At 41.2% G+C, this 115,970-nt stretch overlaps 2 protein-coding genes, 1 long non-coding RNA gene and 3 pseudogenes across 6 annotated transcripts; 4 read left to right on the top strand and 2 right to left on the bottom strand.

Annotated features, from left to right (window-relative positions):
• The first annotated feature begins 26,067 nt into the window (after nt 1-26,067).
• LOC146523734 (NACHT, LRR and PYD domains-containing protein 12-like) lies at nt 26,068-107,212 on the top strand (annotated as a pseudogene). The gene is made up of 12 exons (XR_014873085.1): nt 26,068-26,158; nt 27,219-27,350; nt 85,904-86,002; nt 87,014-87,115; nt 88,451-88,564; nt 90,254-90,495; nt 90,612-92,403; nt 93,915-94,091; nt 95,840-96,016; nt 101,861-102,037; nt 104,517-104,693; nt 107,065-107,212. The product of XR_014873085.1 is annotated as an NACHT, LRR and PYD domains-containing protein 12-like (transcript).
• LOC146523739 (NACHT, LRR and PYD domains-containing protein 12-like) lies at nt 31,281-45,535 on the top strand. Its single transcript, XM_085153966.1, has 8 exons — nt 31,281-31,371; nt 31,488-33,327; nt 34,755-34,931; nt 36,600-36,776; nt 38,432-38,608; nt 40,619-40,795; nt 43,155-43,331; nt 44,006-45,535. Exons 2-8 carry the CDS (start codon nt 31,688-31,690, stop codon nt 44,013-44,015), a joined length of 2,535 nt encoding a protein of 844 aa, XP_085010092.1. The 5' UTR covers nt 31,281-31,371; nt 31,488-31,687; the 3' UTR covers nt 44,016-45,535.
• LOC146523738 (uncharacterized) lies at nt 67,670-70,312 on the bottom strand. The gene is made up of 6 exons (XM_085148317.1): nt 69,437-70,312; nt 69,271-69,362; nt 69,077-69,170; nt 68,247-68,414; nt 67,966-68,121; nt 67,670-67,788 (listed from the first exon to the last, which is right to left on the bottom strand). The coding sequence occupies exons 1-6, from the start codon at nt 69,447-69,449 to the stop codon at nt 67,670-67,672; spliced, it is 642 nt and encodes a 213-aa protein (XP_085004443.1). The 5' UTR covers nt 69,450-70,312.
• On the top strand, nt 71,262-72,808 carry LOC146523737 (uncharacterized; annotated as a pseudogene). The gene is made up of 2 exons (XR_014873092.1): nt 71,262-72,255; nt 72,350-72,808. The product of XR_014873092.1 is annotated as an uncharacterized LOC146523737 (transcript).
• On the top strand, nt 83,989-85,820 carry LOC146523736 (uncharacterized). Its single transcript, XR_014873096.1, has 2 exons — nt 83,989-84,951; nt 85,378-85,820. It is a non-coding gene; the product is annotated as an uncharacterized LOC146523736 (long non-coding RNA).
• LOC146523735 (zinc finger BED domain-containing protein 4-like) lies at nt 98,029-100,379 on the bottom strand (annotated as a pseudogene). The gene is made up of 2 exons (XR_014873090.1): nt 99,709-100,379; nt 98,029-99,147 (listed from the first exon to the last, which is right to left on the bottom strand). The product of XR_014873090.1 is annotated as a zinc finger BED domain-containing protein 4-like (transcript).
• Nucleotides 107,213-115,970: the final 8,758 nt, after the last annotated feature.

The raw sequence follows: 115,970 nt of genomic DNA, 5'->3' as shown, positions 1-115,970 counted from the left end.
GAGAGTTCCATCTAGTCAGATCGCCTTCTACTTTCTTTAGAAGTGGGATGTGGTTTAATTTAATTAAGTCTGAAAGCTTAGGAGAAACAATAATACCTAAATATTTAATATTTCCAGATTGTAGTGGGGCAGAAGATGAATTGTGGAAGGAGCAGTTAATGGGAAGAACTGTAGATTTTGGCCAGTTAATTGAATAGTCTGAAACTCTTGAAAACCAGTTTATTAGAGTAATTACCTCAGAGAGGTTGATTTGTGAGTTTTGCAGAAAAAGCAACACATCATCTGCATAGAGACTGATTTTATGTTCTACGTTATTACATTTTATGCCCTTAATTGTTGTAGCCTGTCTAAGTGCTGCTGCTAGAGGTTCGATAAAAATTGCAAAAAGTGAAGGGGAGAGTGGGCATCCCTGTCTGGTGCCCCTCAGGAGACAAAAGCTGGAGGATGTCTGGTCATTTGTTCTGATACGAGCTGTTGGGGAATTGTATAATATTCTTATCCAATTTATGAAAGAGTTTCCAAAACCAAATTTGTGTAAAGTTGCAAATAAAAATTTCCAGTTAACTCTGTCAAATGCTTTTTCTGCATCTAGAGATAATATTATGGTTTCAATGTTTTTATTGTATGAGTAGTCTATTAAATTAAGAAATCTACGAGTATTTGTTGAGGAGTGCCGACCTTTTATGAAACCAGTTTGGTCAGGATGAATTAAGAGGGGGGTTATTTTCTCTAATCTCTTTGAGAGAGCTTTGCAGATTATTTTAAGGTCTACATTTATAAGGGATATTGGACGATAACTTGAGGGAAATAAAGGGTCTTTTCCTGGTTTTAGCAGGAGACTAATGTTAGCAGAATTCATATTTGGTGGTAGTCTGCCATTTTTCTTGATTTCCTGCAACATTCCATGGAATACTGGTGCCAAAATTGTCCAGAATTCTTTGTAGAATTCTGCAGGAAAGCCGTCTGGACCTGGAGCTTTATTAATGGGCATACTTATCAGGGCTTCCTGGAGTTCACCTGGCGTCAGTGGCGAATCCAGTGCCATTGCTTGACTGTCTAGTAATTTTGGAAGAGTTACGTTGTCAAGAAACAAATCAATTTCATTTTTAGACGGGTTTATTTGTGGTGAATATAAAGTTTCATAGAAATCCCTAAAAATCTTGTTTATTCTTCCAGGGTCATATATTGTGTTCCCTGATAAATCTTTAGTGGCACATATAGTTGTTTTTTCTTTATTTATTTTTAACTGGTTTGCTAGAAATCGACCTGGTTTGTTACTGTGTTCAAAATTCTGCAAGCGAAGTCTTTGTACAAGGAATTGTGTTTTTCTATTAATAATTTCATTTAATTCTAGTTTTGTTTTGCATATTTTGTTCATTATTTCTTGATCTTGGTGGAACGCGTAGGCTTCTTCTAAGGATTTGATGGTTTTTTTCTAATTCCTGAATATTTTTGTTTTCTTCTTTCTTTTTGTGTGATGAGAAAGAAATTATTTTACCTCTCATCACAGCTTTTCCTGCTTCCCATAGAACAGAAGCAGATGTTCCGGGAGTGTCATTAAAGTCTAAATATGAAGTCCATTCCTTTTTAAAATATTTAATAAAGTCTTCATCTTTAAGTAGTGATGTGTTAAATCTCCAGTTTTTACTTGGCGTAGTATTATTCTTGTGTATTAGTGTTAAAGATACAGGAGCATGATCGCTGACAGCTATAGGGTGAATCTCAGTGTCTGAAATGTCACTCAGCAGTGAGCTGCTGACCAAAAAATAATCCAGACGAGAGTAGGAGTGATGAACATGTGAGAAGAAAGTATATTCCTTACTGTTGGGGTGAAGGGAGCGCCATGCATCACAAAGGCCATAGTCGCTCATATACTGTTTGATTATATTTGTGGATTGCCAATTGCGCTGAGTTCCTGTTGTGTTGAGCCTATCCATTTCTTCATTTAGTCCAAGGTTGAGGTCGCCTCCAAGAATGAGTGTGCAATCAAGGTGTTCAGAGAGTGCACTAAAAAATCCGTGGAAGAATGAGGGTTCATCAACATTTGGACCATATATACTTACAATACATAGTTTTTTGTTCAATATTGATAGTTTAATAATTAGAAATCTACCCTCTGGATCCATAACTGTATCAAGTACTGTAAAATTAACATTTTTATGTATTAAAATTGCTACTCCTCTTTGTCTAGAATTATAACAAGCTGCAAACACATTAGGAAACTCAGGTGTTTTAAGTTCGTTTAAACCTGTAACAGGTCTGTGAGTTTCTTGTAATAAAACAACATCTGCCTGTAGTTTTTTAAGCTGGTTAAATATCTTTAACCTCTTTCCTCTGGTGCCAGCCCCATTTACATTCCATGTGACAAACCTCAGCATGCCCATAATTGTGTGTGTATGTCTAATGATGTAAGCTGGGTGTTCCGTTTAGACGGGTGGAGAAAATGTGGAAACATCACTTGTTTGTAAATAGAAAGAGAAAAAAGTGTGGTGATAGGCTCCATAAGTCTGACTATGTGTGTGACTATTCACTAATATGAACAAGCGTGGCTTGCGTATGTGTCCTGTAAGTCTGTGCTTGCTGTGAGGCTGTTGTAAATGTGCTGCCGTTGAGCGTGTGTGTTTGCGTGATCGTGGTGCGAATATATGGAGAAATAGAGGGTGTTGTTTGTAGGTGAGTGGGGAAGTAGGTGATCACAGCAGTGAAAGACAAGAGAAAGAAAGAAACCACATAAAGTGTGAGCGACAACAAAAAAAAGAAAAGAAACGGAAACATTCCAATTAAAGTAATGACGGAGGGTGACGGTGTTATATCTGCTAAGACATCATACTGATATTACTAGGTTCAACCCATGTTAAAGGAGAAAGTGTGAATGAATAAGAAAAGAGTGTAGCGGGTTCTTATCTGGAGTGCAGTCAATATAACCACGGTGTGGTGCCGGGGTCGCGGTAGAGCTGTCCGTCCACGTAGAGCCGGTCCACGGCGATGACAGCGCGGGAGCCTTTCTGCATGAAGCTACGTCGGACTGGGAACAGGACCTTGCGTCGTTCCAGGATCTCTTTGGGGAACTGGTCGTTCACGCTGAAGTCCGTTCCTTTCAGTTCCCTGCCGCGACTCTTCACCTGTTCCTTCTGTTTAAATTGACCAAATTTGGCCACAATAGGACGTGGTCTCCCGGTCCGCGACCTCACGCCCCCCAAGCGATGCACTCTGTCGAAGGCGATGTTCTTTACGGTGTCCTCCGGCAGCTTCAGGTGGATTTTAATGAAGCTTTTCACCGTTGCCTCCGCGTCCTCTCCGGTAGATTCTGGAATACCAGAAAAAACAAGATTGTCTCTCATGCTACGGGCTTGTAGATCGATAACGGACTCTTTTATTTTTTTATTTTCAGTGTTTAGCTGGGTCACGTTATCGGCGAGAGATTTGACCGACTCCCGTAGCGTGGCATTTTCAGCGGCAAGCGTTTCCACCTGCTGCTGGCTGAATTCCAGGGATTCTCTCAGAGATTTAAATTCCCAGTGTAGAATCTCCACCAGGGACAGCCTCGCATCGAAACTGGACAATCGCTTGTCGATTGACTCCAGGATATCTGCGATGTCTTTGCCGGCAGGCGATGTTGTGCCGGGGGAGTCTGCCGGACGACATCTCTTCGATGACGGCGTCTCGGTTTTGGCCGGGGAAGATGCACTCTGGGCCTTCTTCATTACTAAATCTTGGAAGCAGCGTTCGATGTATTCTTGGAGAGCGTCTAAACTCTCCCCGTTGTCCTCCAGGGTGTTAGAGATGATAAGACAGATGTTGTTAGTTATATGACAGTTGGTTAGTTTATTTGGCAGTACTGAAGCTTAAGGAAACTTTGTTAAACTCTACGCTACCATTCGCTTTGTTTTTTCCGCCAAATCTCCGGCGTCTGACGTCACCTACAACATGGGTCGCTTACCTTACCCGTCGCTTACCTTACCCGTCACTTCCGTCCTGTCCCGTCACCCTCTAGCCTCCCGGTACGCATTTTAAGTGCGATCACGTCACCGCCACGTGACGACGGCTGTCCCAATTCGAAGTGTACTTCAAATGCATACTCCAAATGCGCCGTCGATTTCCCCAAATATCAAGCGTGGTCCGGTGCACGCTTCGTGGTCCCATATATCCCACAATTCATAGCGCGGCGGTGGGTGTGGATAATTTTGCCGCAAAATACGGCAGAAGGGAGCTGCCGAAAAGTGAAATGTCAAAAGTAAGTACTGAATATGATGTCACTTAATTATGTGCGAATGTTTAATAATGTAAAACATTAAAACATTGCTGTTGGCCACATGTCGGCAAAGTTATGTGACACTAGTGATGTTTGTACTTTCAGCATTAACTTGGTTTTAAAGCCTCTACTTCTAAATATACATATAGTCGACCTTAATCTTACAGAGAATCTGATGATTTTATGGATAATTAAAGTCAGTCATATATCCACAAACACAACAAGCTGACAGTCAGTGAGATATATATATATACATATGTATATGTACAGACAGACAGACAGACAGATAGAGATACATATTATAATAATCTGACAATACTATAATATTGGCCATATTATATTTACATTACCATAGTGAGATGACTTTAGTCTCATGAACAACATTACCTAATTATTATTTACTAGCTAATCTTAAATGACTGTTCTGTACAGAAATGAAGCCTTTGAATCATGTTTTACAGTCCTGTGGTCTCAGCCTCAGATACTCAACTAATCAAAGTAATGTCATGACAAAAATGAATGACCAACAAAACAATTTTCTCCTTCATTTATGTCAAACAAAGCTGTATGTAACGTGTCTCGCGGTTAGTATCATGGTTGCTAGGCAACCTGAACAGCGCGACGAAGCATATACCGTCCCATTTCACAAGCCTCTCACTTCCTTACTTCTCATACTTATAGTACGCACCGTACGTAGTACGCGTAGTGCGTGTACTTCAAGCGTGCAGACCCTGAAATGGGACACAGCCACTGACATGAGACAACCCTTCACAATAAAACAGGAAACAGACGCAGACTTGACACTGAACCTATACTAAACACGAGACACAACCTAAGAACTAATCCCTCACTAAGAATAACAGAAACATAGAATACCAATAAACAAAGCATAACAAAAGCATCGGCATACAAACCATAATACAAAGTAATATAAGAACTGAAAATGCTGGATCAAAATGACCCAGAACCGTGACAAAAGCCCAGAGTTCAGTTTGGTCTTGAATTCTTTTAGTTTCTTCTCCACGTTCAACGACCGATTTACTTTTTGGTCCTTTGTGAGATGAATTTCCAAATATCTTATTTCTGATTTAACAGGAATGTTACAGAAATCGTTTTCTAGTTTATGGCAAAGAGTTCACAGTTATTAGGATTTAATGTTAATCCAGATGTTTTGGAGAGTTTTTAAATTTTTCACTAGTTATTGGAACTTGATTTTTTTTTATCTTGAAGATGGCTGTTATAATGTGTGTGTGTGTGTGTGTGTGTGTGTGTGTGTGTGTGTGTGTGTGTGTGTGTGTGTGAGAGAGAGTGTGTGTGTGTGTGTGAGAGAGAGAGAGAGAGAGAGAAAGCACGAGAGGTTGCGTCTTGATTGAAATTGAGTAGTTAATAGTCAGTAAGTGACCGGCTGCTCCCGTATGGGATTAGAACGATGCCACCTTATCCCATAGTCCAGCCAATGATGCGATTCACATTCGTATATATGCAGCTAATCAACATGGTTGACAGGCTATGACAGCGTCCTTATGTGCCGACATCCATGTTTTAGCTAGCAAAGCGGCTGATGTGGAGTGATACATCTGCTGTTGTCAGGCCTGCAGGTATCAGGCTGTTGTTCTCCTTTATCTCATAGTGGACAGAAATTATTTTTTGCAGTGGCACAAATAATTTGTGTGGCATCAACTTTGATGCAGAACAGCTGATTGTTCTGTAAATAGTTTGAAATGTTTATTTTTGTCAATGGAAAATTGTACTTAGTAGTCAGTATAATCTTTAATGATATAAGTTTGCATATGGTAGAATACTGCATGTAATCATTTGTGTTTAGAAGTATATAGTTGGTGGCATATTGAAAGAATGTCTCATCCTAGGAGGTCTGTAACATTCCAGGATGTTCTGGCATTCACCCCCAAATCCTAGGAGCATGGGAAAGGTCTTATTGTTTTACGGAAGGATTAACGTAGCTATGTCAATTTTAGTCTAAGTGCCTTTTTTACATATAGATGAACTGTTGGACTTCCCAGACCAGCAGGTTAAGGGAAGTCGTTTATGGGGTCACACTCTGACACACACACACACATACACACACACTGAAGTATAAATAAAGACTGGGGGCAGTTTCTCATTTGCGAATCTTGGAGCCTCACTCTTGGTGTGTGAGCTCTGGAGGCTACCCTTGCTAGCAAGAAAATCTGTGTGTTTCTCCTCTCTGATTCTCTGCTGAAGAAGTGTTTTAGAGTATATCTCTTAACAATTTTAAAAAATGCCTTGGCTGATTTTTTAGGTAAACAGCTGCAAAAAACTTTATTGTTTGCATAACTCGCATAACTCATAACTCAAACATGACAAAATCCAAACACTGAACTGCACCTATGCCACAGAGCTTCATTCCAACACATCAAATTAATGACGTTCCTTTCAATAAACCTTGGACACACACAATTAACAGGAGTAACATCCCCCACTAATCTGCCTGTTAAACCTAACTAACTCAGCCTAGTCTTCCGTACATACTGGCAATGGGTATTTATGTACCTCCATACCGTCAGCTGTGAGGAAGACAAACTGTCTTAAACACAAACTGCGGCGGTACTCCCAAGCCAATGGCTTCAGCCGCCTGATGCACAATAACTAGAAAGCAAATCAGTACAACGCCTAATGCAGGTGAAACTGCTGAAACCTAACAGGGGAATAAGACTCCTGATTGAAAGTTGCTGTGTGAAGCCACAGGCTTACTCTAAAAGGCAACAGCGAACCATAAAACTCTCACCAATAAAACTATATATAAATAATCCAATAAAACCTACAAACTCTTCTGTTGACAAGTTGTTGTGGCTCCTCCAGCAAATGGCCGCAGCAGGCTAAACATGAGGACGCTGATGACGACAACAATAAACACATGAGATGCACTTCTGCACTATTTGCTCCTTTAATTCCACATGTTACTGTCCACTATACAAATCAGCACATCGAACTATTAAACAAATGCACAGACTGCACAAACACAATGACTGCAACTCACAAAGAATTACACCAATTACTACACCAAACTACAACATCAGCCTATGGCATCAATTAGTGCATAAAACATACATCAAGTTACAGTGAAAAATGCATCAAAATGACTCAAGCTGGGGTCAACAGGTTTCCCCTCATGCTCACCCGACCTTTCTGCTCATCAGGTGCGGTGAACAGGTGAGTGCAACCGCATTTATCACCTAACACGCCCACGAGTCACGCCCCACACCCGTGCACCAATACAAGGTGTGCATTTAAACCAACCCTCTTAATCCAAAACAAAAAGGAACAACTCATATGGCTCCTACACTTGTGCTCAAGAACTCAGTCCTATATTTTAGGTTATTCTGAATAAATCGTTCATGCCCTCTCTTTGGAAAGAAGCTGTTGTGGTTCCTGGTCCTAAATCTAGTCGTCCAAAAGTTCTAAACGACTTCAGGCCTGCTGCCCTCACCTCAGTCTTTAAAAAAATCATCAGAAATGTAATTATGGAAGACACTGAACTTCAGATTGATTCAATGCAGATTGCACATAAGCCCAATAGAGGAGTGGAGGACGCGCTTTTGATTCTACTTCACCTGATTGTCAAACATGTAGAGAGTAAAGGACTTCAGTTCATCGATTTCTCTTCTGCTTTCAATAACACAGCCCCAGAGTTGAATCAAAAGACTTTTAGAACAGTTTGAAATCCGGACAAATCTGAGCAAGTGCAGTCATATAAATATCTTGGGGCCATTGAGTCTGTTTTATCATGAGAATGATGCAGGTCAAAGTCTTATAAAAGCAGCTTTGTCCATGCTGCCGTCACTAAACTTAATAACTAATAACTGTTTTTCTGATTTGATTCATCTCGTCTAATTTCCAAATATGTGTCTGTCAGGTTTAAATCGATGTGTGTGTTTGTGAAGGGATGACAAATGCTATTATTTTTCTGTAAAGCAAATTTACCTAAAAGTAAAGTAACCTTGATATGTCAGGATGTAGATGTCCCACCAACAACGTCATCCAGCCCTGAAACATCGGTACTGTTCAAGGCAGCATTGCTGTCCACACGTCCATCAGAGTGTTAGAGGTGGCTGTCACGGATGTTGCAGTCTGCTCTCTGTTTCCATGAAACAACCACACTTGAAATGATCATTAAAGCTACCTGTAATAAAGGAAGCTGAGAACATGGCAGATGTGGGACTGACTGTGATCAGACTGTGACGATTGTTCTTGAGCAGATCTACAGGTCAGATGTTCCACATCATGTTTCTAGGATGGAGCCGTTTGGAATAATGCCGCCCTCTGCTGGACAGATATCGTGTTGTCCCTGAGTCCTTCTGATCCTCAGCACTTTCTATCAGGAGACAACGCACCCAGGTCCCATTTGACGTTGTTCACTTGATGTTCTGAAGCCCAGTACGGACCTTAACACGGGCTCCATGTGGACATATTAGATTAACTGTTTTTTAAGACCAGTTTCTTAAATTACATGACGGTGTGATTTTTATGTTGTGCTTTTAGTGCAGAGAGAGTCTCTGCGGAGGTTGGATGTTGTCCCCGTGTTTGTGTGGGTCCTCTCAGGGGACTCTGGCTTCCTCCCACAGTTCACAGACATTCAGGTAGTGGGGTTAGGTTAACTGGTGAATAAGTGTGAGCCTGAACGGTCATCTGTCTCCTCACCCTGTGTTAGCTGGGATCCACTCCAGCTCGTACATGCCCGTCAGGCACCGTCCTCATACCTGTTCTGGTAAATCCAGTCCTGGAAGACACAGCTCACCTGGAATCTGTGTTCATGTTATAAAATGTTACATTTCATTAGAAGTTGGTTGTATTCCAGTTTTATGTTGCAGTTTTCACTTTTGAAAGGGAAGGTTAGTCCAGCTCAGTCAGATGCTGAATGCTCTCTTTCAGTACGTTGTTGTATTAAACGATGACTCGGCAGACGACACATTGTAGCCATGTTAAAAATCATGCAACAGACCCTTGGTCACGATGTCATTGTGGGGATGTCTAAAGGCTGGGTTCCTTCTAATAACCGTAACAAGTGTTTATGGCGCTCCTTGTGATGCTGGGTAAAAGTTCAGCCTCTGAAGACCTCGACGTGTTTGAAGTTATCGACAGGGTGCAAGGTCCACTTCAAAGGTGTTCTATGTTCTATGTTGGTCAGGTTAATCAAAATGGAAACTGTTGAACGTTTCAGAAGTTTACACATTAACCAACATGGTCCAGCACTAAACATCGTAAAGCCTTTAGTTTTTGGAGAGAGGATGCTGCCATCAAATTCAAAATGGGCTAATATTTTTCTTTAAATGTTTCATTTTCTCACTTTGTTTAAAATACTGGTTTATAGGATTTGCAAGTGATTGCATTGTGTTCTTAATCATATTTAACACAGCGGATCAAATGTAGGGAAGTGGGTGTTATATTCAGATTGTGGGATAAATTTAGGAAATGTTTTGATGTTAATGTTGTTTATTTGCAGGGTTTAAAAATAAATGTGTTTACTGTTTGAAACTCATACTTGGCCTTCTACTCTTCATGGCTACTTAACCAAGCTAACAGGGTGGACAGTCTGAGGAGCTGGGAAAGAAAAGCGTCTGAACTGCTTTAAGTGTCTTGAAGACGTTTTATCCAAGAAGTTTCTTCAGTTCTGAGAGCGACTGGTGGAGAATCCCAGGTTTAGGTCCCGTGTGAGTTTTTCACTCTAAGAGGGTCATGGACTCCCTATTGATCCTCTGCCTAATCACACGAGCCAAGGTGAGAATTGGAGAATTAAACCATCCTGTAGAAACTAGATATAAATGTCATATTTCCCAACATTGATATTTTTCTGTGTTTCAGACGACAATGAAAAGATAAAGAACAGTCTGTAAATCATAAGTTATCAATTCAAATGATTATTAAAGCCACAAGAGAAGCTTCCTGTTATTTGTACCACTCACCTGGTCATGTGATCCAGCTGTGCAGCCAATCATAACTGACATCACTTTCTACTTTGATATTTCCATGGTAAATGGACTGATTCTTGTTTAACACGTTCATACTCTGATGGATGCATCGGAGAGGGTTAGTGTCTTGCTCAAGGATACTTTGCGTGCCAGCTGGAGCAGTAAGGGATTGAACCACCAACCTTCTGATCATTAGATGCCTTGCTCTATCTCCTGAGCTACAGCCATCATCAAAGCTCTTTCTTAAATCCTCTCTGAGAGGAGCTCAAACACGAGGAAGAGACGAAAGTGAGGGAAGAGAGTGGACTCATTAGTAAAATGAAAAACAGCCAGCGTTGATGTTTAAGACAAGTGAGGTAACAGAAATACTATATATGGCAGTGGTCACCATGGCAACATCAATGTCGTCTGCAACGTATTGTATTGATCCTGATCTGTGAGCCTCATATCAGGATATGCTGTTGTTTGTATTTGTTTTCATTGTTACCATTTTTGTGTCTTTTTTTAACAAACTACTTTTATCTTGCCATCGTTTGTCAGAGAGTCAAACTAAATTTGGTTCATCTTTCTACAATAAAAACATATCTTCATCTTAATTATTGTATGTGCAGAGTTGTAGTTACTCACAGTGACCACTGGAGGCAGGTGATCCTGATAGTTTCCCTGGAACCGTCCAGTTCATCCACATTAATGAAGCTGTTGGTGATTAACGCTCATCTGTAAAACTTTAACAACAATATTAAACATTTAATCGCTCTACAAACAGTTTGTCTGATGTATAAACTGTGTCTTAAAGGATCAAAGTAAATGTCACATTGAAAGCAGATTTCACTGTAATGTACTCTGTTTGAAATATTCCAAATATAATCTGGCTTGGTAATGATTTACTCATATATTGTCCACGCAGACTAAAGCAGTAGGAGATGAGATGGAAAACAATTAGAAGAATCTTTTACTCTTTAATGTCACAAATTCCTGTTCCTCTTTGTATGTAACATAACAACATACATGATACAGCTGCAGCAACTGAGGCGAGGAGAGAGGCAGCAACAAGAAAACTGGAAGAAGGAGACCAACAACACCACCTGTGGAAATCTTTCCCCAATCAAGCGTCATCATATCAGCATTTCATCAAAAGCACACATGCTCCGACCTGACAATGCAGAGGTGTGGCAAAATCATTGAAATCATTTATTAAACAAATGAGTGCATCAAAAATAAGAGTGGAGCTGCAATGAAAGAGAAGTGAACTTTCTTCAGTTAACACAAAGTTTTCCCTAACAGGTGACATTTAATGAAAGTGACTTTATTACCACACAAACATTCAGAGGCAGTCTACAGGAGCAGAGCTGCCAGCTATTCAGCAAATGTCTCCCTGCAATCCTCACTGCAATACCTACATTTGAAAATGAAACCACCTCTACTGTTCACACATGAAAAGTCGTGTGAAGAACCAGTTTTCCTCAGATCTCTGTTTTAGTAACTCTGAAGTCTGAACTTTTGATTTTTGCATTCTGTTTGTACTGATAACTGTCAGTGGATTATTTTGATCCCAAAGAAATCTTTAACACACATGTAGTGATGGGACGTGTGCACTGAAACAATGGTTAGGAAACAGAAATCGCCTGAGAATCTGCTCATGTTTAAGATTTCTTCTTTACAAACATTTTCTATGGCTGTTCCCAGTATGACCAGTGATACAAAGCATGGAAAATGGGGATTAGTTCATTCAGACAAATACACTTTTTAAAATGTAAAATTAAAGAAATGAATCAATAAAATAAAAAGTAAAAGAAATAAAAAATAAGGGTCTGAGGCGTCTGTCTCACTGTATCCATGGCAACAATTTACTTTCTGTTCCTTCATATCAGAACCACATCTTTGAAATCAAAAACATTTAAGATTCAAATTCAACCACAGATGTGTTCAATTAAATATTAAATGAAGCAGTGCAATGTTTTTATCACTATCCAAATTTGAACTCTAAGTAGAAGATTTAAAAAAGCAACACACACACACACACACACACACACACAAACACATACACACACACCTACACAAACACACACACACACACTCAGTATGCAGACATGATTTAGGTGATGATAATATAACGACTGCACATACCCGTGGGATGATTCATGTCCTTTTTCTTACTCTATGCAATGATGAACTTCTTGCTTCAGGACCTTCTTGATGAATTTGTTTTCTAATCCACAGTTTTCTACCTGATCTGTGTGTTTGAAGTAAAATGTGTTACTTCAAATGTAAAAGTTAAACAGACAGAAAGCATCAACGTGGACTTCAATCAATGTTTTGTGTTCATACAGGTCAGCTGTTGCACACAGAGCTCCTGGATTTACACTGTGCCCTGGTTCCTGTGTTTCTGTATGTAGTTTAGTCTAAAGTGGATCCTCCTCATGTACAGACTGAATTATCTGTTCAACAATCAGCATTTCTGATTCATGGATTTCATTTGTTTTTACTTGTTTTGACTGAGATTTCAACATATCTGTGGTGGCATCTGTTCAGTGTTATGGAAGTTTTACAGCACTAATCTCACTTCACTCTGTAACATAACAGTGAACAATATTACTATTAGAAAGATTATTAGAGAAGCCACAATCAGATGATCCCCTATGAGGTGTCCTTGGTTATAGTGTGAAGTCATCTGAGGGGAGAGAGAAGAAAGAAACACTTCAGTGTTAATGAAAAAGTCATCAGTCTTCTTATGGGAAGAGACCTCCACCAGACCAAGACAGGTAACCATCCAACACGTTCTCATCCCAAAACCTAACATACCGATGCCATGTGACAAATCGATGCTATGTGACTATTAAATTCCCTTCTTTTGAATTCTTTTGGCGACAGAGAAAGACTTCCGACTCAGAGTGGTCAAGTTCAAAAAATGATCTTTATTGTACATTTCTGGAAACGGAGACCTGTACCCACTAACACACGCTCAGGTCTGAAAGCATTAGAAGCCAGAATGGGTATACATAGTTCTGCTATAGGTCACACACAGACACACACAGTTTCCATCAAAACAACTCCTTCTGCTCTGACTAATGTGTGTGTGTGTTACTTAGTTCTGCTTTTTCTGTCTGGTTTCCTGTATTTTATTAATATGCCTCTGCAGCTCTGCACTAAACTTCCTGTTTCTTAACCTCCCCTTACTAAAGCCTCTGTTGCTAGGCGACCTGTAACCCTCTGACCTCTCTCACAGACTTTATTACAAAGTACAAAAAACAATATAATCAGAAAATAAGCACTAAGAATAGATATTTATTTCGTAACAGTCTCCCCCCTTTTAACTCATTTTATGAGTTAACCTAATTAACTGACTCCCTCAATAACTACTGTGAACTAAAAACAGATATAATTAACTTTGTCCTGGTAAAAAGGTCCAACATTACTTTTGTCAATCTATGGAAACGATCTCTACACAGTTAACCCGTTTCCTCTTTTAAACATTTCCTCCTGGTTTCTAAGCACACACTTACAGTTCACTTCATTTGTCCCTTCGCCCCCTTTAACGGGTGGAGCATATCCGGTCTGAACACTGTGTTTGGGCAATTGACATAAAAATCATACAAACTATTACTAAAGCTAATCCTCCCATTACCCTTCATTACTTTGTGCTCACGTTATAACCTCTGTCTAACAAGCTTTTAATGTTCTTTTCAATCTAAACAACACATTTTCTGAGAGGTTTCTCTGTGCTCTGTGCTTCTTTTGGGTGCCCCTCCTCTTGGGTCTTCTCTTGATTATTCAAAGTTGGTTCAAAATATCACATTCGGGACTCTCTAATCAAAAGGATTAGCCTAATTATTATTTCTGTGTGTAAGCGTCTTGCATTCACCCCTAAGCACTCTAAGTCCTTTTCCTATCATATTTCAATCCAGACAGTCACGCTGAACGAAGCTTATGACCTTCACAAGACTGAGTGGCAACTCCTATCAGTGCAATTGCAATGTGTGTATGAAAAATGATTATAAGCGCTTATTCTAGTAAAAGAAATCATAAAGAAAACAAACATTTTCAATCAGTTAAGCTTAAGCATAAAAGCAATTACTTATGCCTAAGTTTTACCGTAGCTAAATGATCAAACACACAAAAAGTCACACACTGATCATATAATCCATTGTTTCAAATTAGACCTAAAACTCCCCCTTTTGACACATCTTCATGTGTTCTGTAGTTTTCTCTGGTCCCCTCCCCAATCAGACCAGGAGTGACATGTTTAGCCGCATGTTCTCCTTAAATTGCTGGCTGTCTGAGTGGTGTCCCAGAAACGATGTGGGCTTCATAGATAATTGGCAAACCTTCTGGAGGAAACCTGGTCTTGTTAGGAGAGATGGCATCCATCCCACTTTGGATGGAGCAGCTCTCATTTCTAGAAATATGGACAAATTTATTAAACCCCTCAAAACATGACTATCCAGAGTTGGGACCAGGAAGCAGAGTTGCAGTCTTACACGCCTCTCTGCAGCTTCTCTCCTCCTGCTACCCCCCCAAAAACCCATCTCCATAGAGACTGTGTCTGCTTCCAAAAAGACAAAAAACAAACTAAAAACCAGCAACAAACAACTTAAACATTTACAAAGAAAGAACAATATAGTATCCACATCTGAACCAAAGAGTAAAACAGTGAAATGTGGATTATTAAATATTAGGTCTCTCTCTTCCAAGTCTCTGTTAGTACATGACTTAATAAATGATCAACAAATTGATTTACTCTGCCTTACAGAAACCTGGTTGCAGCAGGATGATTATGTTAGCTTAAATGAATCAACACCCCCGAGTCATTCTAACTACCAGAAATCTCGAAGCACAGGTCGAGGGGGCGGTGTGGCAGCAATTTTTCACACCAGTCTATTAATTAATGAAAGACCAAGACAGACTTTTAATTCATTTGAAAGCCTGATGCTTAACATTATCCACCCCAGCTGTGAAACTCAGAAACCAGTCTTACTTGTTATCATCTATCGTCCACCTGGGCCTTACACAGAGTTTCTGTCTGATTTCTCAGACTTTATATCTGATTTAGTTCTGAGCTCAGATAAAATAATTATTGTGGGTGATTTTAACATCCATGTAGATGCTAAAAATGACAGCCTCAACATGGCATTTAATCTGTTGTTAGACTCAATTGGTTTCTCTCAAAATGTAAAAGAACCCACCCACCACTTTAATCACACTCTAGATCTGGTTTTAACATATGGCATAGAAACTGAACATTTAACAGTGTTTCCTGAAAACCCTCTCCTGTCTGATCATTTCTTGATAACATTTACATTTACAATAATTGATTACGCAGCAGTGGAGAGTGGACTTTATCAAAGTAGATGTCTTTCTGAAAGCGCTGTAACTAAGTTTAAGAATATAATCCAGCCACTGTTATCATCGTCAATGCCCTGTACCAACACAGAGCAGAGCAGCTATCTGAACGCTACCCCAACAGAGGTCGATTATCTTGTTAATAATTTCACCTCCTCACTACGTACGACTCTGGATACTGTAGCTCCAGTGAAAACTAAGGTCTCTAATCAGAAGTACCTGACCCCGTGGTATAATTCTCAAACACGTACCCTCAAGCAGACGACTCGTAATCTGGAGAGGAAATGGCGTGTCACAAATTTAGAGGATCATCATTTAGCCTGGAGAAATAGTTTGTTGCTTTATAAGAAAGCCCTCCGCAAAGCCAGAACAGCTTACTATTCGTCACTGATTGAAGAAAATAAGAACAACCCCAGGTTTCTCTTCAGCACTGTAGCCAGGCTGACAAAAAGCCAGAGCTCTTTTGAGCCAACCATCCCTTTAACGTTAACTAGTGATGACTTCATGAACTTCTTCACAAATAAAATTTTTATCATTAGAGAAAAAATTACCAATAATCATCCCATAGATGTAATATTATCTACAGCTACTTGTAGTTCCATTGATGTTAAGTTAGACTCTTTTTTTCCAATCGATCTTTCTGAGTTAACGTCAATAATTACTTCCTCCAAACCATCAACGTGTCTTTTAGACCCCATTCCTACAAAACTGCTCAAAGAAGTTCTGCCATCGATTAATTCTTCGATCTTATATATGATCAACCTATCTCTAATAATCGGCTATGTACCACAGGCCTTCAAGGTGGCTGCAGTTAAACCTTTACTCAAAAAGCCATCTCTAGACCCAGCAGTCTTAGCTAATTATAGGCCAATCTCCAACCTTCCTTTCATATCAAAAATCCTTGAAAGAGTAGTTGTCAAACAGCTAACAGATCATCTGCAGATGAATGGTTTATTTGAAGAGTTTCAGTCAGGTTTCAGAGCTCATCACAGCACAGAAACAGCTTTAGTGAAGGTTACAAATGATCTTCTTATGGCCTCTGACAGTGGACTCATCTCTGTGCTTGTCCTTCTTGACCTTAGTGCAGCATTCGATACTGTTGACCATAATATTCTATTAGAGCGATTAGAACATGCTGTAGGTATTACAGGTATTGCACTGCAGTGGTTTGTATCATATCTATCTAATAGACTCCAATTTGTGCATGTAAATGGAGAGTCCTCTTCACACACTGAGGTTAATTATGGAGTTCCACAGGGTTCAGTGCTAGGACCAATTCTGTTTACATTATACATGCTTCCCTTAGGCAGCATCATTAGAAGACATAGCATACATTTTCACTGCTATGCAGATGACACCCAGCTCTATCTGTCCATGAAGCCAGATAACACACACCAATTAGTTAAACTGCAGGAATGTCTTAAAGACATAAAGACTTGGATGGCCACTAACTTTCTGCTTCTCAACTCAGATAAAACTGAGGTCATTGTACTCGGCGCTGAAAAGCTTAGAAATTTGGTATCTAACCAGATTCTTACTCTGGATGGCATTACCTTGGCCTCCAGTAACACTGTGAGGAACCTTGGAGTCATTTTTGACCAGGATATGTCCTTCAACGCACATATTAAACAAATATGTAAGACTGCGTTCTTCCATTTGCGCAACATCTCTAAAATTAGAAATATCCTGTCTCAGAGTGACGCTGAAAAACTAGTTCATGCATTTATTACTTCCAGGCTGGACTACTGCAATTCATTATTATCAGGATGTCCAAAAAACTCACTGAAAAGCCTTCAGTTAATCCAAAATGCTGCAGCAAGAGTACTGACAGGGACTAGAAAGAGAGAGCATATTTCTCCTGTTTTGGCTTCCCTTCATTGGCTTCCTGTTAAATCCAGAATTGAATTCAAAATCCTGCTCCTCACATACAAGGTCTTAAATAATCAGGCCCCATCTTATCTTAATGACCTTGTAGTACCATATCACCCTATTAGAGCACTTCGCTCTCGCTCTGCAGGCCTACTTGTTGTTCCTAGAGTATTTAAAAGTAGAATGGGAGGGAGAGCCTTCAGTTTTCAGGCCCCTCTTCTGTGGAACCAGCTTCCAGTTTGGATTCGGGAGACAGACACTATCTCTACTTTTAAGATTAGGCTTAAAACTTTTCTTTTTGCTAAAGCATATAGTTAGGGCTGGACCAGGTGACCCTGAATCCTCCCTTAGTTATGCTGCAATAGATGTAGGCTGCCGGGGGATTCCCATGATGCATTGAGTTTTTCCTTTCCAGTCACCTTTCTCACTCACTATGTATTAACAGACCTCTCTGTATTGAATCGTATCTGTTATTAATCTCTGTCTCTCTTCCACAGCATGTCTTTATCCTTTCTTCCTTCTCTCACCCCAACCGGTCGCAGCAGATGGCCGCCCCTCCCTGAGCCTGGTTCTGCCGGAGGTTTCTTCCTGTTAAAAGGGAGTTTTTCCTTCCCACTGTCGCCAAAGTGCTTGCTCATAGGGGGTCATATGATTGTTGGGCTTTTCTCTGTATCTATGAAGCGCCTTGAGGCGACATTTGTTGTGATTTGGCGCTATATAAATAAAATTGAATTGAATTGAATTGAATGTGTCAAACAAAACCACAACTAGAAAATTAAAAGAAAAAGGTTCATCATATCATTTCTCAGAAAACGTCAGCGATTCTCCTCTCGAGTATATTTGCTCCAGGCCTGCAAACCTGTGTTTAAATAATAAAATCAGTTTAATTATCATGTTTGATCTTTTCAACTCCTGGCTCAACCCAGAGCCTGCATCCCCAGAACGACCTAGAAACAAAACCTGTATATTAGCATCAACTTCACATTTAAAACTCAGTTTCCCCCCCTGTCCTTCCCTCACTGTGATCCACTCTGTGCTATAAGAAACTAAACTTAAAACAGAACAGTTATCAGTCATGTGCTTCATACAAAATTTGCGTATGTTTTAGTTACACGTTGATCCTCTGAGTGTCATGGTACTTCTTTTAATTTGACTTTATCAAATCGAACCAAAATAGGTTTGCTGTCTTTACTTTGCTTGTTTTCCTCCAGCACCACCTCGTATCACATGCCCTTTCCCTTGGACCAGTGTTTGTTATTCCATAACTGGATTTGGAATGTGACAAGTCTACCAATCCCCTATATACCTCCTACATTTTGCTTTGGTTCTATTTTCCTTCTATAAAATGTCATTGACTTCTACAGTGGCCTGCTTTGGTTAATGGTAACATCAGTAATATCAAACATTTTCTCCCCTTTAGCATTTGGCATTTTCCCAACAATATAATGTGATACCATCATCTAAACCCAGTCAATAAAACAACATTTTCTTAAAGCAAACATCAGCAACCCAAAATTAGCCGCCCAAGGGTCGAGTCTGCAGCTCCACACTCTCATGTGAACCTTTCGGTCTCCCTCTCTCTCTTGTGCTCCTGCTCCTGCCAAAAGCAAAGCAAAGCAAAGCATCCACCCTTTTCTTACCGGCGTCGTGAATTGTTTGTCAACATCTACTCATCCTAACGTTGGTCCAGTCTTTGTCTCAGTGTCAAGTCAACACTTTAGTCCACATGGTCAGTCCAGTCACAGTCCAGTCACACACATCATGCACACGCATTCACACTAGATCTTGCTGATAGTGGAGCCTCACGTGCAAATGATCAGATTCTCCACCCTCATCAATATGAGCTCATTTATTTGTTTTTTCTTTTGTTTTTAGAAAAAGAGTTCTTTATGATCTTGGACTGGATTGACTCGCTGCAATCCTTTTAGATGGGAACTCGCAGGTTCCCACAGGTGACCTTTTCCTCAGCCCATTGTAATCTAGAAAAGCTCACCTTATATTTGCTCTCACAAAAATGTTTTACAGCGCTGTTAATTCAATCTTGCAGGCCTGCTTAGAACAAAAAAGGAGAAAAAGAGAGCTGATTATTAGCTCATCAGAGCACAAAACATCATCACCAAAGGGGGCGACACCTGACAGTTTTCTCTAAGTGCACTGTTACAAAAATAATGAGCCCCTCCTCGACATGTCCATGTTTAGTAAAACTCCCTCTATTGAAATAAGAAAACAAGCCAAACCTAACTGACAGAATGAACCCATCACTAAAACAACAACCCCAAAAATCTTCATCACAGAAAAGTTTTGCTTACTAAACTAACAATATGTTGTGGGATTGAGAACTTTCCGGGCCATAAAGCTTTTGCCCGACTCTTGGCTTAACTAATACTTACATAGTCTGAAATCAGACTTAAAATCACTCCCTCTGTTCATTTTGCCCACATCATATTTCAGTGGTTGGCCTCAGGTTCTTCAGCTTCCTGACAGTCTGAAGTCAACTGACAGAGTTTCACCTGCTAAATACACAGAAAATCTTGTTAAAAGCCGCACAGTTTGCCCAACAGTAATATTCCCATTAAGCCCTTTCTAAACACTTTATAACAATGTGTCATCACTAAATTATAAACTTCTTCTCCAAATCTGCACGACTGCACTTAGTCACAGACTTTATTTAATTGTCCTGCGGCTGCTATCATATATTTTACCAAACAATTCTTCTCACACAGTCACAGATATATTTCTCTCAACGCAAACTTCACTCATGTCTCAGACAGGAAACTTGAGTTTTTCTTTTTTCTTTTTTTTCTGTCCCCACTCATTCAACTAATTTGCATATTGAGTCACATCTCGAGAAGTTGCCCTGACAACAGAAATGCATATTCAAAACATTGCCGCATAATTCAATTATTATTATTTTATTTTTATTTCTACAGTCGTCACTTATTTTGCTCAATCAGCTGGAAACCACTTCTAATTCACTATTTTAAACCTGCTTTAAGCTTCTAATCACTGGTTGGTCCTCCCAGTCTCTTTTTCCTTTTCACAAAAGTCACTCTATTGTCCTGCAACTTCCTGAGTTATTCCTCAGCTTCAGCCTTTAAGTGTGTTAAATCTACACCATTTAGCATTTATGTCATGTATTCACATTCATGAATGTAAGCATGTCTTCATTGCGTGTATGTTGTGTATTCATATTAATATTGAGTGTAAGCTGGTCTTCGTTGCCTCGATGTGTTTTTATAATCTGATTTAATTCCTGCATCTTTGCGCTGAACTGTGGATTCAAACTGTCTCACTTCTGATTCTTTCCAAAAATAATTTCACATGTGACAATTTCTACATGTGTGTTTTCTATTTTTCTATTCATTTATGTATTATTATTTTATTTATTTCTTTATCTCTCTCTCTCTTTCTTCTTTTTTTCTTTACCTTTCTGTTGCGATGCTCTGGATGTTTCTAAACCCACAAATTCAGCCTCAATCTTCAACCCAATTTTCCTATGCTGTCACTTTAATACGTCCAGCCTTCAGCTCTCACCGGTCCTCGTCCCCTCTTCTCTCAACTTCCTGTGTGGCCTCCCAAATCAAACACAGGCCCAAATCAGCTGTTTCTTCTTCTCTCTTCATTCTCTCTTCCTCTTTTCAGTCTTTTCTTGGCGCTTAACTCCCAGCATGGCAAATATGAACTCAGACAGTCCCATCCAGTGATTTCACACAGTCATGTCACTGGTACACTTTCCAGCTTGTAATTAAGAGCGCATGTTTCCATCAACATACATGCTGCTGGACCCTTCAGTGTCTTTTTGCCTGCTGTTAATTCTTCAAGTCCACGGTGTTGATCTGTCTGTCTTCTGTCTTCATCAGGAGATTAACTGCCCTTTAAGCTTCTTCTCAGGATAAGGACAGGATGAGAGGTGAAGCTGTGAAATTTTAAACCAAAGCCTGTTTTCATCCCAATTCTGTTAATCTATCATTTTTCTGCTGTATTCTTCCAGGAGGTTGAGCAAGTCCATGGGCACCTGTGTTAACACACTAAGACAATTATTTAATATCATTTTCATTACTATTACTTAGCACTTTCATTCTCTAATTCCTCTGTTTTCATTTTGAAACGTCTCTCACAAGCTCACAAGCTATATTCAGACTTCCTGCTTCACTTCCTGTCAGTCAAATCCACACACACGCTTCACTTTGCTGGATTTTCATCTGTTTCTACAGCCTAATCGAGCTCTTATTTTATGTTCACACTCTGACCTAGTTCTTTCTCACATCTGGGCTTGGTTTATAAAGGCCTCTCTTATTAAAATACATAAAACAATCTAATCAGAAAATAAGCACTAAGAATATATATTTATCTTGTAACATTGTTTAAGTTAATGAACAATTGTGTTGAAAACTGAGATTACAATGTCAATCAAGATAATTATAATTATGGTTTTTGCTATAATTAAACAGTCATGCGGAAATGTGTCAACCACAGAACTTTAGAGGCCTTTTGTTCAATTATGTGTGGACTGTTTCTTTAGTCTCATACACAAATTCTTCTCAGTGTCTATGAGACTGATGAAATATCCATGTGTGCTGAAAGAGACTGTGATGGTCTGACCCCCTCAACTGAGGTATTGTGGGTAATGAAAGAGCAGATAGGTTAGCTAAAGCAGCTGTTAAAAAAGTAGACATAGATGTGCAGATACCATTGTTGAAATCTGAGGGAAAAGAATAGTTTGGACACAAAGTAAGAATTTCTGGAGAATGGCATGGGATAATGGAACAAAAGGGAGACATTGGGTACAAAACACAATAGAAGTTAAGAGGAGTAGTGGGTTAAATAGGCAGCAGGAGAATACAAACAGGTCATTGCTTTCTGAATGGTTCTCTTTTTATGATGGGGAAACATCTGACTGGGTTATGTGATGGTGTAATGCTATGGAGACGGTTGAACATGTGGTTATTAGTTGCAGGAAGTATAGAAGTCAAAGGAGAGTGTTGAGGGTGGGAACTGGTGGTGAAATGAAACTTACGTTTGAAAAAGTGGTTAATCAGTTAAGTCATGATGAGGTGAAAGGAGTGGTTTTTCATTTTTGAGAAATACTGATGTCATCAAGAGGATCTGAGGATCTGGAAGAGAAGTAAGAGTAAAAGCCATGAGATGGCAGTAGTGCAACATCTTTGGATGCAAGCTGCTGTTAAAAATGACAGAAGAAGAAGTTTGCTTGATCATTCCTCAGCTCGTCTGTGTGAAGCTGAGTGTAAAGAGGCTCCTGCTGTTAGAGAAACACTCTGACTGTTTAACAGAGTCAGACATGTTCAGACTGAATTTCAGTCAGAAACTCAGCATCACATTGATGAAGCTGCAGATTAATTGTGGTTAATTTCTGATTAATTTCTTTGCTACCAGCTGAAATTTAAATGTAATTTAAAAGAGGGATTCAAGGTTATTGGGTTTTTTGAACCCAAAGATATCACATGAACATATATGAATTGTATGATATGTCTCTTCTATTTTTCCATCCATCCGTTTGCTTCCACATCTCCTTTTCAGTGTCGTGGGCGGTGCTGGAGCTGTCATCTTCTTCTTCTATTTTTCTATGATCATATTTTGATGTTGATTGTGATTGGTTTTATTTGTTTCTTCGGCGGTTGTAGTGTTTTAATATTTAGACTTTTTTCCATTATTGTAATTGTGTATAAAGTTTGATTTGAATGAAATTTACACTCAAATGCTTTCAGTGTTGCTGTGTTAAGTGTTTGCATGTCTAACGTTTGTATGGAAGAATGGTGGGGGAGGCTGTTACATCTTGCAGGAGGTCTCCTCTCTCCAGGAACTCACTCTGCAGGTGGGGGAGATACAGGAGAGGTGGAGGAAGAACTCAGCCTGGGTGTCTATGTCTTGTGTAGTCTGGAGGATAAGTGGATGACGGGATGGGTGCAGTTTTCTCTGTGGTGGGATCAGGTGGGCCGTCCCGGGCTCTGTGGGGCCGGGCGGCGCTGCTGAACTGGGACACGGTCCGGATGGGCCTGGGCCCCCTTGCCCCTCCCTTCCTTCCCTCCCCATCTCCAGCTGCCTCCCTCTTCCCACTACACCACAATCACCCACACATGCAGGGCCTTCGGGTAAAGGTGTGTCACCAGGGTGCAGGGGAGGCATCCCCCCCTCTGTCCCCTTCTGGCTGCCTGTGCCTCAATTTTATCCCACAACTTAGACATTCACATTACTCACACTCTCATAACACATACATATAGGACCTTGGGGGTGGGCACGCTACACAGCATCCAGAAGACCATCAGGGTGTACGACCTCACCCCTGGTGCCGTTGCCCACCTCTCAATTTTAAATCCACGTAGACATTGAGGGCTATCAGGAGGGGCTCTGCGCTTTCCTGCTGCTGAGTAATTGCATATGAGAGCATGAGGGTGGGAATGGATGTTTGTATCTGTGTGTGCCTGTTTGTCTGTGTCCATATGTCAGGTCGGGTATCAGACGCCACCTCTCTGGGGACATCTCAGGCCCTCCAAGGTATGGAGGCCTATCTCCCCCCACCACTCCCCCTGCCAGTGGCAGATGCCCTGAGACATCGCTGCATTGGTGGTTCTTTGTGTCCGGGGATGGGCGTCCAGGTACGCAGCGGCTCACTCCTGGTGGCTGCTTGTCGGGGCCTGGAGCCTGGGGCTCGCTCGGGCTCCTTCGGGGGTGGGGTGCCTTTGGCCTCTCAGCCTGGGGCTCTGTCACTCTGGCGCAGCTGGCTGCCGGTGGAGCTCACGGGCACGTCACGTTTAAATCATGCTTTTTATCTGTTTTATATTTAGTATTTACAGTTATATTCACATAGATCATCGCATAGATGATGTTGTTTATTATATTGCTCTCTTTTGTTGGCTTGTTTTCTCTTTTTTCTTTCTCAGCAGGTGATCCAGGTGATTGATATATGGATTTTTTTGTCTGTTTGTTTTGTTGGCTTGGACAACTTCCTACCAGACCCGTGGAAGTGGAAGCTTCAGTGAAGAAAGATTTCTGCTCCCAGCCGTTCATTGGCTCGACAATTTATACCCCTAAAGGGTCACCTGGCCTGTAAATAAACAGGGCCAATAAAAAAATCACAAGAATAATACAAAAATTTCTGCCAGTTTATCTTAATACATTAACTTATTCTTGTGTACACAGTAATTCATAAATAAATAATGTATATTATCAATAAAGATTGATCTAAACAGTTTAACTGCTATGTGCAGATAAAGGTTGCATAGCTTTAAAACATTTGCTATCCAGCAAATATCAGTCAAACTCAACACAAAAGGTAACATAATAATCGTTCAAATTGTTTGGACCGGTGATCCAAATCAACTGGCGTTGGTCAAACAGATGTGTGGTAGACTTACTTTGAAGGAGCTGCTACCGACAAACCAGCAAATAAACACCAAATATTTCATCTGTGACATTTGTGAGGTTTCCTCAAACACACTCCGTCAGTCTTGTTGCTGTTGAACGACAAACTATTTAAAAATGTCACGGGTTTACCTGGTCATATTCTCAGTCACGCGGCGATCGCCAAAACAAAAGCAAACAATTAACACCACGCCGATGCTGTTCACAGGACAGCAAGAGTAACGATCAGGAGCATCTTGTCTTCGTTATCGTTCCCCTCGTACGTGTTATTACTGCGATTTCAGCGTTTTCGCTTCACGACTAAAGTGTGCAGTTTACTTTGTGTGCACTCAAATGGAGTCAAGTCAATTAGCGCCACCTGTGGTCAAGTGCCATAGCCTACAGCCAGATTAACTTGTGACACACATCTGAGCCACGTTTGAATTCCTGTTTCATGCACAATACATTTGTAACTTTTCATTTTTTCTGTTTTTGTTTCTTGCAAATAAACCTTTAAAGTGATTGAAATGATGTTATGTATTTATATTTGGCCTTGAGAGGCCAAACGGACTGCAACTTAAGAAAACACCAGCAAAAAAAAATGGAAGTGTTTCTGGGGAGACAATAGTAATTAGTAATAGACATTGTGGCAGAGCCAGTGTGACTAAGTGGAGCTTGTGAGAGTGAGTGGATTGAAGAAAGTGAGGGACTCAGATGTGTCAGTTGTTTTGTCTTTGTTTTTGAGTGTGGAGGAGAGTTAGTTTGGGTTGGTTTTAAAGCTAAGTTAAGAATATTCTGAATTTCAATTCAATTTTATTTATATAGCACCAAATCACAACAACAGTCGCCTCAAGGCGCTTTATATCGTACAGTTTAATTTCCAAAACTTGCATCTGATCTTCAGTTTGCAGCTGGACTATCACATAGCAGCTGGAGCAGTCTCACATGGAGGCCAGTCCACTGCTGCCACCTGTGGCCAAGAGCCATAGCCTACTACTAGATGAACTTGTGACACACATCTGCAGTAGAGGCTGAGTGGCTGCTCTTACACCTGGAGCATCCAAATCAACCCACAAACACTTTGAAAGATGCAATGCCATCAATGTGGATTGTCCAGACTGAGAGACCTCTTCCCTCTGACCCCTCCCCAAACCCTCAAACCCTCCTACCCACCTCGACATACAATCTCTGTGTGGCTTCACGTGTTCTGTTGATGTTTACATAATCAAAATAACTTTAACACAAATACAAACAAACAAAGAGGAAGACCACACCGGAAGGAAAAAACTACAAGTCCTAAGCATCCTCTGTGTTTAGGGAGCAGCAGTGAAAGTGAAAGTATTGAGCCTCCGTTCAGAGCAGCAGGAGGAGGAAGGTGGAGCTGAGGCAGGTGAGTGTTAACATGAATTTGTTTCTTCTTATGACATAAAATAATTCCACGCTGTTCGTGTCTGTGGGTGAAATGTGAGGCCGGTCGGCTCCTCTGAGCGCTGGTTTCCTGTAAGTAGAGAGGAAGTGAGTTTAGCTGAGCCTCCGTTTAGTGTGAGAGAGCAGGAGGAGAGTGAGAGCTGTGCTGAGGCAGGGTGAGTGTTAACACAGCTCTGACATTACTGTGTCTCTGTGGCGGGAACAACAGGCTCCGTCAGTGGAGGCAAAAATAATCAGACTTTGGTTTTTCAAAGGAAACAAATTTATGTCGGAAGTTCCCGCGCGCTCATTGGATAAGGACTTGTCAATCTCAAGTTATTAGCCAATGAGCGTGCGGATTCACAGAAAGACCCGCCTTTATCACGGGACTTTTTAAAAACTACAATAGCGGTCAGACCACATATTTCTAAAGCAGCACATGAAGGTGTGGCTCACACACACACAGGTGAAGGAAACAGCTGCAGTATTAAAAACTGCTTCACTGTCTACAAATATATGAACTGAATGTTTCTTTCAGGCTGTAAAAACCTTATTTATCCTCCATTACAGTCCTGCATTCAGAGGATTACTTCTGTTATATTAGTACATGTATTTTATTCTGATGAACACATGAAACTCTGAGCTGGATTGAATCCATTGAATCAGAGTCCAGGACTCAGACTAAACACACTGAATGTGTCCTGAGCTCGGCCGCTGTTCCACAGTAACTGCTGTCAGAGTCACTGTTACTGAGTTAGCTTAGCTAGCAGAGCAGCTAGCAGTTAGAGTATGAACTCTGTAAGCAGTCAGCTCGGTCCTGGACATTGTTACTGACATAAAGCTGCTTTCTGCAGCCATGTTTGACCTGCTGCTTTGTAGGACTACAGTAATGGAGGATTTGGAGGCTGAAATCGGCTCTGTGACACTTTTTGTAGTGAACTGATGAAAGCTGCGTCTCAGATGGATGTTAGTCCAACACATCAGACACGACCTCTGCAGCTCTCAGTTGATGTGCACATGAATGATTTGTGTTTCCTCTGCAGGTGAAGGTAGAAAGTGTGTGTGAGCTGATGTGAATTGAGCAGCATGGATCAGTGTGAGGACAGAGAGGAGGGAGTCCCTCCCTCTAAAAGCACTCTGTGTGGGGAACATGAGAGCCAGACCAAAGCTCAGAGGTGAGATGACCATCTCTAACTGTCCATGACTCTTCTCCATGTCACAGCTCAGCACTCACATCACTGCTCCATCATTATTCACAGGAACCAGCCTGGACCTCCACCCAGAAGTGTGTCCTATGAAAGTAACTCAGTCTATGATGTCCTTAAGAGATTTGAGCAAAGACAGTCAGCTGAGAAAAGGTAAGCTAACACCAATAATATCAACTGATATGTGATGAGAATTTTACTGAAGATTTATAACTTTTTCAGGATCCATCAGAGACTCAAACCTGGACCTCCACCCAGCTCTGTGTCGTGTTTTTTTGTGATTTGACGTTTCCTGGTTTCTAAAATGCATCTCTGTAGCAGAGCAGTGTCTCCAAGGACACACAGGCTCAGCTGTAACTGTCAGTTTAAATAGTTTTAAGACACATTTGGACACAATTGGCTGTTTTTAACTATGTATTTTAATCAGTGGTGTAAATTTAGACCTCACACATCTGGATCCTAAACTATGATAGAAACAGCTGCTAGCAGTGGGTAGTTTGACTTTGATACGCTGCTCTAGAAAGCAAACAAAGGTTTGTGCAGCTCCTCTTCAGAAAAGTATTCAGAGAGCAGCTGCTGTATTAGACAAAAGCTCGTCTTGTTAGCCCAGATGTGTGTAACAGCTGGATGAAGGAGAACCATCACAGTCACGTCTCCATCCCGCCTTTATTAATGAACTTCCTGTTGCTTGCAGATGACAGGAACACAAAGTGTTTGTGCCACGTGATGCTGCAGGATTTGTTAACATGTCCATGATGGTAACATCTCCTCGTCTAACTGCAAACACATGAGCGCTCCTAACGGCAGCTATCACAGCCACACAGGCAGACTGTGTCTCACTGTTGCATTCAGGGACATTTGTTTTCCTGTAAAAAGCTGAACTCTAATCTAAGAGGACTGTTACTGACAGGAAACAGCTGCATTATCTGCAGTCTGTGTGATCACAGCTGCTTCAATCACTTCATCAGAGAATTGATCATTGAATAAAACATGTTTGTGTCTGCAGAGGTCAGAGGTCACAGTCTGCAGGATCCAGCTGTCCGTCTGTGAGGAGTGACTGGTCCAAAGGTTATCCTCCAGACTTCAGTGGTGAACCTGGACCAATGAGGTCAGAGAACTGTGATGACTCCTTTACATGTTTGTGTTTTCCTGGATAAATATGACCAAAGATTCATTAAAAAGATAAAAATATTAGACTTTGTCCTGTTGCGCTGTGTGGCAGGCAAGATTAGACCCAAACACAACAGGATGAAGTCAAAGAGGCAGCTTTATTTCAGCTGTGAACATGCAAACAGCAGAAATAAGAAAACATAACTGTAGGTTTGTAGTGAATGAAGCCTCAGCTCGACGCTCCACTTTGTCCCTCTTTTCCTTCTCTGTAAGGAAAAAAACCTCAGGAAAGCAAAGAATCACGGGCCCAGAGTTAATTCATGTACATGGACGATTGCCTACACATTCCGTCGACTACAGAAACGTGTAGGCAAAGCGCGCCAGGCATCTGGTCAGACTTTATTATATACTGCTTACTCACGTAACACTCATGGGTGGAGTACAAGTTAGGAAAAAACAACTTCTTATCTGGTGATTGCATACGAGGCTGCACAGGATGCAGCCTTGCAAGACAAAGAGGAACAAGTTGATTAACGATCTTGTAATGGGTTGAAACAGTACATGTGGGTGTAGTCAAAATTTGAGCAACTTCCTCATGTGGTTACTTTGTTCCAGTTAAAGGATTGCAGGCACGCTATGTACAGGCATTACTGCGAAATTCAAATAAAGCTAAACATAATCAATTATTACAGTTGAATAAAGATAATAAAGTAATATAATTCAAAATCTTTCAACATTCCCTTCTGTTTTTAGCAAATTTGAATTGTGCAGCAAAACACATATCATTTATCAGGACATAACTTCTTACAACATGTATTTTCAGTTAGTTCGTCATAAAATGCATTTGCTGGTTTTTATGGGCAACTTAGACACTTGTATCAGAGTCAACATCATAGTCATCAGTAAATAACTACTTGTCTTTCACATTTTCAGTTACTACATAATTAGTTGCACTTCATCTTCATTTAACAAATAGGGAAAGAAGTCTTCATGATCTTCATCGGTTTGTGGTACATCTGCGTATGTTGTGAGTGATAAACTCATCATCTGTGAAATTACAGCCTTTAAAAAAGGTATAACACAAGTAAAGAAAAGCAAAATAAAATAAAATATAATAAAGTAAAATAAAACCAGGAAAACTCCAACGCCGATCAACAGTCTCTTTCGAATCTGAAGCCATGTTTAAAGAATGTACATTATCTGGTATGTAGGTGCAGCACATGGTGTTGAATAAGACACACAATCCTCCTTTCTCTGCCAGGATCATGTCCAGTGCTACACGATATTGCATTACAGCAATTCAGAGAGCATCCATTTCTTGGTTATGTCCCTCGTTGGCCTTGCAGGATGCATTGAGGAACAAGCCGAATCTTTTTCCAGCATGTTTTCCAGTCCCTACCCATGGGAATAGGGCGTGGAGAACTTTCTGTCCTGTGATAGGAATACTTATGACTCTTCTACTGGGGGTGGCTGTAGCTCAGGTTGCAGAGCAGGTCAGCCACTAACCAGAAGGTCCGTGGTTCGATCCCAGGCTGCTCCAGTCTGCATGCCAAATATCCTTGGGCAAGATACTAACCCCGCGTTGCTCTCCGATGCATCCATCGGAGTGTGAATGTGTATGAACGGTAGACTACTTAGCACTTAGGTCAGAAAAAGTGCTTGTGTGAATGGGTGTGATTGGGTGAATGAATTAGTTGTATAAAAGCGCTTTGAGTGCTCAGACAGAGTAGAAAAGCGCTATATAAGTCCATTTACCATTCTACTGCAGAAAAAACCCCTCTGTGGAAAGGGTGGTGGGTCCAGTTTTCTTACTGGATGGGCTGTGGCAAAGAGAACAGAGAAAATCAAAAACAGAGTTTTTCTCTGAATTAAAAGCAAGGAAACAACAATATATTCTACATGGTGAAACTGATGGTTTATGGTGTTTGGGTCTGTTTTTCTGTATTTATGCAGGTAAAGTGTAAACTCAGATGAATTATACCATCAAATGTTAAAGGAAAATATCAGGATGAGTGTCTGTGAGCTGAGAAGGACGTGAAGCGAGCAGTTTATCCCAGAGCTGAAGCTGCTCTGTGTGCAGAGATGAGCTCAGATTCCTGCTGTGATTGATCAACAGTCACAGAAATGTAGACTTGTAGTTATTACTGCAGTATGGTCACAGCAGATACTGATAAACATGTATTATGAGGATGGATGATCAAGTTTCTCACTCTCTCCTTTAAATCTCAGTTTTTTTCTTCTTCACAGTTTATCTGTTAATTTATTAATGAATAACACTGAAAGAGTTTCTGTTATATTTCCCCTTGAACATCACCTTATTAGGGCGGCATTAGGAAATAGCCCCCCTCCAAAGAATGAATAAATGAATGATGATAATAATAAAATGATTAAAAAGCAGAGCTCAGAGTGGTAGAATGGTCAAACATGGATCCACGGGTGGTTCAACTGCATTTGGTGACGTGACTAAAGCAAATCTTTCAAATAATCCCACCATCAACGGGATGTTGTCTCCTTTACTACGGTTACTTTACTTGGTCACCGTGTGAATTTCTTTAAAATGAACCAAATTCTTTTATTTGTTGGTTGTTGCATATTTAACCTCTACAGTCAAGAAAGGAGGAGATGAGGCCTCAACAATGTTGGGTTGTAGCTGTGGTTCAGGTTAGAGTGAGTGTCCATGGAATAAATGTAAGTCAGTGAACTGGAAACATGACTGTGTTCAAACTTTTTTTTCCTTTTTATAATGAGTCTAATCAAAGGTGGACAGAAGTATCTCCACTTTGACTTTTCTGTGTCACCATCAGAGCTTCTGCACAGTGTGGAGAAAGATCCAGAAGCAGAGCTGGACTGCAGACAGCCAATCAGAGCAGCTGTGTACAAAGTAAGACTGAACATCTGTCTGCTGATGGACTCATTTCTGAAAGCTGGACTTCTTGTGTTGTTCAGACATTGAAGAGTTTTCTTTCTCTTTAGTCTCATTGTTTTTCTGTCTTTCAGCAGATGTTGGTCTGCAGGAGGTTTTAGATGAACATAAGATCAGTCTGAGGAGGAGATGTGAACGTGTGACTGAAGGAAGTGATGAAACAGGAAATAGAACCCTCCTCAACAGGATCTTCACTGAGCTCTACATCACAGAGGGACAGAGTGAAGAGGTTCATACCCAACATGAGGTGAGGCAGCTGGAGACAGCTTCCAAGATGGTCGCCCTCCATGACGCTCCAATCAGGTGCCAGGACATCTTCAAAGCCTTACCTGACCAACAGAGACCCATCAGAGTGGTTCTGACCAACGGCGTGGCTGGTGTTGGAAAAACCTTCTTAGTGCAGAAGTTCACTCTGGACTGGGCAGAGGGCTTGGAGAACCAACATGTCAGTGTGGTGGTTCTGCTTTCATTCAGGGAGCTGAACCTGATCAGAGATGAGCAGTACAGTCTTCTGGAGCTGCTCCATGTTTTCCATCCAACATTACAGAAGGTCACAGCAGAGAAGCTGGCTGTCTCTCAGCTTTTGTTCATCTTTGATGGCCTGGATGAAAGCAGACTTTCATTGGATTTCACCAACAGGAAGCTGCTGTCTGATGTAACACAGAAGTCATCAGTCAGCCAGCTGCTGACAAACCTCATCCAGGGGAATCTGCTTCCCTCGGCTCTCGTCTGGATAACTTCCCGACCCGCAGCAGCCAATCAGATCCCTCCTACATGTGTTGACAGGCTAACAGAAGTACGAGGCTTCACTGACGCCCAGAAGGAGGAGTACTTCAGGAGGAGATTCAGTGATGAAGAGCTGTCCAGCAGAATCATCTCCCACATGAAGACATCCAGGAGCCTCCACATCATGTGTAGTATCCCAGTCTTCTGCTGGATCACTGCTACAGTTCTGGAGCACATGTTGACTCCAGAGCAGAGAGGAGAGCTGCCCAAGACCCTGACTGACATGTACTCACACTTCCTGCTGGTTCAGACAAAGAGGAAGAAGAACAAGTACCATGAGGGACATGAGAGGAGTCCACAGGAGCTGACAGAGGCTGACAGGGAAGTTCTTCTGAAGCTGGGGAGGCTGGCGTTTGAACATCTGGAGAAAGGAAACATCATGTTCTACCAAGAAGACCTGGAGCAGTGTGGTCTGGATGTGACAGAGGCCTCGGTGTACTCAGGAGTTTGTACAGAGATCTTCAAACGAGAGTGTGTGATCTTCCAGAAACCAGTCTACTGCTTTGTTCATCTGAGCATTCAGGAGTTTCTGGCTGCAGTCTACATGTTCCACTGTTTCACCAACAGGAAGACAAAGGTGGCAGAAGGTTTTCTAGGGAAATTCCGAGAAGAATACAAAAACAAATTTTTTTTTAAGAACATGTTAAAGTCTTATAGCTTCCCATCACTGGATGTCTTTTTGACTAAAGTCATGGAGAAATCCCTCCAGAGTAAAAGTGGCCACCTGGACCTGTTTGTTCGCTTCCTTCATGGCCTCTGTCTGAAGTCCAACCAGAGACTCTTAGTAGGTCTGCTGGGTCAGACAAGGAACAGTCCAGGAACCATCCAGAGAGTCATCAACAACCTGAAGGAGATGAACAGTGATGCATTCTCTCCTGACAGAAGCATCAACATCTTCCACTGTCTGATGGAGATGAACGACCTCTCATTATTTCAGAAGATCCAAAAGTTCCTGAAGTCAGAGAACAGATCAGAGAAGAAACTCTCTGAGATCCAGTGCTCAGCTCTGGCCTTCATGCTGCAGATGTCAGAGGAGGTTCTGGATGAGTTGGACCTGCAGAAGTACAAAACATCATGGCAGGGACGACTGAGACTGATTCCAGCTGTGAGGAACTGCAGAAAGGCTCGGTGAGTCCAGATGTGATCATTAACATTGTTGATCAGTGTAGGTTAGTAGTTTAATTTTGAAAATAAAATCAGATTGTAACCACAAAGTGTTTGTGTCCGTACGCTGCAACCTTCCACACCATTCCTTTATTGTACAGACTCTGATAGACCACTGATATTAATCCTGTTCAATGACACGTTTCATATTAGTGAATATGTTCTTTAGGACGTCCACTGACATGTTTAAGTGACCTGCTGGAAATCACTCGAATCATCCATGAAAACCATGAAAAATCCTTTTAGTGTTTCTAACTTCACCCTCTGTCCTCTCTCTCTCTCCATCCTCCTCACTGCTTCTTTCACTGATAATCACACAAACATCATATTCAGCTACAAAATAACACAATAATATCATCTGATGATCATTATTATAGGAGCAGGATTCATATTTGATATCAGAGTAACACACTGCTTGGTTATGTGCAGTCATCATCAGTGACTGTGGGTCAAACAGAAGCTCTCTGATTGGTTGCTGACCTTGGTCACCTGTCCACTCTCACCTGTTTGTGTTTGCTCTCTCTTTGCTGTCTCCATCCTCTCTCTCCTTTCTCTCCCTCTCTGTCTTTGTACCGTCACTCAGGTCCAATGGAAACAGTGACATTTACAAACCAATCAAAGACAAACTGATCCATGTCAGGTTATAACAATATTCAAAGTGAATACAGGCTGCTGCTGGACACAGACAGGTAACATCATTTTGACTTGCTGTCACCTGGATCTGGACTCATAAACACTGAAGCCCTGAACAGGAATACAAATCATTTGCTGCCAACTAGCGACACACCAGCAGATAATGGCTCAGAAAGCTAAAATGAGCCAATCATTTCTGTGTTTTGTTCCCCTGAAATCAGATCTGATATCAGAAGCTCTGAGTTCATTCATCATTATTGTCCAGTGATGAGATTTCTGCTCCGTTTGGTAACAGTCAGCAGGTTTTTCCTGCGTGTGGACGTGAACAGTCGTACCTGACAGCAGGTAGCAAACAGAGATCATCTTTCCAGCTGGAACTCTTCACTGAGCTGAACTCATTCAAAATGTTCTGGAGTCAAAACAGGAAACAGTCCAAATGTGTGTCTTCACTCTGACTCCGGATCAGATCTCAGTGACAGACTGTGGACATTATGGAAGCCTAAATGTGACACCATCTTCCTCCTTCATCTGCAGATTAAAGCCAAACAAAGATTCTCATTAAAAGTCTGCAGGTCTCAGAGAGACTCAATCGTTGTGTCATGTCAGACACAGTAAAAAGAGCTGAAGCACAGATGTGAAGAGCAGATTCATCAGATTATGACCTCACTCTGTTTTGTCTTCATATACATTCAGTCTGTGTTTATAATGCAGATTTTCTGCTTTTATAATAACACATTTTATATTTTCTATCATCACAGACTGACTCAGTGTCGACTCTCAGAGTCTCACTGTGAAGTTGTGGCCTCAGCTCTGAAGTCCAACCCCTCCCATCTGACAGAGCTGGACATGAGTAGAAATAATGACCTCCAGGATTCAGGTGTGAAGCTTCTGTGTGCTGGACTGGAGAGTCCAAACTGTCGACTGGAGACTCTGAGGTGAGTTCACTGACCACAGCTGTTGTTGTTTTTCTATATTTCAGGTCTTTGATTGATGTTTGAAACTTTCTTTAGTTCCTAAATGTTCAGGATGTGTCTGAAGACAAATGTGAAGAAGTTTGAGTGCTTTCAGAAATGTTGTCTTTCCAAATGACTGAACAAAAGTTTTTCCTTTTGGCTCCAAACAGAAGTGACAGACTTGAGCAGGGTTCATTTAAAGGCTGACAGAAGTGGAGTGGTGACGGGGAGATGTTTGACAGGACAGTGTTTCAGCCTCCACAGGTTCATGTTGTGCTCCATCAGTCAGTGAAGATGAAGTCAGTGCTGATGAGGCTGTAGAGTGTGTGAGGGATGTGAATGAGGATGATGAAGATCTGATGATAGCAGATAAAAACAGGCTGCAGAGACTTTGAGCCATACAGGGCACACAGTGTGTGTGTACAGAACAGCTGAAATCATTATGGAGGCCTCACTGGAATATGGAAGCATCACAGTACAGCTTCAGTGAAGCTTTAAAGTCCCTGATATGAGATGAGAAATGAAGCAGCCAGAGCTTTTTCATGAGTGGAAATCCACTGTGACTGTGAGCTGCTGCTACAGCCTCCAGATTAGCCAGCAGCTCATCCTGCTCAACATTTTCTCACCAACTTTAATGGAAGTGTGATGTTTTCAGCTGGAGTGATGGTCAGGGTGGCCTCCCTCTCCTCTTCTTCTCCTCTTCCTCTTTCATTTGTAAAGCCACTTCTGCTGCTTTCATTCATTTGGAAGTCCTGTAGCTGAGTTTGGGAGAGACTAACAGCCTCGGCAGCAGAGGGGAGAAAGGCTGTAACACCACCACTTTACTCTGTTCTACCTGTCACATCATTTTATCAGGAAACAAATATGCTCATGTTTTTACTATGTTTGTCTTGAAGATGTAAGAAGATCACATGGTGCTTTTTATTATTGTGTTGGTTTGTTTCCTGTCTCTTGGATGGAGCCCAGCTGTGCGTGGACCCTGGGCCTGTGGTCAGAGTGTGTGCTGGATAATCCGGCCCAGGATGAGGCCAAACTGACATGGGATGAAATGTCTGTCACGTAATTGAGCTTAGTGTAGTTTCATTTCTGCACAATTTAAAAACAACCAAAACTTTTTTATGTCTTTTCTATGTTATACTGTAGACTTTCTTTGATACTGTGTCCAAAAGGAGCAGCTTTTACTTTGAAGGGGAGCCGTCTCTGTTTCCTCTTCAGGTTGGATGATGGAAGCAAATTAGTGTGTGATGTTCTTTCAGTGTTGCACTTTGTAGACGCTCCCTGAGCACTGGTCTCACAGCCAGCTGCACATAGAGACCAGTGTTGTTAGTCCAGGTCAGAAGATGACTTGTTGGAATGAAAATGAGCTTGTAGTTTGTCTACTTTAATAATGTGACTGGAAAAAGGTGTTGGACTTCAAATATGTCCATTTCTTTCACACTTCACCTTTAAAAGCCTTGTGGTTCCTGGAAGGAAAAACATGACTTTTTCAAGTGTTTTTCCTGTTTTTATGATAAATGTTTTTTCTCTTGTGTTTGTTTGAAGCTGCTTCCTGCTGGCTTCAGCTGTTTGGAGTTTCCATTTTCTAAACTTCTACATTCTGAACCTTCTTCAGCTTGTCTAATAAACTTACATCTTTCATTCTTTATACAGATTGTGGGACTGTGGTTTGTCAGAGATCAGCTGTGATTATCTGGCAGCAGCACTGAAGTCCAACCCCTCCCATCTGAGAGAGCTGGACCTGAGCTCCAACAACAAGCTGCAGGATTCAGGAGTGAAGCATCTGTGTGGTTTCCTGGAGAGTCCAGGATGTGGACTTGAAACTCTGAGGTCAGTCAGCATGTTTTAGTTGTGCTGAGATAAATATGATGTGAAAGTTGTGCTGACAGTGTGGATCAGTAGGCCCGCAGACCTCTATACAGGAAGTCTGGTTCTACTCTTTGTAGAACTTCTGATTCCTTATCCTCTGAGTCTGACTCAGTAGATAATGCAGAGTTCTGAGCTGATGTGGGTGAGCGGACTCAGGCAGCCTGACAGAGTTGATGTCCATGTCTTCCCTGCTTGTCCTGATATACATAAACATGAGTATCCTTCCAGGTCAGATCTTATCAGTCACACCTGTTAGTGCAGCTCTCCTCTAGATTGTAGTGCTTGTTAAACTAGAATAATTTTGGGAGCCTGGACAGCAGACCCGAAGGGAAGATATTACTTGGAAAGACTAAACCAACCTATTACAGGGTTTTTGCACTAACATAGATAAATACTCAGATTTACACCTTTAGTGTCTCACAAGGGGTTAAAAAGTGAATGTACACAGAGAGGTTGGTGGTGAGATGGGCACTTTCAGCACTGTAGATGTGTTCCAGCTCAGTATTCATGGAAATAATCCAGAGAGCAGCATTCCTTGATGAATGTCACATCTTCTTAAAGTTATAATCCACAGGGAAAACTGTGAAACTGTCGATCTGATATCTACTCAACCAATCAGGTGTTTACATGCCCGTCACTGATCTTCAGCCCCACCTTATTATCACCCCCTCTCTCTCTTTTACATCTTAATTATCTTCACTTCACATTTCAGTCAGTTCAGATTTCATTAGCACGTTCACTTTAGCATAATCCATTTGAATCCAAACACCTTTCTCTTTAAACTCTGTTTATCAGTCACAGTATATACAGTACAATCCTCTTTTTCACTGAGTCACACACATTCAGAGATCAGAGTGTCCTGTGTGTGCTCTCATTCACTCACACTCACTCTCATATGGCTGAAGTCTGTTTGTACAGAGGATAACTTCAAGAAATCACATGATAGGGTGGGGCTAGGTTTCACAATGAGCTCTCCGTAACCTTGGCTGATTGTGACCTACACCCATTTTCACACCTTGGCTCGTGTGATTAGGTAGAGGATCAACAGGGGGGTTCATGACCCCCTTGGCGGACTCTCCCACAGGGCTTAAATCTGAGACTCTCTACCATTTGAACCTAGAAATAAAGAAGCTTCTTGGATGAGAGGTGAAAGGTGAAACGTCTTCAAGAAACTTAAAGACACAGCCAGCTGCACATAGAGACCAGTGTTGTTAGTCCAGGTCAGAAGATGACTTGTTGGAATGAAAATGAGCTTGTAGTTTGTCTGCTTTAATAATGTGACTGGAAAAAGGTGTTGGACTTCAAATATGTCCATTTCTTTCACACTTCACCTTTAAAAGTGAAGCATTGTGGTTCCTGGAAGGAAAAACATGACTTTTTCAAGTCTTTGTCCTGTTTTTATGATAAATGTACGACTTTAATGTGAAACATTCAGAGTTTTTTCTCTTGTTGTGTTTGTTTGAAGCTGCTTCCTGTTGGCTTCACCTGTTTGGAGTTTCCATTTTCTAAACTTCTACATTCTGAACCTTTTTCAGCTCTGAACAGATGATGAAACACTGAATGATTTCAAGCTCACACTTTGTCTAATAAACTTACATCTTTCATTCTTTATACAGATTGGAGAGCTGTTGTTTCTCAGAGATCAGCTGTGATTATCTGGCAGCAGCACTGAAGTCCAACCCCTCCCATCTGAGAAAGCTGGACCTGAGCTCCAACAACAAGCTGCAGGATTCAGGAGTGAAGCATCTGTGTGGTTTCCTGGAGAGTCCAGGATGTGGACTTGAAACTCTGAGGTCAGTCAGCATGTTTTAGTTGTGCTGAGATGAATATGATGTGAAAGTTGTGCTGACACTAAACTGCAGACATCAGGCTGATATTATACTGATCCACACTGAGGATCTTCATGGTAAAGTCTGTTTTCTTCTTCTCTGGTTTAGTCCATTGACTGCAGCAGAACAATGTTCACATTTCAAACAGTGAGACTCAACGTATGGCCCGCGGCCCACACGCGGCCTGCCCACCTTTCCTGATTCAGAGAGAGGGGACCCTGATTAACTGTGTAGTGTTCTTCCTCACAGTTCTAAGTATCAGACACAACAATGAATAATCCACAGCTGACTGTCTTTAGCAGGTCAAAGGTTGCGGCACACAGCAGACAGTGGGAAATATTATAAGATTTTCCTGTTCTGGCTTTTTATAGCAGATAACCTTCAAAATATTCTGCAGTCCATCAAAAACTGAAGCAAACCATGAATCAATATGTGAACATGACCTGATGCTGCTGAAGTGAAGCAAAGTTACAGAGGTTTGATTACAGACACAGCTGAGAGTTTGTAATCTGTCATCATTTAAAAGGTTTAAATTTCTTCAGTATTGAACAGCAGAAATGAGGCTTTGTTTTCGGAGGCCGACAGCAGTGAACACAACAGCAGACTGGTGCGTGATAAGCAGTGAATAATGCAGAAAACAGGTTTTTGAAGGTAAACTGTTCTTGAAGTACACTGAGAGAGAGAGAGCTGTGCAGGAAGTAAACGTCAAAGTCAGAGAGAATTCATGACGATGTTCATCAAACGTAAAGCGTAGTTTGGATCTTCTTTTGCTGCTGGTTCAGTCAGTTTTGGTTGGAGACAGATGAAACCTGCAGCTTCAGGATCTGTGAGCTGTCCACTTTCAGCCCCGACGGCGTGTCCGTGTACGTGCCGTCGAGTGAACGATCCACGCTCTGTGTTTCCATCTTTGTGTGTTTAGCTGCTCTCATTTACTGTTTTATCTGTTTGGTTGTTGTTGAAATACTTTTGGGAGCTTTAACCTGAGATTCTGGCAAAATACATTTATATTAAAAATCGATTCAGGATTGAATGAATCAACATCGCTTTATTCAAATTAAAACCATTTAAATAGGAAAATCCATTTTTTTACACCCGCCTCTAATGCTGGGTAATGTCAGCTGGTCCATGTGCAGCTGGCTGTGAGGCTCAGGGAGCGTCTACAAAGTGCAACACTGAAAGAACATCATCCATAAATATTGAGTAATAACTGGACTCTCATACAGCGAGACTCAAATGCCTTTAAACATCAGCTTATCCTGCTGATCCAAATCCAACACTGAGTTTGTAAAAACATCTTTGTCAATCATTTTGTTTGATTTCTGAGGAAAATGATTCAATAACTTGCGGCTAATACACAACATTTCATCATATTTCCTCACAACCCTCTTTTGTCTGACCATTTGATCCCATTTGAATTTGCAATAAAGGATCCACAGAGTTTGGTGACAATAATGACAGTAGATGTTTGTGTGAAAGTGCTGGAAGCAAATTAGTGAGTGATGTTCTTTCAGTGTTTCACTTTGTAGACGGTCCCTGAGCACTGGTCTCACAGCCAGCTGCACATAGAGACCAGTCCAGGTCAGAAGATGACTTGTTGGAATGAAAATGAGCTTGTAGTTTGTCTGCTTTAATAATGTGACTGGAAAAAGGTGTTGGACTTCAAATATGTCCATTTCTTTCACACTTCACCTTTAAAAGTGAAGCCTTGTGGTTCCTGGAAGGAAAAACACGACTTTTTCAAGTCTTTTCCCTGTTTTTATGATAAATGTACGACTTTAATGTGAAACATTCAGAGTTTTTTCTCTTGTTGTGTTTGTTTGAAGCTGCTTCCTGTTGGCTTCAGCTGTTTGGAGTTTCCATTTTCTAAACTTCTACATTCTGAACCTTCTTCAGCTCTGAACAGATGATGAAACACTGAATGATTTCAAGCTCACACGTTGTCTAATAAACTTACATCTTTCATTCTTTATACAGATTGTCGGGCTGTGGTTTGTCAGAGATCAGCTGTGATTATCTGGCAGCAGCACTGAAGTCCAACCCCTCCCATCTGAGAGAGCTGGACCTGAGCTGGAGCTACAACCTGCAGGATTCAGGAGTGAAGCATCTGTGTGGTTTCCTGGAGAGTCCAGGATGTGGACTTGAAACTCTGAGGTCAGTCAGCATGTTTTAGTTGTGCTGAGATGAATATGACGTGAAAGTTGTGCTGACACTAAACTGCAGACATCAGGCTGATATTATACTGATCCACACTGAGGATCTTCATGGTAAAGTCTGTTTTCTTCTTCTCTGGTTTAGTCCATTGACTGCAGCAGAACAATGTTCACATTTCAAACCTTCAAAGAAGAAGAAAAATCCTCCACTGGATAATTCACTGTGAAACTCACAAACACTTCATTCCACCTTAAAGTCTGTCTGACACTGAAATCCAAAGTAAAATGTCCGTTTGCTTTACAGACAGCAGTCCAACACAAACATACACACATCATCCAAAACACAGTCCAACATCCAAATCTCCTCCACTGCCAGCATGAATGATGGGAAAGAAAAGGAGGAACACTCTGACATTCAGGGTTAGAATGAGTTTCATAAAGCAGACTGTGAAGATCAAAGCTGCATTAGAAAGCTTACATGAATGAATGAGTGGACAAAAGTGGACAGAGATCATCTGAAGCACTTCAAAGGCTTTAAATCAGCACATTTCTCTTTATTCTTTATCAACTCTGTTAGTTTCTCTCAGTTTTCTGTGGAATGAATCTAACAGCAGGCTAATAAGATGCTGACCAATAGGTTTCTATTAAAGGTTGTAATTTGTATATGAAAAAGTGCTTTGGCTCAGCAGGGATCAGCTTACAGGTAGAATACAGCTGCTGGATGGGATTAGCATGTCATAGCTATCTACCAAACTGCTAACTGGGGGACTTCAGGCCATCTATGGATCATTTTTGCTAACTGTTTATTCAGCTTAGGCTCACAGGGCTGGAGCCTGTGCCCTAGCTGTCATAGGGCAAGAGGCGTGGCCCACCTGCACAGGTGAGCAGTCCATCACAGGGCCAACAGAGAGAGACAGAGAAGCACTCTCTCACATCCACACCTACAGCCAATTTAGAAGCACCAATGAACCTAAGCAGCATTTCATTGGACTGTGGGAGAACATCCAACCTCCACAGAAAGGCCAACAAGCTTCAACCTACAACCTTCTTGCTTTAAGGCACTAGTGCTAACCACCTTTCCCCATTTCAGCCCAAATCCTGCATCTTCCTGTTTCTGACTCCAGGCCAGCTCCACTAACACTTTCTCATCAGACACTGCCACCTAGTGGAGGAAGTCTTAGTTCCATTTGAAGCTTCAGATTACAGTTAGTTCCTTTACAAAGAGGTGGAGGTGGTGGGGCCACAGCACCATCATCACTGAGTGCCATAGGACACTTAACCTTTGTTTCCATATGCTGGGAACTTCCTGTTGTTCCAAGGAGGACTGGAAAATGTGTGAAAATCTCCCAGTTACTTCCTCACAGCACACTTCAATCATTTCCCTCCCACAGCATCAGGACCAGGGCTTTTTCTCTCGTTGGTCCCACTAAGAGATTTCCACACAAACACCTCATCAGTGGGACTCTCAGAGCTACCAGCCCTTTGCTACAATCACAAAGCTCTTCATTGAAATCAATGCTGGAATCAAATGAGTCCAAGTCTTCTGCTGATTCAGCATCACATTCATCTTTGCTCCTTGTTCTGCATCCCCACCATGGACTTCATTCCTTTCCAAGCCAGCCTTGAGTGTCCTTTATTCAGCTCATCCTCTGCTTTACATTTACACCTGATTTTAGCTGCTTTATGTCTCTTTCAACAAGTTTCTGGGCCTCAATCTTTTTCTTCTCTCCCTCATAACAAGACAGCTTCTTCTGCCTGAGAACATGTTGGAGTGATTTACTAATCCAGGGCTGCTTATTGGGGAAAATACTTCCTGTTTCCAAAGTAATCCCCATTTTTCCCAGAAAGAAATGTAAGTAGAAATCGATGATCTAAGTGAGAACATGAGCCTTTAAAAAGTCCCAGTGGGTGCAGTCAAAGCAGTCCCTCAGTCCCAGTATAGAGTCTTTGGTCCAGACTGGAACAACTGTGTGCCCAGTTTGAGCTCTCTTCAGTCCTGTGACCTGACAGACCCAGAGGGGCCATCACATCACATTTAGAAGCTCCCCTAATGGAGCCACAACACATCCAATACTTAGTCTGTCTTGTTGGACCAACTGGAAGAAATGATTCAAGGACTTAGTCACAGAACAGAGATTCAAATCTCCAAAATCCAACTGGCTGCATCAGGACATATAGTCTGAAACTCTGCACAGTTTCCTGTTTGAAGCTGCTTCCTGTTGGCTTCAGCTGTTTGGAGTTTCCATTTTCTAAACTTCTACATTCTGAACCTTCTTCAGCTCTGAACAGATGATGAAACACTGAATGATTTCAAGCTCACACTTTGTCTAATAAACTTACATCTTTCATTCTTTATACAGATTGAGTTTCTGTGGTTTGTCAAAGATCAGCTGTGATTATCTGGCAGCAGCACTGAAATCTAACCCCTCCCATCTGAGAGAGCTGGACCTGAGCTACAACTACAAGCTGCAGGATCCAGATGTGAAGCAGCTGTCTGATCTCCAGCAGAGTCCAGACTACAGACTGGAGTGGCTGCTGTAAGTAGAGTGATGGAGTGAGTGGGTGGTGCTGTCAGCAGTATTGTACTAAACACAGTCAGTATGAAACAAAGATCCAGTGTTTCCTGTAAAGCTGCAGCTTCTCAGTGAAGCTGTGAGAGGAGAATGGTGACAGGCTTCAGGATTGGACACAAACACTTCCTGTTTCTGACATTTATGGTCACCATAGTAACGGCTGACATGCCCTGATCAAACACTGTCAACAGCCAATCAGCTCTCTGAACAAAGCAGCACACAGACCAATGACTGCATTCATTTCCAAGTTTAAAGCAGTGAAGAACACAGTCTGTAGGTGAGGAAGAATTTAGTGAGAGCAGATGTTTGGATGGAATTCCTCCAGTTAACAGCTGGAACCGTCCATCTGGATTGTTGGGCTTGTTGTTGGGGTTCCTACAGAGCTCAGAGTGGACACACCAAGGTTCTTCTAATGAATAAAAGTCCAAACTCAAACTAGGAGGGAAAAACATTTTCATCAACTTCAATAAAAATCCAAAGATTAGAAAAAGTGAAGCAACAATGAGTCCTAGTACAGTCCCAGCACTGAAGTCCCTGCTGCTCTTTATACTGGATGTGCTGCATCACTGACTGACAGCTGATGAAGAGTCTCTGGAAACACTCTTTATCTCCTCTGCTCTTCCTTCTTCTCTCTGCAGGTGGAGGTGATGATGGTAAACAGGACGGTGTGTGTGCTGAGAGAGGAGGAGCTGTGTCCTGATGATCCTGAGAGGTTGAAGCAGCAGCAGCTTGTGTGTAGAGACGCTCTGACTGGGCCATGTTACTGGGAGGTGGAGAGGAGAGCTTCATCCAGCAGTGACTGACAGAGGAATGAGAAGAAGTGCAGATGACTGTCAGTGCTGCAGAGTGAACTGCTCTGAGAACAGCTCCACTGTCAGACACAATGTAGAGTCCAGTCCAGTCCTGTGTGTCCCTCTGGATCTGACAGAGGATCATCAGTGTATCTGGACTGCTCTGCTGCTGCTCTGTCCTTCTACAGTCTCTGCACAGTCTCTGTCTGACTCTGGCTTCAGACCCTCCTGGATCAATCTCACCTGGAAAGACTTTCAAACATTACTCAATAGATTTGAATACAGAATATATTTGATATATACTGTAGATGTACTGTAGAGTTGCAGTTTGTCACTTGTAAATACAGTCTGTGAGCAGCTATGAGCTGAAAGATCTTTCTAGAAACACGAAATGTTTTCACTCTTCTGTTGCTTTTTCATATATTTCCACAACCTTAATATTGATCCCACCTGTCTCACCTGTTTCATGCTTTTATACATAATAACAGGACACGTGTGATCTGAGCGCTGCTGTGGTTGCTGTGCTGCACGTCTTCATTTAGATAACAGAGACATCTAGTGGTTCAGAGGGAGAACTGCAGGAGGTGGAGCTGTGTTTTTGCATGGAAAACGTTTTATCTTTTAGGCGCAGATACAAATATGACAAGTATCAGTGTAAGATACAAAAGGTCAAATCAGTTAGCAGAGTGAACAGTGATCACACAGCAATGTAAGAATAGAAACATAACAGTGAATCTGGACATGTATACAGATGGAAGCAAACAAACAGGATGTAACACTACATTAAAGTCACAAATGGGAAGAAAACAAACCAAAAGGAAAATATATTTGATCTCAGGAATCCAAATCAGATGCTTTAGAGCAGGGGTCGGCAACCCTGGGCACGCGTGTCACAGCTGGCACGTGAAGGGTTAACTGATGGCACGACCATAGCTGGACTGGCCATCGGGCATACTGATGGTGATTTTTTGTTTTTATGAGCCGATGATGTTTTGTAATTTATTTTTTTTTGTAATGGTATAAACAATGAAAGGTGTTGGATTGGCCGGATGCTGGTCGATGTGTAAAAATCAGTCAGTTGTTTGGTCGTGGCTATGGCGGAGCTTCCACAGAGGCAGCATGTGGATGAGGAAAAGGGGAGGCAGGAGGAGCAGAGACCCGAGGCGGCCGCCGGTCCGAGTGTCAGGTGAACTGAACTTCAGGTAAGAAGTTATGACCTGCAGTCTATCTGGGTCAGATATAAACCAAGTTTAGGTGGAGTTTATTTTCCTTGTGCTGACTTTTTACAGTCAGTTACAATAACTCGTACTGCGTACTAGCTAGCATGACGGAGTTTCTATACAGCTGGGTGGTGCTATGATGTTACTGATAGTGAACTTTATACTGACTTGCAAAAGTATTCGGCCCCCTTGAACTTTCCCACATTTTGTCACATTACAGCCACAAACATGAATCAATTTTATTGGAATTCCACGTGAAAGACCAACACAAAGTGGTGAACACGTGAGAAGTGGAACGAAAATCATTCATGATTCATACATACAAACATTTTTTACAAATAAATAACTGCAAAGTGTTATTATTCTGTAATTATTCTGTCATGGAAAAACACACTGCCATCAACTTCTGTTTTGTTTTTGTCAAAATCACTGTAATATAATCACTGTACCTTTATATACATGTGACTTATATTAATGCTGCTGCCCTCTTGTGGCTAATGTGTAATTATGTTATTGTTATTAGGGAAAACATTTGAGAGTAACATGTCAAATGAGTCAGCACTTTGGCTTTAGCTTAAGAAATCCTCATTTTTATGTAATCAGTTATAGTTGCATGTATTCATTATCACAATTTAACCTTTAATATTGATGTCTTAAATTTATTTTGAGTAAATTAGCAATTTTATGGTATTTATATGGTATTTTATGATTGTATTATATAAAGACATCACTAATGAATTAATTATTTCAGTAATTAATTAAAAGTGTACATAATCAATTAAAGAAATATATTAATAATGAATTATCCATTAATTTCATTTAAAATGTTTCATTATTTGTTTATATACAATTCTAATTAGTTAATCACATATTTAATCAATTATTGGTTTGTTTTCTATTTTAATTATTTTACTGACACATTTAATTATTTAATGATGTATTTATTTAATTCACATTGCTACTCCTGGCCCTGCATCGCTGTTCATAAATACATTTTATTTGTCAGCTTCACCCATCAAAGTCAGGGGGCGGGGTTAATGCTGATCAAGTCAAAACCATTGCTTTTGTCTGGTGGGCGTTCTTTTAGTGGGCTTTTCTGTCACGGCCTGCGTGGCAGACTATGATGAGGGGAAGGAGGACCCAAATGCTGGACTCTTTGATGAGGTCAGTGCATTTATTTACAGTGATGCTAAATAATCCAAACAACAATAAATCCCCAGTGCGTTCCCGACTCTGACATGTCCTCTTGACAGTGTTAGTGTTCTTTGTCTCCGCTCCTCAGTGTCTGAGCACCCCGTGCTCGCTGCCCTCTCGTCTCCACACTCCTCCTGGGGAAGAACAAAGAGGCAGCCGTCAGCAACGCCACAATGCGGCTGACTAACCTTAACTAACTCGCCAAGAGACTAACGTGAAGTTACGCAATGATCCAGCATCGGAGAGAGCTCCACCACACTCCTAAGTAGCTCCTCTGACGAGGCTTGATCAGCTGCAGGTGTGAGTAATTCTCCTCCGCAGGTGTGGCCAGGCTCCTGGCTGACACACCCACACACACACACCTAGATACACAAATATGGAAACGAGAGAAATCAGCAACAAAAACACACATGTCCATAACTTCTTACAGGCCCTGGGTCACCCAGACCCTGGTCCCATGACAATTTCTCAAAACTAAGTAGGCCTACACACCAGGGTTTGGACATGTGTGGACCCAAACTATACTTAAACTTTACCCTTTTTTGTGTGTCACCAAATACACTTTAATATCTTCCAGACAAGAATGTAGTGGCATAATCTTTAACCTCCTAAGACCCGAACTCCTCCGTGGCATTCATTTTTAATTTCTCTTTGATATTTGGGCTGATTGGGACCTGATGAATGTAAAAACAAAGAATTACCAGATTTTTGTTTCTGAGAACAATGAGAGCCACATATGAGGATATTTGTCAAAAATTTCGATAGCACAGTGGCAGTATAACATACTCGTAAGTGGATATCAGGCCCTTGTAGAGCAAAATTGAGTATTTTTGTCTAAACAACCCAAAATGTGATGTCTACATATGTGGACACCAGGTCCTAGGAGGTTAAATATCTGCTCACTTTGTCAAAATGAACCTAATCATCTCTGATGAATTCAGTGATGTCTGCCAGCTCACCTTGCAAGTGGTCGAGCTTATACCGCCGACAACGCGGCACACAACTTGTAAACCCCCTGCTGACTATCACCTCTTGAGTTATTTATTTATGTTAGTTTCAACTGTTCCTGCAAAAAGTAAGCACGTGTTACTGATAAAAAGTCCAATAGAAGCAAAGTCTAAACTTTGAAAACAAAAAACAAAAACCTGTCTGATTAAGATCTGATCTTTGGGGGGTTTCAATAAGCAGTGTGACCCATGTATGTGCATTAGGGGTGGGTTTTGATTATCGATTTAATGATTAAAATCGATTCTCGCTTGGATAACGTGATATCGATTCATTAAAATCCTGAATCGATTTTTTAATATAAATTTATTTTGGCTCAAAACGCCAGAATCTCAGGTTAAACCTGCAAAATTTCAACAACCACCAAACAGCTAAAACAGTAAATGAGAGCAGGAACACGGATTCTGTACAAAGACGTAAACACAAAGCGCGGAGCCGCCGACGCATCAGAATCAGTGAGATGTGACTTTCTCACCTGACTGCACGGACACGAGCTGAAAGCCGACAGCTCGCTGATTCTGATGTTTCGGCGGCTCCGCGCTTTGTTTTTATGCCCTTTTTGCGCTGATTCTGAAGCTGCAGGTTTTTCTCTCTCCAAACAATATTGAGTAAACCAGCAGCAAACGAAGATCCAAACTACGCTTCACATAAACATCGTCATGAATTCCCTCTGATTGTTTTGCTGCCACCAGGATAAAATCACACTTCATGCACAGCTCTCTCTCTCTCTCTCTCTCTCTGTACTTCAAGAACAGTTTCCCATCTAAAAATCTGTTTTCTGCATTATTCACTTGCTTGTTATGCACAAGTCTACCGTTCTTACAGCCTGTCGGACACTGTTTTTTTTTTTCTTTTACTTACTTATGAAAACAAAGCCTCATTTCTGCCGTTCAATACTGAACAAATGTAAACTTTTTAAAATGATGCAAAATTGCAAAATGCTCAGCTGTGTCTGTAATCAAACCTCTGTAACTTTGCACTGCGTCACGTCAGCAGCATCAGGTCATGTTCATATATTCATTAATGGTTTTCTTTGTTTTTGATGTACTGCAGAATATTTTTATAAAATCCCAGGCCAGGAAAACCTTCATGTTTTTCTGTTTTATCCTCAGCTACTTTGACACAAAGGCATCTGCTGTGATGCTCACACCATTGATAAAGTCTGGCAAGTGTCAGATTTCTTTTTATAGATATAAAAATATAGAAATGTACTGATGCATGACCTGAATTATAATATTTCTGACTGTCTGAGGCAAAATTTCCCCGATTCAAATTAAATCGAATCGTGGATCGAATCGATCGAGAAATGAGTGATGATACCAGCCCTAATATGCATGTTTTAATAAAAGAGATAATGTTGGTGTTTCAGTCATGTAGTAACTGTTAGCTTTAACTGTACAAGGCTTGTTAGACATAATGAAAAACATTGTACAGATTTCTGGATGTTAGACTATAATTTTTATTATGATTATTAATCTTGAGTCTAAAAAGTCAGTCAAGTATATCCAGGATATCTTTCTGTTAACTGGATTCACTGACCCTAACACTGGGACCAGGATAAGCGGTCGCATGAAGCTGGTTATCAGCTGACAATCTTATGATTTAATTAATTTAATTAAGTTATTTAATTTTTCTAATTTTTCCTCTACATTTCCCCTGAAATGAAGGGATTGTGTTAAACATGCTTTAGTTCCTCACATTTTTCTGTAATCTCTTTGTTCAACCCCCTGAATTAAAGTTGAAAGTCTGCACTTCAAACACATCTGAGTTGTTTCATTTAAAATTGATTTTAGTGTATGTACAGAACCAAAATTAGAAGTTAAGTTCTCTCTGTCCAGATATTTATGGACCTAACTGTATAATCTATACAGCACGTAAAAAATGCTGTAAATAAAGAAGTCTGTGAAAATGTGGCGCTTCCAGGTCAATTTAAACTGAAGTGATATAATCTTCTCCCCACAGTTTGAGTTTGTATTGTCTCAGCTGCAGACAGACTATGATATCAATTTGGAGGTGCCAACCACTATTAATATTATTAGTTATAAAGGACACCTTCCTGCCTTTAGTCTTATTCATGATCATTATTAGTTGTCTTGTAAAGTCTGTATAGTTTCTAACAAGCCTTTTAAACTTAAGTTACTGCATTGCTGAAACACCAACATCTGCTTATTGAACAAAAACAAAAACAACCAAACGACCACACATCTGATTTTATTTTAATTTTAATAGACTTCCAAAAATTATAGCAGATAACTGGCCTCAGAATATAATTGAATAAACATTTTTAAAAACGATACCTAATCCTGTCTCGACAGGCTGAGCTCTTCAGTATCCACCAACAGCATCGTCATGCTGAGTCAGACGTTTCTGCTCCTGGTGGAAATACTCTTCCTCTTTCCACATTGTACCAAATGTTTTTAAATGTTAGTTTCAATTTACAATTAAAGATTAGAAAAGTGTAACACATGATGCAAATGTAAACAAAAGCCTCTCTGCAGTATCAAAGTGACACACTTTAGGTGATCTTCATCCTTGGGAAAAGTGCTGTCAGCTATTTCCCAGTCACCTGGCGTCTGTGCTGTTCACAGAATCACAATTCCATCGCTGAACTTCCTCTCTGCACCGTCGATTAGAGCTTGGCACGCTCCCTTCATCCTTAAGCTTCTGTTCCAACGCCGCTGAAGAATTAGGGCAGAGCTCATCGTACACCCTAGTTGTCTTCCTCGACGTCAACGTTGAATCTCTTTCACTCCTTCTGGTTGTTTGCTGTTCAAAGTCTCCTCTCTACGATCTTCTGGAAGCTCAGTAGCACAGCTCACTGTGGGATGTCTGCTGTGCTGAAGGTGATCTCTGCTCCTCTCTGATCCTCCTGAAGCCTCTCTCCAGGCCTCAGCTTCCATCTTGTGGACGATCTCCTTCAGTCACTCCTTCTCATGGCACCTCACGACACCTGCAAGTTAAAAATTGACACTCCTGTTTTGCCACACGGCTCTCGCCATGTGTCAACTCCACACAATGAGACATGCACAAGAATGTTGCACTTTCTCTCTGTAAAATTCTCCAGGGTTTCTCTTGGAGCAGCTTTACTCCAAACCTGTAACCCTGTGTCAAAGAAACATTAGTCAGTGGTTAAATGTTAAGATTGTTCAACTCCCAGCTCCACCCAGAGCCTGTATCCTTGCCTGTAGACAAAACCCTGTAAGTTAAAACAAACTTCACATTTGCAAACAGCTGCAGCTCATCAGAGTAATAAAGTATTCAGCGTCACAGAGACAAGTATCATTGCAGGCTTAGTCTAAATCATTAAACCTCTGCTTTTGTGCCATAATTTGCTCCAAATCATCGATCATCTCAGCTTCATCCCACATTGTAATCAGTGACTTTCCTTAAGTTTGTCACTCACTTATTTCATCACTATGAGCTCAATAGTGGTCAGATAATGAGCCCCATTTTAACTATTCTATAACCCTGCACATCTGCTCAGTTGTCACTTGTCTGTCTGTGCTGAATCCTTTACCAGCACTCTTAGAGAAACATTAGCAGTAGCATCCTAGGTCAGGCCTGGTCACCAGACTCCTGAGGTGCTGTAAAAGGTCATAAAGTTAACACTCTGCTGTAAAAGAAGTAACACTGGTTACAACACAGTATGTCTCTCACACTGTCTTCACATCTCCACTGTAATATTCACATTCCTCAACAACACAGTGTAATTTCATCACCAACATACAGCCTGTAAACACAGTTTCCTTCACACAAAAACTCAGTAATCCTGTGGTAGAAAAACATTAAGTTGTGTCCTGCTGTAAATCACATGATCAAATCACATGATTAACCCTCTGCTGTAGAAAAGTAATGTAAATGTTAGCGCTGCGCAGGTGTGTACACACTTTCTCACAGTGACCTCTGCATTGTGTGAGATCATTATTCTCCTTATATTTTTAGGTTAAAGAATATGACCCCCTTTTGCAGTATATTCGTATAGTATGTTAGACCAAATGTCTCAATATATTTTGTTAGTAGGATAGACAAAAGTTCAAGTATATCTCTGGGGATTAAAAGAATGTGACCATCCTCTGGGTTCTGTTAGACAGGTGGGCGCCACCATTTATCTGCTGTGAATGTTTTACACTGTTTTCTTGTCATGTCAGAGTGCTTAAATCATTCTCTGAGAATGTTGTGTGCAAAAGACCTTGTGCCGATAATAGCAGAAACAGACCACATTCTGTGCCCCAACCCTTGTAGGAGGTAGAAAGACAGGGAGCCCGAGGTCATAACTTAGGCGCCACGACAGATAAGAGAGTGTGAATGTTTAGGTTTACGACTAGGTGGGGGCCAGTGGAAAAGTATAAGAAGCTGTGTAACACATCGCCATTTTGAGACTTGCTGTGACCCTCTCTGCATCTCTCCCCATCATGATGGTTTATGCTCATTGTGTGAAAATTGTATGGAAATAAAGGATTGTTGATTGAGCATTTATACACCGAGTAAGTGTCCTTCCTTCAGCCCAAAGATTCAAAGAACTGGGAGAATTCAACAACTTGGTGCCGGTGACCCGGATCTTTGGTGTGCTGAGGAGGGGCAGATTTGGCCTGTGGTGAGATCGTGGGGCGAGGCGAACAGAGGACGGTCCAAACATAAAAAGGTAAGCACAGCCTGTTGTATTATAAATACCAAATGTGCATATTGGGCTTTCCAAATTAATCTGTTTGCTGAGGTACACGTATTTTCACATTAAATTGTCGGTGTCTGGTTTTCTAGCAAGAATACTAATAATACTCTACGTTGAGACTAGAATTCCAGTGTGTCATAGGAACTGCCTCTAGCAAGATACTAATTATATTCTACGTTGAGACTAGGGCGCAGCCCACTTTACCCTAACATAATTAATTCTGTCTAAAACTGGCTTCTGTTGCAAGAAATGGGGAAAAGCTTCCAAAACGCGGCCAAAGTGTAGAATATGAAATAGAGGTGAAATAGAATCTGGCCTTTGTTGCGCTTGCATTTTCAAAGGTGAGCTCAGAGGTTTGTGTTTGTTGTGTGTGTGTTTCCGCTGATGAGACGCGCTTGTGGTGTTTCTGTGTGTGAAATATGAACATGGTGACAGTGACGGTTGATGTGTGAATGGGAGGACATTAGAGTAAAGACACATTTTAGGATCAAAGGTTGATGCCTAGTGGACCTGTGGAAATTGGTTTTGTTCATGGTGTGGCAACCCCCCTGCCTGTGGACGCGCAGTCAGGTCCAGCGGCGTCTGGTTAGCCGAGGTGGTGACTTGGGAACTGAGGACTCCCGCATAGCCACAGAATAACACTGAAACGTCTGTGTAATCACGGTTTACATTTATTCTGGACTAGAGCAAGACACATTTTGCGAACAAAGGTTGAGTTCTAGAGTAGTAAAAGAAAAAAGGTTGAAAAAGTTTATATTCCTCGTTTCAGTGGTTGAAATTGTTGTTTGCCTGTCCCCTGACGAGTGTTAAATTAAATAAAGAGGGCATTTGGAGCCACATAGAGAGAGACGGGCTGAATTGGGTGTATTACTCTGTGGTGTAAAAAAAAAAAAAAAAAAAAAAAAAGGAGAGAGAGAAAGAGAGTTGGAGGTGTGTAGTTTGTGTGAAAGCGCCGTTAGACTCGGCGTCTTGTCAGAAGTACGGGAGTCAATTAAAGTAACAGAATAATTTGTGTATAAAAGTGTGTTTGTGACGAATTGAGGAGGCCCCCGTTTGCGAGAAATGGAGGCTGAAAAAAAAAAAAAAAAAAAAAAAAAAAAAAAAACAGTGCAGGAGAAGAGAGCCCGTGTAACAGGGTGGGCAGTAACGTGCCAGGGGGTGGAGCATTGGATGAGGGAGCAAAAGGAGGAGTCTGATAAGCTGATGCTGCCGGCTTCCCCGGTGAAGTCATCGCTTACTGCCTTCCCACCTCCCTATCAGGCTCCCGCCCCCCTCTATCCGGTGTTGAGAGTAGAGCAGGGCTGGCTGGTTAATTGGTTACAAAAAAGCTGGACTTTCTTCGGTTGGACCCGTTATCTTAAATTTGTCAAAATTGTGTAGGCGTCAAAACTTTCAGGCCTGAGAGTGATTGTAAATATAAGATGTCTTTGTAATATAATACAGAGTTGAGTGCGAAACGAGGCTGTGTGTGACGACAACGCGCTGCGAGCTAGTTTAGACGGTGTGTGAACATGCAAATGAGGTGGCTGCTGTGAAGCCCACAGAGGACTTCCTGTTTAGCGTGTTATTGAGTTTTATAAGTATGATTTGCAAACAATGATACATGCTTGTAATTAAAACGCTGATTTTGTTGATTATAATATTATAAATACAGTTTTTGAATGACTACGGTGAATGTTTGATGTTTGGCTGGGTTTTGATATAGGAGAGATGGCTTGGCAGCTGCTGGGGGTGAGTGTCGGTGACCGGAAATCTGCATGCCCATAAAAGGCAACTGCCTGACTGTGTGAACTATGCACCAAGAGAGAGAGTAAAATCTAGGCAGATGAACCAAATGGATGTTTTAAGAAAAATAGTAAATGGATGTTTTAGTCTCTTAATACAGGTGAATTTCTCTAAACCTGGAGACCTGAGTACACCAGCAAAAGGATAGACTAACAAAATTGGGACGACAGACAGGCCAAGCTCTGGCTCAAAATTTTACAGCTTGACCTCTCACTTTGTCCCCACCCGAAAAAATAAGCTTAAAGGACATCTTCTCCTCCAGTTATCGGTTACCATTACTGGAAATGTTCAGGCAAGTTTTTCACTGAATTGTTTTTGGCACCATGTGTCCCTGAATCTCACAAGCAAGCTCTAATTCCTGGCTGAAGACATGGAATGCTGTTATTTAAGGTGGGAAATCAAAGTTTGGGAAACAAAATTAAAAACGCACACAATTAGGGAGATGCCTTGTTGGAAAGAGTTAAAATAACCCACCTACAAACGCACACACACGCAATGAAGAAACAGCTTACACTCATGAACACGTGAAGATTTTCCAGCAAGGTTAAAGCAGCAAAACTTAACGTACACATGTTGTTAAATGATAAAGTTTATCCACTACTAACAAATAAACTCTCTGGGTTGCAGGACAACAACTTGACTTCAAAAAGACAGACACTGGTAAATCACAAACCAGTGATGAAACAATAAATTTAGTGGTTAAAAGAGTCAAATTGTGACATGTTTTCTTCTGATTGATTAATACAAGTGATTATTGAATGAAATAAAATTCCTTTTTTGAATTATTAAACATGATCTTGAGAATTTTAACGTGTACCTGTGTTGTCCTGTCAACTTGGTGGGTTAGAAGTTGATTATATAGTGAGAAAAAACAAAAAAGGGGGGGAGAAGGCTGACACAGGGCCTGGCCCCTCTCTGAATAACATAGCCAAAACAACATCATTTTCCTGTTCGTCTGTTTTTGTTTTGTTTTTGTTTTTTCTCTTTATGCTTAATTACAGGCTGCTTTGTCGGCCCGGAAAGCTGAGGCTGACCTGGACTCCTGCTCTCCCCTCTACTACCTTTGCTCTCCCTTCTACCATCTTTGATGTGACCCTGACCAAATGCTACAGCAGCTGGGCCCACAACAACAGCCTGAGAATGTCAACAGTGCTGCAGGAAAAAGATCTCATGCAGCGGAGACGGAGAACGTTAAATCCAAGGCCCGTTTCACTACACGGGGGAGATTTCCAGACAGCTTCAGCTGACAGAGCTGTGACGAGACGCCTATTAAGCCCGGATGAAAAGTGAGGCCGAGCAAAAGAATGCTGACCTTAACAACTCTGCATTAAAACTGTGCAGGACAGTGATGGACCAACACGGAGGATCGGGCAGCAAAAAGGGCGTGCCAGAGACACGAGGAGTGACTGAGGTCAGAAGGCACCTCAGATTGGACAAAAGCAGCAGAAGAACATAAGCTGAAGGCACAGGTGTCGGGGCTCAGCCAGGAGCTGACCTCTGAGAAAAGCCGCACAGCAGAGCTGCAGAAGGCCGTGGAGCAAAGCAAGGAAAACATTAATAAACTTCAATCTGACGTGTACGGAAAAGACTCTGAGGTTTCTGCCCTCAGTGAGAGCTCGAGACATCAGAGCAGAAACTGAGCATGGCTCAGGAGGAGCTGGACAAGGAGAAGATGCAGGACACTGGAGAAAAGGACTGCCTCAATTGGGGCCAGAACCAGTATGGACAGAACTTTGGGCAGCAGCACCAAGGGATGCAAACGGACTGGAAAGGGGGAGGCAGGACCCCAGAGCACGCTTCAGGCCCTGGTTTACCCAGAACATCAGAACAGGAAAGTGATGAACACAAACACACACACAAACACACACATCTACATACACTGACTCAGAATCAAGAGAAATGCACACATATGAACACATATCCACTCATTGATTGACTGAGAAATGATACACACACACAAATCGAAATGCTGATTCAATTCACTGAGAAGTGATCCACACACACACACACACACACACACACACACACACACACACACACACACACATATGTGCAATGAAGAGTGACACACACACGCTTATGCAATGAAGAATGCTTTACTAACAAATGCTATGCTGATACGCAAAATGCTGCACACAAACGTCCAAATGCAGAATTTGTTACAACAACAAGAAGCCATTGATTGTTAATTGGTTAAATGCATTTCATGTCACCCAGAGGGCATTTGTGTAGATTTAGGGGACAGGGTCTAGAGCAGTTTGGTTATGAAAACAATGCCTGTGAGTGATGTCTGTTTATGGCTCAAGGCCTCGACTGAATTGTTTACTGTGCTTCACACAGCCTGATAAGGAGCAGTGGTACAGAGTGAAAATGATGAATTAACGGTGTGAGCCTTATTTCGGAGCACCACATTTTTGTGATTGAGATTTAATTGAAGGAGGAACACACTGAAAAAATAAATTTAAAAAAAGAGAAAAGGGGGCCAGCCCTTGGATTTACGCAAGTATCCCAGGTGTATTTAACACGATTGCCTCAGGCTTTAAAGATCTGTACAAAATTCAACAGGAAATCATAGCTTCCCTGTATTTCCTATATTGTTGGCATGCTGGTGAGTGCTGTTGCTCCACAGTAAGAAGGTCCTGGGTGCAAGTCCACAGTCTGGCTAGTTTGCAGTGGTTTCTCTCTGGGTATTCTGGTTTCCTGCCACAGTGAAAAGTCATGCAGCTGTTAGAGCTAGGTTAATTGATGATTCTAAATTATCTGTGAATGTAAGTGTAAATGGTTGTTTGTTTCTAGGTGATTGACTGGTGACCTGTTCGGGGTGCACCCTGCCTCGTAACCTATCACTTTCTGGTGAAGTTTTGTTGATTTTGGGTTTTGCTTAACACTAGGTTGATTTTATCAGTGAGGTTTGGATTGTTTTCTCTCTCTCTAAGAGAGAGAAAGATGGTTTTATGCTTGGACATGTTTCTAACGGGCCCCAGTATTTGTTATTATATGAGTATTTTATTGGTTACGTTTGTTTTTGCTTTTGTTACAGTGCACTGAAATAAGAACATCTGAGAGGAGTGATCCACCGGTGGTGATATTTTGGTATTTTGTGAGTTCCTGATTTAACAAATCAGCTCTTTAATCCAGGCCTGAGAGATTGAACTTTAAAGCGCTATAAAACATTCTTACTGAAAACAGTATTTTTCTCCACATTAAAATGGGCTCTGGAGAAAGCCACTTATTGGGGACAATTAGAAAATGAGAGTCCCTGCCTAAAAGGATTCAGCGAGGTAATCTGACCTAAAGTTCTTCTTTTTCTTTTTGAAATGACGTCATTTTGCTGAGGGTGGAAATCAAATGCGGCGATGGTTTCCACTATCAGCAAAGAAAGAAAGAATGGATGAATGAATGAATGGAAATAAAAACAAACTGACTGACTGGTAAAAGCTGACAAGACTTGACCACGACTCAAAGTTAACCTCCACCTAGAAAGGCCAAAAGGGTGGATGAATTTGTGTTTCTTTTTACAGGAGCAGAAAGATGACAGCAACATTCGAGGTTGCCTGATGATTTAACTTTTTAAATGCCACTTTCTGTGTTTGTGAATCTACCAGGGGTGTGTTATTCATGGGCTTGTGTTGCTCACATAGATTACTGTGAGAAAGTGTGTACACACCTGCGCAGCGCTAACATTTGCATTCTCTTTTCTACAGCATTACAGTTCTTCATGTGATTTGATGATGTGATTTATAACCGAACAATTGGTTGATGTTTGTTTCTCTACTACAGGATTGATGATGCTGTTACACTGTGTTGTTGGGAAAATGTTGAAGGTTACTTTGACGATGTGAATAACGTGAGAAATTTCCTGTGTTGAAACCAGTGTCATTCCTTTTACAGCAGGCTTAATTTTATGGCCTTTTACAGCACCTCTGGAACCTATCGACCTGCGCCTGACCACCAGGATTGTCTATGTGTGCTCCTAATGTCTGGTTTTTCTTTAAGAGTAGATGTAGAGGATTCACCAGAAAACAGACAAGTGACATGAGGAAACAAATAAGAGATGCAGTGTTTATGGAATAGTTGAAAATGAGCTCATAGTGATAAAATGGGTGGAGTGACATTGTTTAAGGGAAGTCACAGATTAAATTGTGGAATAAATTGGGATGATTCATGATTTGGGACAAATTATGGTAATAATAGTGATTTAATGATTGGAGAAAACCTGCACATGATACTTGTCTTTTATGCTGAATACTTTATCACTCTTATGATCTACAGTTGGTTTCAAATGTGAAGTTTGATTTAACAGATTTGTCTTCCAGGATACAGGCTCCAGGTGGAGCTGGGAGTTGAATAAGCTGAACATGTAACTGCTGATTAATGTTTTTTCACAGGGTTACAGGTTGGAGTATGGCTGCTCCAAGTGGGAAACCCTGGAGATTGTTTTAGAGAGAATGTGCAACATTCTTGTACATGTCTCATTGGGGAGTTGACACATGGTGGAAGCCATGTGGGGAGAGGAGTGTTATTTTTAATCTGTAGATGTCGTGAGGTGCCATGACGAGAAGGAGTGGCTGAGAGGATCGTCCACAGGATGGGAGCTGAGGCCAGGAGAGAGGCTTCAGGAGGATCAGAGATCATCTTCAGCACAGCGGACATCACACAGAGAGCTGTGCTACTGAGCTTCCAGGAGATCAAGAGGAGACTTCCCACAGCAAGATTTTAAATAAAATGAGAGATTCATCGTTGACATTGAGGAAAACAACTAAGGTGTACGACGTGCTCTGCCTTAAATCTTCAGCAGCGTTGGACGTGTGACAACTCGAGGGATGGAGAGAGCGTGCCAAGCTCTAAAAGTGACAGCACAGAGGAAATCCAGCGATGGAATTGTGTTTTTGTGTGAAGCACAAATACTAGGAGACTGGGAAAGAGTTGACACCACATTGCAACCCTAGAATGTATGTTGTAAGTGATCTCTCTAAAGAGAGATCAAAGGGGGAATTGTGAGATCATTATTCTCCTTATATTTTTAGGTTAAAGAACATGACCATTGTTGTAGTATGTTAGACAAATGTTCCAGTATATTTTTGGGGATTAAAAGAATGTGACCATCTTTGGGTTCTGTTAGACAGGTGGGCGCCACCATTTATCTGCTGTGAATGTTTTACACTGTTTTCTTGTCATGTCAGAGTGCTTAAATCATTCTCTGAGAATGTTGTGTGCAAAAGACCTTGTGCCGATAATAGCAGAAACAGACCACATTCTGTGCCCCCACCCTTGTAGGAGGTAGAAAGACAGGGAGCCCGAGGTCATAACTTAGGCGCCACGACAGATAAGAGAGTGTGAATGTTTAGGTTTACGACTAGGTGGGGGCTAGTAGAAAAGTATAAGAAGCTGTGTAAGACATCACCATTTTGAGACTTGCTGTGACCCTCTCTGCATCTCTCCCCATCATGATGGTTTTTATGCTCAAAAGTGTGAAAATTGTATGGAAATAAAGGATTGTTGATTGAGCATTTATACACCGAGTAAGTGTCCTTCCTTCAGCCCAAAGATTCAAAGAACTGGGAGAATTCAACACTATAAAGCTGTTTCTGGTTTACTGCCTCCTATTTATCAGAGTACATGTTAGGCAAACAGTTTAGTCATAGCCTGCAGTCTCAGGACATCATTACATTCACTGTTCCATCAGTTCATGCAGAGCTTGGGAAGAAGGCGTTCTCCTTTTCTGCTCCGTCTTCATGGAAAACATAACCGAAGGATTTAAGGCTCTCAGTTGATTTCACTTGCAGACTTCAAAAGACGTACACATGTTTTTGTGAAACCATCTCTGGGAACTTGTTCTCGTTTTTAATATGACTGAGTACATTACACAAACTTTTCTTTTATTGTTGTAATTTTAATATGTTTGTCTGGAACAGGTCTCTCTTGTAAATGAGACATTGAGTCTCAATGAGCCGACCTGTATAAATAAAGCTTCAATTACAAAGTCCTTTGTTTAAAAGTTCCTTCAGCTGCCAGTGGGAGGTGCTGTGGCTCTATCGGTTGCTGAGCCTTTATATCGTTTGTTAGAAACTACAAATATAATGGCTCACTGTATTTCAGAATCAGAGAAACTTTATTAATCCAGGAGGGAAACTGAGTTGTCTTAGCAGCAAATGTACAAGAAACAACAAGCACTCATATAAAGTGTATATTCAGATAAATAGAGAAATAGAGAAATATAGGTATAAACATACATACCAGTATAAAAGGATGAGTATGTGTGCAAATATATTGTGGTGTACAAAGTGACAGGCTGCATTGAGGTGTGATTATTTCTGTTCCACATGTGTGGATCTGACCGAAGTGGATGAATTGAAGAGTCTGAAGGCAGCAGAAGGAACGATCTCCTGTAACGTTCCCTCAGACAGCGGGGTTGAAGGAACCTGTTGCTGAAACTGCTGTGCAGATTGTCCAGTGTATCATGGAGGGGGTGAGAGTCATTGTCAATGATTGACAGCAGTGTGTCACAGATCATCTCCTCCAGGTGGTCCATTTACCCTCTGAGCCTTCGTAGAAAGTAAAGCTGGCTCAGACCCTTTTTGTAGGCAGCGTCCATGTTGGCAGACCACTCCAACTTGTGATCCAGATGAACTCCCAGATACTTAAAGGATGTGAATATTTCAACATCATTCCCACCAGTGCAGACAGAGGAGGGATCTGTTTCTGCCAAAGTCCACCACCAGCACCTTTGTTTTGGCCACAGTCAGCTTCAGGTGATTCTCCTCACACCACCTCACGAACTGACCAGTCCTCTGTATTCCTCTTCCCTTCCCATTCCCTCTTTAATCCAGGATCTCAACCAGTCTGTTATGTTCTCTCTTATAACTTAACTGGTAAAGTAACAACACCTGTTTGGTTGTTAGTAACTTACTTTATTAACCTTGTTGTGGAAAGGCACAGGCATATCAATGCGCGCATACACTACACTTGGTGTTCTCTACTTTACACAGAAAGTAGTACCACAAAAATATAAACTGATTTTACTTAATACATAACAGTTCATCCCATCCAGCTTTGATGAACACATTAAGTATCAAACAATCGAGATATTTTCAGGTAAATGCCGTAACCCAATAATTGTACTTGTAGTGAGGTTTATTTCTCCAGATAAAATTAAAGTTTTTGATTAATAGCTTTTGTTCATTTATCTGGAATGACATTAGTGTGCGTTGGATTGATACATCTTGGTGAACTTTCCATTTGTTAGATAAATTCTCCCTAAATTGATAAATTGCTCTAAAGCTGTCATGTTTTGCTGTGTGCAGGCAGGCAGAAGTGGTGGATCCAAAGCGCAGGACTCTTGGAGACGGGATTTAAACTGAAAACGCAGCTTTATTGCTGGACAAACTCCTCATAAAATAAAACTCACAAAAAGCAATGCAAAAACAAGACGCTAAGGACCGGACATAAACACACAGCAAGTTGAGGGTACGACGCAACAGAGAGCACAGGAAAACACAGGGCCTATATACACAGGGAAGTAATCAGGGAAAGAGAAACAGGAGGGAGACACAGCTGGGAGGGTTTGGGCTAATGAGACACGGGGAGCAAAGCTAGACACACTGACATGAGACAACCCTTCACAATAAAACAGGAAACAAGAAACAGATGCAGACTTGACACTGAACCTATACTAAACACGAGACACAACCTAAGAACTAATCCCTCACTAAGAATAACAGAAACATAGAATACCAATAAACAAAGCATAACAAAAGCATCGGGATACAAACCATAATACAAAGTAATATAAGAACTGAAAATGCTGGGTCAAAATGACCCAGAACCGTGACAAAAGCCCAGAGTTAAGTTTGGTCTTGAATTCTTTTAGTTTCTTCTCCACGTTCAACAACCGATTTACTTTTGGTCCTTTGTGAGATGAATTTCCAAATATCTTATTTCTGATTTAACAGGAATGTTACAGAAATATTTTGTGTGTGTGTGTGTGTGTGTGTGTGTGTGTGTGTGTGTGTGTGTGTGTGTGTGTGAGAAAGCGCGAGAGGTTTTGTCTTGATTGAAATCGAGTAGTCAATATTCAGTAAGTTACTGGCTGCTACTGTATGGGATTAGAACGATGCCACCTTATCCCATAGTCCAGCCAATGATGTGATTCACATTCGTATATACGCAGCTAATCAACGTGGTTGACAGGCTATGACAGCGTCCTTATGTGCCAACATCGGTGTTTTAGCTAGCAACTGGACTGACTGTGATCAGACTGTGACGATTGTTCTTGAGCAGATCTACAGGTCAGCTGTTCCACATCATGTTTCTAGGATGGAGACGTTTGGAATAATGCCGCCCTCTGCTGGACAGATATCGTGTTGTCCCTGAGTCCTTCTGATCCTCAGCACTTTCTATCAGGAGACAATGCACCCAGGTCCCATTTGACGTTGTTCACTTGATGTTCTGAAGCCCAGTACGGACCTTAACACGGGCTCCATGTGGACATATTAGATTAACTGTTTTTTAAGACCAGTTTCTTAAATTACATGACGGTGTGATTTTTATTTTGTGCTTTTAGTGCAGAGAGAGTCTCTGTGGAGGTTGGATGTTCTCCCCGTGTTTGTGTGGGTCCTCTCAGGGGACTCTGGCTTCCTCCCACAGTTCACAGACATTCAGGTAGTGGGGTTAGGTTAACTGGTGAATAAGTGTGAGCGTGAACGGTCGTCTGTCTCCTCACCCTGTGTTAGCTGGGATCCACTCCAGCTCGTACATGCCCGTCAGGCACCATCCTCATACCTGTTCTGGTAAATCCAGTCCTGGAAGACACAGATCACCTGGAATCTGTGTTCTTGTTATAAAATGTTACATTTCATTAGAAGTTGGTTGTATTCCAGTTTTATGTTGCAGTTTTCACTTTTGAAAGGGAAGGTTAGTCCAGCTCAGTCAGATGCTGAATGCTCTCTTTCAGTACGTTGTTGTATTAAACGATGACTCAGCAGATGACACATTGTAGCCATGTTAAAAATCATGCAACAGACCCTTGGTCACGATGTCATTGTGGGGATGTCTAAAGGCTGGGTTCCTTCTAATAACCGTAACAAGTGTTTATGGCGCTCCTTGTGATGCTGGGTAAAAGTTCAGCCTCTGAAGACCTCGACGTGTTTGAAGTTATCCACAGGGTGCAAGGTCCACTTCAAAGGTGTTCTATGTTCTATGTTGGTCAGGTTAATAAAAATGGAAACTGTTGAACATTTCAGATGTTTACACATTAACCAACATGGCCTTTAGTTTTTGGAGAGAGGATGCTGCCATCAGATTACAAATGGGCTAATATTTTTCTTTAAATGTTTCATTTTCTCACTTTATTTAAATACTGGTTTATAGGATTTGCAAATGATTGCATTCTGTTTTTAATCATATTTAACACAGCGGATCTGTCAGGCGTTGTGTGGAGGCGAGGAAGAAGGAACCCAAACGCAGGACTCACAGGTAGGTGAAGACTGGTGGATGTTTATTATAAGGAGTGGAGGAACAGAGGGTGAACGGACACTGACTGGCTGGAACACTGAGTGGCTGGCTGACTGAGAGAACACGGGGAGGACAACATCACACAAACATCATCAATGACACGACAAAGAACGAATAGAAACAGAAGACTTAAATACACAGACTGATGAGGATGATAATGAGAGACCGGTGAGTACACAGCTGAACATAATCTGGCTAACGGCACGAGACGAGCTAACACAGGAACAAACAGGAAGTGACGAAATAAACTGAACGTGAACAAAACGGAAAGCACTGGGTCACCGACCCAGGAACCCTGACAGGATCAAATGTAGGGAAGTGGGTGTTATATTCAGATTGTGGGATAAACTTAGGAAATGTAAAACTTTTGATGTTAATGTTGTTTATTTGCAGGGTTTAAAAATAAATGTGTTTACTGTTTGAAACTCATACTTGGCCTTCTACTCTTCATGGCTGCTTAACCAAGCTAACAGGGTGGACAGTCTGAGGAGCTGGGAAAGAAAAGCGTCTGAACTGCTTTAAGTTTCTTGAAGACATTTTATCCAAGAAGTTTCTTCAGTTCTGAGAGCGACTGGTCGAGAATCCCAGGTTTAGGTCCCGTGTGAGTGTCCCCCTGAGAGGGTCATGGACTCCCTATTGATCCTCTGCCTAATCACACGAGCCAAGGTGTGAAAACAGGTGTAGGTCACAATCAGCCAAGGTCTGTATCCCAATTCAGGGTCTGCAGCCTCAAAGGCCGCATTTTAAGGCCGATTACGTCACAGCGACGCGACGAAGGCTGTCCCAATTCAAAGGCTGCTCGAAATGCGGCCTTCGAATGCGTCCTTCATTTCCCTGAATTTTAAGGATGTGGCGGTGTAGACTTCATGACCCAACATATCCCAGAATGCATAGCGCAGCGGTGGGTGTGGATAATTTTGCTGAAAAAAACGGCGGAAGAGGGGCGGCCGAAGAGTAAACTTTTAAAGTAAGTACTGAATATTATGTCACTTATTTATGTGCAAATGTTTAATAATGAAGAACATTAAAACATTACTTTTGGCCACATGTCGGCAAAGTTATGTGACATTAGTGACATTTGTACTTTCAGCGTTTACTTGGTTTTAAAGCCTTTACTTTAAAATATACGCTGTTCAATAGTCGACCTTAATCTTACAGAGAATGTGATGATTTTGTGGATAATTAAACTCAGTCATATATCCACAAAAACAACAAGCTGAAAGTCAGTGATGCTGCTCGGTTTGCAGTCCTGAATATCACGGCACAAGCAGGATTCACTGCACTGTTAATGTTAGCTATGTTATATTGTTGCCTCTGTTCGGTGGTGTCGAGCCAAACGGACTTTAACGTGTGTTTGAACGAGCTGACGGTTCACTCGTTAAGCTGAAAGAAAGATGCTTTAAGTACATAAAACATTCATGAATCTGATCCATCAATAATATCTTCCCAGCACTCGATATCTCATAGTTTTACATATCAGCCAACATTATTGTCTACATGCTCATAAATATAGAAGTGAATTGGCTATTATAACATATTGCAAGTTAAAGTAATACTGCACTGCACGTAAAGTAAGTAACATCTTGTATGAGGTGATTAGGGTCAGCAGTGCTGTGTATGGGAGCCTAAAGCAAAGTTAACTGCAGCAGTACCAGCTTCACAACATATTGTATATTATACGTTTCTACCTTTTTGTAATATGTCATCTGTCATGTTTAGATGCAGTGACAATTGCACATTTGGAGTCGTGGTCATATGTGGTTTTTATATACAGGGTATTATTTTTTTTTAAATTGTCATTTTTTTCTATTTTTCTTGTTTGTTTGCACATCATTGTTGTGTGCATATTGCATATGTAACATTATTTTTATTGTTAATATTATTATTAGATACCAAAGATACAATTTGATTAAGTGTTTTCCTGTCAAAATGTCAATAAAAATGCAATTACACGCGTAAACAATAGGATCAAAATACACTTTTAAAAAGTCTATTGATCAAATACTGATTTTCAAAACATTCTAGAGGAAAATAGAGATAAAATAATCTGAATACTAACAGTGATGTTGGATGATGATGGAGGCTTGAATGGATTATTCTGTTTCAATCAATAGGTTCATATCTATGACAATAATTTGATAAGTTTAACAGGTTGGTTTAGGCCTGGCAATACAGCAAATATTCACAAACTTTTGTTTTTGAAGAATGTTGATCTTTTTTGCGATGAAGCTATCTGGCAACATGACACAGCCCTTTAACCTCATCTGTATGTCTATCATGTGGCTATGGTACTGGGTTTTGGTTTGATGCATATGCAGGTTACAGCTGGGGAATGGCAGTATGTTGTGGATTGATTTGGCATGTTCAATCACTGTTACACAAAACTCTCTCACTTATAACATGATCAAGGCCTCTTACCCAGTGTCATGGATTTTCTGTAGTTTTGGGGACACAGGTCCAAAGTCTGAGGCAGTAAGTCAGATCAAAGAAGGCAATGATTCTAAAATGGGAGTTTACTCGTGTCATTGTATATATCCAGGAATATGTGCCTGAGGATAGTTGTCATGAAATCAATATTAAATCAAAGTATTCCTTAATTACCACAGCTGGCATGAGTTCTCCAAAGCTGCCTGCTGTCTCAGGATCTGTCTCCAAAAAGAACCAGGGAGCGCTAACATGTTATGTTCTAAACTGATGAAGAAAATGCACATTAAACATAGTATAAACTTACTATGTTAAGTAATGTGAAGAGGATGCCTTTAGCTCCTATTGGGTTGGTTCCTTGATCAGTGCAATACAGAATCATTCATCTGGTTTGATGTAATGTCCTTAAAACACGTCAAAATGAGGCTCTGTAGTCTGTGTGGCCTCCACATGCCTGTATGACCTCACTACAACACCTGGGCATGCTCCTGATGAAGTGGCAGATGGTCTCCTGATGGATCTCCTCCCAGACTCCAGGACTAAAGCATCTGCCAACTCCTGGACAGTCTGTGGTGCAGTTGGTGGATGGAGTGAGACATGACGTTCCAGATGCCCTCAAATGGATTCAGGTCTGGGGAATGGGCGGGCCAGTCCACAGCATCAATGCCTTCGTCTTGCAGGAACTGCTGACACACTCCAGCCTGAGGTCTAGCGTTGTCTTGCATTAGGAGGAACCCGGGGCCACCCGCACCAGCACATAGTCTCACAAGGGGTCTGAGGATTTAATTTCAGCACCGAATGGTAGTCAGGCTACCTCTGCCGAGCACATGGAGGGCTGTGCGGTCCCCCAAAGACACCATTAGTGACCCACTACCCAACCATTATGCTGGAGGATATTTCAGGCAGCAGAAGGTTCTCCAATATGTCTCCAGACTCTGTCACAAGTACTTAGTGTGAACTTGCTTTCATCTGTGAAGAGCACAGGGCGGCAGTGGCAAAGTTGCCAATCTTGGTGTTCTCTGGCAAATGCCAAACATCCTGCACGATGTTGGGCTGTAAGCACAACCCCCACCTGTAGACGTTGAGCCCTCATACCACCCTCATGGAGTCAGTATCTGACCGTTTGAACAGACGTGCATATTTGTGGCCTGCTGGAGGTCATTTTGCACAGCTCTGGCCTTTCTTTCCTACCCCACAGTACCTTTCCTTATCTTTTGTTTCCTACTCGTTTACTTAGACTTTGATCACAGTTGTCTTTCTAGATAATTAATTTCATTTGTTCTGGGGCGAGTCACTGGCTCGGTGCATTCTGGGACTGTCAGTTCACCAGTGTGCTGGCATGCTTCTTAACAAACACACCACTACAGCAAACATCTCAGTTGTACTTGTTGATTTCTTCAACAAAACACTGAACAAAAATTTCCTTGTGAGTGTGCTGCCTGGTGCTTTTACATTTTGTGATAATTTGAGCAGCCCATGAATTAAATTCTGTTATTGTATCTGAACATGTACACTAGTCATTAAATTAGATGGGAAAGAATGATTCAGGGTAAACAACTGCAGCAAGGGAATTACATTTTTCTTCTCAACATGTAAAATGTCTGTTGATAAGCAATTTCTAAAACAGACATTATAAAAATCACATTAAACAGATGTGATTAACTTTTTATTTTACCAAACATAACATCAATGATGACACAATCAGTCTTCATCAGAAGTGCTCAAATCACTCTCAGCGGCATCGTCTGAAATGTTCTCCTCCTCCGAGTCCATTTCCAGGAGTGGTTGGTGGCTGAGGATTCTCTTGTACACATCCTTTACTTTGAGCATTTCAGCTTTCAGTTCACTTTGTTTTTAAACCAGGCTATGGAGTCCTTTCTGTGCATCCTCCGACATGCCAACAAGGGAGGCTGTAAAAAGAACAAAACTATTAAATATAAGTAAAACAAAAACAAAAAAAATCACCAAATGTATAAATAAATGAAAGATGTGCTTACAGTCTGAGGAGATTGTCTCCAACACCACAGATCGCATTCGCAACACTGTCCAGTGATGCTGCATCTCCCTGCAAAGGATCATCTCCTCCTCTCTCAGGCGCCTCACAGCCATCACCTTCTCAAAGACCTTTCTCTTTGTCCGGAGGTCAGCAGCAGCTACAGTTTAACAACATCAGATGGGAAAACATAGTAGCACATTATGATTCAAGAACAAAACATTCAACTACTGCTCAGATACTGGGAGTTTGTTTAAAAAGGATATTTAGAAATCAAGAGCTTACGTTCACTTGTGCTCTGCCAGGGCCAAACGTCGGTCTGGATGAGGGCATCACTGGATACGATTTGCTTTGTTGGTTCAGCGAGCTTGTTGTAGTCGTCAACAGCAGCCGCCAAGCGTTTCTTCTCATCTAAGATGACCTTGTGAATTCTGTGTCGCCTCTTGTTGCTATCTGTAAATAATCATAAAAAAGGAACACCTTCACATAATGCATATATTTACATTTTAATCTACACTCATCAATTTGTTTGCTAGAACAAATCACATCCAACTGAAACAAACCTGATCTGATTTTATTCTGTTTACAAAGTAGCTGTACAAGCTGTACAAACTGAGCATCAAACGGTCCATTTCAAAGAAACTGTGACACCATTTTGTCTGTAAAGACTTTGTGTTCACACTCTGATGATGACGACAAGCTCCTCTATTCGTGCCTGCAACACTCCAAGGCTGCCATCAGTTTGATCCGTTTCTAAGTGAGAGGAATATTAATCAGAATACAGGATGAGTAACAGTCACCAAACTACAGTGGACTCTGTAATCACTGACTTGATGATATTCATTATAAGACATCTGGAGCCTTCATGTGCTGCATTATCATGAGATAACAAGTATGTTGGTGTTCAGGTTTATAAAACCAACTAGTACGACATCACTTCAACCCAGGTCCAATCCAATTTGATCAAACGCAACAACTCTGCCATCAATTGTGCTTTTACAAGGCTTATTTTTCATTGTTTGTTGACACTGTCAGAAAGATCTTAATTCTAAGTTCTTTAATGAGGCCATGGTGGGTCCTGTTGTTATACACGAGTGCATTATAGTGAGACTCACCTTCAGCCCATTGCTGCAGTGTGTCAACATCCACACCCAGCTCATTTCTGCTCGCATTCAGGCTCTCCACTTGTTCTCTAAGGATCCTTATGATCTAAGAATACATTAATAAATGTCATTCATATTGACATTTTTAGAGTACTGGTGTTTTCCCCCCATTACCACACACATTAAAATCGTGTTGAAAAAATGACCTTTAGATATCTCTGGCTCAAAGTGCGGCCCAGTTGTTCCACTTTCCTTTTGTTCCAGCCCAAAGCCAGGAGGCTCAGCATGTCTGTTCGCCCTGCATTTCAGTTAGTATACAAATAAGAATGAATGAGCAGGAGACTGAGTGGAATCTCACACACAGACACACACCTGCTTTAGACATGTACTTCGCTGTGATGGCCGCCCTAGACAGGAAACTGTTTACTTGTTCCACCTCTTCTCCAACTGTAGAACCGGCCCCATCCTGAAACGCACCTCCCCGTTTGATCTATAGAAAGGAGGTCACAATACATGACTGCTGAATTCATTCAACCTTACAACAAAATGTCTTAAACTTATCCAAGACTACAAGCTGCAGTATACCTCGCATATCCAAGTGTGAGCTTTTGCATGCATGACGGAGAGAAAAGGATGCATTGACAAGAGGTTCCTCAGCTCAGGGCACTGCTGAGCCACGTTGGTTAAATATGGGAAATATTTACAGGCCACATCGGAGCAAAGGAACATAATATGTCCTGGGACGCCAGCTGTCAACTTCCCCTGGAGAAAAAGGGGGTAAGCAAAGATCTCCCCTGGAAACATGTTCAATGCAGCTAGGAGGACTAACAGCAAACAAACAGCTATTTCCACGCCCTCTTCATCCAACTTCCCAGTGGACTTTTTGGTCGACTCCTTTGCTGCAGTCCAAGATGAAGATCCACACAACCCTTTCCCTGGGACCTATACACTCAAAGACACGACGTGATTACGCCCTATCAGGGACAAACCTTTTTAACACAAATGCAAAAGAATTCGCTGAATTAGCCTCAAGTCACGTTCACACAACACCTCATAAAAACCACGTTTTTATTTTTTTAAATACACATGGTGACAAAATGAAGTATGCATTAAGTTAAAGTCAAGTAAATAGTATTACGACAACACCAAGAGAAAAACAAAATAAATATCCACCCATCCAAATATGTATCCACACACGTATGTGTATATGGTTATGGCGTTAACATCATTTTAACAAGATTAAGGCTGACAGCACTAATATATATGTGTGTCTTACATCATTTGTGTGTCTGTGGATGTATTTCACAAACTCAGCAACTTCCTCATCGTTTTCAATGAAGACACCTTAAAAGTTCGCCTGCTCTGAAGTGCTGAACGAACACAGTGACAGTTGTTTGAAAAGAAACATCAAAATACAATTTTTGTACAAATCCATATTTGATTTATGTACACAATGCATAACGTACCTTGCATTTGACTGAAAGCGATAAAGCTTGCGGTTTCCATCAACTGACACGGCGAGCACGTCTGGAGGGCAGGCAGGGCAGCTAAAGCATGGCTCCTTGCACATCCTGTCCACCTCAAACTTTACAGCACTCCACTCCAAGAAACTTTTACTGAAGGCATCAGCTGATATTCTGCCAGTCTTTTAAGTAGAGGACAAACAACAGAATATTCAAGGACAGTCATCATAAACATTGATTTGCACAATTTCCTTAAACTTGACAAATTTAGAAACTCACCCTTCCAAAATGGGCTGTTCTTTCATCCAGCACTTTGACAAATGCCTTAAGTGACATCCCTGGTGCAGCTTCTTAATGTCATAGAAAGACTGAAAGACATCCATTGAAAACAGGGTGCAGAAATTTAAGGTGCCAGGCCAATATCCATCACCCTGGAAGTCCTTAACTGAGGGGGACCACATTAGGTCACAGCTGGTGCAGCTCACCACTGGCAGTGCAAGATTATAACGGGGGAGGGGGGGTGGGGTATGCCCCCCACACTCCCATTGCCGAGCTTAAAAACTGGCACCTTTCGCACGCACGAGCACACGCACATGCACTCTCATGCATGCGTGTTCACTCATCCGAACAAGGGGCACTTCCGGGCCATGCGGTCCCACTGCGCATGCTCTGTCTCCTCCTACTGGGCGTGTTTTAAAGAAATGTCAATATAATGCAGAGAAAAGGGTTAGCTTTTTTCATGGGAGACCCACCACACTTTCAGCAAGGATTTCCACCTCGAACTATGGCATTCACATCAGACATCCGAGCAGCCTCTGACCCCCTAAGTATGTCTGAAGATATCCGATCTTCATCACTCCATCAAGAGTCTACAGAGAGTGATTTTAATTTTGAATTTAGAGGTGTGTGCGGGTATGTTTATTCAATTAAATATAGTGATGGAAAAGTGACCCTGTATGTAGATTCTGGTGAGGGGGAGATTTGAGGAGTTGGCGGGACACACTTGGACCTGGATCAACCGGGATTCCCGGAGATGCTTTATGTTTCGCAATGGGTCAGTCCAACAGGACCTGAACTCTACCGTGTAGAAGCAGACCGTTTCAATCGTCCGAACTTCATTTTTCTTAGTGTGTGTGAAGACAGGGAGGGTGTAATTGCAGACAGGGGCCTTGAAAACTGGAGGTTGAACCCATACCCCCTCACCCTTGAAGAACGTTTATCATGGTTTAAGGATTTGTTTTTTATTCAGTGGTCAGACTGGAGAGCACTGCAGCGGGTGTTTAATGAGGTCGATAAGACTATCAAGAGAGACAAGGTCAACTCTTCTTATGAGAATATTAGGAAGCGTCTTGTATATGATCAGCTCCCACATGGCCCGAGGATCGGTTTACCTTCTGCCATGTTCAGGCAAAAAATCATCAAAAACCCTGAGGACTGAAAAAAAGAAAAAAGAAAAAAACAAATAGTAGGTTGTCTATGTGTGAGAGACATTGGCATTATACCCGATATTTTTAAAAAATGCAATGTGTGGATTTCTTTTACAGACAACATCTGCCATATTGTGGACCGCTCAGAGTCTCCCCCTCCAGCACTGCTAATCCAGACCCCACCGACTCCGCCCCCCTCTCCAGGATGCTCACAGGACTCTGCAGGATCACACCCGTCTGAGGAAACGGAAATCAACATTAAACTCGCAACCTTCCACCTGCTGTCGATGGCACTGAATGAGTATGTGCAGGAGATATGTTATGGATGCCAATCTGGTCACCCCAGCCAGTTACAACACAGTTGCCTGTTTGAACTGCCTGTGTTTTTCTTCGAGACCTACTATGATGAGGTGATGGAAAAGCTCCGGACGCCCCGATTCATCCCGGCCATCCATCTGTTTGTTTGCTCATACAGTGTCAGTGAGGCTAAAGCACAAATCATCAGCACTGCAGAGCGTCTTCTGTGTGAACTGAGATCAGTGCCGCACATTGTATGCACCACTGATGAGAATGTTGGATACCTGCTAAATACCAATCATCACACCCGCGGTGTTAAATCAGCGCTGCTCCACATGATTGGAAACTACTGGTCTGGGAGACACAAGATTTAATGTACATCTGTTATAAAAACCTTACTGTGCACTACACAGGAAATTAAATAAAACGTATGCTAACACTTTTTTCTGGTCATTTGTGTTTGTGTTTGGTCAAAGTGATTATGGAAAACACGCTGAGAAAAATATATCACAACCCTGCACACCCAGGGGGTTTAGGAAGTGTAAAGAAGCTCCGTATTGCTGTCAGTGAGGCAACAGACTTAAAGCCGTCATTACCTGACGTGGAGCGTTTTTTAAAAGGAGATGACACATATACTCTTCATAAACCTGCAAGGATACATTTCCCCAGAAATAGAGTTTTGGTTAACGGGATTGACAAACAGTTTCAAGCTGATTTGGTTGACATGCGTGAATATTCTGCAGATAATGATAATGTTAGGTACTTATTGACATGCATAGATGTGTTTTCTAAGTATGCATGGGTTAGGTGCCTTGAAACCAAGACAGGACAGGCTGTTGCTGAGGCTTTTGGTGATATTCTGAGAGAGGGCCGTGTGCCTGAAAAACTCCAAACAGATTTAGGGAAGGAATTTTATAATAAACATTTTAAAAAACTAATGGAGCAGTATAACATCACACATTTTTCAACCTTTAGTGAAATGAAATCATGTGTGGTAGAGCATTTTAACCGCACCTTAAAGGGGAAAATGTGGAAATACTTAACATCAGTTAACTCGCGAAGATATGTTAATGTGATCCAAGATCTTGTCCAGTCCTATAACATGTCTTATCACAGCTCTATCAAAATGACCCCCACCGAGGTATGCAAAGATAATGAGAAAGCAGTCTTTAACACCCTGTACAAAATGAAACCCCAAAAACCGGTGACTTTTAAATTTCATGTGGGCGATACGGCGAGAATATCTAAACTACGAGGCATATTCTGAAAGGGTTACCATCAGACCTACACAGACGAGTACTTTACCATAAAGGAGCGTTTAGGAAGAGACCCTCCCGTATACAAACTAGAGGATCTCACAGGAGCTGCAGTGAAAGGTGTATTTTACGAACCTGAGATACAGCAGGTGACTATTGACAAAAACAAAAGTTTTAAAATAGAGAAAAAAAAGAGGACCGAAAAAAGTTAGCGCTGGTCAAATGGCTCGGTTGGCCTTCTCATTTGAATTCATGGATCCCTGAAAAAGACATCATTGAAGTGTGATTAACAGAGACGCCGCAGCTCTGCATACTTTCATTCTGCACTAGACAAAGACTGAGGGAGGAAGGAAGGAAAGGATAAAACGAACAACAACAACGCAGCTTTTATGTGAGCCTCTTCTCGAATGCTTCAGCACATGTTTATCCAGGCAATAAGATATCTAATTTTAGAACAAAGCTAGCAAAACCTATTGTTTTAAATGAACCGTATGAGGTCGGTGTTATAGAATTTCAATACCCAAGACTATGGTTGTCTTTTCCACAATCATTGTCCACGAGCATTGTCCATAACCGTGATTGAGCTGTCTGTGGGGCATTATGCATCTGTGGCGCAGATAATAAAAGAATTACATTTTAAATGTCAGCAACATCAAGCCACTACCAACATTAAAACACAATACAGTGAAGTTAGTAACTATGTTAGTGTTATGGGCCCTAGGGGCACAGTTCTCACATTTAGAGGGAGACTGGCAGAAATCTTAGGATTCAAATCAGAAGACCCGTTTGTACTTCATTATAAAAACACATACGCTCCACATCCTGCAGACATATACGGCGGAAAATATAACATTTTTATTAATGCAGATATCGTTGATTACCAGCTTGTGGGTGACGCCCGTGCGCGGCTATGAAGAGCAATAAATATAACAGACGATGACCGTCGGGGAGCCATTCTTCAATTTGACAGCCCACACTATACACCAGTCTCGAAATCCTTAATCGATGACATAGAAATTGATTTGAAAGACGACCAAAATCAACACATACCCTTTTTATACGGGAAGGTGTTTGTCAGGCTCCACTTCCGACCCATAAGACTCCATTTTTAAAAAATAAGGATGTCTGTCTATAACACAGATGAAGCAAAATATGTAAGATATTATTTAAATCAGGCTGGTGGTGAATTGAATGGTTATATTGGGACTAGCACGCAATATGGCGCAGGTCTGGGAGGTTTGTTCCGCAGCCTGTTTAGAATTGCTGTAGCGTTGTTTAAAAAAGGAGTCAGCACAGTCAAACCCCACCTAAAAACAGCAGCATCAGGCATAGTGTCTGATGTGATATCCAACATAACCAAGCCAACATCTACTAAGCAGGATGGCAACGGCTTGTATGTGTATACACCCAAACCTTCTAAGACCCCTCCCACTGCACGCATGCGTGATACACCGCCACCTAAAAAGCGCAAAACGACAAAACCTGCCAGGAAAGCCACCAAACGAAGACAACCCCGCGGAGTGAAAAGACCCAGAACCAGTCGTTCAAAAACTACATCATCTGACATCTAAATGGCTCTGTTACACAACCAGTCAGGAGAATGTCTAAAAACAGAGCTCGATCTTTTTACTGTCCCATACACACAAACGTCCATAGAGAAAACGACGTTTATTGAAATTCTGCCAGTTTCTGCAATCACAGACGGAGGTCCAATCGAGTTTCCCATCTCATCATCCGGAGAGGATTACCTGGATCTAAACGATTCCTATATCTACACACGAGTAAGAATCACAGATGCTGACGGCACAAACTTAGGCAGGGATGCAAACGTGGGACTTGTTAATTATCCAGGTTGTACCTTATTTAGTCAGGTAGATGTAAATTGGGGCATCGCTTGATTAGCCAATCATCCAACATGTATCCATACACAGGCATGATAGAATGTCTTATCAATTATAATAAGGAGACTTTAGACACACAGTTCAGCAGCGCTTTATTCTGTACAGACACAGCCTCGCACATGAATGATACATGTATAGAAGGGGAGAACCAGGGTCTGGTGACCAGAGGTACTTATACAGCGAACAGCAGTATTGTTGAATTGATTGCTCCAGTACACGCAGACCTGTTTTTTCAAGAAAAATTATTACTTAATGGAATCGATCTGTCGCTGAAATTTGTGCGCTCTAAAGACGAATTTGCTCTCATGACTGGAGCTAACACCGCGTATAAAGTTAAAATTGTCTCTGCCAGCTTATTTGTGAAAAAAATCAGTGTCTCACCAAGTGTCAGGCTGGCACACGGCAAGGCGCTGCATCATGCAAATGCAAAATATGCTGTAGACAGAGTTTCTTTGAAGACCTTCTCCATACCTGCTGGGGCAAGAATATCAACTAATGACAATTTATTTATGGGCAGGTTGCCTAAATTCGTCATCATTGCCTTCTTGGATAACGAAGCTTATCTTGGTTCTTTTACAGGTAATCCATTTAATTTTAAAACTGTGATATAGAATTCATGTGTTTATACGCTGATGGACAGTCGTATCCGGCCAAACAATTCCAGCCAAATTTTCAGAGAAAACACTATACCAGAGAATTTTATCAGCTGATACAAACCACTGAAGACATTTACAGGATAGACCATTGACACGTGAGGACTTTGGTAACGGCTACACATTATTCTGTTTCAATCTGGAAGCTGATGAAGGACATTCAGGGAATGTATCGTTAGTTAAAACAGGGAACGTGAGGCTGGAAACCCGTTTCAGAAATCCGCTACCCCGAACAATGAACCTGGTGTGTTACTCTGTATTTGATTCAGTCATCGAAATATCTAATATGAGACAAGTGCTGCTGGACTACTACTAAAGATTCACAATGAATACAATAGAACTAACCAGCGTTGTTAAAAGGATTAGTAACAGGGCTCATCTTCTAGGCATCTTAGCATGTGACCAGCTGCCAACAAAGACCATCAGATATCCATGCATGGGCATTGTGAATACAGATCCATCAGACTTACCTGGGAAGCACTGGTTGGCGTTCTATATCACAAAAGACAAGCAAGGGTACTTTTTTGACAGCTTCGGTAACTCACCTGATAAGTTTTCACCCGAGATAAAACTTTTTCTTTTAAAAAACACCGCTCGGATATTGTGTTCTGGGAGACAGGTTCAGAATGACTTTTCAGTAACCTGCGGACAACACTGTGTGTTTTTTCTATATCATGTCCAAAAAGGAGAGTCTTATTCAGGACTGATTAATATGTACAGTGATAACCTTGTTTGTAACAATGCAATGGTTTGTCATTTTGTTAACAAAATAAGACCTGTTTCTGTATGTTTTGAAAATAACTTTGATTATGTACAGTGCAGATAATGATTCAAGTAACAAATAATAAAAGATAACAGAAGAGAATATCGTTTCATCTGATATTTATTCACCTAATTGTTAAAAACATTATTTAGTAATAATACAATCTTTAAACATCAGCATAGAGTTCAAAAAGTAGTAAAAAGGGTAAAACTGTCATCTGTTTAACAAAACAATATAGACATAAATAAGAAAAAAAACCACATAAGTAGTAGTATATAAAAAGGTAAAAAATGCGAGGGTAAATGATCTTTTTTTCAAGAATAAGAAAAACAAACATAATTTTAAAATTCATTAAAAATCTATCCACCCGCTTCTACTCTGCCTTGATTTTTTATGTGTGGTAAATAAGCTTTGATCACTCAGTGACCGCTTCTTGTGCAAACCATTTGTTTCAACACTCGGGTCGCCAGTGTCGCCTTTATATTGGCTAATAGTCCTCCTCACCTCAGCATTAGGAAAAGCAGACAGAGGAACATTTAAGCGGGCGAGTGTTTTTAAAAATGTCGACCACCCTGCAGGCCATGAAACATCTGTTGCTCTACGTGTTGCTGTTGCACTTTTGATCAAATCATAGAGATGCGAACCTCTGATTCTCTGGTTGTCAATAATAATCTCACCCTATCATTCCAAGAAACTCCCGACGCACGAGTGAGCGCTGTTAAAATAAGCTCTGCATTTTTTTGCTCCTTTTTGCCATATAGGACAAAATCTCATCCGCAAACATGTCTTTTTGTCTGTCGCCACCAACATTGCTTTGGTGGTCAGATGCATCCTGACCGGTTTCAGAAGGCAAAGATAGTGTTAGCACATTTTTTTCACTCATGCCTTGTTTCACAAGTGAACGGTATCTCTGAAGAATGGCAGAACACTTTTTAGCCTCTCATACACATCCAAATCTGGCAGCTGCAGCACTTCAACCATAGCTTTGTCTAGCTCGTTTTGCGCTACATGTCTGACGGAGCCTGTATGTTGTTGCTGCTGATGGTTTAACATGTCCAACTGATGCTGCGGGATCAAAAACATTTTCTGTGTGTGCTCCATTTTCACCTATTTGCTATAAGACTGGTGATGAAGGGTATGGCAGCCCCTAATAATGGTAGCAAAAATCCTCCAGATTGGTTGATGGATCTTCTCTTTTTCAAACTTTTGACCTTTTTGTCTGCAACCAGTCTGATTACTTTTTTTTTTTTTTTGCTGTTGTCTGTACTGTTGATCAGTCAGCGCAATAACACCTTTCAAAACATTGAGCGATATCTCACACAGAGCATTAATAAAATCCATGCTGGCATTACAAATAATATTCCTCCGTACGCTGGGTGGGGATTTATACAACAACTCCAACAGTGCAATGTTTCTCTGCATCCGTGAATACGACATCCTTTTTACCGCTTTAGCCATTTTTTGGGGATATAAACAACTTGACGATCTGACAACAAATTGGTTCTGAGTCTTAAATAGTCAGGCGTCTTAGATTTATAATTGATTAGAAGATACCCATATGGGGTGGATGTGGCATCATTAAAAGCTTCTAAGAATTATTTTGTATTACCTGGAAACATCTGTCTACCTAAAACTGAAATTTGATATTTATCTCTAGGGTTGTTAAACAGAATTAAATAATTAGTGTTCAACGAAATTGTTGCATAAACAAATTCTGAACTAAACACATGCAGCTCAAGTTCCTATGATGAACGTATTGTGTGAACACATTTTGAACTTCTATGCTGTTAGACGCAGTATTCATCACATCGTCGATAATGAGCAAGTTGTTCTTATCAGGAGGTAAAAGGACATCGTCACTCAGAGACTCCGGTATACCATTCACAAAGGTGATTTTTCTTATCTGAAGAAGTTGATTGTATAAAGGTTGCCAGCAGAAGTAGATGTAAACAATATTGTCAGTTTTGGTTGAAATAATAGTGGATGCTTTTTCAATGATGCTTTTGACAAATGTGACAGGTGTGACCTTAGTCTGGGAACCGCCCCTGGTGGGCGGAGCTGGTCTTTGCTCCTTTTATAAGCTCAGGTGTGGGCAATTAGGCATACCCTCAGCAAACCTGAAGCTGCCAGTGCTTGGTCCCAGTTGGGCAAGTTTGTGTTTTTAACTTCTTTTCATGGAAGTTTGATGCGGGTCCCTCTAAACTCTGTCAGAACGGTGGGAAACATTGCGTTCCAGTCAGAACAGGGTAGTGGACTTCACCGCCACTGACCCACGTTTATTAGGGTGTGACGTGGACAGAGTACCGGGCTGCTGCTTTGCCCAGTGGATTTCTGACTGCGGGCACAGGACCCGACACATCAGTGTGTTTTTAATTTGTTTTATTCTGATGTAATTTTGACTGCTGCGGCTGTCGATTTTATTTGTTTCTTGTTTTATTTTTCTGTATCAGTAGGCACCATAGAGATTGATTCTTTTAGTATTTTAACCCTTTTTTTATACCTATATATTGTCGCAGACGGTGAAGGCGCTGCAGGGAAAACAAATCCTTTTTTTGTCTCACCGCTTTTGCATGCCCAGCGGTGGGCCGGAGTGAAGACGGCACTGAAGATTTGTCTTTTTTTATAGAGTTTCGCCCATTTGGGTTGATGTGAGTTGCCGTCCTTTATTAACCAGTGTATTATGTCGATTTGTTCTTAAACAGTTCCCCGCAGCGCTTGTCCCGTCTCACGGGCAATCATACAGTTTTATTGGTTTTAATAAGGTAAAGTTTTTAATTGTTTTTAGGTGCCGCTGTTACACTGTTCCTTTTATTTTGTATTAAAAATTAAATTCTTTTTTAACTGACTGTGCGCCTACGGCTCTGTCCTATTTTAAATAGGGACCTACCACGGGTCACACAAAGAAAGTCTTTCCACAATTACTCGTCCCGCTAATAGCTAAACTAAAAGGGTGCTGGAGCCTCCCATCAAAGGCTTGATCCTGATCAGTATCCATAAGGGAGTGTTGTATAGTCAGGCAACACCCTTCTCTTGTTATAGACCACCTGAACTTTTTTTACAACTGTTTCATTCCTAAGATGAAACCTCTTCTTATTGCGTTTGATGGTGTCAGACTCTGCAACTAAATGCGCATCCCTGTTGGCCACAAATGCCTTGACTAAGCCTTTCAACGATTCGTGGGTAACAACTTTAGAATTAACATCATTGAGTGTTACACCTTTACACTTAACCTGAGTCTTGCCCTGTTTTGTGTAATAAGCATAGCATTTTGGACCTCCAGAGACAAACTCAGTAATGTGATCATCCTCTCCAGACCCGCCATCATTGAGCTCATCAGTCAGCTCACCGAGGTATGGTCCTAAAGGGGGTACCCACTCCCCAGGATGAGAGGTGAAGATAACTGAATCTGTGTCACAGTAAAGACGTTCCTGCAGCTTGTCTAACAAGTCATACAGAGTGAGCCTCGCATAGGCCGTAGTCATAGCACCGACAAAGACATTAACATCCTTCACCCGCGACCCTCTACCATCAGCATGACACCACTGAACCATTGCAACATCATCAGAGATGAAACAAAACTGGCGTACGTCATAATGGTCACTGAACATCAGCTGTGTGAATCTGGCAGGGTCTGTAATCAGCTCGCAAGATGGCACTTCTGCTTTCAATAACACAGCCCCAGATTTGAATCAAAAGACTTTTAGAACAGTTTGAAATCAGGACAAACCTGAGCAAGTGCAGTCATATAAATATCTTTATTGAATTATCTTTATTGGCCATTGAGTCTGTTTTATCATGAGAATGATGCAGGACAAAGTCTTATAAAAGCAGCTTTGTCCCTGCTGCCTTCACTAAACTTAATAACTAATAACTGTTTTTCGGATTTGATTCAACTCGTCTAATTTCCAAATATGTGTCTGTCAGGTTTAAATCAATGTTTGTGTTTGTGAAGGGATGAACAAATTAGATGTGATGAGACAGGAGAAAGCAAAACTGAACACAGGACGCGAGACTGTCCAAATAAAACAGGATACAAACTAAGAGACACGACTCGACACACAGGGACGAAACAGACATGGAAACACTGAATGAATCACAAGGAGGGGAAACATCAACAAAACACAATGATGTGACTATGGCGACTATGGAGAAAGACCAAATACAGATGGGAAATTATTTTTGATAAAAGTAATATTAATTTGACTAATGGACAGGCAGTGATAAACAGCTTTCAAACAAACTGCTTAGCTTTACAGTCTTTGTTTTATCATCTGCAACTCCTGCAGTGTGAAACAGTCTTGGTATGTCAAACATAAAAACATTTTAGATACCGCTTCATCAGGTTGCATATATATATACCGTATTTCTTCATCAGAGAATCTATAATGTATTAAACTAAAAGTGTATACCTGGTTTAAGGAGTATTAACTAAATAAGAATGTGACAACTTTCAGTCATTAATGTAGCAGAGACAGAGTCTGACTAAAGGGACGTCACAGTGAGACCTGTTTGATCTGCAGACACAGTCTCTCTCTACTAAGAGTGTGTTTGACTTTAACTTTCACACAAAATGATTCAGCTCCTCTAAACCCTCCAACAAACATTTACAAATGCTTAGAAACATTTTGTGTTTCTAATTACTAATGTTCCCCAGCCCCAGCATTCCCACAAATCTGTCTGTTTCCTTTTTTTAAGTTTCACTGTCTGTCTTCTAAACTTCGCTGATGCAGCTGGTCGTCTTTGTGTGAATCTCCGTGTGAAGGTAATCGAATCAGTATGTATTTTTTTCTGATATTATCAGCTGTGTGCAGCTTCGCTCCAGCACAAATCATAGCATTGTTCATGATGACAGATATGAACGAGGTTGACTTGTAACACCGCAGTTATGTGAGCCGTCATTTGTAAGCCTCTTAAACTTTCTTGCACTTTTACACAAAGTTTTATGGTAGTGCTTCTTCTTCTTTGGGGATTTTTGTTCAACAGACTGAAAAAAGCTGTAATATATTTTTGAAATATATTTAAATTGGTATTTAAAGGACTATAGCATATTCTAATTAGATTTATGATACTGTGTTAAGACAGTAAAATTGTGCATGTGTGTGTTTGTGTGTCTGTGTCTGAATTTTGCTGGTACTGCACTGATTGATGATCGTTGATGATCCACCTGACTAGTATAAATTACAGTTTTATATAACAGAACAAATTTGATATCTGTAAAAATATTTCAGTAAATGTTTAACTGATTCCTCTTCTGGGACACCCACACTGTGTGCAGTTTCATCTCAGCCCACTGTGTGATTCCACATTAAAGGACATTTCTCCCCAAATTCAATAAGCTCAGTGGATTATCATAACAGCGTATCAACAATTCATTTAAGAAATCCTTCTTAGTTGTTGTCATGAAAATCTCAGTTGATTCTTGATTTTGCTCGTCTGCTCTACAGCCTGGATAGTTTCATTTCAAACTGCTGCCGTGTTTCTGCCAAATTAAAAAACAGTTCTACTCAAATTCAACAAGGTTCAGTTAATAAACAATGATTAACAAACGATTTTGTTCATATTTCATTATATAATTCTGATCCATCAAAGATATTCCTTCTTTTAATCCTTTCTCTTATTGAAGATCGATTTATTTTTCTCATTTTGGTCATTCCTATTAACCCAATCATTTCCTTAATCAATCCCACACCACCGACCCCAAAACCTTGGGAACACAGAGCAAGGAAAGCACAAGTACAGCAGAAGATGGGGACAATAAATACACACTGGATAATGAGACGAGAGGCAACAGGTGGGAGACATGATGCAGGAGAAAACTACAATAGTCACAGGAAGCAACAGTTAAAACAATAAAACAGGAGAACATGGAGAACAAGGGTTAAATTACATAGAGCAGAAAAGACTGGACAGGGGACATGAGATAGATGAATGCAGACGAGACTGAAACACTGATGGGAACAAATCATTAACTAAATGGGGGAAGTAAAAATTAAAAACTGAGTACACAAGACATGAGACGATAAAAAAAGAGGAAATGATACACATGACATACGCAGACATGTAGAAAACAGAAAGCGACATATAAGTAAATGGGAAACATGACAGGTGGGGAAATCAGACAATGACAGACAAACAGAGAGACAAGACAGACAAAGGGACATAACTAAAGTTAAGAAAGGGATCACAAAAGCAGATATTTAGTGTTACAAAACCAAGAAGACAAACTACAATATGAAAACAGGATACATGGGATATAGTAAATCCTAAAGCAAACTATTAACCATCCTTATATACAAAGAGCCAAACTAAAACACAAAAGACTCTCAAAAACAAAAAGGCATCACAAAACCCTGGGAAAAAAACAGTGATCCTCCATCCATCCATTCGCTTATCCTCTTCAGGGTCGCGGGGGGCGATGGAGCCTATCCCAGCTGTCATAGGGCGAGAGGCGGGGTACACACTGGACAGGTCGCCAATGTGTTGCAGAGCCAACACACAGGGACAGACATCCATTCACACTTACATTCACACATAGTGGTATTTTGGATTATCCAATTAACCTATCCCCACAAGCTGCATGTCTTTGGACGGTGGGAGGAAGCCGGAGTACCCGGAGGGAACAGCGATCCTAACAAATAATATTGCAGTGGTTGGAGATGAAACTTTGCTGACATGTCGTAAATGGACTGATTCTTATATAGTGCTTTTCTACTCTCCTGGAGTTCTCAAAGTGCTCTATACAGCAGGCCTCATTCACACAAGCACTTTTAAACACAAGTGCAAACTAATCATCAGAGAGCAACTTGGGGTTAGTATCTTGCCCAAAGATATTTGGCATGCAGGCTGGGGAAGCCAAGGATTGAACCACCAACCTCCCAATCAGTAGCTGATCTGCTCTACCACCTGAGCCACAGCCACCCACCCATTACAAGTGGGTGAGACTGGTTCTGATATGGTGCTTTTCTACTCTGAGCATTCAAAGTGCTTTATACAAATGACTCATTCAAGGACTTTTCCTGTGCTGAAGAGTTTTCTATCTTGGGGTCAGTATCTCCTATCAAACAACCAACCTTCCAGTTAGTTCGTGACCTGCTCTAAGAGAGGAGTTTGTTAAGAATTTTATGACAACTGTCTTTTTTTTCTATTGTTTATTTAATTAATCTTTTTAAATTTGAGTAGAATGTTCCTTTTATTTCTCTGAAACATTGAAGCTTTTGGTGGTTAAACTGCAAATATATAGAGAAGGTAACCCAGAGGAAGAATGCACAGAGACTTTAAGGTCATCTATCAAGAATCATTTTTATGCATTTTGATGCAATGTTATGATATTTGATGTTGAAATTGATTATAAATGACAAATTTCATTTCTACAGAATTATGCAGTGTGGGTGTCCAAGAAGATGTATTCAGAATTTCATGTCAACTATCATATATGATTTAATACAGAACCTTCATACACCTACCTGAAACCATTTAAATGACATCATTGAGTTCCTTCGAAGTTTCTCCGTTTGAACAGAGTTGTTCTTTAATTTCTCGTGTTTCAAGCAGCAGTTTGAGGTGAAACTATGGATGCATGAAAGGGCAGCTGAACCAAATGACAACTGAATTTCAACTACAAAAGATGATTTTCAGAAATATTTTACATTTTTTGAAGTTATTTTAGATTTAATGATTTATGAATGAAGAAGCATTAGCAGAAAAATTAAGAAGACAACTGGAGTGAAAAACAAATGACACTGGGGCTTTATTTCTGTTAACTTCCTGAAAATCATGTGTGTTGTTATGTGTGTGATCAGCAAAAAGGGACACTTGACCCCGGTGTTGGAGAAACTCTAAGCTCCGGGTCTTTATAATCACTCTGCGGAGCTCACAGAGACTGCAGGGAGGACAGGAGGGCAGAGCAGACTTTGTGAATTATTTTTTATCATAGATATAATATAAATTCAACACAGGCCTCTGAGGAAAAGGATCGTGCTACAAACTTTTGTGTCTCTTCCAACAGAAAGCAGAGGAGTGGAGTTACTCAGAGACTGACTGGATTAAACACACCAAAGGTTTATATTCCAGTTGGACCGTATCTCTTACCAAGGTCTGCACTACGTATCAGGATTTGATCTTATTCAGGTAATATCAGGGTTCTTATAGGGGTTTGTTCACAATAGTAACTTATGCAGCCATTTTTCAGTCTCACTGACCAAACTTTTTACAACATGTCGCATTTTTAATAGTAAACTTCTGTTCAGTGCTTTTCCTGTCACACACTCATACATGTGTTTTGTCTGAAGCAGCTTTGTTGTTGTTGTTAGCTTGTGTTATCTGTTTAATCTCTTCAACATGGTTTTAGCTTTCTTTGTAAAGTCAGCAGCTCTGTCACTTCTCTGACTCCTCTTCTGCTCGACATTCAGCTGACACTCAGTTTCATTTCCACATTCATGAAGTTGTTGTCAAAGCAAATCATAGGCTCCATGATTGGTCAGCAGACTGTGTCCAGGCAGACAGGTTGGATAAGAATAACAGATTTATGCTTGATTACGCCCATTCCCAATTCAGTTCCAGTCATTCCTGGCCCCAGGAGGTTGATGGGGGTGGAAGATGGGGGGCAATAAGCACAATGTAGATGAGTGGAGGCTTATTGTACTTGAACTTCCAGTCACAGTGAATCAGTGTGTGTCAGTGAATGCATCATGTGTGCTTCATGGCTCCATCTAGTGGACTGATAGTAGAAGTAGAGCAGCTGATGGCAGCTTCCTCTGCCTCACACTGCTGTCTGACTGCATTCAGCTGATATTTGGACAGCACACATGATGGAAAGGAGGATTTCAGTTGATGTGCACATGAATGATTTGTGTTTCCTCTGCAGGTGAAGGTAGAAAGTGTGTGAGAGCTGATGTGAATTGAGCAGCATGGATCAGTGTGAGGACAGAGAGGAGGGAGTCCCTCCCTCTAAAACCACTCTGTGTGGGGAACATGAGAGCCAGACCAAAGCTCAGAGGTGAGATGACCATCTCTAACTGTCCATGACTCTTCTCCATGTCACAGCTCAGCACTCACATCACTGCTGCATCATTATTCACAGGAACCAGGCTGGACCTCCACCCAGAAGTGTGTCCTCTAAGAGCAAACGGGTGAAGCATTTCTTTCGTAATTTAGGGCGAAAAATGTCATCTGACGAAAAGTAAGTTCATGTCAGTATTAAAATGTTTGAAATTTTAATCAGCTTTTTACTATTTAACGATTTAAATAATATACATACTTTATTTATACTTTTTATGTAATATATTGGACACATTGGATGTGACACATGTTTCATGTTCACTTATTTTTCGCGTCAATCAGAAACCATCCAGCTCTGTGTCCTTAAAGAGTGATCGGTCCAATCATCGAGGCATTAATTTTAAATCCCAGCCTGTGTCTGCTGCAGAGAGGTGAGCTGTTAGTAACATGAACTCTCTGATTTAAATGATTTTGATGTTTCCTGGTTTCTAAAATGCATCTCTGTAGCAGAGCAGTGTCTCCAAGGACACACAGGCTCAGCTGTAACTGTCAGTTTATCTGGTTTTAAGACACATTTGGACACAATTGGCTGTTTTTAACTATGTATTTTAATCAGAGGTGTAAATCTAGACCTCACACATCTGGATCCTAAACTATGATAGAAACAGCTGCTAGCAGTGGGTAGTTTGACTTTGATACGCTGCTCTAGAAAGCAAACAAAGGTTTGTGCAGCTCCTCTTCAGAAAAGTGTTCAGAGAGCAGCTGCTGTATTAGACAAAGGCTCGTCGTGTGAGCCCAGATGTGTGTAACAGCTGGATGAAGGAGAACCATCACAGTCACGTCTCCATCCCTTTATTAATGAACTTCCTGTTGCTTGCAGATGACAGGATCACAAAGTGTTTGTGCCACGTGATGCTGCAGGATTTGTTAACATGTCCATGATGGTAACATCTCCTCGTCTAACTGCAAACACATGAGCGCTCCTAACGGCAGCTATCACAGCCACACAGGCAGACTGTGTCTCACTGTTGTATTCAGGGACATTTGTTTTCCTGTAAAAAGCTGAACTCTAATGTAAGAGGACTGTTACTGACAGGAAACAGCTGCATTATCTGCAGTCTGTGTGATCACAGCTGCTTCAATCACTTTATCAGAGAATTGATCATTGAATAAAACATGTTTGTGTCTGCAGAGGTCAGAGGTCACAGTCTGCAGGATCCAGCTGTCCGTCTGTGAGGAGTGACCGGTCCAAACATGAACCTCCAGACTTCAGTGATGAACCTGGACCAACGAGGTCAGAGAACTGTGATGACTCCTTTACATGTTTGCGTTTTCCTGGATAAATATGACCAAAGATTCATTAAAAAGATAAAAATATTAGACTTTGTCCTGTAGCGCTGTGTGGCAGGCAGGATTGGACCGAAACACAACAGGATGAAGTCAAAGAGGCAGCTTTATTTCAGCTGTGAACATGCAAACAGCAGAAATAAGAAAACATAACTGTAGGTTTGCAGTGAATGAAGCCTCAGCTCGACGCTCCACTTTGTCCCTCTTTTCCTTCTCCAAACAGCCACATCAGGAGTCTTTGATGGAGTTTTAAAATATTTAATTACAAATGTCCAAAGATGGGTTCAAGATACCTGAATCCACAATTATTAAAGCTAAAATAGTTCACAGGGTTTGGACTTTGTTAGGTGACGAGAGAACATCAAAGTGTTTTTTTATCTTTAAACAGTATTTTTATCACTTCAATTGCTCACACAGCCCTGTTTGTTATTTTACCAGAGCTCTTATGTTTCACTCAGTGCTCCCACCAAACACCTTGGAGGACACATTAGTGTGATTTAGATTTCATTGGTGTAAACACCAGTCACACAAGCTAACCCATGGAGGCAGCAGCAGGCTTTGTGTTTGGTAAAGTCTGTTGGCTTAAACTAAGAGAGTTTAGTTTGTTAGCACAAAGAGCTGTCAGCTAAAGCCCCGAATGCACTTTGAATACAGATGAACTGAGAAAAACACTTTAAATACAGCAAACAGTCAAACTGACAACATCTTTTTCTGCTGATCATCCACAGCAGTACATTTAGCATTCATGCTAGCAGCAGGCTATGACTGTCCACTCAGCACCAACACAGGTAGGAGTGAGCAGTGATGAAGCAGGACTGTGGGCAAGTTTGAGCTACAATCCTATTGGCTTCTCAGTTTCTCCAAAGAAAAGGGGAAAAATTCTTGGTGTTGTGAAGATGTGAGTTGGTCTTGTTGTCGTGGGGCTGGAAGGATGCTGGCAGTGAGAGGCTTTTCATACAGTGTTCAGTAACAGAATGAGAAGAAAGCCACTGCACATGAAACAAGGTGCTCGTAGTGTTTGTTTACTGTGTTTGTGCCACAATGTCAGATCAGTTGTAGATTCACATGCAGACTTGTCCAGTGAAACCAGTGCAAGTACTGCAGTACAGAGCAAAGACTAAGCAAGGGTGTCATTGTAAACTTTAACAAAAGATTGTTATGTGACAAAGAGTAAGTACATTATTTTTATGAGGTTCAGATTGTTCATCATGTCTTTAATGTAATATTTCCAGTTTTTCCTTCCTATCTCATGAAGCTGTTACATTTATTCTTTTTCTTTTAGGATCAATAAGAGGCCAGAATCTCCTGGACCTGAACCCAGCTGTGTTTCCTTAAAGAGCAACAAGTCGAAGGGTGTTGTTATAGACTTTAAAGGATGTTCTTCTGCTGCTGAGAGGTAATGTGTGTCTAGATGTTGTTCCTGACTCTGTATTTATGAATAAATCCTCATGTTTAATATCAGCTCAGCTCTTTTTCACACATTTCTATGTTGGTATGTGAAGCGGTGTGTGTTGGAGTGTTTCCACAAACACAGCAGTCAGAGTGGAAAGAGTGGATGTTGTAGGAGGTGTTTGTGTAGTGAAGAGGCTGAGTGTCTGTAGGACTCCAGCTGCTCCAGCAGGTGTCTCCTTTGTGCTTTGCTTCAAACACAGTGTAGGGAGGAGCTTCCACTCAGGTGTTTCAGGTGTTGCTGGATGGAGGAGGACAAATAGTTTTTCCCTTCAGTGACACTTCAGCAGCTCAATGTTCTGGGGAGATGTTTGTCTTCATGAAGGTTTATGGATTATTGTTCTTACTTTGGTTAAACTGAGCAATACATTTTCCATCTAACATTTAAAGTAAATTTCCAGGTGGAAAAAAAAGATCTGCAGCTGCAGCCTCTGTGATGTTTCACAGTCTGAAAGTAACAAATTCAACCAGAGTTCAAACAAAGGCTTAATATACGTGTGTATTTGATATAATGCCAACAAGTACAAATAGGTGTTCTTACAGGTCTTAATCACAGAGGTCTGAAAAGTCTGGTGACTTTCACAGTCAGCAATTTTGCTGCCTTTTATTTTATATTGGCCTTTTTAAAGCCCTTCAAATGCTCCCACATTCATACAGAGCTTTTAATAGCAAACTCCTTTACAGTCCTTCTCCTCTCACACACGATCACACGACTGATTTGTCTGCAGCAGCTGTGTTACTGCTAGTATTTTATTATGTGTGTAATCTCCTCATATTGTTCCTGTGGTTTAGTTTGACTTCCTTCTGCAAACTCAGCTGCTCTGTTGCTGATACACGTCTCCATGAATATGATTGATCAGATGCTGCCAACACCATGTGTTTCATGTGAACGCTCAGCTGAAACCCTGGGTTGACTTATCGAGTTAATAACAAGCTTCACGTGACTGTGAATGCTAAAGTGAATCCAGATAAAGGAAATAGACCCTGCTAATGTTGGACTCACTTCTTAGTGTAGATCCCAGGAGGAAGTTACACATAGCCAGCCATTCTTTGTGCTAGCTCGACCAAACCTGAGACCACAGTGCAGGATAATGATTATCATCTGTCTCTGTCAAGGACATTTAAAATCCACAAATAACAAAAATAATTATATTTGATCATTAAAAATATGTTTTCAATTGAAAAAGCATGAGCACACTGGTGGATTACAGAAACAGGAAAACTCGTTAACAGTAAAGTTAATTTAGGCGTAAACAAAGTGTCAAACATACTTAAGTAGAAGGACTGATGTTTGTGTTAAAATACCCTCTTAAAGCTGAAATACTGATTCAACTTTCTCCAAAAGTTGATTCTGTTCATCTGGACGTAGCGTTTTGTGGGAGAAACGTTTCGTCATCATCCAGGTGACTCCTTCAGTCTCAGCTAACTGCAGGTTTCAATCTTATAAACAGTACATTTGTATAATGACTGAAAACAGCCCACTGAAGGAACAATGGGCTGGGAGGTCAGTTCCTTAATCTTAATTATGCAAATTCTCATGACCACTGATCAACAACCACTGATCAATGTCCATGAGAATTTGCATAATTAAATTAATTAATTAAATGTTTTTAGTGATAAAGAAATGTGTTCACAGAGGGAGGAAGAGGAAGAGGAGTGGTGTTTGTGAGGAGGAGCAGCTGTCCTGCTGTGCTTTGTGTCAGGACGTCCTGAAGGATCCAGTCTCTACCAGCTGTGGACACTGGTTCTGCAGACAGTGCATCTCCTCATACTGGAACCAGTCTGCTTCATCAGCAGACTCCTCCTGTCCCCAGTGTGGAGAAAGATCCAGAAGCAGAACTGGACTGCAGACAGCCAGTCAGAGCAGCTGTGTACAAAGTAAGACTGAACATCTGTCTGCTGATGGACTCATTTCTGAAAACTGGACTTCTTGTGTTGTTCAGACACTGAAGAGTTTTCTTTCTCTTTAGTCTCATTGTTTTTCTTTCTTTCAGCAGATGTTGCTCTGCAGGAGGTTTTAGATGAACATAAGATCAGTCTGAGGAGGAGATGTGAACATGTGACTGAAGGAAGTGATGAAACAGGAAGTAGAACCCTCCTCAACAGGATCTACACTGAGCTCTACATCACAGAGGGACAGAGTGAAGAGGTTCATACCCAACATGAGGTGAGGCAGCTGGAGACAGCTTCCAAGATGGACGCCCTCCATGACACTCCAATCAGGTGCCAGGACATCTTTAAAGCCTTACCTGACCAACAGAGACCCATCAGAGTGGTTCTGACCAACGGCGTGGCTGGTGTTGGAAAAACCTTCTCAGTGCAGAAGTTCACTCTGGACTGGGCAGAGGGCTTGGAGAACCAACATGTCAGTGTGGTGGTTCTGCTTTCATTCAGGGAGCTGAACCTGATCAGAGATGAGCAGTACAGTCTTCTGGAGCTGCTCCATGTTTTCCATCCAACATTACAGAAGGTCACAGCAGAGAAGCTGGCTGTCTCTCAGCTTTTGTTCATCTTTGACGGCCTGGATGAAAGCAGACTTTCATTGGATTTCACCAACAGGAAGCTGCTGTCTGATGTCACACAGAAGTCATCAGTCAGCCAGCTGCTGACAAACCTCATCCAGGGGAATCTGCTTCCCTCGGCTCTCGTCTGGATAACTTCCCGACCTGCAGCAGCCAATCAGATCCCTCCTACATGTGTTGACAGGCTAACAGAAGTACGAGGCTTCACTGACGCCCAGAAGGAGGAGTACTTCAGGAGGAGATTCAGTGATGAAGAGCTGTCCAGCAGAATCATCTCCCACATGAAGACATGCAGGAGCCTCCACATCATGTGTAGTATCCCAGTCTTCTGCTGGATCACTGCTACAGTTCTGGAGCACATGTTGACCACAGAGCAGAGAGGAGAGCTGCCCAAGACCCTGACTGACATGTACTCACACTTCCTGCTGGTTCAGACAAAGAGGAAGAAGAAAAAGTACCATGAGGGACATGAGACGAGTCCACAGGAGCTGACGGAGGCTGACAGGGAAGTTCTTCTGAAGCTGGGGAGGCTGGCGTTTGAACATCTGGAGAAAGGAAACATCATGTTCTACCAAGAAGACCTGGAGCAGTGTGGTCTGGATGTGACAGAGGCCTCAGTGTACTCAGGAGTTTGTACAGAGATCTTCAAAAGAGAGTGTGTGATCTTCCAGAAACCAGTCTACTGCTTTGTTCATCTGAGCATTCAGGAGTTTCTGGCTGCTGTCTACATGTTCCACTGTCACACCAACAGGAAGACAAAGGTGCTGAGGGACTTCCTCGGGAAAAAATATAAAGAGTCCATTTTGAATGTGTTTCTCGAGAAAGCCATGTATAAATCCCTCCAGAGTAAAAATGGCCACCTGGACCTGTTTGTTCGCTTCCTTCATGGCCTCTGTCTGGAGTCCAACCAGAGACTCTTAGTAGGTCTGCTGGGTCAGAAAGTGATCAGTCCAGGAACCATCCAGAGAGTCATCAACAACCTGAAAGAGATGAAGAGTGATGAAATCTCTCCTGACAGAAGCATCAACATCTTCCACTGTCTGATGGAGATGAACCACCTCTCATTATTTCAGGAGATCCAAGAGTTCTTGAAGTCAGAGAACAGATCAGAGAAGAAACTCTTTGAGATCCAGTGCTCAGCTCTGGCCTTCATGCTGCAGATGTCAGAGGAGGTTCTGGATGAGTTGGACCTGCAGAAGTACAAAACATCAGTGCGGGGACGACAGAGACTGATTCCAGCTGTGAGGAACTGCAGAAAGGCTCGGTGAGTCCAGATGTGATCATTAACATCATTGATCAGTGTAGGTTAGTAGTTTAATGTTGAAAATAAAATCAGATTGTAACCACAAAGTGTTTGTGTCCGTACGCTGCAACCTTCCACACCATTCCTTTATTGTACAGACTCAGCAGCAGCTCCATGGATCCCAAATCCAAGAGTGGAGAACAGATTTGAAGTGTGTCACATCCATGCAGTCACAGCTGTTTCCACCATGTTTCCACTGATATTGATCCTGTTCAATGACACGTTTCATATCAGTGAATATGTTCTTTAGGACGTCCACTGACATGTTTAAGTGTCCTGCTGGAAATCACTCAAATCATCCATGAAATCCATGAAAAATCCTTTTAGTGTTTCTAACTTCACCCTCTGTCCTCTCTCTCTCTCCATCCTCCTCACTGCTTCTTTCACTGATAATCACACAAACATCGTATTCAGCTACAAAATAACACAATAATATCATCTGATGATCATTATTATAAGAGCAGGATCCATATTTGATATCAGAGTAACACACTGCTTGGTTATGTGCAGTCATCATCAGTGACTGTGGGTCAAACAGAAGCTCTCTGATTGGTTGCTGACCTTGGTCACCTGTCCACTCTCACCTGTTTGTGTTTGCTCTCTCTTTGCTGTCTCCATCCTCTCTCTCCTTTCTCTCCCTCTCTGTCTTTGTACCGTCACTCAGGTCCAATGGAAACAGTGACATTTACAAACCAATCAAAGACAAACTGATCCATGTCAGGTTATAACAATATTCAAAGTGAATACAGGCTGCTGCTGGACACAGACAGGTAACATCATTTTGACTTGCTGTCACCTGGATCTGGACTCATAAACACTGAAGCCCTGAACAGGAATACAAATCATTTTCTGCCAACTAGCGACACACCAGCAGATAATGGCTCAGAAAGCTAAAATGAGCCGATCATTTCTGTGTTTAGTTCCCCTGAAATCAGATCTGATATCAGCAGCTCTGACTTCATTCATCATTATTGTCCAGTGATGAGATTTCTGCTCCGTTTGGTAACAGTCAGCAGGTTTTTCCTGCGTGTGGACGTGAACAGTCGTACCTGACAGCAGGTAGCAAACAGAGATCATCTTTCCAGCTGGAACTCTTCACTGAGCTGAACTCATTCAAAATGTTCTGGAGTCAAAACAGGAAACAGTCCAAATGTGTGTCTTCACTCTGACTCTGGATCAGATCTCAGTGACAGACTGTGGACATTATGGAAGCCTAAATGTGACACCATCTTCCTCCTTCATCTGCAGATTAAAGCCAAACAAAGATTCTCATTAAAAGTCTGCAGGTCTGAGAGAGACTCAATCGTTGTGTCATGTCAAACACAGTAAGAGGAGCTGAAGCACAGATGTGAAGAGCAGATTCATCAGATTATGACCTCACTCTGTTTTGTCTTCATATACATTCAGTCTGTGTTTATAATGCAGATTTTCTGCTTTTATAATAACACATTTTATATTTTCTATCATCACAGACTGACTGAGTGTCGACTCTCAGAGTCTCACTGTGAAGTTGTGGCCTCAGCTCTGAAGTCCAACCCCTCCCATCTGACAGAGCTGGACATGAGTTGCAACCTCAAGCTGCAGGATTCAGGGATGAAGATTCTGTGTGCTGGACTGAAGAGTCCAAACTGTCGACTGGAGACTCTGAGGTAAGTTTACTGACTGCGGCTGTTGTTGTTTTTCTATATTTCAGGTCTTTGATTGATGTTTGAAACTTTCTTTAGTTCCTAAATGTTCAGGATGTGTCTGAAGACAAATGTGAAGAAGTTTGAGTGCTTTCAGAAATGTTGTCTTTCCAAACGACTGAACAACAGTTTTTCCTTTTGGCTCCAAACAGAAGTGACAGACTTGAGCAGGGTTAATTTAAATGCTGACAGAAGTGGAGTGGTGACGGGGAGATGTTTGACAGGACAGTGTTTCAGCCTCCACAGGTTCATGTTGTGCTCCATCAGTCAGTGAAGATGAAGTCGGTGCTGATGAGGCTGTAGAGTGTGTGAGGGATGTGAATGAGGATGATGAAGATCTGATTATAGCAGATAAAAACAGGCTGCAGAGACTTTGAGCCATACAGGGCAGACAGTGTGTGTACAGAACAGCTGAAATCATTATGGAGGCCTCACTGGAATATGGAAGCATCACAGTACAGCTTCAGTGAAGCATTAAAGTCTCTGATATGAGTTGAGAAATGAAGCAGCCAGAGCTTTTTCATGAGTGGAAATCCACTGTGACTGTGAGCTGCTGCTACAGCCTCCAGATTAGCCAGCAGCTCATCCTGCTCAACATTTTCTCACCAACTTTAATGGAAGTGTGATGTTTTCAGCTGGAGTGATGGTCAGGGTGGCCTCCCTCTCCTCTTCTTCTCCTCTTCCTCTTTCATTTGTAAAGCCACTTCTGCTGCTTTCATTCATTTGGAAGTCCTGTAGCTGAGTTTGGGAGAGACTAACAGCCTCGGCAGCAGAGGGGAGAAAGGCTGTAACACCACCACTTTACTCTGTTCTACCTGTCACATCATTTTATCAGGAAACAAATATGCTCATGTCTTTACTATGTTTGTCTTGAAGATGTAAGAAGATCACATGGTGCTTTTTATTATTGTGTTGGTTTGTTTCCTGTCTCTTGGATGGAGCCCAGCTGTGCGTGGCCCCTGGGCCTGTGGTCAGAGTGTGTGCTGGATAATCCGGCCCAGGATGAGGCCAAACTGACATGGGATGAAATGTCTGTCACATAATTGAGCTTAGTGTAGTTTCATTTCTCCACAATTTAAAAAACAACCAAAACTTTGTTCTGTCTTTTCTATGTTATACTGTAGACTTTCTTTGATACTGTGTCCAAAAGGAGCAGCTTTTACTTTGAAGGGGAGGCGTCTCTGTTTCCTCTTCAGGTTGGATGATGGAAGCAAATTAGTGTGTGATGTTGACTTTCAGTGTTGCACTTTGTAGACGCTCCCTGAGCACTGGTCTCACAGCCAGCTGCACATAGAGACCAGTGTTGTTAGTCCAGGTCAGAAGATGACTTGTTGGAATGAAAATGAGCTTGTAGTTTGTCTGCTTTAATAATGTGACTGGAAAAAGGTGTTGGACTTCAAATATGTCCATTTCTTTCACACTTCACCTTTAAAATTGAGGCCTTGTGGTTCCTGGAAGGAAAAACACGACTTTTTCAAGTCTTTGTCCTGTTTTTATGATAAATGTATGACTTTAATGTGAAACATTCAGAGTTTTTTTCTCTTGTTGTGTTTGTTTGAAGCTGCTTCCTGTTGGCTTCAGCTGTTTGGAGTTTCCATTTTCTAAACTTCTACATTCTGAACCTTCTTCAGCTCTGAACAGATGATGAAACACTGAATGATTTCAAGCTCACACTTTGTCTAATAAACTTACATCTTTCATTCTTTATACAGATTGATCGACTGTGGTTTGTCAGAGATCAGCTGTGATTATCTGGCAGCAGCACTGAAGTCCAACCCCTCCCATCTGAGAGAGCTGGACCTGAGCAGTAACTACGAGCTGCAGGATTCAGGAGTGAAGCATCTGTGTGGTTTCCTGGAGAGTCCAGGATGTGGACTTGAAACTCTGAGGTCAGTCAGCATGTTTTAGTTGTGCTGAGATGAATATGATGTGAAAGTTGTGCTGACACTAAAATGCAGACATCAGGCTGATATTATACTGATCCACACTGAGGATCTTCATGGTAAAGTCTGTTTTCTTCTTCTCTGGTTTAGTCCATTGACTGCAGCAGAACAATGTTCACATTTCAAACCTTCAAAGAAGAAGAATAATCCTCCACTGGATAATTCACTGTGAAACTCTCCAACTCTTCATTCCACCTTAAAGTCTGTCTGACACTGAAATCCAAAGCAAAATGTGAGTTTGCTTTACAGACAGCAGTCCAACACAAACATACACACATCATCCAAAACACAGTCCAACATCCAAATCTCCTCCACTGCCAGCATGAATGATGGGAAAGAGAAGGAGGAACACTCTGACATTCAGGGTTAGAATGAGTTTCATAAAGCAGACTGTGAAGATCAAAGCTGCATTAGAAAGCTTACATGAATGAATGAGTGGACAGAAGTGGACAGAGATCATCTGAAGCACTTCAAAGGGTTTAAATCAGCACATTTCTCTTTATTCTTTATCAACTGTTAGTTTCTCTCAGGTTTCTGTGGAATGAAGCTAACAGCAGGCTAATAAGATGCTGACCAAAAAAACAAAAGACAAAAAAATGGAAAAACAACGGAAACAATAGCCATGCATAGTGTTAAGGGTTCAAATATTGAGGATGAAGTACACAACAACACCAATTCCAGAAAGGTCAAGTCAAACAATGATTTATTGAAAAACACGCATGGGGAGATGCACTCTGCAAAACATCAGCTGTAGATCTCCGCCCAAAAATACACCCGCAGTTGTTTTTATAGCATCAGGGAATGTTTTCTGATGCCCCCTCCTGCGTCACAGCAGATACATCACATCTACATCACAAATGTCTGTTGACGACCTGTGACACAGTCAGAAAAGAACATTCTCTTCATCTCGAAGCCAGGTGCTTCCTGTTCATCTTCTGACTCTCGCTTATCTCTGGAACATCAGGCTTACGTTCTGCAACAAACTATCACATATGCAGGCACAAAAATGCAGCTACAAGCAAAATATGTCTGAACTCTTACCTAGACCTAAGTTCACCTACTCTGCATGTGTGTATGTGTACGTGTCACAACCTCAACTGCACTGTCTCACCTCTCACCAAACAGAAGCTCTCTGTAATATATGTAATAACCTAACTGAAAGTATATATGTAACATATTGAATAAATACTTTAATCAAATGGCACTACTTAAAGCTTAATAAAAGATATAAACAAATAAAAGATAATAATGAATAACCTGGTTATTCAAATAGCATCATCCAAACAGCTCCTCAAAATAACAATCAAAAATGCACACTTTACAGAGGAAACAGAGACATTTTAAAAGTATACTTCCTGACTTATTCTCAGTCATCTGTTACCAAGAAAACTCAAACACAGCAGGTTGCTGAATACACTCAGGCCTTTGCTCAGCTACTATTCTACTGTAATATTCTTAGTTTCACTTTCCGGATGCAAAAGCATGCTCTGCGAACCTGCAGTTACCTGTCAAGACTTTTAGGCCCAGACTATACTCAGAGTTGGGCCTTTTTTATATGACCCAATATAATCAGCATATAAGCATTTAAGATTATAAATTTAACTCAACAGTTTAAAGTGGTTATCACTGCACCTGTAATAAAGGCTAATTGGGTGCCAATATATTTAAACCTCTGAATGCAATATCAATACTGTAGATTATGTTATTAATGCAATGGTAATGATGATGATTATGAACAATAGCAGTAAAATATTTCCCTCATATCAACAATAGTAGTGATAAAAAAAAAGGAGAAAGACAACCCCTAAAACCCCCCCTTCCCTCCCCCCAAAAAACGATCCTGCGATCCATCAAAAAAGAAAACTGGGTCTCGTGAAACAAGACAGAGCAAGAGTCACTGACAGAGAGGCAAAAAGAAAAGAAAAGAGAAACAAAAATTCCCCTCCAAACTCCCGCATGACACCGAAAAACCCAGCCAACCTCATTTATATTTCTAAGTTGAACTCGTTTTACTTTATAAAGTCCGTAAGAAAAGACAAATAAGAAGGGAGGGGACAATAGAGTTATTCCTTAATAAATGCACAACTTCCAGTTCCAATACACCTTAGCATGGGCTGGGTATTAGGGATGCACCGATACCACTTTTTTGGAAACGAGTACGAGTAGGAGTACTTGCATTTCAGTACTCGCCGATACCGATACCGAGTACTTAGTAAAAACATGATTTAAATTTACAGGTAACAGCTTTAGTCCTATAATTTAACAAACAAAACAAAACAAGGGACTAGTTTGGAATTAAGAACATTTATTTAAAATGAAAACCATGTTGTATGCAACATATTACAGAATAAATAATTATGAAAAAAAAATGTAAACAGTGTCAGTGCAACTCAAGTATTGTTTTCAGTTTATTGTAAACTCTGCCGCTTTGGACAACACAAGGGGCATTAATAAACATCTTTGCTATTTAGTGAACAATATTTGAATAAACTAACAACATCCACCAACATAGAACTGTGGCTGTCAGTGCAACTGAGGTAGGTATTAACATCAAGTCTAAGACGACTCACTTAATGAAGAGAAAAAGTGAGTGGCAGGTTTTTTTTAAGAAAAGTAGCTTTTCTGCATTATCAGCAGTCAGACTGTTTCTGTTTTCATCTATGATGTGTGACACTGAGCTAAAAAGCCTTTCACTTTCCACACTGCGACATGGGGCTGAGAGGTATTTAAGGGCTATTTTAGCCAAAGTGGGGAACCTGATTTTGTTGACACCCCAGTACTTAAGAGGACTGTCTTCACGAGGGCTTGGGGCTTCTCCGAGGTATGTGTCGAGCTCAATGGCAGCACCTGCTGCCAGCGGCTGTGCTGCCTGGGGCTGCTCCTTAGCGATTTCGTCAAATACAGTGTCCAGACTGCTGCTAGTGCTGGCCTGGGCCTTGAGGAACAGTTTAGCAGGAGGTTCTGCAGCTTCTGCCCGACTCCCCTCTGCCTCAGCTCTGGACATCATCTGCAGCTCCTGTTTCAGGTGCAGCTTGGCCTCTGGAGCAGTGTTGTTGGAGAAGAAGCGATCTTTATACCTGAACAAAATTCATAAATGTATTAATATGTGGAAAAGTAGGACTGATTTTATGTCTGTGAAGGTTCTCAGTCATCGGGTTTCGGGTGAGTTCATTGAATTTCAATGAACTCACCCGAAACTCTGGCTGATTGTGACCCACACCCAGTTCCACACCTTGGCTCAGGTGATTAGAGGATCATTAGGGGGTCCTTTTGTCCCTCTGTGGGGGGACACTCCCACTAGGTTTATATCTGGGACTCTCCACCATTTGACCTTAGAACTGAAGAAGCTTCTCGGATGAGAGGTGAAACGTCTTCAAGTAACTTAAAGAAGTCCAGACGCTTTTCTTTGCAAGCTCCTTTGACTAGGACTGATTTTAGTTTCCCCTAAACCATTGTGACAAATGCCAGCCATTTGACTTTCTGGTAGTAATAAGGAAAATGTATTTCATATTATATATATATTGCATACATTTGTATTTGTGTATTTTAGTTACAAATATATAATATTTCAGATGTAAAATAATCTTACATTTAGTACTGTAGTTTATCATTGAATACCTATAGCACACAGACTTTACCTTGGGTCGAGTATGGTGGAGATGAAGTACGGTGGGTTGGTCTCGACGTCACTGAAGCGCTTCTTGACAGCTGCCAGTAAGGTTGCGTTCATTGTCTTGACGCCGTGGTCCTCGTCTGTTTCTCTGTTTACAAGTCTCACTAGCACAGTCACAGCTGGGATGACATCAGAGGCTAGTGCGTCGTAGCTGCTCACTTTTTTAGTTGGTTCCTCAAAGGGGGCGAGGATGGCAACAGTCGCCCATTGGTGAGCGGTGAGATAGTCAGGGAGTTCGTGCTCGGACACGCCCAGCACTCGCTTTTGCTCAATGAGGGACTGGAGCATGTAATACGTGCTGTTCCAGCACATCTGTACGTCCTGCTGCAGTCTCTTTATTGGCTGGTTGAGCTGTCCCTGAATGTCCTCGAGGCGGGAGTAGGCTAAGGCGGAATGTTTAAAATGCCCAACTATTTTCCGTCCCACTGCTATAGCATCAGCTATGCTCCTCTGTGCTAATAAGCGTGGGTAAATAAGCGTGGGTAAATAAGCGTGGGTAAACTCTTTGTACTCGTTGTCGTGTTGGGATTTTGGTGCTTGATTAAATTACTTGTGTTAAATGCACTACCTTTTGAACCTCCTCTGGATAATTTTGCTGAGAACAATTTTCAGTCCGCCTTGGTTTTCGCGTCTTCGTTCACTTTGAAATAGTTCCACACGGCTGACTTGTCTCGCTTCGCCTTCTCCCAGCTCTGAGCTGCAGCCGGGGCCTGGGGGCAGGCACTCGGTGCCTGGGGGCGGGCACTCGGGGCCTGGGGGTGGGCACTCGGCGCCTGTGATTAACCCCTTACATGCGGCTCAAACATAGACAGGTCTCAGAGCGTGGAATCGGTCCCCGGTATCGGGGGACTTTTAACGAGTACGAGTACTTTAGAAAATGTGGTATCGAGGCCGATACCAGATACCGGTATCGGTATCGGTGCATCCCTACTGGGTATCCTTAAATTAAGAGTATGCCTAATATTTAAGTGCCATAATAGAACTAATCTTATTCAATCAATTGCTGTCAGTGTACTTCAATTTAACTCAAATTGTCCAAAAAGGCAAGAGCATCTTCAGATTTACGGAAGGAGTAATTTTTCTCTCCGTGAGAAAAGTGTAGTGTAGCAGGATAGCGCATATAAAAGCGCATATTTTTCTGGATAAGTTTTTGGCACACTCCGTTAAATGCACGTCACATCTCTTTTACTCCTGTTGCCAAATCTTGTCGAATATGAATGATCTGTCCATCATAAGTCAGGGGGGCATTATCTTTAGCTGCAGTGAGGATCCTAATCTTGTCTACCGGATTATGCACCTTAATAATCATTGCACGAGGGGGATTAGGTCTTGATAATCCAATGGACCGATGTGCTCTGTCGATTTTGATCTTCCCCTGTGAGTTTGAAAACTCAGCAAAGTCGGTAGCCAGCCTTCGAGGAATTTCACCGGTTCACGACCTTCAGTGCCTTCCTTTAAGTTCAGAATTACAATGTTGTCTCTTCGGCTCCGGCCCTCCAAGTCTAGACATTTTTCCGTAAGAATATTCACTTTAGTCTCCATATCAGCCAGTCTAGTTTCCATACCTGACAGGGAGTCTTCTGCAGTTGATATGCGATTCTCAGTGTAAGAGATCCGTTGAGAATTTAATTCCAGTTGTACTGATATATTTTTTAGTGATAATGAGAGCTCGTCAAATTTATTCTCCATCATAGTAGATATTTTGTCCAGGACTGTCTATGATATTTCTGCAGCGAGCGCATCGGCATCCACAGGTGTACTTGGAAGGGTAGCTGTGCTCGTCGAATTACCCTCTTTCGCTTCTGACTCTTGGAGATTTGTTGGATGCAGATTTTCCAGCTCTTGTAGGAGGCATTTTAACAGACTCTTGTTTAAAGTTTTTATCCCTCAAGGTTGTGCAGAACGTATCGATAATAAAGCAAGATATACTCAGTGGCGGCGGGAGTTCAGGAAAGACCTCCGCTCAGTCTGACAGCATCACATGACCTCTCCGGAGTTTCCATTTTCTAAACTTCTACATTCTGAACCTTCTTCAGCTCTGAACAGATGATGAAACACTGAATGATTTCAAGCTCACACTTTGTCTAATAAACTTACATCTTTTATTCTTTATACAGATTGAGGAGCTGTGGTTTGTCAGAGATCAGCTGTGATTATCTGGCAGCAGCACTGAAGTCCAACCCCTCCCATCTGAGAGAGCTGGACCTGAGCTCCAACAACAAGCTGCAGGATTCAGGAGTGAAGCATCTGTGTTGTTTCCTGGAGAGTCCAGGATGTGGACTTGAAACTCTGGGGTCAGTCAGCATGTTTTAGTTGTGCTGAGATGAATATGATGTGAAAGTTGTGCTGACACTAAACTGCAGACATCAGGCTGATATTATACTGATCCACACTGAGGATCTTCATGGTAAAGTCTGTTTTCTTCTTCTCTGGTTTAGTCCATTGACTGCAGCAGAACAATTTTCACATTTCAAACAGTGATACTCAACGTATGGCCCGCGGCCCACACACGGCCTACCCACCTTTCCTTTATTCAGAGAGAGGGGACCCTGATTAACTGTGTAGTGTTCTTCCTCACAGTTCTAAGTATCAGACACAACAATAAATAATCCACAGCTGACTGTCTTTAGCAGGTCAAAGGTCACGGCACACAGCAGACAGTGGGAAATATTATAATTCTGATCATTTATCAGCACATATCCATATGTATAAAAACAAAGCTGACACTGTGAGACTTGATCAGAGGTGTGATCATCACAGCAGAGGCCTTTGTGTCAAAGTCACTGAGGATCAAACAGAAACACATGAAGCAGATTTTCCTGTTCTGGCTTTTTATAGCAGATAACCTTCAAAATATTCTGCAGTCGATCAAAAACTGAAGCAAACCATGAATCAACATGTGAACATGACCTGATGCTGCTGAAGTGAAGCAAAGTTACAGAGGTTTGATTACAGACACAGCTGAGAGTTTGTAATCTGTCATCATTTTAAAAGGTTTAAATTTCTTCAGTATTGAACAGCAGAAATGAGGCTTTGTTTTCAGAGGCCGACAGCAGTGAACACAACAGCAGACTGGTGCGTAATAAGCAGTGAATAATGCATAAAACAGATTTTTGAAGGTAAACTGTTCTTGAAGTACACTGAGAGAGAGAGAGAGCTGTGCAGGAAGTAAACGTCAAAGTCAGAGAGAATTCATGACGATGTTCATCAAACGTAAAGCGTAGTTTGGATCTTCTTTTGCTGCTGGTTCAGTCAGTTTTGGTTGGAGACAGATGAAACCTGCAGCTTCAGGATCTGTGAGCTGTCCACTTTCAGCCCCGACGGCGTGTCCGTGTACATGCCGTGGAGTGAACGATCCACGCTCTGTGTTTCCATCTTTGTGTGTTTAGCTGCTCTCATTTACTGTTTTATGTGTTTGCTTGTTGTTGAAATACTTTTGGGAGCTTTAACCTGAGATTCTGGCAAAATACATTTATATTAAAAATCGATTCAGGATTGAATGAATCAACATCGCTTTATTCAAATTAAAATCATTTAAATAGGAAAATCCATTTTTTTACACCCGCCTCTAATGCTGGGTAATGTCAGCAGGTCCATGTGCAGCTGGCTGTGAGGCTCAGGGAGCGTCTACAAAGTGCAACACTGAAAGAACATCATCCATAAATATTGAGTAATAACTGGACTCTCATACAGCGAGACTCAAATGCCTTTAAACATCAGCTTATCCTGCTGATCCAAGTCCAACACTGAGTTTGTAAAAACATGTTTGTCAATCATTTTGTTTGGTTTCTGAGGAAAATGATTCAATAACTTGCTGCTAATACACAACATTTCATCATATTTCCTCATAACCCTCTTTTGTCTGACCATTTGATCCCATTTGAATTTGCAATAAAGGATCCACAGAGTTTGGTGACAATAATGACAGTAGATGTTTGTGTGAAAGTGCTGGAAGCAAAGTAGTGTGTGATGTTCTTTCAGTGTTGCACTTTGTAGACGGTCCCTGAGCACTGGTCTCACAGCCAGCTGCACATAGAGACCAGTGGTGTTAGTCCAGGTCAGAAGATGACTTGTTGGAATGAAAATGAGCTTGTAGTTCATTTCAGTTGTAGTGGTGGCTGTAGCTCCGGAGGTAGAGCAGGTCACCTACTGATCGGAAGGTATGTGGTTCGATCCTTGGCTCCTCCAGTCTGCATGTCAAGTATCCTTGGGCAAGATACTAACCCCAAGTTGCTCTCCGATGCATCCATCGGAGTATGAATGCGTGTGAATGTAGTTAAAATAGCACTAAGTATAGATAAAGTGCTTGTGAGAATGGGTGTGATTAGGTGAATGTGGCATGTTGTATAGAGCGCTTTGAGTGCTCCGAGAGAGTAGAAAAGGGCTATATAAGAATCAGTCCATTTACCATTTTAGTTTGTCTGCTTTAATAATGTGACTTGAAAAAGGTGTTGGACTTCAAATATGTCCATTTCTTTTACACTTCACCTGTAAAAGTGAAGCCTTGTGGTTCCTGGAAGGAAAAACAGGACTTTTTCAAGTCTTTGTCCTGTTTTTATGATAAATGTACGACTTTAATGTGAAACATTCAGAGTTTTTTCTCTTGTTGTGTTTGTTTGAAGCTGCTTCCTGTTGGCTTCAGCTGTTTGGAGTTTTCATTTTCTAAACTTCTACATTCTGAACCTTCTTCAGCTCTGAACAGATGATGAAACACTGAATGATTTCAAGCTCACACTTTGTCTAATAAACTTACATCTTTCATTCTTTATATAGATTGATGAACTGTGGTTTGTCAGAGATCAGCTGTGATTATCTGGCAGCAACGCTGAAGTCCAACCCCTCCCATCTGAGAGAGCTGGAGCTGAGTGAGAACTACAAGCTGCAGGATTCAGGAGTGAAGCATCTGTGTGGTTTTCTGGAGAGTCCAGGATGTGGACTTGAAACTCTGAGGTCAGTCAGCATGTTTTAGTTGTGCTGAGATGAATATGATGTGAAAGTTGTGCTGACACTAAACTGCAGACATCAGGCTGATATTATACTGATCCACACTGAGGATCTTCATGGTAAAGTCTGTTTTCTTCTTCTCTGGTTTAGTCCATTGACTGCAGCAGAACAATTTTCACATTTCAAACCTTCAAAGAAGAAGAAAAATCCTCCACTGGATAATTCACTGTGAAACTCTCCAACTCTTCATTCCACCTTAAAGTCTGTCTGACACTGAAATCCAAAGCAAAATGTGTGTTTGCTTTACAGACAGCAGTCCAACACAAACATACACACATCATCCAAAACACAGTCCAACATCCAAATCTCCTCCACTGCCAGCATGAATGATGGGAAAGAGAAGGAGGAACACTCTGACATTCAGGGTTAGAATGAGTTTCATAAAGCAGACTGTGAAGATCAAAGCTGCATTAGAAAGCTTACATGAATGAATGAGTGGACAGAAGTGGACAGAGATCATCTGAAGCACTTCAAAGGCTTTAAATCAGCACATTTCTCTTTATTCTTTATCAACTCTGTTAGTTTCTCTCAGGTTTCTGTGGAATGAAGCTAACAGCAGGCTAATAAGATGCTGACCAATAGGTTTCTATTAAAGGTTGTAATTTGTATATGAAAAAGTGCTTTGGCTCAGCAGGGATCAGCTTACAGGTAGAATACAGCTGCTGGATGGGATTAGCATGTCATAGCTATCTACCAAACTGCTAACTAGGGAATTTCAGGCCATCTATGGATCATTTTTGTTAACTGTTTATTCAGCTTAGGCTCACAGGGCTGCAGCCTGTGCCCTAGCTGTCATAGGGCAAGAGGCGTGGTCCACCTGCACAGGTGAGCAGTCCATCACAGGGCCAACAGAGAGAGACAGAGAAGCACTCTCTCACATCCACACCTTCAGCCAATTTAGAAGCACCGATGAACCTAAGCAGCATTTCATTGGACTGTGGGAGAACATCCAACCTCCACAGAAAGGCCAAACAGCTTCAACCTTCAACCTTCTTGCTTTAAGGCACTAGTGCTAACCACTTTTCCCCATTTCAGGCCAAATCCTGCATCTTCCTGTTTCTGACTCCAGGCCAGCTCCACTAACACTTTCTCATCAGACACTGCCACCTAGTGGAGGAAGTCTTAGTTCCATTTGAAGATTCAGATTACAGTTAGTTCCTTTACAAAGAGGTGGAGGTGGTGGAGCCACAGCACCATCATCACTGAGTGCCATAGGACACTTAACCTTTGTTTCCATATGCTGGGAACTTCCTGTTTTTTCCAAGGAGGACTGGAAAATGTGTGAAAATCTCCCAGACAGTTTCTCACAGCACACTTCAATCATTTCCCTCCCACAGCATCAGGACCAGGGCTTTTTCTCTCTTTGGTCCCACTAAGAGATTTCCACACAAACACCTCATCAGTGGGACTCTCAGAGCTACCAGCCCTTTGCTACAATCACAAAGCTCTTCATTGAAATCAATGATATCAAAGCTGGAATCAAATGAGTCCAAGTCTTCTGCTGATTCAGCATCACATTCATCTTTGCTCCTTGTTCTACATCCCCACCATGGACTTCATTCCTTTCCAAGCCAGCCTTGAGTGTCCTTTATTCAGCTCATCCTCTGCTTTACTTTTACACCTGATTTTAGCTGCTTTATCTCTCTTTCAACAAGTTTCTGTGCCTCAATCTTTTTCTTCTCTCCCTCATAACAAGACAGCTTCTTCTGCCTGAGAACATGTTGGAGTGATTTACTAATCCAGGGCTGCTTATTGGGGAAAATACTTCCTGTTTTCAAAGTAGTCCCCATTTTTCCCAGAACGAAATGTAAGTAGAAATTGATGATCTAAGTGAGAACATGAGCCTTTAAAAAGTCCCAGTGGGTGCAGTCAAAGCAGTCCCTCAGTCCCAGTATAGAGTCTTTTGTCCAGACTGGAACAACTGTGTGCCCAGTTTGAGCTCTCTTCAGTCCTGTGACCTGACAGACCCAGAGGGGCCATTACATCACATTTAGAAGCTCCCCTAATGGAGCCACAACACATGTCCAACACTTAGTCTGTCTTGTTGGACCAACTGGAAGAAATGATTCAAGGACTTAGTCACAGAACAGAGATTCAAATCTCCAAAATCCAACTGGCTGCATCAGGACATACAGTCTGAAACTCTGCACAGTTTCCTGTTTGAAGCTGCTTCCTGTTGGCTTCAACTGTTTGGAGTTTCCATTTTCTAAACTTCTACATTCTGAACCTTCTTCAGCTCTGAACAGATGATGAAACACTGAATGATTTCAAGCTCACACTTTGTCTAATAAACTTACATCTTTCATTCTTTATACAGATTGAGTCTCTGTTGTTTGTCAGAGATCAGCTGTGATTATCTGGCAGCAGCGCTGAAGTCCAACCCCTCCCATCTGAGAGAGCTGGACCTGAGAGGAAACTACCTGAAGGATCCAGATGTGAAGCAGCTGTCTGATCTTCAGCAGAGTCCAGACTACAGACTGAAGTCTCTGGGGTCAGTAGAGTGTTGGAGTGAGTGGGTGGTGCTGTCAGCAGTATTGTGCTAAACACAGTCAGTATGAAACAAAGATCCAGTGTTTCCTGTAAAGCTGCAGCTTCTCAGTGAAGCTGTGAGAGGAGAACGGTGACAGGCTACAGGATTGGACACAAACACTTCCTGTTTCTGACCTTTATGGTCACCATAGTAACGGCTGACACGCTCTGATCAAACACTGTCAACAGCCAATCAGCTCTCTGAACAAAGCAGCATGCAGACCAATGACTGCATTCATTTCCAAGTTTAAAGCAGTGAAGAACACAGTCTGTAGGTGAGGAAGAATTTAGTGAGAGCAGATGTTTGGATGGAATTCCTCCAGTTAACAGCTGGAACCGTCCATCTGGATTGTTGGGCTTGTTGTTGGGGTTCCTACAGAGCTCAGAGTGGACACACCAAGGTTCTTCTAATGAATGAAAGTCCAAACTCAAACTAGGAGGGAAAAACATTTTCATCAACTTCAATAAAAATCCAAAGATTAGAAAAAGTGAAGCAACAATGAGTCCTAGTACAGTCCCAGCACTGAAGTCCCTGCTGCTCTTTATACTGGATGTGCTGCATCACTGACTGACAGCTGATGAAGAGTCTCTGGAAACACTCGTTTATCTCCTCTGCTCTTCCTTCTTCTCTCTGCAGGTGGAGGTGGTGATTGTAAACAGGACGGTGTGTGTGCTGAGAGAGGAGGAGCTGTGTCCTGATGATCCAGAGAGGTTGAAGCAGCAGCAGCTTGTGTGTAGAGACGCTCTGACTGGGCCATGTTACTGGGAGGTGGAGAGGAGAGCTTCATCCAGCAGTGACTGACAGAGGAATGAGAAGAAGTGCAGATGACTGTCAGTGCTGCAGAGTGAACTGCTCTGAGAACAGCTCCACTGTCAGACACAATGTAGAGTCCAGCATCATCCCTGTGTGTCCCTCTGGATCTGACAGAGGATCATCAGTGTATCTGGACTGCTCTGCTGCTGCTCTGTCCTTCTACAGTCTCTGCACAGTCTCTGTCTGACTCTGGCTTCAGACCCTCCTGGATCAAACTCTTCTGTTTTCACTCTCCTGTTGCTTTTTCATATATTTCCACAACATTAATATTGATCCCACCTGTCTCACTTGTTTCATGCTTTTATACATAATAACAGGACACGTGTGATCTGAGCGCTGCTGTGGTTGCTGTGCTGCATGTCTTCATTTAGATAACAGAGACATCTAGTGGTTCAGAGGGAGAACTGCAGGAGGTGGAGCTGTGTTTTAGCATGGAAAACTTTTTATCTTTTAGGCGCAGATACAAATATAACAATTATCAGTGTAAGCTACAAAAGGTCAAATCAGTTAGCAGAGTGATGTAAGAATAGAAACATAACAGTGAATCTGGACATGTATACAGATGGAAGCAAACAAACAGGATGTAACACTACATTAAAGCCACAAATGGGAATTCAATTTCAATTCAATTTTATTTATATAGCGCCAAATCACAACAAATGTCGCCTCAAGGCGCTTAAGACGGGAAGAAAGGGAAGAAAACAAAGCCAAAGGAAAATATATTTGATCTCAGGAATCCAAATCAGATGCTTTAGAGCAGGGGTCGGCAACCCTGGGCACGCGTGTCACAGCTGGCACGTGAAGGGTTAACTGATGGCACGACCATAGCTGGACTGGCCATCGGGCATACCGATGGTGATTTTTCGTTTTCAATGTGCCTATGATTTTTTTTTTTTTTTTTTGTAACGGTATAACGATGGAAGGTGGTGGATTGGCCGGATGCTGGTCGATGTGTAAAAATAAGTCAGTTGTTTGGTGGTGGCCATGGCGGAGTTTCCACAGAGGCAGCAGTTGGATGAGGGAAAGGGGAGGCAGGAGGAGCAGAGACTCGAGGCAGCCGCCGGTCCGAGTGTCAGGTGAACTGAACTTCAGGTAAGAAGTTATGACCTGCAGTCAATCTGGGTCAGATATAAACCAAGTTTAGGTGGAGTTTATTTTCCTTGTGCTGTTTACAGTCAGTTACAATAACTCGTACTGTGTACTAGCTAGCATGACGGAGTTTCTATACAGCTGGGTGGTGCTATGACATTACTGAGAGTGAACTTTACAGTGGCTTGCAAAAGTTTTCGGCCCCCTGGAACTTTCCCACATTTTGTCACATTACAGCCACAAACATGAATCAATTTTATTAGAATTCCACGTGAAAGACCAACACAAAGTGGTGCACACATGAGAAGTGGAACAAAAATCATACATGATTCCAAACATTTATTACAAATAAATAACTGCAAAGTGGGGTGTGTGTAATTATTCTGTCATGGAAAAACACACTGCCATCAACTTCTGTTTTGTTTTTGTCAAAATCACTGTAATATAATCACTGTACCTTTATATACATGTGACTTATATTAATGCTGCTGCCCTCTTGTGGCTAAAGTGTAATTATGTTGTTGTTATTATGGAAAACATTTGAGAGTAACATGCCAAATGAGTCAGCACTTTGGCTTTAACTTAAGAAATCCTCATTTTTATGTCATCAGTTATAGTTGCATGTATTCATTATCATAATTTAACCTTTAATATTGATTTCTTAAATTGGTTTTATGTGAACTAGCAATAATTTTATGGTTGTATTAAATAAATACATCACTAACGAATTAACTATTTCAGTAATTCATCGAAAAATGTACATAATCAATTAAAGAAATATATTAATAATGAATTATCCATTAATTTCATTTCAAATGTTTCATTATTTGTTTATATACAATTCAAATTAGTTAATTACATATTTAATCAATTATTGGTTTGTTTTCTATTTTAATTATTTTACTGACACATTTAATGAATTATTTAATGATGTATTTATTTAATTCACGTTGCTACTCCTGTTCCTGCATCGGTGTTCATAAATACATTTTATTTGTCAGCTTCACCCATCAAAGTCAGGGGGCGGGGTTAATGCTGATCAAGTCAAAACCATTGCTTTGGTCTGGTGGGCGTTCTTTTAGTGGGCTTTTCTGTCACGGCCTGCGTGGCAGGCTATGATGAGGGGAAGGAGGACCCAAATGCTGGACTCTTTGATGAGGTCAGTGCATTTATTTACAGTGATGCAAAATAATCCAAACAACAGACAATTTTGTTTTTTTTTTCTTTAGAAAGAAAATCAAATGTGGTCAGTTGTTCCCTCTTCTCTTACTTTGTGATGTTTTTTGTAATGTTACTGAATCTTCTGTCGTATGGACTGGTTTTTATATAGCACTTTTCTACTCTTCTGAGCACTCAAAGCACTAATGGAGGAGAGCAGCTGGTTCTGGTCATGTTTTAATGACCTGGGCGCTTGGAGGGCTTTGTTTCCTGAGGGACAGCAGGGATGAGGAGCAGGGAGATTGTGATCATGTTGCCCTGCGTGGGAGCTGTGTCGCTTTGTTTCTGTTTGATTACTGTACACACTGTATGGCTACAGTTATTGGCCATCTCCATTCAGTGCTAAGTCCGGTGAGCAGTGACCTATAATTATGCTGTTATGGCACCACTCCTGAAGTACATAAGCACAGAGACCACCGCCCCTTCACTTACTGGACTCTTTGTTACACTCCTGGCTCGGATTGACTGGTTTTTCATCTTTTCATCACAATCCAGTTCTACCTAATGTGTGTTGTTGTCGTCATAGCAACGTGTCGAGCGTCCTGCGATGTAATTAATATGAGACACGAGCGCTACAAAAAAGGTGGACATCGACCAGCTGCTCAATCGTGATCCCTGAGGTTGACAAAAAGCCATACTTTTTGTCAACCTCAGGGATCACGGGCGGACAGTTACTTATAAAGTACCAGGTATCAGGTACCATGACCTAATGGAAAACCCTGAAAATACTTTTTTAAGAACAACATGCTGTGGAGTGTCTGATGGTCTTCTAATCCCGGGTGGGATACTGTGGATCCAATCCGAAGTAAAGTCCAGGTTCAGACTGAGGCCAATGTCTATCAGTTCCTGGTGACTTAAAGTAATTAGTGCGTTGCAGAAGGACACAACAACATTTTGTAATTTTAAAGTCTTACTCTTTACTGGAAGCATTAAATGACTTTGGTCAGAAGCACATCGATGGTTTATTATCCCCTATGTGCTGATGTTTAGTTATATCTGTGGATAGGCTTTGTTGGTTATTACAAGGTCTGGGCAAACACACAAACATGATTGGACTTTTGCCCTCAGAGCTCTCTGATCTTTCCCTTCCTGGGAGGCGTTCTCACTTGATATTGGCTCTCTGCAGTAGAGTATCACTGTTCCTTTTACAACACATAGTGGTATTTTTGTGAACTAACACCTTATTTTATCGGTCTAATCTTCATGGGTTTTATCTTGTTCGATCACCTGCTTTTTCACAGTATTCATTCACGTTGTCTGTAGCTGGATTTACCAGCTTAGCTTAGCTCGTAGCCAACTCACTAGCAGCAAGGCACCTTCACCTGTCCCTTCTGTACTTTCCTGCTCAGTGGTCCAAAGGTTTAGTTATGCACAGCTACTTTCAATACCACTGACATTTAGACTCTTTGTCCAATTGATCATCGAATTAACTTCAAGAATTACTTTCACTAATCCAAGGGTTCAGTTGAGGAGTTGAGGAAGTAATTTAGCCATTTAAATCAGCTGTGCTGGATCAAGAACATCTAAAACCTGCAGCACACCGACCCTCGAGGCCTGGCGTTGGACACCCCTGCTCTAAAACATGACCATATCTTTTAGACCCCATTCCTAAAAGACTGCTCAAAGACGTCCCACCTTTCATTGATGCATAAGTGTTAAATTTGATCAACCTATTCATTGGCTACATACCACAAGCCTTCAAGCTGACAATAGTTAAATCACTACTTAAAACCCATCGCTTGACCCAGCTGTCTTAGCTAATTACAGTATAAGCCAATCTCCAACCTTCCTTTACATGAAGCCAGAAGACAAGAATTAGCTACACTACAGCAATGTCTTAAAGACAAAAAGACCTGGATGACCTCTGCTTCTACATTCAGATAAAACTGAGAAATCGAGGAGGATGAGGATGATGATTTATTTTTCACTTGCAGTTGCCTGCAGCAAAATTGGACCTCTTCCAGCCATACATACATCACACAAACGTCACATTAGTGAGACAGGTCAGAACACGTAGCGTAAAGAAAAAAACTTCTTCTTTTTGCGTTATCAATTGATCCATTGGTGATTAAGCTGCGAGCTGACAATTGCATTAAGGGCATCTTCAGAGCTGACCAGGAGCACAAAATATCCTTATATGCTGACGTTCTCCTGCTGTATATGCCAGAGCCTTTATGATCTCTTCCCGTGCTCTCGCTATTTTTGAATGTTTTGGCAAACTTTCAGGTTACAAGTTGAACCTGCATAATAGTGAACTTCTCTGTGTCAACTCTGTAGCCAGGAAGGTTTCATTTTCAGATTTTCAATTTAAAGTTAAATCAGAGTATGTGACCTATCGGGGGTTAAGGCTACCCACTCATACAAAGGTCTTTATGAAAGAAACGTTGTCGCGCTGCTTGAGAATACTGAGACCGATCTTCAGAGATGGACCAGTTTACCACTGTCATTAACTGGCTGCATCAGTTCTATCAAAATGAACATACGACCCAAGTTCCTTTATTTATTTCAATGTATCCCATGCTACTTACCCAATAAGTATTTTCTAACACTGACTAAGCATATCTCTGCATTTATTTGGAACGGCAAAAGTCCACAAATTCATAAAGATTTCATGCAGAGAACTAGGCCAAACTTTCAGTCTTATTATTGGAAAGCAAATATTTGAAATATGCTGTACTGGATGAGTAGTTTCACTACAGAGACTCCAGTTTGGCTCCAAATTGAGTCATTGAGTCAAACGTGCCTATGAGCGCTGCCATTAGAACTGTACAACTATAAACGTTTTGCCATTTGTTTGAAAGTTGTGTTTTGATCGTGTCCTGTGGATTTTTGAATTTTTGGCCATCAATTTCTGGAGCAAAGACTACTCAAATTGTTGGAACTTTTGGTACAACCCTGTCTGGATTACAACTTTGATACAGGATATTGGACTGGACTAACGGAGTTAATGAGGTACTTGCAGGCTAGCCAACACGTTACCAGGCTAACAGCTGACTGAGGAATCAGCTGACTGAACCTGCTACCAGGGTAACCAGATAAAATGGGGCCGAAGAGGACACCGACAGCTGAGGAAGTCGAGGACATTAAAAAGTCTCTTGACTTCATAATGGAGGAAATTTCTACTATCAGGTTGCAGCAGAAAAATATCATTGAAATTGTGGAGGAGGTAAAGCTCCTCCGCATCCAAAATGCCGAAAAAGATAAAAAGATTGCATACCTGGAAAGTAAGGTCGATCACCTGGAACAATACTCCAGGATAAACGACGTTATTATCACTGGGCTCCGTATTAAACCCCGGTCATACGCTCAGGCGGTGACCGCTGACAGCAATGAGGAACCTGGAGAGCTTGACATTAGCTACACGGAACAACAGGTGGCTGCTTTCCTGCGGTCCAAAGGGATTGCCCTGGACTGTAACTCTGTCGAAGCATGCCACCCTCTTCCCAGGAGGAACGGCAACATACCAGCTATTATATTAAGGTTTGTAAATCGAAAGCACAAGATTACGCTGCTGAAACAAGGAAGAAAATTAAAAGGATCTAATGTCTTTATCAATGAACATCTAACCAAACACAATGCTGAAATAGCCAAAAAAGCGCGACACCTTAAGAAGCTGGGAAAAATCCAAAGCACTTGGACGACAAACTGTAAAATATTCATTAAACTAAACGGATCACCAGAGGAAGCCAAAGTTCTGACCATTAAAAATATGGCGGATCTCGAAAAATATCAGTGAGCAACACGATCTGGACGCCAAACAAGGTAACAGACAACCACACACTCACTTATGACACACACTGGAAGGAAGAACTCAGATACATCTGGAAGAAACAGCTGCATCAGTCAAACAGTTGCAGAATATGATCAATTGGAACTGAAAACATTTAACTATATGGATCACAATACACAGGACTTGGAGACAGACAACAACTTCTTCTCATCTAACAATAACAATTGCTGCTACTATACAAATAAAGACTACAATCAGAGGATTAAAACTGAGAATAAATTATCAATTATCCACTTTAACTGTAGAAGTCTCTATGCTAATTTTAATCATATCAAAGAATATCTTAACCAGTTTTCACATCGATTTAGTGCCATTGCCTTATCAGAAACTTGGATCAATATGGAAAAAGGAACAGACTTTGAACTGGAGGGTTATGAATTCACATTTATAACTAGGCGAAACAAAGGAGGAGGAGGAGTGGCCTTGTATGTGGACAAATCCTTGAAATTTAATGTGGTGGAAAAGATGACGATGGTGATTGATAATGTACTAGAATGTATTACAGTTGAAATTTGTAAAGAAAAAAGTAAAAATGTAATCATTAGCTGTATATACAGAGCTCCAGGTAGTAGTATTGAGACATTTAAAGACTGGATAGAAGAATTTATTGAATTAGCTCACAAAAAAGTTTTCATTTGTGGAGACTTCAATATTGATTTGCTAAACCCAAATAAACATATAACCACTGAGGAATTTATAAACACAATGCACTGTATGAATCTATTTCCTAAAATTACTAGACCTACCAGGATTACATCACATTGTCCAACTCTCATAGACAACATTTTTACAAATGACATTGAAAATAAGACTGTAAGTGGACTCCTGATTAACGATATAAGTGACCATCTTCCAATTTTTACAATCTATGATAGGAATTACAAGATCAATAAAATGGACAGTAAAAAACAGTACAGACGAGTAAGAACAGAAGAAAGAATGAATGCATTTAAAAAAGATTTATTGAAAGAGAACTGGGGTGAAGTATATCAGGAACAGGACGTTAATAGTGCTTATAATGAATTCTTTAGAATATTTACATTACTGTACAATACCAACTGTCCAGTAAAGCAATAAAGTAGGAAACATAAATATATGGACTGTCCATGGATAACAAAAGGTCTGCAAAATGCATGTATAAAGAAAAATGCTCTATATAGAGAGTTCTTAAGAACGAGAACTAAAGATGCTGAAATCAGATACAAAAGATATAAAAATAGGTTAACTAATATACTTAGATTTAGTAAAAAGGAATACTATATGAAGCAATTAGATATAAATAGAAATAATAATAAAAGATTATGGGAAATCCTGAACAGTGTTATAAAACGTGGGACTGGACAAAAGAACTATCCCAAGTATTTCATTTGTAATGACGATGAAGAATACAATATGGATGTTGTGGCAAATAGTCTCAATGAATTCTTTGTAACTGCTGGACCAAATTTAGCAAGAACAATCACTCATCCTGGGAAAGCACAGGAAAAACCGGATACACTGATAGACAGAAATCCATATTCTATGTTTCTCATAGCTGTTGATGAAAGTGGAGTTTTTGAAATTGTCAAAAAATTTAAAAATCAGAAATCTTTGGTTTGTAATGACATTGATATGATAGTGGTTAAAAGAGTCATTGAGGCTATTATAAAACCATTTACATACATCTGTAATTTATCATTTCAAACTGGTCGATTTCCAGACAGAATGAAAATAGCAAAAGTTATACCTCTATACAGATCTGGAAACAAACACCATTTCACAAACTATAGACCTGTCTCTTTAC

The sequence above is a fragment of the Neolamprologus multifasciatus genome, chromosome 3 (genome assembly GCF_963576455.1).
Source record: "Neolamprologus multifasciatus chromosome 3, fNeoMul1.2, whole genome shotgun sequence".
NCBI classification, from domain to species: Eukaryota; Metazoa; Chordata; class Actinopteri; order Cichliformes; family Cichlidae; genus Neolamprologus; species Neolamprologus multifasciatus.
This window is presented reverse-complemented; position numbering and strand designations above follow the sequence as displayed.

Bases quoted from the DNA above. Each gene is read 5' to 3' on its own strand.
- LOC146523739 (XM_085153966.1), top strand. From the start codon at position 31,688: ATGGTCGCCCTCCATGACGCTCCAATCAGGTGCCAGGACATCTTCAAA. The intron at 36,777-38,431 runs GTCAGTCAGCAT...TTCTTTATACAG, and splicing joins TGTGGACTTGAAACTCTGAG to ATTGGAGAGCTGTTGTTTCT. The intron at 38,609-40,618 runs GTCAGTCAGCAT...TTCTTTATACAG, and splicing joins TGTGGACTTGAAACTCTGAG to ATTGTCGGGCTGTGGTTTGT.
- LOC146523738 (XM_085148317.1), bottom strand. The intron at 69,171-69,270 runs GTCATTTTTTCA...ATGTATTCTTAG, and splicing joins TGAGCCAGAGATATCTAAAG to ATCATAAGGATCCTTAGAGA. The intron at 68,415-69,076 runs GTGAGTCTCACT...GATTATTTACAG, and splicing joins ACTGCAGCAATGGGCTGAAG to ATAGCAACAAGAGGCGACAC.